We start from the raw sequence: 144,179 nt of genomic DNA on the forward strand, positions 1-144,179 counted from the left end.
ATAAACAAGTAAAACAATAAAACACAGTAAAAAAACACAGTAAAAATCAAGAGATAACACTCAAAGTATAAAAGTCAGGAGGTAGAGCATTCCATAGCCTGAGGGCAGAGGTACTAAAGGCCCTACCTCCCATGGTGCTAAGGCGTATAGTGGGTACAGACAGGTGGATAGAGGCAGATGATCTCAGTGATCGTGAATGTGAGGTGAGATTAATAAGGTCAGAAATATACGGACGGGCAAGGTTATGAATTGCTTTGAAAGTAAGGAGTAATATTTTGTATTGTATGCGTTGAGTAACCGGGAGCCAGTGCAGCTGATGCAAAACAGGAGTGATGTGATGGAAAGAAGGGGTTCTTGTAATGATACGTGCAGCAGAGTTCTGAACCATTTGAAGTTTGTGTAGTGATTTTAGGGGGAGGCCAAAAAGGAGAGAATTACAGTAATCAAGGCGTGACGTAACAAGACTATGAACCAAAATAGCAGTAGTGTCAGAGGAAAGAGAGGGTCGCAAGCGATTAATATTTCTGAGGTGAAAGTAAGCAGATCGAGTGATGTTATTAATGTGGGATTGAAATGACAGGGTACTGTCGAGGATGACACCCAAACTCTTTACCTGAACTGAGGGAGAGACAGGACAATTATCAATAGTAAGAGAAAAGTTATTTGTTTTGGAGAGGTTTAATTTGGTGCCCACAAGTAGCAGCTCTGTTTTATCACCATTTAATTTGAGGAAGTTGTGAGAAAGCCAGGTTTCAATTTCAGATAGACAGTCAATAAGGGAGGGCAGGGGGAAAGTGGAAGTGGGCATGCTGGAAAGGTAGAGCTGGGTGTCATCCGCATAACAGTGGAAGTTGATATTATATTTGCAAAAGATTTTACCTACGGGGAGAAGATAGACTATGAAAAGAAGGGGTCCCAAGACAGAGCCCTGAGGAACACCAGTAATAACAGGAGAAGGTTGAGAAGTGAAAGTTTTGAGCTGGATAAACTGAGTACGGTTTGAAAGATATGATTTAAACCAATTTAGTGGTGTATGAGTTATCCCAATGGAAGACAATCTATGAAGAAGAATGGAATGGCAGACAGTGTCAAAGGCAGCGCTTAGATCCAGAAGGATTAGAATAGAGAGAAGTCCAGAATCGGCTGCAGAGAGGAGATTGTTAGTGACTCTAACAAGTGCTGTTTCTGTACTATGAGAAGAACGGAAACCAGATCGAAATTTTTCATAGAAATTATTGTTTGATAGATGAGAATGACGCTGAGCTGCTACTACTTTCTCTAGGATTTTGTAAATAAATGGCAGATTGGAGATAGGGCGCAAGTTATTAAAATCAGTAGGGTCAGCACCAGGTTTTTTTAAGATCGGGTTAATAGCTGCAGTTTTAAAGGCTACTGGTACAATACCAGTCGTAAGAGAAGAGTGAATGATGGCAGTAATTAGAGGAAGCAGAGAAGGAAGACAAGATTTGACCAGTGATGTGGGGAGAGGGTCCAGTGTGCAGGTAGATAGCTTAGTATTAGAGATGAGATCAGAAAGTTCAGAGATAATAAGAAAGGGGATAAATAGAGGTTGAACTAGGAAGTGTGGGAGTCAGTAGGGGAAAGTTAAGAGATTCAGAGACAGTTGTAGATAAAGGCTGGGTTTTAAAGCTCTTATAAATAGTTTCGATCTTCTTATTGAAAAAAGACATAAGTGAGTTACAGAAGGTAGTAGTACACAGGTACGGTGGAATAGAGTCCGGAGGTTGAACAGTTTTTTTATAAAATGCATAGAGTGATCTAGTGTCACCGTTCATAGAAATAATTTTCCCACTATAGTAGTTTGATTTAGCTTGAGATAATGAGTCCTTGTAATGTAACATGTGGTCCTTGTACATGTCCTTGTGAACAGACAAACCAGTTTTGCGATACAATCGCTCATATTGTCCGCCCTTAGTTTTCAAGAGCCAAAGCTCAGGCGTGAACCAGGGAGCTGAGCGTGAAAAGTGAACCGTACGTGATTTCAGTGGGGCAAAAGAGTCAAGACTGGCCTGAAGACCAGTATTGTATAATGACACAAGTTCATCAGGGTCCATTTGTTGATGAAAGTCCAAATTGGAGGTTATACTGGAAGAAAGGGAGACTAGATCAATGTTCTTGATATTGCGGTAGGTGATGAGACGGGAAGGCTTTATAGTGGAGAGAGGAAGATTAACATTAAAAGAGAGAAGAGAGTGGTCAGATATGGTAGATACGATAGTTCTTCTACTGAACTGTTAAAGGGAGCAACACCTGAGCAACAGACGAGGTCCAGAATATGACCTTTAGAGTGTGTAGAGGGAGTATCAGTATACTGTTGCAGTCCGAAGCTCTCCATACATGATATAAAATCTTTAGTGAGAGGATTGTTAGCGCTGTCTATATGAATATTAAAATCACCCATAACTATTATAACAGGTGAGAGAGTGATCAGATGTGTGAGAAACGCAGCAAAGTCCTGAAGAAAGGCTTTATTGCCTTTAGGAGGTCGGTAGATGTTGGCAATGATGGTTGGAGTGGAACCAGCAAGACGACAGACCAATGACTCAAAAGAATCGAAAACAGGAGCAGATACCGGTGAGACTTTTAATTCCTCCTGGTGGATTACCGCGAGACCTCCTCCTCTGCCAGTCTCACGAGATTTACTGAAACATAACCCGCAGGAGTAGATTCATTAAGTTGTGTAAAGTCATTTTGCTGTTGCCACGTCTCAGTTAAACAGAAAAAGTCATACTTGCGGTCCATAATTAGATCCTGAATATTAAGTCCCTTGCTTGTTAGCGAGCGGATGTTAAGTAGACCAAAGTTGACGTTGGTAGTGTCGGTTCCAGCTGAGGTGTTAGCCGACCGGGCTGGGTAAAGTAGCACGCTGTGGTCAACTGCACGACTCAATCTGCGACGAGCACGGCAGGAATGGCGAGCAGTAGTTCCAATGGAACGCAGTGAACCCGATATGTCCTCATATAAAGACCGGCGGGACCCTCGGTGGATGTATTTCCGACGGGGGATTTGAATTAAATCCGCGTTGGAGGACAAAACCACCGGCGATGGAGCGAACTGATGAGATCGTAGCCGGAGCAGTTCAGCTGCAGAGTAGTGGATGACACTCACAACAGGTTGGTGAATTCTTGAAAAAAGTATCCATAAAAGGACAATCCAAAGGCGAGCCATAGTGTCTAGTCGAGAATTAAGAAGCTAAAAACTTTATAGAAAAAGAAACTTAAAATAAGACCGGTGGGCAGCGGCAGACACACACGCCAGCGTTCACCCTTCACCCCAATTATAACATGAAGCTGGAGAAAATGTTACCAACATTACGAGAATAATTGGGATAAAGAAATCAGAGCTGCAAAAAAGAGCTACTCAAACAAGCTAAGTAGTATGGTGTCCATAAACGAGCCATCAACCATCTGGAAGTGCCTGCAGAACATCACCATCTACAACAGGAACACCTACACTCACCCCACCCCACCTCACCTGACAATGGGTGACTGTCAGCTGGCTGATGAGCTTAACACCTTTTACTGCAGGTTTGAGAAGCCCAGCTACACACACCCATTCAGCACATATTCACACCTTCCTGTCACTCAGCCATCCATTCAGCCTGCTCTGAAGATCTGCGAAAAGGATGTGCATTGACTCTTCAGGAGACAAAAAGTGAGGAAAGCACCAGGACCAGATGGTGTTTCACCCTCCTGTCTGAGGGTCTGCGTTGACCAGCTTGCACCAGTCTTTACAGCGCTCTTTAATAAATCACTGGAGCTGTGTCATACCTCCAGCTTCAAACGTTCCACCATAGTACCAGTTCCCAAGAAAGCAACCATCACAGGATTGAATAACTATAGACCCATTGCATTGACCTCTGTAGTCATGAAATCCTTTGAGAGACTGGTGCTCTGCCTTCTGAAGAACATCACAGATCCTCTGCTAGACCCCCTGCAATTTGCATACTGGGTAAACAGGTCGGTGGGCGACACAGTAAACATGCGACTCCAATTTATTCTTCAACAGCTTGAACACTCAGGAACATATGCAAGAATTTTATTAGCTCATTTAACTCAGCTTTTAATACGATCACCTTAGGACAGCTACACAACAAACTACTCCAACTCAGTGTGCCAAGGCCCACCTGCCAGAGGATCACCAACTTCCTCACTGGCAGAGAGCAGCAGGTGAGGTTGGGAAAGTTCACGTCAAACACCCAGATCATCAGTACAGGCACTCCACAGGGTTGTGTCCTCTCTCCATTGCTCTTCTCTCTGTACACGAACGACTGTACATCCACAGACCCCTCAGTCAAAATCCTGAAGTATGCAGATGACGCTACAGTCATTGGTCTCATCTGAGATGGTGATGAGTCTGCTTACAGACGGGTGGTTGATCAGGTAGTCCTTTGGAGCAGCCACAATAACCTGGTGCCGAACACAGCAAAAACAGTGGAGATGACAGTGGAAGAGCCCTCCAGCCCTGCCAGCGCTCACCATCCTGGACAGAACTGTGGTGGCAGTGGAGTCCTGCAAGTTCCTGGGCACAACAATCACCAGGGACCTGAAGTGGGACAGCAACATCAGCTCCATCATCAACAGAGCCCAGCAGAGGATGTACTTCCTGCGTCAGCTGAGGAAGTTCAACCTGGCCCAGGAGCTGATGGTGCGGCTCTGCACAGCCATCATAGAGTCTGTCATCACCACGTCCATCACAGTGTGGGGCAGCTCAGCCACCAAGCATGACCTCCACAGACTGCAGTGCATAATCAGGTCTGCAGAGAGGACAATTGGGGTTAGGTTGCCTACACTGCTGGAACTGCATGCCTCTAGAACCAGGAAGCATGCAGAGAAGATCTCCACAAACCCCTCTCACCCTGGACACCACCTGTTCCAGCTCCTTCCTTCAGGCTGGCGCTTCAGCCAGATGAGGATCAGGACATCCAGGCTACAAAGGAGCTTCTTCCCACAAGCCATCACTCTCTTGAACAGTTAAGATATCATACAAAACAATATTCCAGCTTCAAACTGCACTTCTGCCTGTACTCATATACAGTATCAAGTTCAACTCCATCCTCTGGAACTGCCATTCAAAGTGTTTATTCTAACATCTTATTGACCTGCCATATTACCCCACCTGTCTGAGTGTCACCTCATTGATCTCTTTCTCTGCCACTATAGACCCTTTAACTGCTGCTGCACTCAGCCCTTTAGACTCATACTTTACACAATGTAAGGTTTACAGGTATGACTATGTGTGTGTGTGTGTGCGTGTGTGTCTGAGTGATGGTAGGAATGCAGGTTTTATTTTATTTTGTTATATTTTGTATTTATTTTATCTTATTTCCATATATGTTAATGTCTGTCTGATACTATGCACTGTGAGCTCCTGTAACCAAAACCAAATTCCTTGTATGTGTAAGCATACCTGGCCAATAAGGCTTGATTCTGATTCTGTTTCAATTTGAAGGTGATGAGCATTAATATTAAGCTGAATCTGTACTGAATTAGCCTGGGTGCAAGTAACGCTAAGCTTAATATGAACAGAAGGGAAAGAGCTATTGTGGTCCAGATGAAGAACAGATAACTGCTTTTCCTGTTCAGCAGTTTCTTTTTTCCTAAATTCTTTTCATCTGCCCTCAGTCTGTGCTTGGAAATACACCCCCACACTGGCAAAGCGTGCTGGTTTGCATGGTTTAAGGAGGCTGCCAGTTTAATGATGTCAATTCTGTGCGCAGTAGCATTAGCTTACACATGGCAACCTTCATATTTCGACTCTTTAACGACCTCGTAATTCACAGGATCCACTGAGAGGAAAAATGTTCATGGGGCAGACCGTCTCAGCTTTGGAACATGTTTGACTACCACAGGACGCGACAGACAGTGTTGCTAACTTAGTGACTTTTCAGACCCCTCTAGCGACTTAAAAAAAGCGACAAGCGACTTTTTCTGGTGTTACTGGAGACTTTTGGAAATTCTGAGATGAACACACATGTTCTTCAGTTACTGTCCTCAACCAGCAGCGGGTGCTGCCGTGAGCCCCGTCCCACAGAACTCTCAGCGCTCAGTCTCACAGTCAGAGGAGACCCACGCCGCTCCACGGCCACACTGCAAACAAACGGCGCATGCCCAAAACCGCCGCTGACCCCGCCCCATATTTACAGAGCTGACTGTAAATATAAATAAAAATATATTAAAAAAACTGAAAAAAAAAGCTAGTAAGTCTGTGAAAGTGTCTCTTTTAAGGTCACGTTGCCGGTCCCAAGTCCGGATAAAGGAGGGTTGAATGTAGAGTAGCAGTTCCAGCCCACATAAGTCTTTTGATTAAATTTGATATGCTAACATTTAACAACACAGGACAAAATTTATTTATATAATTTACGTAAAAATGATTTATGTAATGTGGGTCTAGCATTACAGCATTAAAGTCATGAAGTTATTTTGATAAGTGACGGCCTATTTCAAAGGCAATTAAAAAAAAAAGAATCAACAGAAGAAGTTAATTTATTCTGAGTTTAATTGTAGTTCTAACATATTCAGGGTGTTTTTTACTCACTGTTATTCCTTTATTCTACAGCTTCAAATGGACTATTATGTAAATTAGGCGATGACGTCAATGAGGGACTTCTAGACTTTTAGGACAGCCAATAGCTACTTTCCTTACTGAGGAGTTGGCAACACTGGGGACAGGATCCGTTATCAGAAACTCCATTTGTTCTTCTCATAGAGAAATTCCTTAGCATGGCGCAACCTACAGAATAAGGACATGACTACAGCGGCCAACAACCAACAGCAAAGGATTGCCACTTAAAAATTTAACAGTTAAACAATCATGTATAGGGCTGAATGTACAGCTCCAATTATATCTCAGAAGTATTAAACATAACGATTAATATTGGAATGAAAAGACAATGCATACATCCGCTCATCAATAAAAAAGTACAATAATAAATTAGGTAAATAAAATAAAACACAATAAACAAAAAAATCTTCTTTCAGCTGCTCCCTTTAGGGGTCGCCACAGTGGATCATCTGCCTTCATTTTGCCCTATCTACTGCCTCCTCTACTTTTACACCAACCATCTCCATGTCCACCTTCACTACATCCATAAACTTTCTCTGAGGTCTACCTCTTCTCCTTCTACCTGGCAGCTCCATCTCCAATATTTTTTGACCAATATATCCACTATTCCTCCTCAACACGTGTCCAAACCATCTCAACCTGGCCTCTCTGGCTTTACCTCCAAACTGCTCTACCTTCACTTTCCCTCTGATTTGCTCATCTTCTAATCTTGTCCATCCTTGTCACTCCCACTGAAAATCTCAGCATCTTCATCTCCGCCACCTCCAGCTCAGCCTCCTGTCTTTTAGACAGAGCCACAGTCTCCAAACCATACATCATAGCAGGACGCACTACTGTCTTGTAAACCTTCCCTTTCACTCTTGCTGCTATCCTTCTGTCGCATCAGCCCTGACACCCATCTCCACCCACTCCATCCTGCCTGCACCCTCTTCTTCACCTCTTTTCTACACTGTCCATTGCTCTGGATGGTTGACCCAAGATATTTGAAGTCATCCACCTTTACGACCTCTACTCCTTGCATCTTCACCTTTCCACCTGCCTCCCTCTCATTCACACACATGTATTCTGTCTTGTTCATTCCTCTCCTCTCCTGTGCAAACCTCCACCTCTCCAGATTCTCTTCCACCTGCTCTCTACTCTCACCACAAATTACAATGTCATCTGCAAACATCATGGTCCATGGAGCCTCCTGCCTGACCTCATCTGTCAACCTGTCCATCACCGCTGCAAACAAGAAGGGGCTCAAAGCTGATCCCTGATGTAACCCTACCTTCACCTTGAAACCATTTGTCACTCCAACTGCACACCTCACCACTGTCTCACTATCCTCATAGTCCTGCACCACCCTAACATACTTTTCAGCTACACCTGACTTCCTCATACAGTACCACAGTTCCTCTCTTGGCACCCTATCATATGCCTTCTCTAGATCCACAAAGACACAATGTAGCTAACAATGAATGACTGTATAAGATTACCGCTAATATTACAGCAGTGGTCACAGAGCCTTCAGCGCCAACCCTGATAGACCCCACCTGATCCATCTAATTACTGCCTTCAGGTGCCTCTTTCTCTCTTTGAAGGTGGAGTGATGGGTGTGGGTTGTAGGTGTAGCGTCCAGGAAGGAAGACCTCCAGGACGAGGGCTGGTGAGAGCCGTACTAGAGGGTCTCCAGCTGCTGTCGTTGACCTTCCTGTACATAAGGCGGCAGTAGAGCAGATCCAGCGCCGCGTTTAAGGAAAGGACCGCCTCGCGTTAAAATACAGGAAGCAAAACACTCGACCCACCCAGACAGCCACGTTTGTGAAACAGTCGGCTCTGCTTTCGGCAGGTCGGTTAAAACGCTTACTTCACCTTAATCACGCAACTGCGAGGCATGATATGGATGTTGCAACTGTTTTGCTGTGAGTAATTTCAGATATGTAGCTAAGTAATTAGCTCACGTTAGCCGGACAGCTAAGTTTGACCGAAAACGGAGCACGTGGTGTTTTGGCGGGCTAAACCGTGTTATTGACGAGTTAACGAGCAAGCAGCCCTTCGCCTCTCCCAGTTTCTGTTTTCTTGGCGTCCTTTCTTATTACTCTAGATTATGGTGGGCTGTTGGTGTTTTTCAAAAGAGATGGTTCTTCATGGGGTCTTTAGTAAAGGGCTGGTGAGAGCCGTACTAGAGGGTCTCCAGCTGCTGTCGTTGACCTTCCTGTACAGGGACTGGATCTATATAGAACCATTTTATGTTTAAATGGCTCTGTGCATGGAGGGCTGGTTCTTCGGATTATATGTGAATATTAATACGCTCTATATAGCACCAGAAAGGGTTGTTCAAGCTCGACGTTGTAAGAATAGATATAGTAATACCTACGTTGGTGCTATATAGAGCACATTATCAAAATGAAGAGCCATCTCACCAGGCACAGAACCATTTAAGCGTAAAATGGTTCTGTATAGAACCATTCTCTTTACTAAAGAGCCCTTGAAAATGTTTATATACTATGTGATATACTGCTGCATACAGAGCATACTAGATATAAATCATTTAAAATAAATATTTTATTATGAATATGCTGTGGAGGCCTAATGAGATTTGGATTGCTAAACTAATATGAAGATATGAGTGCGTTTTTTTTGTAAGTGTAGGAGAGAGCTGCATGTTTGGTTTTGAAAGGGTGGAGATCTTTTTTTTTTTCTTTTGAAGTGAAAATATATGAATCTGTGAGACGTCAATAATGAACTAATGCAGTATTCGTCAGAGGGCTTCTTATTCTAGGTGGGTTTTTTGTGTCATAAAGCCAAAACTATTCCAAAAAAATATTCCAGTTTATTTTTCCAAATTGTGTGTAGATTTCTGGGTCATCATTCTGTCCACGCAAAACTCTGGCATCTCAGGCATAGATATGATTTAGCTCAACAGTATATGGACATTGTAAAAACTGCAAAATTTAAATCAGGCCCAAAGATTCTGACGTTTAACAATGTTTTCTTGTTTAGTATTTGTTAAGAACATAAGTAAGAACATCACCTATACACACGCGCAAGAGCACAAAGGTGCAAACATTTCTGCAGTTTAAGAACACGTAATGAATCTGATGAAGACCTTTTCTGAGGATCAAAAACAAATGGAAGAGAAGCCTTTTTTAGTGAATGAGGCCCATTCTTTTTGCTCACTTTCCCTTAAAATATCTATACACTGCTCAAAAAAATAAAGGGAACACTTAAATAACACATCCTAGATCTGAATGAATGAAATACTCATTGAATACTTTGTTCTGTACAAAGTTGAATGTGCTGACAACAGAATCTCACAAATCAATGGAAATCAAATTTATTAACCAATGGAGGCCTGGATTTGGAGCCACACACAAAATTAAAGTGGAAAAACACACTACAGGCTGATCCAACGTTGATGTGATGTCCTTAAAACAAGTCAAAATGAGGCTCAGTATTGTGTGTGGCCTCCACGTGCCTGTATGACCTCCCTACATCGCCTGGGCATGCTCCTGATGAGGTGGCGGATGGTCTCCTGAGGAATCTCCTCCCAGACCTGGACTAAAGCATCCGCCAACTCCTGGACAGTCTGTGGTGCAACGTGACGTTAGTGGATGGAGCGAGACATGATGTCCCAGATGTGCTCAATCGGATTCAGGTCTGGGGAACGGGCGGGCCAGTCCATAGCTTCAATGCCTTCATCTTGCAGGAACTGCTGACACACTCCAGCCACATGAGGTCTAGCATTGTCCTGCATTAGGAGGAACCCAAGGCCAATTGCACCAGCATATGGTCTCACAAGGGGTCTGAGGATCTCATCTCGGTACCTAATGGCAGTCAGGCTACCTCTGGTGAGCACATGGAGGGCTGTGCGGCCCTCCGAAGAAATGCCACCCCACACCGTTACTGGCCCACTGCCAAACCAGTCGTGCTGAAGGATGTTGCAGGCAGCAGATCGCTCTCCACGGCGTCTTCAGACTCAGTGACAGACTGTCACATGTGCTCAGTGTGAACCTGCTTTCATCTGTGAAGAGCACAGGGCGCCAGTGGCGAATTTGCCAATCCTGGTGTTCTCTGGCAAATGCCAAGCGTCCTGCACGGTGTTGGGCTGTGAGCACAACCCCCATCTGTGGATGTCGGGCCCTCATACCATCCTCATGGAGTCGGTTTCTAACCGTTTGTGCAGACACATGCACATTTGTGTCATGCTGGAGGTCATTTTGCAGGGCTCTGGCAGTGCTCCTCCTGTTCCTCCTTGCACAGAGGCGGAGGTAGCGGTCCTGCTGCTGGGTTGTTGCCCTTCTACGGCCTCCTCCATGTCTCCTGGTGTACTAGCCTGTCTCCTGGTAGCGCCTCCAGCCTCTGGACACTACACTGACAGACACACAAAACCTTCTTGCCACAGCTCGCATTGATGTGCCATCCTGGATGAGCTGCACTACCTGAGCCACTTGTGTGGGTTGTAGAGTCTGTCTCAAGCTACCACGAGTGTGAAAACACCACCAACGTTCAAAAGTGACCAAAACATCAGCCAGAAAGCAGAAAGGTACTGAGAGGTGGTCTGTGGTCCCCACCTGCAGAACCACTCCTTTATTGAGTGTGTCTTGCTAATTGCTTTTAGTGGACAGTTTGATTTCACAGAAGTTTGATTTACTTGGAGTTATATTGTGTTGTTTAAGTGTTCCCTTTATTTTTTTGAGATTATTTTTATATATAAAGGATTATAGCATTGCATAAATTGTTCACTATATTTTTGCTGTAGGTTTTTTTTTTTTTTTTTTTTTTTGTAGGGGATATAATGCCTCTCTTTCCTTAACAGATTAACAGAAGAGGAAATCCAATATAAAAGGTGAACAGATGGAAAAAACTAAGAAGAACACTTATGGGGGATTCAGTGATTCTTTCCTGAATATGAGTCCCACCTGCTCCCGTACATGTCACCTAAAAGATGCATGGCAGACAGTCACTGACAATCGCAACTTATCAAAGTCAGCAAGACTTATGACACTAACTGGCAGTTCAGAAAACACTAAAGAGATGCAAAAGAAAGGTGAGAGAGAATATTCTAAATTGCAGGCCAGGGGACACCAGGAAATTGGAAATTTGAAAAAGAGGAAACAAATCAAAGATGAACAGGACTGGAAGGGTGCAGATGACTCATTATGTGAAACATCAGCTCCTGAAGCGTCTCCAAGAAAGAAAAAGAAAAAGAAGAAGAAGAAGAAGAAGAAGCAGAAACTAGATCTGACAGAATGTACATGGAAAATATCCACAAAAGATGCCTCAGAGACTTCAAGGAAAAAGAAGAAAAGGAGGAGTTCCATAGCCGCACATGACACACAAGTGGGTATAATGATGGAGTGGGAAGAAAGTGAGCCAAAAAACAATGGGAAACACGAAGAGCATGTTAAGAGAAATAAAAATGAAGTGAGACACAAGGACTACAGTATTTCAGCTGAACAGCCCAAGGTTGTGGAGTCAATATGCAGACACACAGCTCCGATTGAGATTGATGATGATTATGAAGACTCAGATAAGAGCTGCATCAGATTTACAAAAAGGAAATATAAAAAAGGAGACCAAAGATTTATTGATCCATATCTTTTGGAGGAGCTCAAAGAATTTGTTCCAAATGCAGAGTCACGAAGTTTTAATGATATAAATAAAATGATTCTTTATGACCTGCCGAGATATAAGGAATTCAAGAAAGAGGGTAAGCAGAACATTTTTTATTTCTGGATGTGTATGCTAATGCAAAATGTTTTGGTTGCTTATTTGGTGGATCTCCTTAGACACTTTGTTTGGGCACCCCTAGGCCAGGCAAATAAAGTATATTAATTTACATGTTTGGTTAGCTGGAAAATGGAAAAAACAAAATATAAATTTTTGCATGTGCAAACATTTGGGCTCTCCACTCTTGGTTTCCAGAGTTTGCTGATATTTGGTAGAATATATTCTTCCCTCTACGCAACATTTTTTGTGCCACTGGCTGCAAAGCTTAATGCCCTAAAGTATAATTGATCCACCCCTCATGCTTAATAGTTGGACAGTTCTTCTTTTCATCAAATGCTACACTTTTTATCCAAACATACCTTTTGGTGATTGTGACCAAAAAATTAAATTTTTACTTCATTTAGTTCATAGCCAAGTCAACTCAAACTTTTCTTACATAGCGCTTTTTACAACAAGCATTGTCACAAAGCAGCTTTACAGAACAATCCAGGTCCAAGCAATCATGAGCATCGCCAATGGCGACAATGTCATGGAAAAACTCCCTAAGAACGAGAGCAACCCATCTGCTTCTGGCCGACACCGGATCACATTATGAAAAAGCATTTGATTCCAAAATGCCTCTGGTTTAATTCAATGTTGTTTTACATATTTAATATGTTGACTTTTGTGTTTAATTCATTTTGCTTCCAAAACCAACAATGTCATTTGAATGGGGTACCCAAACTTTTGCATACAACTGTATTTCTGACTGCAAATAAAAGAACTATGCCAGAGGACTCACTTGGTCTTTGTTTCCAGGTGTCCCACTGAATCGTGGAAGGTTCACAGTAGAAGAAAATGAGACATTACGGAAGAACGTTGAAAACTTCATGGCCCTTACTGAAATAGACAGTGCTACCAAACTCTTTTTTACTCATTACTTCAAGGAAGAGCAAGACAAAATAAAGAAGCTTAAAAGGATGCATAGATTCTTTCAAAGGATAGGTAAGTGTGTGCATTTTCTTTCTCACCTGATATATCTTAGAAAGTGGTGCTCAACCTAACTCAGACAGCATGAATTTACTTGCATTGAAGTGACTCGAGAAAGTGATAAAGAACATGATGGATAGTTTTGAATAATCCTGGACTTGCACAAAAATTTATTGGAGCTTTGAGGGATCACTTAGATGCCAGTAGATTTTGTTCAGTAAGGTCACCTTTTTGCACTGTACATGTTGTGTGTGTGTTTTTTTTTTTTTTTTTTTTTGAAAAGTGCATTTGTCACTTGTATGCAGAGTATTAGTGGCTACAACAAAAATATAAACCTTTACTTGATGTCTACTGCTTAATTGTCTTTTTACAACTATTTTGTCTAATTTGTGTAATGTTTGTCATAACAGCGGAGGGAATTCCCAGGTCCTGTCATGATGTTTATGCTCGTGGGAGAAGAGTTTTTGATAGCACCAATCACAAGGGAATGTAAGAGAAAAATCGGAGGTGCAGCAGACATAGGAAAGTGTTTCCAAATATTTTTTTTCACAAAATATTTTTTTTTCTTCATTTTATTTAAGATTTTCAGAGGATGAACTTCACATGTTGCGCAAATTGCACACAATACATGGTAATAATTGGAAGAGGATTTCAGAGCTGACTGGACGAAGTGCCTTCTCCCTCGAGAAACGATACTCTCAGATTTGTAAGTGAAAGTTCTTGTCCATTTTCTTGGCCATGATTGTTTACACTGTGCTGCTAATATGCTTTTTGTCTCTTAGCTGTTAAGGAAGGCAGATGGCACCCCAAGGAATTAAAGAGGCTTTTGCAAGCTGTGCGAGAACATATAGTGGGTCAACTTCAACTTGGAGCTACAAATAACTCAATCATAGTCAGCAGGGAGATGTTGTACAAGAGACTTCCCTGGCAGAAAATTGCTGCAAAGGTGGAAACTCGCACTTGGAGCAAGTGCAGAGAGAAATGGTGAAGGAACATTTATATATTTTGTCAAAGAAATCTTTTTCTAAAAATTTTTAAAGTACATGTTTAATACAAAAGTGTCATTCTTTGCCATTTAATCGTGTTCATGGTCTTTTGTCATTTTAAGGATGTCAATTTTGGCTGTGAAAATGTCCTCTGGAGCATTTAACGCAGGGGAGAACTCTGCCGAAGTCAAAGTAAAGCTTATAAAAGCGTAAGTGCCTGTGTGCAAATTCTATTGCTTGCATAGCTTAAGTTTTTTTTTTTTTTTTTTTTTTTTTTTTTTTTTTTTTTTTTTTTTTTTTTTTTTTTTTTTTTTTTTTGCCCCTTTTATTGAGAAGAATTGACCGTTTCTACCCCTTTGCAAAACAGTTTACATATTTGCTGTGTACATGAAAAATGTAATGCATATCTGTATGTAATACATGTTCAAGTTAGTTTCAAGTACTGTTCATGGTTTCAAAATCAATTCAGATCATATCTCTGGGTATACTATCAGATGTCATGGTTTTTGTTTTTTAAATCATTTGGAGTGCAGACATTCTTGATGTTAGAACCTCGCAATATTTTATTTCTGTAAGCCCTTCTAGTGTAAAATTTTTGGTTTAATGAAAAGTTGATATTAAGCCTCACTCAGTTACCATGACAAGATATGCTTTTGGTCAAACCTGCTCTGTACCAGGCTACAGTGTCTGTTGGACAAGATGTGTGATGTCAAAGATTCGCCAGGTTAACACAATACTCTAGAACATCCTACAATATAATATACTGCTGCATACAGAGCATATTAATTGTAATATTTTATTATGAATATACTTTGGAGCCTAGTGAGATTTGACAGATGTAAATTACTTTTTTAAAAGCAACATACAATGTAAAAAGTCAAACAGGTATGCGTTGCTAAACTAATGTGAAGATATAACGAGTCCGCATGATTTAAATCAGCCTTTTTCAACCTGTTCAGATTACTCTGTATATGCAGGGTAAAGATCCCCAAAATATTAATTACTATTGCCTTTGCAATTGTAACTCATGCTTGCTTATGAGTTTGCGTTTTCTAGCCTATTCTGAGGAGTTAGCATAACTTACTCAATGCATGCACCTCGTATTCACCCCATAGAGAGCCTGTGCATTTTACATGGTGTAAACGGTAACACTGTAGGCTGATTGGTGTAGAGATCTTTTAGTAAAGCAAAAACCTTTTATTAGTGATTAGTGAGCCTGCGGCAGGAATAAAGCCTCAATTCAATTTGATATAATGAGCATATGAAATTCCATTTTTTTCTTAATTTCCAGCCTTTCCACTCCCAGCATTCTCATTTTCAGGTGTTTTTTTTTTTTTTTTTTTTTTTTTTTTTTTTTTTTTTTTTTTTTGCAGATTTTTTGAAAACGTGAGCATGTTGTTCCACCTGCTGATCCTGGATGGTCCTGCATTATCAGAGGATAATTAGTACCTCTGAATGTTGAAGGTTCTCCAGGGAGCCATCACCACAATTATACAGTTTTTTTGATAATTACATCATTTCCAAACTCTGAATGTGCATCCCCAAGAGGATCAGGAGAGTTTTTTTGTTTTTCACTGGGGGAATTATCTCTGAAGACTTCTGTATAATTCTGAAATGATGAGGCACCTCCATTTATGATCTGGAGCTGGGTCCATTGCTGGAGCCCCCCCCTCCCCCACACAACCAGAGACATTAGCAGGAGCCTTCATTTTGGTTAGATGTAATATACAGTTGGTTTCTATACATAAAAACTATTGCGTTTGGAGTTCTCTTTATATTTCACCTTCACCTGCTGCCGTGTGTTTTGTATATGCCGCTTCTAACATTTCAGTGGATAAAAGTTAGTCTAATATTAAATATTGTTGCTTTAAATTATTTAATTTTAATTCTCTAATTCTGTGAGTTGAGTAGCATGCCCAAGATAGTGGATAGTAGTGTATTTTTTTTTTTTTCACATTTAAATCTGTACAAAGCTTAAGCATCATTTTCAAGTGCTAAGTACATATTATTTGTATGATGAGTATTATTCACTTGCATAAAACACTAAACGTAAAATAGCAGGAACATGTGTTAGTGGAACCTGATTAGTCTGGAGTAAACTGGCTAAATTAAATGAGGCTGATTTTAAATATATGCACCTTTTTATAAGATCACTTGTGGAATACCTGCCAGGTGTACGTTTGCCTGTGTTTACTGTGTGTTGCTACTGTGACAATGTGGCTGTACAAGCAACCAATGTGGTCGTTGTGTCTTGCAATCTGGAGGATGGAGCGGTGCGGAACAAGATCCACACTCTGCGTTTGTTTGGGATGTCTACTTAACTTTGGATCTGTGTTGTTGGCTAAAGTATGTCTTTTGTACTGTAGGATGTATGAAATGCAAGTAGATGACATTGCCCATGTCAACTGGGATGACGTGACAGCATTGATTGGGTAAGCATGACAACATAGGCCATTGAGCTACTATTTTCATATGATGCTCATCACCCACTTTGAATAACAAACCTATGTATGGCTATATGACGTGTGACATTGAAGAATTTTATTTACAGTTCTCTTCTCAAAGTCAGTGAGCTCTTTGCTATCGAAGTGACTTCTGCATACATTTTACAACTCATAGTAATGAAGATATGCAATGTGAACAAGTTAAAATGGTCAAGGTGGCAACAATGCTGAATTTTTCCTAACATGCCCTGACTGATGGAGGCCCAAATCTTTTAACATTTTGTGAGCTTCAGCAACTTTGCTTTGGAATGTGTTCTGAAGGGTTTATTTTTTATTTTATTTAATTAAAGAGTAGGTAGGCAAATGTTGTATACATTGTATATCCACCGTTTCAGGACATTTTTGACGGGTAACTAAATCAGTGTCTGTCAAGTGTAAAATTCCAATGGCTGCTTCTGTCCACATTTTTTTATTTTCCTTCTCGTCTATAGAGATGTTCCTCCATCGTTTGTGCAAAGAAAATGGCACAAACTGAAAATCTGTCATGTGCCAAACTGGCACAACAAGTCTTTTGCAGGTAAGACCATTATTGCCTAAATGCATTGTAGTTAAAGTTGCAAGCACTGTTTACATTGCTGAGTAGACCTTCTTTTATTAAAATTGTTACATTCAAATTAAAACCTTGTTTTCTGCTAAAGTGATACTAAGAAAAGCCATGAAAAGTTGTTTAGAAGGTCAGAATTTTTCAGTACTGGAAACATTTCATGTTGGGCTTCATATATTATGTTTTGTTTTTATAAGACACCATCGATTTTCTGTATGAGAATGTTCTGCCACAAATTGAAAAGGAATTGAAGGACCCCGGTGATAAGACACAGCGCGGTGATAAACAAAAAGAGACCTTCCTTCTCTCTGACATCTTTTCGGACATTAATAAGGAAAATGATGCTGATGATGATGATGATGATGATGAGGACAGCACCTAGTACATAGTTGATATAAATACAGAGGAACAAAAGGAGCAGGAAGAGAACGGCAATAAGTGGACTAATTTGAATGTAACCCCCTGTCATCTTTCAAAAAAAAAACAAAAAAAAAAACAAAACTTGATGGATCATTTATTTATTTTTTTTATTTTAAAGAGCCTTGTTAAGGTTATTTGTTTTATGCAACAAGGGTTGTTACCAAATGGTCACTTTTGTTTTACATTCCAATCGAAAGAGACCAGTTTTTTTTTTTTTTTTAACTGAACATTTTTGTAAACATCTCTGGTGTAACGATCTGTTCTACATATAATTTTCACAAATATTTTTAAATAAAACAGACAGGGATTACACCTAATTCCTGTGGAAATGCTTTCCTTTAAAAAAAAAAAAAAAAAAAAAAAATCCATTAGATTGTTGTCGATCATGGTTTTCTTACAGGCTGGTGATCTGTTCAGGGTGTTTTGCCTCAAGTGGTGATCAGAAGCCAATTACTTGCTTAAAAGTTCTAGTAAATAGAAGATGGGTGTCAAAACAATTCCTGAAATACTGGATAATGCAGGTCTTTCTTATAGTATTTAAATCTATATTTTATTGTACAAACACCTTTTAATTCTTGACTTGATTATAAGGAATTGTTTTATGTGTGGTTCAGTCTAATAATGCATTTTTTTTAAAAACACCCACATAGTTATCAAATGTTTGACATCTTTTCCAGTGCAGTTTTGCAGTTTTATTCTGAATAATGCCTGCGGTTGTGGCATTCTGATCACTAACAATATACAGCAATTTGTTTCTATTAACATTAACCGTGTTGCATAATTATATGAAAACAACCTACAAAACTGGCTGAGCACTCAGCCTGTATATCTGAGGAGTTCTACTGAGTCAGACTAACTGGTGCTCCCTCTGTGAAGGTGTATTCAGTGCTGCAGTGCAGCCATAGCTCGTTCCAGTGGACCACAGCTCCAGTAGTCATAGTCCCATCCCAGGAACCATCCAGTGAATGTGGGTGGCTCAAAGCCATGCGTTATCTTCACAATAGGAGTCCTCTTGTCTCTGGTGGCTGGGTGCGTTTCAATGTATTGAACAGCTGAGGAGACAATGACCAGCTTGAGGAATGGGAACTACAGTACAGAGCACTAAGCTGTAAATAAACATGGTTACAAGGTACCAAAGTATTTTCTTCACTGTTCATGACAACTGCATGCAAGCTTAATAATTCAAAAAAAGACTTATGCAAAGAAAAATTAGTGTTTTCATACCTGACATAATTGCTTCAGTCTTCTCTTCTTCATTGGCTTGTTTTCCAATCCAGACAAAAACCTTGGAAGCAAACATGCATGTCCCCACACACACACACACACCCACACCGTATATATGGACTGTATAGTGTAAACAAACAAACTGGTTTTAATCATGAAGCTCCTCAGACTTTACCTGATCCCATGTGTCCAGAATCATGACATCATCAGGAGCCAGATCCTCTTGAGCCATCTCCCCTGGTACCTCATCTATCTGATGAGATATTGGGAGGCATTTCTTTCAAATTATCCATCATTTGTGATGGAAGTATTTGCTTTAGATTTAATGGTTTAATAGGCACATGCTGGTTGATGACAAGAGATCAGCTTAGCAGACCTAGTCATGACAAATAACTTACATGGAACTGTCCCGTTTTATTAGAGCAAGCAAACAAACGAGGAGGATGCAAGTCCATTTTGCTTTTCAGTCTTTCTGAGGTGCAATACTCCATTTTCCCACCAAGCACTTCCCAGAAGTTTTCTAAAAAAAAAAAACAAAACACACAACCCAGAGTTGAGTCATTTTACATCACCTGCACAATAACTATATTCTATAGTTTAAAAAAGGTGATTAAGAATAGACAGAAATGGCTATGAAAATCACCTAATGAGGAATTCAGGCCTAAAATTAGTTTAATATGATTTGTTGTCACAATATAAGGTATGCTGTAATGCAGACTTCTTTTGCTCAGCCTCATTGGTTAATTTTGTGTTTTCTTTCTACAGTACACAGCATGCATTATGCAAGCACATCTTACAACCATTGTAAACCTAGGTGATGTTAAACAGTTCTGTCAGCTGGCAGGGGTATTGTTCGATGGGCTAATAAATGCAAACAAGCTATCTTTAGTAGTGGCTGAACAAGATAAATGGTGATAGTCTTTATTCAGCACAAAATTGATTCCGGAGACAAGTCCCCACCCCCATTACAGCAAGAGGAAGAAAAACAACTAAGGTAACATCTGGATAGCTATGTATCTAGCTTGCCAATTTTAGCATGCATCTTCTTGTTCTCCCTGTAAAAGAATTGAGACATCACTTCAGTAATGTATTCTCTCCATTATAATGATGATTTAAAGGCTATTATAGGCTGAAATGGGATACATTGCTTCCTAGCAGTGACATCTGCCTTCTTTCTACATTCACTTGACAAGCCAAGAAAAGACCTGTATATTTGTATAGCACCTTTTATACATGGTGGCAATTAAACAAATAGAAAATAATACAGCTTATAGCAATGAGATCAAGCACTTCAGAAAGGCTTTTGCCAGGATTACACAGGCATAAGTTTATTCAAAGTAAGAAATACTACTGCAATTATACTCCAGTCATTTCCAGGAGCACCAAGAGCACAAAAAGTTACCACTCATCTATTGAATAGCAGCCATAACTGAAAATCATTACACAGCAAACAGGAACATTTTTAATGGCTGCATTTGGAGATCATTTGACCTCATCTGGAAGTTTGTTCCAGCAGGTGGTAGCATAGTGACTGAATGCTGCCTCATCTTGTTTGGTTCTGATCATGGGTTCTACTTACTGACTGGCCCCGAGTGTTTAGAGAGACCTACTGGGTTCTACTTCCAGCAGATCAATGATGCATTTTGGTCCAAGGCCATTCAGTGATTTATATACAATTAGAAGCAGCGTAAAGTCACTTCTGTACTTAATCGGTAGCCAGCGCAGTGACTTCAGGATTTCACTGATGTGCCAAGATCTCAAAGTTCAAATAAGCATTCTAGCAGCTGCATTGGGAAGGCCAGTAAAGAGGCCATTGTAGTAGTCCAGCTTGCTGGGGGGGGAAAAAAAAAAAAAAAATAATAAAATAAATAATTCATGCATTTAAGTGTTGTGACATGACATTTTTAAACTGAAATGTTTGATAGTTTATTATTGCTTTTACGTGGCTGCTGAAATGCAGAGCTGCTTTCTGTAAGATTTCTGACTTGATATTTACAACCCCAATTCCAATGAAGTTGGGACGTTGTGTAAAACAAAAACAGAATACGATGATTTGCGAATCCTTTTCAACTTATATTCAATTGAATACACTACAAGGACAAGATATTTAATGTTCAAATGCATAAACTAGATAAACTCTACCCCAAAGCAGTTGTTTTCTCCCACCTTCAAGGCACATCAGAAGGATGTGTAATCAGAAAATCTCACTCAAGTACAACAGATGCAGCCAGGATACAATTTTTAATTTTGGAAAGAGTGCCTTTTTAGGTTTAGGTCGTCACCATACCTCCCTCTTCACCCTCTGCCACTTCAGACACCTCCAGTCCTAAGATTTCACTCAGCTGTTTAGCTCCATGCTTCTCAACATCACTGGTGCCTTGACCCACCCACAGCATTGAGCCTGATGGGTTCACCAGGATGAAGGCATCATTGGAATTTAGGTTGGAGGCCACTGCATCAACCTTTATTGGGAATGGACAAGAATGAAAAAGCTTTCCAGAAAAAATGCAATATGTATAAAGATATAGATGGTCACTCAAATGCTTCAAATCTATATGACCGGTTACCTCAATGGCTCGTGCGTGTCCAGCAGTGTTGGACCGCACTTGGAAGAGGCGGATCTCTGCAGCCTCTGTCTGGCCAGCTTGTCTGGAAGTCCCACCCTTGTACACCACCACTGGCTTTTCTCCAAAAATACTCATGAAGTGGGGAGGTTCTTTGCCTTGAATGACTCGCACCTATACTTGTCAAGATGTCTCAATGTTATATGCTATATTCGTATTTTCTGTAAGTCCCTCCTTACCATTGCATAAATCTCCAACACTAACAGTTTCTGAATTTTTGAGGCCCCCAAGCGACATACTACTTGGGGGCGACCTTTATATTTTATTCATGAATAGGAAAAAAAAGTTTAATAAATACTATTTATTATTTTATAAGAAATAATGCATAAGATAAATACTTTATACTAAGCAAACTGCTTTTTGAACAAGGCATAATACAGGGCTGCTAATTAGAGCTTATTTACATATATCTGTCTTAAAGTCACAAAAAAAAAAAAAAGCCTGTTTAATTGTAAGGGATAAAGTGAAGTTGTAAATGGTCATGTAGAAATGTTTTTGGAACAAAAATTCCACACCAACTTCATAAAAAGACATTGAGAGAACATAAAATTATCCATGTTATAAAAGCACATAATGAAATTAACTAAAATAGAAGACAATTTTAATATAGGTCCTTTAAGTAATGACTAAAGGGTTAATTGTGCCTAAATAGGTTGATTTAATCAATCTGTATGCTACCTGCACTGCTCCTCCTCCCAGCTCCTCATCCAACTGAGCAGCCAAGATCGAGGAAGCTCCTTTCTCATCTTGGCTCGAAACCTCTCCTTGCCTGTGTGTTATAATACTGTATGTTTTATGTACTTTCACAATAGCCATTTTGTGGTCATGACTCACTCTTGCAACAAGTGAAGACATGCCAAGTGATACATATAATGATGGTAAATGATACTGTTAGGTGACCCTGTCAGATACTATTTCTCAAGCGCATGTAACATGAACAGACAAAGCCACTGGCCCACAGCCAAATCTTCCTTTGAAAACATACACCATCCTAACTGTTCACTATGGGTGCTGTGTCTTTAGGTCTTACCATATGTAGATAATCTGGCCTCGACACCCCTTATGCTGGTAGCTGTACTGAATGATGTAACTATCTCCTCCATAGAACTGTCCATAAGTAGAGGGGTTAACTTCCACCTTGTCCGATCCCTCTATGCGCCAAATCTGCACAGAAAGATGCAGTTAAATGATGCTTTAACAACATACTTAGACATTCATACACTCATCATTAAAGCCCTCTCTTGGAAAGCCCCATTTCTGAATACAGTTAGGTAAACAGGTCAGAAATGCAATGGGCTTTCCAAGCATATTACATTTCTTTAAAGGACCCATAGAATGAACAATTACATTTTCCTCACTTTCTTTGCAAGTAATATGTAAAAAGTTTACACCTTTAGATGTATACACCTCTTCAACCTATAGCAGTTTAGCTCCACTAATTCATCCTGAAGTTCTAAGGAGTGTTTCAGCTCTGGGTACTATCTGAATGAAGCATAACAGAGTGCAGAGCTATATTTTATATATATATATATATATATATATATATATATATATATATATATATATATATATATATATATATATATATATATATATATATATATATATATATAAATAAACACAGTAATAAAAACAGCCTGTTTCATTCTAATGAATGCATTCTAAATATAAAGAGGTTGGAAATTGTAATGTAAAAATGAGCTATGGTATATAAAATCAGATGACCTAAGTGGACCTCAAGGAAAACTTCAAAGAAAAGTGTTTACCTTTTTCTCTCCATCCCCTTTGTCAAACATCCCATGCTGAGCAGCCATGGCACTTGAGTCATGCAGTGTAGAGGCATCAAAGGGCACTTTCTCAATCTTGGCGACCTTGTTGGGCACATAGGCTTTCCCCATCCCCTCTGTCTGGGCGACATCATGCCAAACCTTGAAGAACTGTTTGAACAGAGGAGTCTCTCCATTTTCAGGCAGGATCTGGACCTGCGTGTGTTTTGGGAAGCCCATCTTCTGGATGAACTCCTCTGCAGCCTTCATCCCAGCACTCCTCTCCTCTGGACTGGCCTCTTTACCTGTGATTGTTTTAAGATTTGATCTGTGAAAAATGTTCTCATTTACAGGTAGGGGTTATTAACAAATACACACCACATTTCACAACAGACCTTTCCAGAAGAAGATCTTTCCACTGAAGCCATGGTCCAAGATAAAGCAGTCAGTGGACTCCAGTGCATTTTGAGAGAAGGGGTTCTCTTCTGCTACCAGAGTGATAGACATGTCTCCACTGGCATCAGACACCTTGATGTGGGATTTTATGCAGCATTATACCCTCTCACCAATTCCAGTTGAATTTAATAAACATAAATATAATAATAATAATAATAATAATAATAATAATAATAATAATAAATAAATATATATATATATATATATATATATATATATATATATATATATATATATATATATATATATATATATATATATATATATATATATATATATATATATATATATATATATATAATAAATACATAAATAAATAAATAAATAAATAAATACCTAAGAAAAGGTTAAATAAAGAAATGGAAGTGGTTGAGCCTTACCTTGTATAACTTGGCCATCTTCCTATTTGATAGATCGGTTTCAGTGTCATCACAGTCTGTATCAGGAAGTTCAGGCTTTGGTCCAAGAACCTAAGAGGTCATAAAAGGATTGCTGTTTACATAAATGGCTTTATGATAATGTGCGATCACAAAAAATAAAACATCCACTTTTTCCTTCCTGTAGTTTGATCATAAACATTACCATGTATTAGGAATCTGTTGTGTTTGGTCACAAGCTGCTACATACATACATGCATGCATGCATACCTGTCCAAAACTGAAAGACCTCCTTTTAATTATCTAATGGAGCAAATTATTTCCACACATCTGTTCAGTTTCAGAAGTTGGTTGCAATCACAAACACAGATGAAGAGGTCAGAGTTCTGGGGTGGTCAGTCCATTGTTCTAAGAACACCAGCAGCTTCTTTGTTTCATTTGTAATTTTTTTTTCCTGTTCTTTTGTCTATTTCTTGGTAATGGCTTCTTAATGGCTACACATTCATTCAGACTTGTAGTGCTGAGCTGTCTTCTCACAGTGGAAGGATGGACAGAAACAGGAATTATTATTATTATTTTTTTTTTAAGATCTCAAGACTGCAGTGTGCATGCCTCTGTCTCTCTACCTCAAAAAAGAAGGTTCTTCAAGGAATCTTTAGTGGAAAAAACAATGGTTGTATACAGAACCATGAACACTCAGAACCATTTGCGTCTTAAAGGGCTCTTGTTATCACGATATGCTCCTTCAGATTAATGGAGATGTGTTGTATATGGTATCTGGTTCTATATAGCATTCAACAGGGTTCTTCTATTACAAGTTTGACATCATAACCTATAGAAGAACACTTTTTGGTGCAATATAGAACCTTTTTCACAAAGGTTCTATGTATAGCCATATACTCAACACATCCTCATGAACCCTCGATGAACCATGTTTTTAATTTTTATTTATTTTTTTATTTTTTAAACTCCAGTTTTGGAAACTGCATATTTCCCCACTTATTTCTCTTCTTTATGCAAGTGGATTACATTGAATCTAATCTCAGAAATATCTCCAGAGAAGCTAATAATTTGCACATTATGGCCACTTTGACTGGAAATAAAATATTTTAGATGACAGTGGCCTATTTCTGGAAAACTAGCCCATAAACAGGAAAATGGTGACATCCAAACTTACCTCCAGCATCTTGCCAGGCTCTGAGCCTTCTTCACACAGGTACAATTTTGCTCTTCCATGCCGCTCATTATCACAGATACCTTTTGAAATACTGGTGGCTTTCAATCTCTCAAAATGATTGCTCTTGATGCCACACCACTGGTATAGTTCCTGGGGCATTTCATAGTAACAGTATAACAGATTATATGATGACTGTAATATGTCAAAGAGATGCTTACATATAAACAATGTCAGCTTGCAATGAAAGACACAACAGACATTAAAACAGCAAAAACATGCCTCTCCCAGATCTAGAATGAAACAGTCTCCCTGGTTGAAGCTGTTCCAGCTCACTGGAACCTCAGTGGCCCTCACTGTTCGTCTGCCAGTAACATGGAGGACTCTCTGTATCCCCACTTCATTGGAGGCCACATGTCTGAACCCTGAGGCCACTCCACCTTGCTGAGGTAAAAAAGAGCTGTTTATAACACACAAAGACTCATACAGTCCAAAGGATGTACCATATATGTGTATTGTTACAACCCTAATTTCAGTTTTTGATATTTTGTCGTATACAAAAGTTTGAACGCTCTTGATCAAATAACATGTTAACACATCCTCTACAGAAAACACACTTCTGCACATTTTAATGCTAAATATCCACTTGCTGAGTTTAGCATGTTGGAAAATTTAACAAAATATTAAAATGTGCCATACATTTTGCACAAGTCACATTAATATATAAATATTATTTTATATTTAAAAAATCTGCAGTAGTGTGCTCTCAGTAGAAGATTTGTTAAATTATTTTCATCTAGAAAATCAGCAAAACAGGTCATTTGACCAGGAGGGCCTAAACCTTTGCATATGACTGTATTCGTCTGGCAGCTCCAGACATCTAACAAAATGGTCCATAAAAACTGCAACCACTACAACTTCAAAGTGATTTCAGAAAAAAAAGCCTAGGTGTGCATAGCATAAGCCCCTCCCCCTTCCCTGCCCATTTCACTCTGATAGGATACCCCTCCCCCCCATGTAAATCGTTACACCTGTACATGTTATTACGCTTAAACATATAGTCCTGCTCACCATGTACGTCAGCCCTGATTTAAAGTAGCCCACAAATGTTTTTGATTCATAGCCCTGGACCTCACGATACTGAACAGGTGTCCCCCCGAGGTAATCATCCATTTGGACAGTAAAAATAGCTGCTGCAGCACTCTCATCTGTTGTGCAGTTACTGCCTGAACAAAAAGAGGAGATGGTTAAAACATACAGTACAGTCATGCAAAGGTTTAGACACGCCTGGTCAAATCACATGCTGTTGATTTTGTAAATGAAAACAGGTTAACTCATCCTCTACAGACAACAAACTTCTGCATATTTATACACAAAAGTTAAGGCACCTTTTAGGCTTTATGCTTTTATTTTTCCTGTACATTAAACTCAGCAAAAACAGAAACTATGTGCAGTCACCTAACACACAGCCTGTTCACCATCCTGCCATCAGGTAGGAGATTTAGCAGAATACAGGCTAAAACAACCTGGTTAATTACAGTTTCTACCCACAGGCTGTCAGGCTTCTGAACAAGCTGTGGGTCGTTCCCCAAGGACGTATATGTATATTGTCTCTATATTTGGTGTATATTTCATATATTTCAGTTTGTTTTTCTTGTATTTTTATTTTTTCTTATTTACTTTCTGTAGAGTTATGTAGACTATCTGAGCCTCACCACAAGCATTTCAATGCATGAACGTCCTGACATGTTGCGCAAATGACAAACTTGAAACATGAAAATGTGTGGAAAATGCCATGACTAAGTCTGCTCCCGGTAGACATTGTGTTAATTTATTTTAATTTAGATAAGCAACAACACATAATCTGTCTTGTCCAGGGGCGTTCAGACTTTTGCATCCAGTTTTGTCTAGGTCCTAGCGCACACCAAAACAGGGAGACAAGAAGAACTTCATAAGTACATCAAATAACAGGTCACAGTCTCACCCTGCCAGAAGTGGAGGTCATACTGTAGACTTCCTAAACGTTGCTTGATAGTATTGAGGACGATGTATGTATCTCCTGTATAGAACCTTCCATACAGTTTCTCGGGGACTGCCACCAAGTCCATTTTCTCAATCCTCCATACTTGAAGTCCAGGCTTCTGCCCAGCACTCTTAAACTCAGGATGATAAACCATGCTGCAAAAGAAAAAAGCTATTATCTTTGTTTGCTATATATATATATATATATATATATATATATAAATAAAGGACTGTACGAGGTACACTTTAGCACAAATGTGATCTGACTAGGCTTCCTGTATCCCCATCCGTGTCCTATCTCTACGTTAAACAGCCCAGATGCTGCTAAAAAAAATTGGAAAGTGATTGTTTAAGAAAAGCCAGCAGACCTCAGGCGGCATCAGAGCTACAAGCAGTCACTTCAACTGATCAACTGATCAACTGATCAACTGATCTGTCGTTTCACACAAGACACTGATTACCTGTTACCAGCAGTGTAGACCACACGCTTAGCTCAGGATAAGCTGAAGATGGAAGGTTCTTTCTGCAGAGGGCAGGTGGGCTTTATTGCTTTATCGACGTTCACGTCAGGCCCCTCCCACTGTGACAAAACTCGCCCTAAAGGTCTGAGGAGAAATAATTCATGATATAAACGGCGCACGCTGCATTTATTCAGTCAGAAAAACCGATACAAAGAAAACAGAGCGTCACTAGGGAAATTAAGTTGACTTGCTCTGAGCAGACCGTGATCGTTATGTTAAATGATTTGCAAGCAATACAAATGCACATCAATTAAATGTTATGCCTTAATGTACAGTATATCCTTTATGTTGTTATATTATCACTATATATTGAGCGTTAGTGAGCTTAAAAATGATACGTCACGTCAGAATTTTCATATATTACATTTCGTGTTTCGTTATTTATTTTTAGTTTACATATTTTTAATACGTGTTAGAAAAATATATATTAATATTTTGGTTGTAATAAAGTCCATTAAATGTAGCATTTTTTTATTATGTTTATGTTTATTTATGTTTAACTTTATGTTAATTTACATCCTCGCTACATCGTGACGTACGTTCCGGAACATGGGTTTAAAAGGGAGTTTTACATATTCCGTGGTTTATGTTTGCTTTTTCCAAGTAAACATGAACATTAATTAGCTAAAGGATACCAATCTTCAGTCAGACGTCTCTTATATTCGGAATCAGAACAATGACGAAGCGCCTGAGAGCCGATTTGGGCGGTTCAAGGATCCGCTAAGCTCAGTCAGTCCGCTGGGAGGCGCTGCGTGTCCAGTAGAGGGCGCCCGAACCACTGTTTTGATAGAAACCGTGTAGGAAGAAAGTGGCCGCCATACGTGTGATCCTGCTCAGATCTCGAAGAGCCGGCTCGATATTAACATTTTAGGTAAATGTCTTCATTGTACCGTTGCTACGAACGGTTGATTATAAAGATTGACGCTTTTGAACTGCGTGTAAGCTCAGCGTTACACGCGGCTTTAGCGTCTTTCTGGTTGGCTGGTTTGGTTAAGCTAGCCCGGCTCTGTAAGACTGGCTTCTGCGCTTGCTGTGGCCACGGCTAAGCTGTCCTTCCTAGCAGAGGGATCACGGAAATGCCTGAGTTGTTGTTTATTAACTGTATTTTTTTAGGATTTTCGCTTCACCAGACAGCTGCAGAGTGTTATTTAGCCTTACGCTGATACTGAAATGCAGTTCCCCCGGCCCTTGGCACCACAGCCGGCGATGTTTAACAGATTCTGCTTCTGCTAAGCTAGGCTCGCTAGCTAACCAGCTAACCTAGATGGCAAATCAGGTTCACTTACATCGGGCTCTTTGGAGTTAGCTAGCTAACATTAGCTGTTTACATGCCTGGCTAATAAGATGTCATTCGGAAGCAAAGCTAACTGGACAGCCTGGTGTTTCGTTGTTCTGTGTAAGTGCAATGTCCTGGTGTCAGCATGTCAACCCGATCAGATAAATGTCTCGAGATGACGAGCCTCGTCACACTTTATTGCTCTGCCTGTGTTTAACGTTAGCTGACTAGTTTTCTAACCAATTGGAAATAACGCCAGGTTAGCTAACGTTAGCATGGCTGATGCCCTGAACAATAGCTGTCCAGCTGGCTGACGGTAACGTTAGCTTGCGGTATTATTAGTAGTTAGTAGCCTCTGAGCCCAATGTTTGTTCGACCTGAAGCTGAACAAAGAGTAAATGTACGCTGCCCTTTGAGTTCTGACGGCTAAAATTGTAACAGATTTATGTTCTTTTCTTTTTCAGAAACCAAAATGACGACTGCACCGTATAACTATTCCTATATCTTCAAATATATCATTATTGGTAAGTGAAAACCTGACATCCCACACACTTAAAGATAATTAGAACCATGCACTGTTAAAAAGATGGTTATTTAGTCATGAAAATCATTCTATATAGAACCATGAACACTCCAAGGACCATTTGCATGATTCTGTGCATGGTGAAATGGTTCTTCAGATTGATGGAGAATGTGCTGTAGATGGTTCCCTATAGAAAGGTTCTATAAAGCACCAAAAAAAAAAAATTAACTGTTTGTTACAGGCCAAAGAACGCTTTTTGGTGCTACAAATAACCCTTTTGCTAAGAGTGTATAGAACCATTTCATGCTTAATGGTTATACCATATACCATACTTTCTTCAGTCTGAAGAACCATTTCACCATACTAAGAACCATTTAAGCATGAAATAGTTCTATATAGAATTTGTGGTTCTAAATAGTACTACTGTAGTAGTACTGTTCTTTAGTAAAGAACCATTGAAGATCTCTTTTAAGACTATATGGCAAGTGTTAAGTCATATGCCACTGAATGTTTTTAGATTTTCCAGATTTACTGCTTTTTGATTGAGATTTTTTTTTTGTTTCTTACTCTTCAAGGTGATATGGGGGTTGGAAAGTCATGTTTGCTTCACCAATTCACAGAAAAGAAATGTAAGTACTCTCATCAGTGTTCAGAAACAATTTACTTACAGTCAGCGAGTCACAAGTGCACCACATGCCAAAGAACCAAGGATCATTGCAGCTTAGCTAGATCATGGGTTTTAACTGCTGGATAACTTCACTAATTGTTAAGCTTAAGCATACATTGTCTTTATTATCCATGCTTTCCTGTTTTCAACTGGACATGCCAGTGTCTGTTCTGTAGGGAAATAGTATACAGATGTTTATCACTGTCAAAGCGGGTCTATAAATATCTGCCATCATGAATTAGGCGTGTAACAATTTGGATGCACATAGGAATCATGCAGTGCCATCATGTCATATAAAGGACTGTATTGAGTATCACCTGTTCTTGCCTGAATCAGTTATGGCAGACTGCCCACACACGATTGGGGTGGAGTTTGGCACGCGAATAATCGAGGTGAGCGGGCAGAAAGTGAAGCTGCAGATCTGGGACACAGCTGGTCAAGAGCGATTCCGCGCAGTCACTCGCAGCTACTACAGAGGAGCTGCCGGAGCACTTATGGTGTATGACATCACCAGGTAGCATGACTTATTTTACATTCATTCAGTTCTTTTCAACTCTGACATCAGCACAAAAGCTTCAAATATGTATTCATGAAAATGCAACTGATCTTGTACCAAAGGATGCTCTCATCATATGAAAGAACTTGAGAGCCCTAAAATAACATTATTATTTTTATTGGATTGGATGTTTAATACCACTTCTTATAAGGCTTGCTTTGATACCTGATGGTCATCTTCTGCAGGCGAAGCACATACAACCACCTCAGCAGCTGGCTGACTGATGCGAGGAATCTCACCAATCCTAATACAGTAAGTTTGTATTCTTGAGTCCATGCAAAATAATAACTTTGCTGTTATGCAGTCAAGTATTGGCACAATCATATTCATTAAAGTAATAGATTCTAAGTCATATCATTGTTTCTGCAGGTGATAATTCTTATTGGTAATAAAGCGGACCTCGAAGCCCAGCGAGATGTTACATATGAGGAGGCCAAGCAGTTTGCTGAAGAGAATGGTAGGGAAAATGTTTATGGAATATAATGTCTCTGCAATACAGTAATACAATTTCAGGATCTAAGATCATTTTTAAAGAGCAGTTTTTGCCAGCTGGTTCTAAAATTGTTTTAACTTAATCAAAATACTAACTAGCAGTTTCATTTACCAAAACTACTAACTAGGCAGTTCATAGATTTTATTTTCTCTATGTTTTTGGACAAAAATGCAGAATGATGGTAGATACTTCGCAACAGCTTCTCATACAACATAGCAGTCCGTTCTATCTACACATGTGCACTTAGTGTCATTGTAGAGCACATTAGTTCACATAATTACATTTAGAAGTAAGTTCATATTGATTTATTTTGCATCATGTTATTTTGGAGATGATGTTGCTTCTGTGCTTGAGTTGAATATTTAATGTGGGGCATTTTTGCCTTGTGCACCTGGTAATTTCTGGCACTGCATCATTTACTTTCTTACAGTGAATACATTGTCTTAATTGACTCTTTTTGTCCTGCAATGTTCTGTAACAGGCTTGTTGTTCCTCGAGGCAAGTGCAAAAACGTAAGTTTAATTTTCCAGATGTTTGTTTATGGGTAGTGCACGCACACAGTAACATTGGATTCATCATAGTTTACAAGGTTGCAACATTACACTGCTGTCGCTTTGCATACATAAGTAATGCTGAAATGTTCTCATTTGCACAGAGGTGAGAATGTGGAAGATGCGTTCCTTGAGGCGGCCAAGAAGATCTACCAGAACATTCAGGATGGCAGCCTGGACCTGAATGCAGCCGAGTCGGGGGTCCAGCACAAGCCCACTGCCCCGCAGGGTGGCCGGCTCTCCAGCGATGCACAGCCCCAGAAGGAGGGCTGCAGCTGTTAATGACCATGAAGACCTTTTCCTTTCTTTCTCTCTCTTTCCGTATCTACCCTCCAGCCCTACACCTTGGCCTCTCTTTGTCGCTTTCTTTCTTTTTTTTTCCTCCCTACTTCCATTCTGATTGGCCCTGAGGTCGGAGATTAGTTTTTGGGCTGGATGGCTCTAAACAACGGAGGAGTAGTGCAGTCAGCTTCCGCCACGTTCATCTCCCTTCTCCTTTCCTCTCTTTCTTCTCCCTCACTCATTTTGCCTGTTCATAACGCACAGATCCCAGTGCACCCTGTGAGCACTCACTGGAGGAAGTCTCCTCCTCGGAACACTAATCTAGATGGCTGATAAACTGAAAAAAAAGAAAAATACTGAGTTTATCAATAAGCAGAGTGATGTGCATAACTGTAAATGAAACATCTAGTGTACAGCAGCTGTTGGAATATTGGGATGATTTAAACAGACGAAAATTTTGATATACGTTATTCTCGTTCAAGTGAAAACACGTTTAGGCAAAATCTGATTTTAGAATGTGCTTGAGGGGAGAGATGCATGATGACCTGTTATTGTACATTTTGTTAAAAAGAAGAAAAAAAACAATTGATATTGTATTGTTTTAATTAGGATTTATGCAGTGTCACAAGTAAGAAATCATCACATATTTATCCCTGTTTGTACCTATTCAAGACATAACATACAAGTACTATACAAGATGAGTATTGTTAATAATCAAATGGAAGTTCCATTTAAAAAAATTCTGCTGTTCTTTTGGTTGCTTCAGATGCAAAGGATAGTAATATATTGAAAGGACACATTTGGAGTCCATAAGAATGTTTTTGCACTTTGTAGTTGGTTTTCAAAGGCCTGGAGCTCTTTTTATCATATTAGTCTTAAGTCTATCCTTTCTGTAACATTCAGAATGAAATGTTCAGCTCCCCCCCCCTTTGGGTTTAGAGATGTACGGAACAGACCGGAACTATTTGACCTTGATGAGGGAATAAACCTCTCAGTTTTTACAGTCAAAATTCAGTGCCCTTCACATTCATTGTAAATTCATAGCATATCGGAGTATTATTCTTTGAATTTTAACTTCTGTTGCCTTATTGTGTTTGCTCTCATGTCCTTTTTTTCTGTAAATCCTGTTCATTTTGTAATATACAGTACATAATCAAAAAAAATCAAGTCACTAAACTTAAACGTTATAAAGAACTAATTTTTGGCTTTCAAACCCCTTCACAAGCATTCCTTTAGTTTTTTCACAGTGAATTCAGATAAACTGGATTTGTGAATTATGCATTGGGAGTTATCGCAAATGCATGTCAATATGAGTCAATCTCAAATTGACCTTAGGTACCAGTAATATATGCATCCCCTTCTTAAAGAACACAACTTATTTGACATACAGCAGAATGTTTTACTGGTAGACATCTGGAGAGGATGAAAAGGCTAAGGAAGCACTCCAGAAAATTCTATTAAATTAGTCTTATGATGAGATTGTAAAGGAGTGTGTGTGGAGTTGTTTTGTAAACTAAAATTCTTTTTTTGAGCCCTCTCTCTTGCATTTTTCCATGTCTCAGTGACTATAAAAAGGCATATATAACCTACTCTGAAACTCTGAGGTATGTCTTCTGTAAGTGACATTTGTTTGTAATTATGTTAATAAAGACAATGCTGTAGACAGTCTCTGATCATACATCATTGTTCTGTATTACATTAGCAGTGTTCCTGAGGACCACAAGTATTTATAGTGAAAAGAAAAAGATGTAAAAAAAAAAAAAAAAAAGAAATGGTACATATTTTATTGCACATAGAATTATAACAGTACACAAGTTACAAAATGCATGTTTTAAGTGCGATAATAAATATTTTGATGCATTACCAGTATATTTTGTGAAAGGCATGTACAAAACAGTAAAAAAAAGACCTCCACAGGGCCTGTATCAATTGGCATGATAACATACTGAATGCATAATGTACAGTACATTTTAGATGTTAATATGCTTATTTTACATGTAGCTTTAAGGCACACAACTATGTTCATTTTAAAAGGAAATCATGTCACAAACAATATCTCAAAAAAGGAGTACTGCCTCTCCTTGTAGCCTGAGGTAGGAGAAAGTACATTTTAATTAAAAAAAAAAAAAGAACAAAAGTAATTTTCACCCCAATTTTCCTTCCTCATTTACAGGTGAAAGTGCGTAGGGGCTCAGCTCCTTTTCTGTGGGTAAACATCTAAAGAGAATCTCTGAAAGTTGAGAAGCACTTGGCTTCAGAACTTCACAGAAAGAAATTTTCTTTTTTGAACAGGAATGGCTTTAGCGCACTTGGCTCAGGAGGCGTGCTTAGTCTTTCTCAAGGACAGAGGGGTCCAGTCTAATAGGACCTACTACAGGAACAATCTCCTCTGGTGTTGCCAGCTCTCTGTGCAAGTCTAAAAAAACAAATCAAACTACTGAAGCTGGTATGTTTCTTAACTTCATATTATTAACCAGTGCAAATGTGCTAAACACACATAATGGGCTCTGTGTTAGAAAGCAAAACAGACTATTTCCTTTTTCTGTTGCCTTTTTTGCTCCGATTTGCAGAACTGAAAGGGTATTACTGAGGCTATAACCCACTGGTGGGGAACTCCACTCCTGGACGGTCTGCACAGTATTATGATTTTCCTGCTCAGACACACCCGACTCAACATGGCTAGCTTTAACTGAGGTGTTATAGCAGGGGAATCAGAAAACTGTGCTAGTCTCTGATCCTTAGTTCTCCACCATAAGTCATACTTGGAGTCCAGGACAGTTTGGATGTCTCCCCACTCAAACACACCCAGTAAATCTAGCAATTAACAGATAAGTGTAATCACATGTGTTAGAGCAGGTAAATCACAAAACTGTGGGAGTCCAGCCCTCCAGGACTGGAGTTGTGCATCCCTGTTTGGAAGTAACTAAGAGGAGCTCTCTAGTCCTCACTTACTCTACTTGGCAGGATTTCAGAGTCACTTGGATAAGGGGACTTGTGACTGGATTTGCCCAGCAGTTGGTCCAGCCTGTCTACCCGTCTGCGTAGTCCCTGGATGCTGCCCTCTGTCTGCTGCCTGCGAAGACTCAGCACCTCCTGCTGAGAGAACACTGACCTGCGCAGCTGAGCCTGAGAAAAAAAAAAAAAAGAGTACAGAAACCACTTTAGGTGATTGTGTTTACTATGTAAGAATTTGTTTTAAAAACAGTGCTAATATATCCTGAAGCGAGTGACTAAATGGTGTCACTCAGATGTTTTAGAAGATGAACTTGTAACCTTCAGATGATCTTCATGCTGCCTCAGTCTTTCTCTCAGTGCTTCTCCTCGCCACTGCTCATCCTGCACAGAAGAATCACAGCAGACAAGAATGAAGATTTGCATTTGTATGAAAAAGTATGGATGCCCCTGGTCATGTTTTGTTGAAAAACAGCCCATACTTTAGTATTGTAAGTGGACTTCCTCACAGCTAATGGCGACAAGTCATGGTTCTCCTTGTGGTCGTTTGCATCTGTGGATGCTGCAGATTGCAATGCCAACTCCTTCATACTGGTGTCCAACTCTGCTCTCACCTCTGACCTCAGAGAACGGACTGTACCCTTGATCTCTTGCAGACGAGTCTTCCCCTCTCCTTGGTGCCGTAACTGAGAATGCATATAGAAAAAAATACAGAACTATGCGCAATATGGCCAAAGTAGCACATTGTGATTATCCATCCATCCATTTTCTAAGCCGCTTCTCCCTCAGGGTCGCAGGGGGGGGCAGTGTGTAATTGTGTGTGTATATATATATATATATATACACACACACACACACACACACACTGCTCAAAAAAATAAAGGGGACACTTAAACAACACAATATAACTCCAAGTAAATCAAACTTCTGTGAAATCAAACTGTCTAGTTAGGAAGCAACACTGACTGACAATCAATTTCACAGCTGTTGTGCAAATGGAATACACAACAGGTGGAAATTATTGGCAATTAGCAAGATACACTCAATAAAGGAGTGGTTCTGCAGGTGGGGACCACAGACCACTTCTCAGTACCTTTCTGCTTTCTGGCTGATGTTTTGGTCACTTTTAAATGTTGGTCGTGGTAGCAGGAGAAGGACTCTACAACCCACACAAGTGGCTCAGGTAGTGCGGCTTATCCAGGATGGCACATCAATGCGAGCTGTGGCAAGAAGGTTGGCTGTGTCTGTCAGCGTAGTGTCCAGAGGCTGGAGGCGCTACCAGGAGACAGGCCAGTACACCAGGAGAGCAGGACCACTACCTCCATCTTTGTGCTAGGAGGAACAGGAGGAGCACTGCCAGAGCCCTGCAAAATGACCTCCAGAAGGCCACAAATGTGCATGTGTCTGCACCAATGGTTAGAAACCGACTCCATGAGGATGGTATGAGTGCCCGACGTCCACAGATGGGGTTGTGCTCACAGCCCAACACCGTGCAGGACGCTTGGCATTTGCCAGAGAACACCAGGATTGGCAAATTCGCCACTGGCGCCCTGTGCTCTTCACAGATGAAAGCAAGTTCACACTGAGCACATGACAAGACGTGACAGAGTCTGGAGATGCCGTGGAGAGCGATCTGCTGCCTGCAACGTCCTTCAGCATGACCGGTTTGGCAGTGGGTCAGTAATGGTGTGGGGTGGCATTTCTTTGGAGGCCCCACAGCCCTCCATGTGATTGCCAGAGGTAGTCTGACTGCCATTAGGTACCGAGATGAGATCCTCAGACCCCTTGTGAGACCATATGCTGGTGCAATTGGCCCTGGGTTCCTCCTAATACAGGACAATGCTAGACCTCATGTGGCTGGAGTGTGTCAGCAGTTCCTGCAAGATGAAGGCATTGAAGCTATGGACTGGCCCGCCCGTTCCCCAGACCTTTAGTCTTTAGTCCATTTAGTCAATGCTTTAGTCCATTTAGTCCTATTTCATTCATTCAGATCTAGGATGTGTTATTTGAGTGTTCCCTTTATTTTTTTGAGCAGTGTATATACACACAATCCCAGTTCCAATGAAGTTGGGACGTTGTGTAAAACATAAATAAAAACAAAATACAATGAATTGCAAATCCTTTCCAAACTATATTCAGTTGAATACACTACAAAGACACCATATTTAATGTTCAAACGGATAAACTTTGTTTTTTGCAAATATCCACTCATTTCGAATTTGATGCCTGCGACACGTTCCAAAGGAGTTGGGACAGTGGCATGTTTACCACTGTTACATCACCTTTCCCTTTAACAACACTCATTTGGGAAGCATTTGGGAACTTGTTGTATTTTGCGCTTCATAATGCGCCACACATTTTCAATGGGAGACAGGTCTGGACTTTAGGCAGGCCAGTGTAGTTCCTGCACTCTTTTACTACGAAGCCACACTGTTGTAACACGTGCAGAATGTGGCTTGGCATTGTCTTACTGAAATAAGCAGGACATCCCTGAAAAAGACGTTGCTTGGATGGCAGCATATGTTACTCCAACACCTGTATGTACCTTTTAGCATTAATGGTCCCTTCATAGATGTGTCAGTTACACATGCCATGGGCACTAACACACCCCCATAGCATCAGAGAGGCTGGCTTTTGAACTTTGCGCTGATAAAAATCCGGACAGTCCTTTTGCTCTTTGGCCCGGAGGACATGACGTCCATGATTTCCAAAACCAATTTGAAACGTGGACTCGTCAGACCACAGGACACTTTTCCACTCTGCGTCAGTCCATCTCAGATGAGCTCGGACCCAGTTTCTGGGTGTTGTTGATATATGGCTTTCGCTTTGCATGGCAGAGTTTTAACTTGCACTTGTAGATGGAGCGACGAACTGTGTTCACTGACGATGGTTTTCTGGAGTGTTACTGAAGAGCCCATGTGGTAATATCCGTTACAGAATGATGTCGGTTTTTAATGCAGTGCCGCTTGAGGGATTGAAGGCATTCACTGTTGGTTTTCTGCCTTGCTGCTTACTTGCAGAGATTTCTCCCAATTCTCTGAATCTTTTGATGATGTTATGGACTGTAGATGATTAAATGCACATTGAGAAACGCTGTTCTTAAACTGTTGGACTATTTGCTCACGCAGTTGTTCACAAAGTGGTGAACCTCGCCCCATCCTTGCTTGTGAACGACTGAGCCTTTCAGGGATGCTCCCTTTATACTCAATCATGACACTGACCTGTTTCCAATTAACCTGTTCACCTGTGGAATGTTCCAAACAGGTGTTTTTTGAGCATTCCTCAACTTTCCCAGTCTTTTGTTGCCCCTGTCCCAACTTTTTTGGAATGTGTTGCAGGCATCAAACTTAAAATGAGTGAATATTTGCAAAAAACAAAGTTTATCCATTTGAACATTAAATATCTTGTCTTGGTAGTGTATTCAATTGAATATAGGTTGAAAAGGATTTGCAAATCATCATATTCTGTTTTTATTTATGTTTTACACAACGTCCCAACTTCATTGGAATTGGGGTGTGTATATATATATATATATATATATATATATATATATATATATATATATATATATGTATATATATATAAAAAATCTGAAGATGTTTTGTGAACTCATTCAGAATCTTGATGAATCTAAAAGTCCATTATTTTTCCATCCCTAGTATGGACTAGTCTGTTATTTTGATCAAAATGAGGCAGATCTCACCATAACTATTAGTAAATGATTTATTGTGCACTGCTCTGAAGAAAGTGGTTAGGGTACCTTGTCTTTGAGGCAGAGAAGCTCATGAGATGTTGAGCTGAGCTCCAGCTGCAGGCCTCTGGCTCTCTCATGGTTCTCCTGAGCTGCCTGATCCACCACCACCAGCTCCCTGTGCAATCTCTCCCGCTCCTGTCACATACATGGTATTCAGTCCATATGCTAGAAGGCATTTCAAGCTTTTTTTTGCAAAACTATACAAATCAACAACTAACAGTATATAGGAAGGCTATAGGAAGAAATAGAGATCAGTGTTTCTCACCTTCTCAGCCTGCTGCAGTTTCTCTTTTTCAGCTAGACTGGAGTTTTTCGCAGTTACAAGCTGTGCCTCCATGCTCCTCCTCTCTGCGGCCAGGGTGTCTTGAAGACGCTGAAGCTCAGAGTGGCAGGTCTCCAGATCCTGCTTGACCTCCCTTGCCTCCTTTGTTTTGGCCCTTAGTCTGACCTCTCGCTCAGCCAACTCCTCTTCTGCACACATACAGTTGTGTCCAAAAGTTTTGAGAATGGCACAAATTTTGTTTTTTTCACAAAGTTTGCTGCCTCAGTTCTTATGGTGGCGATTTGTATTAACTCTAGATTGTGAACAGTGATCAGATGAATTGCAATTAATTGCAAAGTCATTCCCTGCCATGAAAAATGACCTTATCATGAAAATTACTGCCTTCTAGACACTGCATTTCAGCCCTACAAAATGGCCTGCAAACATCATTTCAGTGATGATCTCATTAGCTCAGGAGAAAAGGTTAATGAGGACAAGACAGCTGATATGACTCTGTCATGCTGATTAGAAGAGCAGACTGGTTGCTTTAAAAGGGTAGTGGTGCTTTAAAGTTTTCTTCTGTTAACCATGGTTACCTCCAAGCCAACATGTGCAGTCATCATTACATTGCATCAAAAGGGTTTCACAGGCAAGGACATTGCTGCTTATAATATAGCACCCCAATCAATCATTTATTGAATCATCAAGAACTTCAAGGAGAGTGGTTCAATTGCAGTGAAGAAGGCTTCAGGGTTCCCAAAACAGTCAAGCAAGCGTCAGCACCGTCTCCTAAAGAGGATGCAGCTACGAGATTGGGTCACCACCAGTGCAGAGCTTGCTCAGGAATGGCAGAGGGCAGGTGTGAGTGCATCTGAATGCACAGTGAGATGAAGGCTTTTGGAGGATTGCTTGGTAGGGCAGCAAAGAAGCCACGTCTCTCCAAGAAAAACATCAAGGACAGACTAACATTCCGCAGGAAGTATAGGGATTAGACTGCAGAGGACTGGGCTAAAGTTATTTTCTCTGATGAAGCCCCCTTCAGACTGTTTGGGACATCTGGAAAAATGAAGTGAAGCATCCTGAGACCATTCATGTGTGGGATTGCTTCTCATCCAGGGGAGTGGCTACGCTCAAAATTTAGCCTAAGAACACTGCCATGAATAGGGAATGGTATCAAAACATGCTCCAAGAGCAACTTCTCCCAATGATACCGGAGCAGTTTGGGGATGAACAAATGCAAAAGTGATAACCAAGTGGCTTGGTGAACAAAATATTGTTCCATGGCCAGGAAACTGTAATAAATTTGTCAATACAGCAAGACATTGGCTGGAAATTGACCTTACATTAATATTATTTTTTCCATTTTCGTTTATTACAGCATTCACTATATAAATGTCCAGTATTTCAAACAAAAGTTTAGCTTAATACTATCCCAATCTAATGCTCTACCAAAATATATTAGACCCAATATCTACTATGAAAGTTTCATAACAGCATCTAAATATTTTTTAATAGTTTAATAACAAAAATAATTTAACTAATAGCTATGTAATTTACACAGTTGTCAGTGAGGAACTAGGGTGTGGGGCTTGAGGGGTTATAACTGGCATATATCCTTCTTTACAAAAGCAAAATAAAGATGAATGGTTAACTTCTAAACTTACCAAGCTGTGCTACCCTGTCCTGTAGCAAAGCACTGTGCTGCTGATCTGCTTGCAGAAAGCCTCTCTTTTCCTCTAGTTCTTCCACAGCAGCTGTGACTTGCTCCATCTTCTCCACACGCTGAGTAAGTGCTCCCTCTAGTGCCTGCAGCTGAGACTGCAGCTTCTGCTGCTGCTGTCTCTGCAGTTCCTCCAGCTCTAAACTCTGCTGCTGTTGCGACTTCATGTGCTAGACAGAAAAAAGTCAGAGGGATATGGTGAATGCACCTTGACAGTACTGGTACATTATCATACAGTGTTGTTCCTCCTCAAAAGCTACAGTGGGTAGAGTAGTCTCAAGTAAAATTGTTGTTACTTTGGTGAAATAAGTTACCAAGTACAGAGAAGTTATGAACTGCAGTAAAATTTTTAGTGCACCCAATTTTTATCAGAAAAGGGACATCACAAAACAGTTCAGACACTGTAACGAATGTAACATAAAACAGGTAATTAGTATTTATGAGATAAATTTTGGTGATGTATTTTACAGAAATTATTCAGACTACTGAATTTGAGCGTTTTTAGCAATATTTGTCCTGCTGTTTCAGTTATAAACTAAAGAATCAAGGGCTCCAAACATGTCTTGGCCAATCAACTATATCTGGGATAAGTGGAAATTTGTGTACAGTAGATGTTTCATCAAAACATTCCTATAAATTACAATGGACAGCTGTTCGATGGCAGCACAAAAAGCCCCCTCACCTCTTCCTGTTGTTCAAGTTGGGTTTCCTTCTTGGCCACTGCCACCTCTAGATCCTTCAGCTGCTGCTGCAGTTTATCCACTCTCTGCTGTCTCCTCTGGATCTTTTCTGTTTTGTTTTGCAGCTCAGCTTTCTGTTCTCGCTGTTGCTTTACCAGATCATCCCGCTCTCTCTGAACGTCTTCTACTTCCTGTATGCCAGAAATCAAAGCAAGATGAATTCAGTCAGGACTTGTTTAACCTAACAATGTAAGTTCTAATCAAACATACAGACTTATAGTTCACCTTTCTTATCTCCTCTAGCTGAAGTTGTGAGTCTGCAACCTGCTCCTTTAGCTTATTCAACTCTTCAGTCTTCTCTGCAAGAGACAACAGGCACAAATTACCCACACATCATAATTTAACATTCTAGATCCAACTAAAGTTGATATGATGCTGGTTTGTACCTTCTAGTTGCTGCTGGGTCATGTTAGTATCTCGGCTGACCTCTTCTTTGAGGCTGTAGGCATGTCTGTGCTCCTGCTTCAGCTTGGCCAGCTCTGCCTGCAGCTTCAATAGCTCTGCCTCTGCTGCCTGCGCTCCCTCCTTCGCTGCCTCCAAACATCTGCCCAATCAAATAGCAATGCTTAAGTTCATAAAGCGAATAACATTGTTTAATTTAAACCTTAAAAGTTTTTAACAGTGGTTATTATCAGGGAAGGTAACAGCATTAGCAGTATCACTGAAAGTAAACCAGCAATCAGTCAGGACATTTGGATAACAGAGTTTGTACCTCTGAGCGTGTGTGCGGCGGGCCTCCAAATTAGTGCACTGCTCTTGTAGCTTCCTCTGCCTCTCCCGCTGCACCTGCAGCTCCTCCTGCACTTCCTGCTGCTCCATACGCACCTGTGAGATACATACACCTAACTTAAAGAGCTCATATTCTACATCTTTCTTGTTTTTTTGTTCAGTTAATAGTTTTTGGTAACAAAAAACAATCTCCAATATCTCTTCATCCCTTAGAATTAAAAGCAATGTTATGTAACTTTTGGAGATTTGGAGAATGCAAATTGTAATACCTGGAAGAACATTTTGTAACATCAGCTGTGCTTAGGTCTCGTTCCACAAGTGTATGAACCTGATGACTGCGTAAGTGCTAAAAGAGTTTTTTTTTAAGAAAGCTTAGTCACTTGTTAATTGACATGTCTTCCAAGGATGTAAGTGAACTATCTATATTATGTTAAGTGAATACTATACTAATATATCTATTCTGTTGTCATCATATTATATATCATGTCACATCATCAGTATAATGGTGATTTTGCATTTGAGACCTAAACATCAAATCTTTTTGAGCCTTTGCATGTGACATTAATATCTATAGATGAGTGATGCCTTTTACTTTATGTATGAAGAAGAACATCATATTTTAGCATGTTTTTTCTTCTCCTGGCTCGTCTTTTAATTTCATTATCTTTACAATCTTGTATCACGTAGTTTTAATCTGGGCTTTCAACTTTAAAGGTTCACAAAAAAATCTAATCTTGAGCTAGAAGCTGATTAATCGAACTACAGAAGCAAACAATTAAGCAATTAACCATCAGCCAATGAGTAAACAATTGTTTGACCAAGGATATTGGTCATTTAATCATGTGTCATTTCGATGAAACAACCGTTCATATTTAAATGGGTGGATTTATCACATGTGAGCTGAGGAACGTTTTTGAATTGTATGCATGAGGCCTACTAAAAAAATTAAGCATGTAACTAAATAATAGTGGTGTTAGGGAGAATTTTCGGGCAACAGCAAACCTACAATTTACCATCCTCAAAAAGTAAGACATGAAACTATTTCTACAAACCGGATTCCAAAAAAGTTGGGACACTAAACAAATTGTGAATAAAAACGGAATGCAATGATGTGGAGATGGCAAATGTCAATTTTTTATTCAGAATAAAACACAAATCACAGATCAAAAGTTTAAACTGAATGTATCAATTTAAGGGAAAAATATGTTGTTTCAAAATTTCATGGCGTCAACAAATCCCAAAAAAGTTGGGACAAGGCCATTTTCACCACTGTATGGCATCCCCCTTCTTCTTACAACACTCAACAGACGTCTGGGGACAGAGGAGACCAGTTTCTGAAGTTTAGAAATAGGAATGCTCTCCCATTCAAGTCTAATAGAGGCCTCTAACTGTTCAATCGTCTTGGGCCTTCTTTGTCACACCTTCCTCTTTATGATGCGCCAAATGTTCTCTATAGGTGAAAGATCTGGACTGCAGTCTGGCCATTTCAGTACCCGGATCCTTCTCCTATGTAGCCATGATGTTGTGATTGCTGCCGAATGTGGTCTGGCATTATCTTGTTGAAAAATGCAGGGTCTTCCCTGAAAGAGATGACGTCTAGATGGGAGCATATGTTGTTCTAGAACCTGAACATAGTTCTCTGCATTAATGGTGCCTTTCCAGACATGCAAGCTGCCTATGCCACAAGCACTCATGCAACCCCATACCATCAGTGATGCAGGATTCTGAACGGAGCGTTGATAACAACTTGGGTTATCCTTGTCCTCTCTGGTCCGGATGACATGGCGTCCCAGTGTTCCATAAAGAACTTCAAATCGTGACTCATCTGACCACAGAACAGTCTTCCGTTTTGCCACACTCCATTTTAAATGACCCCTGGCCCAGTGCAAACGTCTGAGCTTGTGGAGCTTGCTTAGAAATGGCTTCCTCTTTGCACTGTAGAGTTTCAGCTGGCAATGGCGGATGGCACGGTGGATTGTGTTCACTGACAATGCTTTCTGGAAGTATTCCTGAGCCCATTCTGTTATTTCCTTGACAGTGGCATTCCTGTTTGAGGTGCAGTGACGTTTAAGGGCCCGGAGATCACGAGGATCCAGTAGAGTTTTACGGCCTTGACCCTTACGCACAGCGATTGTTCCAGATTCTCTGAATCTTTTGATGATGTTATGCACGGTTGATGATGACAACTTAAAAGTCTTTGCTATTTTACACTGGGTAACACCATTCTGGTATTGCTGCACTATCTTTCTGCGCAACAATGGTGGAATTGGTGATCCTCTTACCATCTTGGCTTCTGAGAGACTGACACTCTGAGAAGCTCTTTTTATACCCAATAATTTTGTCAATTGAGCCAATTAGTGTTAATTGGTCTTCCAGCTGTTCGGTATATGCTCAATTTCCTTTTTCCAGCCACTTATTGCTACTTGTCCCAACTTTTTTGGGATTTGTTGACACTGTGAAATTTTGATTCAACATATTTTTTCTTTAAAATGTTACATTTACTCAGATTAAACTTTTGATCTTTCATCTATGTTCTATTACGAATAAAATATTGACATTTGCCATCTCCACATCATTGCATTCAGTTTTTATTCACAATTTGTTTAGTGTCCCAACTTTTTTGGAATCCGGTTTGTACTCTATTGTCTGAGAGAGACTGATGTGTTTTGAGAGCTACTGAGGTATGCTGAAAGAAGCTGCCCCAGTCATGGTATTTATGATCATTGTACCTTAGGTTAGTAATGAACAATAAATATATCTTTCAGTCATGCATCATTACATATTCAAAATTTTCCATCAACTTTTCATTTGGTCACACAATCATTCACACAGGTTGTCATATGCTTTTGGGTCTCTCAACCAAATACATTCTTATGCCTGGCCATCAACCCATCAGTGCTACATTCTATGAATCATGCAAGAAACACTTTGCTTGGTGCATCAATACTGAATTCAGTTGATGTGTACATTCAAAAGTATGTGAATACCAAGTATTTTTCATAGGTTCAAAATATGGCTCAGAATTTGTATCCTTAAAATGAACAAAAAAAATCTAATAAATTGATTTTAATGTATTACATGCGAACAAACTGTAAATTCGCAGTGAACTAATAAACACTAAACTAATTAACAGATTTTTGAGTGCGCTTACTGACAAGTGAAGCAAACCAGGGGTCAAAAACTTGTATTTATAAATGCTGACACAAATAGACTGGCCACCTCAAAGCACAGCCCTAAGTCATTTGCAGTTCTCACCTGGAGCAGAGTTTCCTGGCTCTTCTCCAGCTGGTCCACTTTCTGGTTGTGCTGAACCTTCACTCCCTCTAGCTCAGCACTCTCCAGCTGGATCATCTCCAACACATGCTTCAGCTCTGCTCATAGAACAGGGGTACAAACTCATTATGCGTGGAAAGGGGACAGTTCTTTATGCTCATCTGTTTTAGCAGTGCTTGACTTTACCTGCTTTATGTTTGTTGATGAATGAACGCAGTTTCTGCACAGCCTCTTCCTCTTGCTGCTCCTCCTTTTTAAATTGAGCCAATCTGCTCTTACTCTCTGAGAGCTGAGAGTCCAGCTCTCCCTTCTGCACAGCCAGAGCCTGCACATGAGCATGCAGATCCTACACACACACACACACACACACACACACACACACACACACACACACACACACACACACACACACACACACAAGCTTATTACACATCAAAGCATTCCATTAAAAATACAAACAGCATCCTTGACTTCTACTCCTCACTACTTACTTAAGAATAACTTCATTTTGCATTGTTTGCCACACAGTTAGTGAACATGGACATCAAGGGGTTGAGGTTGATCATTCAATTTTTGATTCGATGACCGGAGATAGATAGAAGCATTATCTGCAACAGTGCTACCTGGCATTACAACCCCAATTCCAATGAAGTTGGGACGTTGTGTAAAACATAAATAAAAACAGAATACGATGATTTGAAAATCCTTTTCAACCTATATTCAACACTACAAAGACAAGATATTTAATGTTCAAACGGATAAACTTTATTGCTTTTTTGCAAATATTCACTGAATTTGATGCCTGCGACACGTTCCAAAGAAGTTGGGACAGGGGCATGTTTACCACTGTGTTACATCACCTTTCCTTTTAACAACACTCAATAAGCATTTGGGAACTGAGGACACTAATTGTTGAAGCTTTGAAGGTGGAATTCTTTCCCATTTTTGCTTGATGTACAACCTCAGTTGCTCAACAGTCTCCATTGTTGTATTTTGCGCTTCATAATGCGCCACACATTTTCAATGGGAGACAGGTCTGGACTGCAGGCAGGCCAGTCTAGTACCCGCACTCTTTTACTACGAAGCCACGCTGTTGTAACATGTGCAGAACGTGGCTTGGCATTGTCTTGCTGAAATAAGCAGGGATGTTCCTGAAAAAGACATTGCTTGGATGGCAGCATATGTTGCTCCAAAAGCTATGTTGTATGTACCTTTCAGCATTAATGGTCCCTTCACAGATGTGCAAGTTTCCCATACCATGGGCACTAACACACCCCCATGCCATCAGAGATGCTGGCTTTTGAACTTGCGCTGATAACAGTCGGGACAGTCCTTTTCCTCTTTGGCCTGGAGGACATGACGTCCATGATTTCCAAAAACAATTTGAAATGTGGACTCGTCAGACCACAGGACACTTTTCCACTCTGCGTCAGTCCATCTCAGATGAGCTCGGACCCAGAGAAGCTGACAACGTTTCTGGGTGTTGTTGAAATATGGCTTTCGCTTTGCATGGCAGAGTTTTAACTTGCACTTATAGATGGAGCAACAAACTATGTTCACTGACAATGGTTTTCTAAAGTGTTCCTGAGCCCATGTGGTAATATCCATTACAGAATGGTGTCGGTTTTTAATGCAGTGCCGCCTGAGGGATCGATGGTCACAATGTTGGTTAATGTTGGTCACAATGTGAAGGTATTCAATGTTGGTTTTCTGCCTTGCTGCTTACTTGCAGAGATTTCTCCAGATTCTCTGAATCTTTTGATGATATTATGGACTGTAGATGATGAAATCCCTAAATTCCTTGCAATTGCATATTGAGAACCGTTCTTAACCTGCTGGACTATTTGACGCAGTTGCTCAAAAAATGGTGAACCTCCCCCCATCCTTGCTTATGAACGACTGAGCCTTTCAGGGATGCTCCTTTATACCCAATCATGACACTCACCTGTTTCCAATTAACCTGTTCACCTGTGGAATGTTCCAAGCAGGTGTTTTTGAGCATTCCTTAACTTTCCCCGTCTTTTTTTGCCCCTGTCCCAACTTCTTTGGAACGTGTTGCAGGCATCAAATACAAAATGAGTGAATATTCGCAAAAAACAATAATGTTTATCCATTTGAACATTAAATATTCTGTCTTTGTAGTGTATTCAATTGAATATAGGTTGAAAAGGATTTGCAAATCATTGTATTCTGTTTTTATTTATGTTTTACACAACGTCTCAACTTCATTGGAATTGGGGTCGTATTACCATTGTTCATATTTGTTGTTTGAAAACTCAATAATCAGCGAGTCTGTGAAGGCAGACCTTAATACGTTGCTGTAGGCTGTGTACATCTTGCTCCCCCTCTCTTAGCACCTCTACCAGGCCCTTCCTGTGTTTCTCCACACTTTCCCTCATTACAGCCTCCTCCTCCTGCCACTGCTCCAGCTTCTTGCCTAGCAGAGATAGCTCCTCCTGCTGCAACAGCATCTACAAACAGACAGAAGTCAGAAAATGAACAAATAAGAGAAATGCAAGTAAAAATAGAAAGCAGTGATTTATAAATGCACTTTGATCTGTATTCAACCCCTTAAAAGCCTGGGCTTATTACACTAGGGCTTATTATTCAGTAACTACAGGGACTTAAATGCTAACTGGCTGAGCTATTCTTAGGTTATAGAACTGTGTAATATAACTTGCCATTTAAGGGGTTAAACAAAATGAGTCCAAAGAAAAGACGTTTAATGTTTTATTTATTTAACCTTACATTTTGTCAACATAAGCCCATTCTGAAATTGATGCCTGCATCACCACATGGACTCAAGAATACTTTGAAAAAAACATTACATTGTTACCAGTGTAAAGTTCTAAAGCTAAGGTCTGTCATAGTATGGGGTTGTATTAGCGGCCACAGTATGGGTAACTTGTACATCTGCAAAAACACAATTAACACTAAAAGGCATAGACACATTTTGGAGCAACAAATTCTGCCTTTTAGACAACATTTTCAAGACAATGCTAATCCCCATTCTGCACTTGTTATGACACAATGACTACACAGGCCTGCCTGCATCCAGACCTGTCTCCCACTGAAGTGCAAAATACGACTGCAAAGGATCTGTATGGCAATGCAGCTCAAGACTTGTATAACAGAAGAAAGGCAAAAAAAATCTTTCAAAACTAATCAGCGGTCTTGAGTTCCCAAACAATTGTTAATTGTTGATAATTTAACACAGATGTAAACATGCTCCTGTACCAACATTTTTGGAATGTGTTGCAGGCATTAAATGCATAATAAGCAAAAAAAGATACTAAAAAAACCAAAAAGAAACCACTACAGTATCAAATATTGTGTTTTTGTGCTGTTTTGAGCTGAACACATGTCAAACAGAAGTATTTAAAAAGTACATTAAACAAACTGTATATGTACTGCAACATGTAGGTTTTTTGGAATTGAGGTTTGTGATTAACTTGTGTAGTTTTTACTGCATTTTCTACTGTTCAGAAAATAATAGCAAACATAATAATTCAAATAATTCAGGTTAATTGATGGAGTGCAGTGTGATATCTACAAGTCACTGGTTACTTACACCCTTGTGTGGCAATGAATTGTCTGTGGGGCAAGTGGATTTGAATTAAGCAAAATATATTTTGGATCAGACTGGATCAAGGGGATTCATATTAAAATGCAACCAATTGAAAACAATGTCTAGAACAGTTAAATTTTAATAATATTTTTGATTATTTTTAAAATGAAGTCAATAGGTATACATTAATAAAATGTTGCTGTTCGATTTGTTGCATATTACACATTCTTTTCAATGTATCAGATAAAAATGGTTTAATACTGATGTTACCTGGGTGTTGAGATGTTCCAGTTCATTTTTCCGCTGGTTTAAAAGGATCTCTGCATCTCTGCAGCTCTTCAGGAGTTTTGATTCTAGGCTCTGTGTTTCTTTCAGCTCCTCCTGCATTGTGTCTAATCTGCATACCAGAGAGACAATAGTTATGATTAAAAAATATATATATAAAAAAAATAAAAACAACCTTCACAGGAGTCATCATTTTGTACCAAAAAGTGAACCATACTTAATCCTTGTCCTCTCCAGATTTCTGTTAACTTCTTGGAACTCTGCATCTCGAGCTGCAATTACTTTTTCTATCTGTTGTAGTGTGTTTTCCTGCTCCTGCTTTTGTTTCTGCAGGTCCTTAAGCTCTTCCTGGAGTTCCCTGTGGCAAAGGGGTGAACATGAAATTCTAAAACCAAGATGTACTCTGTAAAGGTAGGACAGCCTATTGTTGAATCCTGATTAAATAAATAAATAAATAAATAAATAATACTGATTGAGTGGTCATAGTGGTACCGGAGTTGCTGTTTGGTGTGTACTAGCTGTTTGGCACTGTCTTGAGTCTGTAGTTCAATCTCTTCCAACTCATGTTCTGTTGCCTGTAACCTGTGTTTGGCTTCACCACAGCTTTGCAGAGTGTCTTTGGTCTACAAGTACACATAGGCATACAAATTGATACATATAACAGTAATTAGCAATATATGACTATATGAATATATGACAATATATGACCAACTTTCGCTCATTTGATTTCCAGTCAAAAGGGACATTAAGTTATTCATTTTTCAGTGTCAGAAAAAAGCAGGAAACTATATTTAACAGAAAAATACACAAAAGCCTCCAACTCAAAGTATAATATCAAATCAGTTTTCAGGAAAGGAAAAGTGAAAAAATGGTGTCTGAAAATTGCAGTTGAAAAAATTATTAAAAGATGAAATGTAGAAAATGGGACTCCTAATAACCATGCAAGACCTGGTAGACCACCAAAACGGAAATCGTCAGATAAACAGTATTCAAAGCTTTCATCTTTTAGAAAAGAGAATTTATGCTCCTCTCTTGCTTCAGATCTGAAAAAATCCACAGGTGTTTCTGTCCATCCTTCTGCTGTGAGAAGACATCTTGATGCTGTGGGTCTGAAAGGATGACAGGAAATAGACAAGAAAGGAGAGAGCTTGACTAGAACTAGAATGCCACAACTTGACCTCTGAGATGTGGAGTAAGGTGTTTTGACTGACGATTTGTAATTGGGCTTTCTTAGAATGTGGGAAACAGAAAATGCAACCAAATTCTAAATTCTAAGACTGGAGTTTGGAGGTGTTCAGCAGAAGCATGGAAAATACCCCTGCAGATTTCTTTGAAAAACAGAAAGCAAGAGATTGAATGAATGAATGATTGAATGAAACTAAAAGAATAAAAGCGACAATAAAGGAAAAGAGTGGACACACTAAAAACTGAAAAGGTGATGTTATATTTAGTTGTTTAGGGTTCTATGTACTTTTTTCTGTTTTTTTCTGCTGTGGAAAAACTTTTACTTAAGGTTTGGAAATTAAACAAAAGGATGGTCTCTTACTTTTGCACAGTGCTGTACATTAGCATTTTAATCTCGACATATTAAATGTAGTCATAAAGACTCAATATGCCACCTTATACATGGAAAATTAGTACAGTGAGATTATGTTGGACCTTAGCTCTGGCATCTTTCAGGTCAGCCTCAGCCTCCAGCAGTAGGTGCTCTGCCTCTCGAAGCTCAGTTCTGCGTTTCACCAGGGTCTTCTCTAGGCACTCCACCTCCCCCATTACACACTGCTCCTCCTCTGCACGACTTACTGAATTCTCCAGCAACCTTCTATAGTCAGACACAGTTCAACTCCAATAAAGCTAACACACACACATATGATGAATTAATTTTTAATAAAGAGACAAGGTGTCATGGAGTGAGAGTTAGTCTTAAAGTTATATAAAATTCACTCAAATTGGTGTCAGGAACACAGAATATCCTGGTTAAAGAGGTCACTAGGTCCTGGAAATCATTCACCCACTGAAATCAACCACAAGTAGGCAGCTGCATGCTGAGCAGGTGTTCAACTGTTGTACGCTAGAAAGAGTTGTCAGCATTGCGTAGGCTAAGAGCAGGTGGTTTCACTAACCTGTGGCGCTGCAGTCGGCTTACAGTGCGCTGCAGCTCTTTAAGTTCCAGCTGTAAATCTGATCTCTGCTCCTCTAACCTGAGCAGCTCTCGCTCACTGACAGCTGTGCTTGACCGCTGCTCTCTTAAAGAAAGCTCTGCCTCTCTCAGAGAGCGCTCCTAGACCAAAAAAAAATCAACACATTATTATACAAACATGCAACATTTGATAACACAACTTTATACAGTACAAAGTGGAAAAAGTGTAGCACAATATGGCAAAACCTGACATAACATGACAGATCTATATACATATAGATGATCCACATATGGCTCACCATATCCTGATGGCCAGGCACATTACAGTGTAGAGTCCCATTAGGAATCAGAGGGATTTGCAGTTCACTAGGAGGAGGGCCATACACCAGCCTGGCCCCGTCAGGAGGAGGGCCATAGAATACTGCACCAGGGAAGACAGACATGCCCGGTAGAGGGGGAGCATAGATGACAGTGCCTGGAGGGAGATGGGTGCCATCAGGGGGCACAGTGTAGATGACTGAGCCTGGTGGAGGAGTGAAATGAGTTCCTCTAACATTATCCTTTTCATTCTCACCATCACTGACTCCATAGGGAGGATCTACCAGAAAGGGGGATAGAGGTTTAGAACACAAGTTTATAATGTATATCTGAGCATGTATGAACAATGGTGAGCATATACAGAAGTTGTAAATGTGCTGTTAGACTTGCAGTAAAAAACATGACAAATTAAGAACATGACTGAAGCTCAAAACGCCAACTTTGTGCTCTATTTAAACCCACTGGGATAGTAATAAGCTACATATTTACAAAATCATAATTTTAATTTTTAAATAAAGACTATCTACAAAAACGCTGTTCTGTGTTTTCTTGTCACTGCTGAAACAGTTTTAGCCTTTTTTAGCCTCTCCCCTACATTTTAAAGCAGGAAGAGAGACTGCATAACTGTGTCTCATGGCCACATGGTGAGCAGTGAAATCCCATTGCTTTAAAGTAAATGTGTCCCAAAGTCTGAAAATCAGTATGTAACGTAAAGGATTGTCTGTACCAAACCACATATTTTCTGCAATTAAGCAAACTTGTGTTTTAATAAAATTATTTTGATTTAATGTGTATACAACTGTTCAAAGCTGTGTTTGTTAATCATGTACTAGCTAGTGTTTTTGAATTATGCTCAAAATGAGCTTAAATTATCACTACTGCAACAGTCACTACTGAAATATTTGACAAGGTTTCAAAACGTAATGTGCAATTATTTATTTTTCATCTTAAACATAAATAAGGTACAGAATCAATAACATTGAACTAATTAGGTAGAATGATCCAATTAGTGCAAAATGCATGTTGCTGCAATGTTGGACTTAAAGTGCAGTTTGGGTGTAGAAACCATAGTTTCATGACTTACAGTGTATTTTATAGAGAGCAATTAGCCATTTAAGATTCAGTCCATGACTAAGTTTCAATGTTACATGCGTCACCTCTTCCTCCATGAGTGAGTGGGTCATGTAGACAGGGGGAGTAGACCCAGTATCCTGTGTTGGAAGAAGGTCTTGTCTCTTTGCGCTGCCTGTCTCTGGAATGCCTGCCTCTGTCCGGGAATGGTAGATGCTGAGAGCCCAATCCAGAATCGTTAGTGCCCTGAGAACCCAGACTGGGTGGCTAGAACAGCAAACATAGAAAGGTGTATCAGCTTAAAGCATCAGCTTTCAAAACAAGACAATGTTGGAATAGATTTTCAGAAAAAATGCATTAAGCATTCACATAAAATAAACAATAAGAGTCTTGTATGAACATTCATACCACTTATGAACAAGGCTGCCCAGTACTGCTGAGCTTAAAACTGTATCTAATAGCTTACGTTTTGGTTTGGTGGTACATAGTACCAGCAGCCTCTGTTGTGTGGAGAATCCACAAAACTAGACAAGTAGTTGTTCTGCTGCAGCAAAGTATCTCTTAGTGCTTCTATCTCTTCAAGCAGCTCCTCCAAGTTTCCACTATTATCTAGAAAAACAATAAATAGAAATAATAAAACAAACTATTCTTTCATGAGCAATAGGATATGTGATATGTGATATTTGTTACTTGAGATAGTTACCATCGTTGGCTTGGGCCAACTGATCTCTGAGCCTTCTGGTCTGAGCCTGTTGTCTTTTCAAAGCTCGGTTCAGTCTGGCTAATTCTTTCTGGGGAATGCTGGAGTGTGCTACACCAGGGCTATCAATTTCCATTACAAGAGCCTATAACACAAAATATAAATTAGGACATAAATTAAAACGCAAACGTTACTGAGAACTGTAGGAATTTAGAATCATGTAATTCAAGTAAGCTGTAAATGTTCTGGCTGTGCATTGGCATGTACATTATGAGTGATTATGTTACCCTGTCTTGAAGCATTTTCTGCAGAGCCTGGATTTCAGCCTCTGCCTTAGTTAGATCTTGCATGGCTTGAGCAGCCTGTATCTTTGATTCTTTAAGTTCCTCTGCATCCTATACACACAAATAACATAACTGAAGTTCTCAGCGTGTCGAATGTAAAATGACTGAGATCCTCAAGATAAAAGCATTTGGTATCAAACTATTTGACTGTACCTCTGCTCTCTCCTGGCTGATTTTCTGCACAGTGCTGTGGAGTGAGCGGAGCTGATCCTTAGCAGCATTCAGTTGCTGGGCAGCTATTTGATCTGCAGTGGTGAAGGATCTTCTGAGCTCCCGTAACTCCAGATCCAGAGACTGCAGATTCTCCTGGGTGTGAGCCTCCTCATCCTTCATCTATCCACACAAATACACTTCATGTCTTCAATAAATACACATTAATTTCTGAGTATTTTAGAAGGTTAAATCAATTACATATTAATGTTTTTCCCTTCCTCAACAAATTAACCCTTCAATTTGTTCATACACACACCTGCTTGTCTTGCTCCTCCAGTTCAGTGAGGAGGCGGTCTCTCTCACTCTCAGCCTCCTGCAGACGCTGCATCATCAGGTACTGCTGCTCCCGTGCCTCCTGCAGCTCCTCCTTCAGCCTGATTAGCTCAGCCTCCTCACCACGCCTCTCTGCTGCCTGCTGGGGGAACAGAAAGTGGCTGTGGCATCATACTGGAATAGTTAGCCAATGGCAACTACATATAAAACATACGCCATATTTGGAATGCTTGATGGATGGACCAGTGATCAGTATATCCCTGCAACCAACAGCTGGATTCACTTCTGATTCAGTTTACAATGACTTGCTAAGAAGCTGAAGAACTGAATCAGGTATATTAGATGGGGAGAAAAATAAACTGTAGAACAGTGGCTTCCCAGCACTGATGGAGATATTAGGAAAACATCCATCCATCCATCCATCCATCCATCCATTTTCTAAGCCGCTTCTCCGTCAGGGTCGCGGGGGGGTGCTGGAGCCTATCCCAGCAGTCTTCGGGCGGAAGGCAGGATACACCCTGGATGGGTCGCCAGTCCATCGCAGGGCAGACAGACAGACACAGACAGTCACTCACACACTCACACCTAGGGGCAATTTAGCACATCCAATTGGCCTGACTGCATGTCTTTGGACTGTGGGAGGAAACCGGAGAACCCGGAGGAAACCATTAGGAAAACATATGAGTTTAAATTTATTACAATATACTGAGAGAAACTGTAATTTTAGCAATCCCTATAAAACTATAGCGCTCCCTCTATGACCTAAAATAAGAATTTGAAAATAAAAATATTATCAATTTGCCAATTGTGCTTAGAGAAAGGCTAGATAAAAGAAAAAAAATCTACTTACCTTGGCCTGTTCAGCCTCTTCACGTGCATTCTGGTATTTCTGCTGGTAGTTCCTGAGCCTGTCTCTAAGGGAATTCACTTCATGTGCTAGTCTGTCCTGACCTCGTTGGGCCTCATCTCGGTCTCTGAAAGCAGCAGAGATGGTGCGATGCAGCTCCTCTTGCAGTTCAGACAAGCTCTCACCCAACAGATCTCCATCCTCACTCATCCTGCTGTGAGCAGAACCATCAATCATAAGCTAACAATCAGCTATTCAGCTGACCATCCCATCCGTTTTTATATCTTAATGTAATAAGGGCATAAAATACAATCTCTAGGTGATGATTCATCTATAATAATTTTAGTACCTATTATAATAGTTTGTAATGATGTTTAATAATAAGTATGTGCTTATTTATGTGGTTACTTATAGAAAGCTGTGTACTGTAATTTAACCACTGTTTAAATAGATCTTCAAGTGTATTTTTAAAAGTAATTCTGAATCATACCAAAATATTCAAATTATTATGAATTCTACTCTGTTCAGCCTTGTAATTCTGTCTACTACAAGGTTGTTATACCTTAGATCTACTGGTCCTTTGGTTATGCTTCTCCTTAGCTCATCCAAACGTTTGGCTGCCTGTTTAGGGCACACCAGCTCCCTCCTGACCTTCTGCAAGTCATTCTGCAGGACACTGACCTTCTCCATTAGATCTCTTTTCTCCTTCTGCAGTAGCACATTGGCACATTAGGTGGAAACGCAAACAGCCTACAATCTAAACCAAGGATACATTATTATGAGTTACATAATTTCTACTGAAGTGATCATGGCAACAGCAAACAGATAAGACTGCATTTGCATCTGTTACATCTGTCTATGGGTACACACCTGCACTTTGTTGAGCTGCTGTAGGAGCTCATTGTTCTCCAACTCTTTCTCTGCAGCCAGCTGTAGCTGGGCCAGAGCATTCTCTTTAGCCTGCCTTTCCTTCTGCAGTTCCGCCTGCAGAGCCGAATGCTCCAGCTACAAGTAATAACACAGCTTAGAAAGCGGCATGCAAAGAACTGAGGCTACAACCAGTGATAATAGTCACTGGAACATATAGTACACCACGCACTGTAAGTTAACTTTCAGAAGTGTAGATTTATAGCTATTATAACTATCAAATTATAGTATATAAAATGTAATACTTTCGAGTTAGATCAGGCTTTTGTATATTGCTTGCAAGAATGTGCCTTCTTAGAGTTAAAAGACAACATTAACTAATGCTGTTACTTATTCATATAGAACCGCCCATTCAATTTTACAGCAGCGATGTACATTTGATGTTGTTGTTAAGCTAATCAGGCAATGGATAAATGGATATAAAAAACAGATACATCTCATAATATGGTTATGGTAAGTATTGAACCTGACTGAGCCGACGCAGACGTCCCAACTCTTCTTTCAGCTGGCCAGCCTCTGTGTCTCTCTCCCTCAGCTGAGCCTCCAGTTCGGCTTCGTAGGCACTGACCTGGGTTTGAGCCTGCCTCAGCACCACATTTTCCCTCTTCAGAGCCTCCAACTCCTCCTGGTGTTGCAACAATTCCTGCCCGAATCAATACCTACTACATTAAGTTGATCTTTATCATGTAATTTTAATGAAAACAATTCTGTTTAAAACAATCAAAATCACTCTTGTGCAAAAGTAAGAAAAAGCACAAGCACACGTTTTTGCTGCTACTTGTAATACGTACTGATTTGTCCAACTATCAGAAAGCATGGATCTCATGAAAAGCTGGTGCTGGTTAGTCTCTTTAGATGGTTTACTGGGTCAGAAGAGTGTGTTTCAATGCAAAGAAAATACATATATGACAATGTTCCTGTATCACCTCTTTTGTGCTTTCACTAATCTGCACTGCTTCGCGCTGCAGTTGGCTGAGCTGTTGCTCTTTGTCTTGTAGGAGACGCTGCAGAGTATCTCTCTCCCTTTGTAGGTGCAGGCAGTCAGACTGGGCCCGTCGAGCTTCGTTCTTCACCCCATACAGATACTCCTGCAGTCCTGAGATTATGCCCTCTAGATCCTGCTTCAATGCCTCGTTAGCTGCTATCTGACCTGGAAGTGTGAAGAAAATAATCAAAAACTATTTAAATCTGAAAAAATCTGATGTGTTCTTTCCAGAATGTGATACCCTTAGAGCACTTAAAACTCAATTAATTTCCAAGTGTATTATTTGGCTAATTCCATGAATTACATGGAAAACAATGGTAATTAGCTGAGATATTCCTGAGTTACAGTAGTAAAAGCCTGGAACCACTGACAGATTCTGGGGTTGACCCATCTTTCTGTCACTCTGCACTTCCCAAAGAGGTTTTTTTCCCAAAGAGGTTTCTCCAGCCTCACCCTCTGTGAGCTGTTGCTCCAAATCTTTGATTTCCTGTGTTTCCTTGGTGATGCGTGTGAGCATGTCATCCAGCCGGCCCTCCAGCTCGCGATGCTTCCTGCTCATGATGGCCAGCAGCTGACTCTTACTGGCCACCTGAGCCTTCGCATGAGTCTGTGAGAAAGCAGGGGGCACAGAAGTTTAACACACTGGGAATGGGTTTTATAATCTACTCTCATTATTTTATTCTTAGAAACTGATTCTCTAAGATAACAGATAGTTACAAAAGAAAAAAAAAATCAGTGGGCATCGGGTACATTACAAGATTTTTTTCAGAACAACAACAGGACAAAGGACTAGGTAAAAGAAAGCACAATGTGCAGAACATGGTCAAATGGGTCATATTTTACTTTAACCCATTACATTAACCATTTACATATACATCCAAAAAAGAAAGATCTCCAGTCACACAGAGCCAAACATGTTTTGCACTTGTTTGCTGTACACTGCACTGTTTATTCTGAGATTACACCACCTCACCAACTTCCCCATCCGTTACTTCCCTCAGCATGAACAACATATCATTACTTTGATTCTATGCTGCATATCGTGCAAATGAAGGAACACTTTGTGTTATCTTTTCATTCTTCTCTCATGACGCTGTACTCGTGGTGCAGCGTATTTTTAAAAGATAGATAACAAGAACACATTTAATTTCATTCAGCCTACTAATAGTTAAAAACACACTCTTCATTCTTTTATAAGCAAAACTCAAGTCAAAACTAAAATCTCAAATCTTTTCAAATCTTACATTCCCAGAAGATAACCAGAGCACCAAACTTACCAAACAGAATGAAACAGAAAAAAAGTTACATGAGGTGTGCAACTTCTGCCAGTGTTTGCCATGTTATAAAATAAAGCAACTTGATGTGAACAACTAGCACAAGAACAAAGACATTTAAATGCAGATGTGCAAATCACGTGAAAAAAAAAAAATGTCAGAAGCAAACCATGAGCCCCTCCCTTGCTCCAGTGGGGTACTTACTAAAACAGAGCCGTTGTTTGGTTCACATCACCACAAATCCCATTCTCCACTGTAACTGCCCCAGAAGAGGCTACAGGGTGCCTTTGTGCTGAGCTCTAGCATTTCCTGCCTCTGTTAGCTCCTCTTTTTCTCCCTGTAAACTTTCAGCTAGGAAGCATTCGTCTGACATGCCCCCTCCTTTGGACTTTCCCCCCCTCCTTCAATGCACTCACACTGATCCACTGTGCTTTCCTCCCTCTCCCTCTAGCGCCTGCTTTGAATCAACACAGGAAACTCTCTGTCCCACCAATCGCTGCCTGAGACTGTGCTATGGCAATACCCTGCTAAGAGGGAGTGAGGAACTTTTTAGACTCCTCCCAAATTCCCCACAGAACAGCCTTTCCTTTTTCTTAAAGAGACATACACCTACATCATGTTGCTTACAACACTCATATTAGATGCCTCTAACTAACCATGTATTCCATAGGGATGCCTTTCATGTTGTTTTCCATGCATAAGCTTTGTTTTCAGTATGAAACCAAGGCAACGTTATAGGCGACTGCTTTGTCAAGCTTGCAAGTACATCTGGTTTAAGACTCAAATGACCCTTTTTTCAAGCTCACTATGTTGTGGAAACAAGAAATATGCAGGAAATTACTTATTGCATCACAACTGTTCAGCAATACACAAATAAACTTTTAACTGAAACCAGGATTGAATACTTGTTTTAGGTTGTTTGATCTGGGACAGACACAATTTTGTAGGACACTTAAGAAAGAGCATAACATTTAGATGCAAGCAGTCAAAGAAAAGATGAGGAAAAGTGAACAAAATGACATAATATATAGCAGTTTGAAAAGGCTTATTTGTCCCTTTACCTTTAATCTTATAATGTTCATATTGCTGCTTTTTTAGCAAAATCTTGTATCTTAAAAGAGAGAAAAAAATGTCCCTACAGCTGCCCTAAATAAGCTGTTTTGTTGAAACTGAAAAAAGTATCGAGTCAAGCATCAGAGGTGTCGGTTCTGATTTTGTGGTAGTCTGCCGGACCATGTTATACATCATTAAGTCAAACGAACAGGCTTAAAATGAATGACTTACGTTATATTAGTATATATTTTATGAAGACAATAGCGGATAAGTCACTTACATTCTTCACCAAGTTTTGACTGAATTATCTATGTGTAATTAAGCGGAAATGTGTAATTGCATGCAACATGCTGAACAATATTTGCAGTACAGTACTGAAACAGTACTCAAATCCACTCTGTGTGTGCTGTTAATACATAAAGATGTACAATGTGGTCTGAAAAGCTCATGCAAAATCCAGCCCAACACCTCTGATTTTTAAATTACTATTTTAGGCTCTATAGAGCAATGTAACAGGCAGCTGGTGTCTTCAAATGGGACCAAAAATATAAAAAAACAAAAATATGAAATGGAGTGATGAGATTATGATATGTCAGCAATTATATATTGCTTAATAAGACATAAAAGTTAACAGGTAGCAACAGATATAACTTGCTGGCATAGTGGCAGCAGTGTTACTAACATGTCTGGGGTCTTCTGGGTCCAGAGTTTGCAGTAAGCTCTGAAGCTGCTCCAGCTCCCCCTGAGTCTGGCCATACTCAGCTCTGTGCCTTTCCAGCTGTTTCTCTAGGGCGTCCACCTCTTTCCGCAGCTCCCCCAGCCCCTGTATTTTCCCACGCAGCTGCTGTCTCAGATGTTCCTTCTCTGCCTCAGAAACCTATAAGATTCCACAAGTAGTCTGCCACTATTACCACAAAACACAAGCTGCATTCAAAATCATTATATTTTCATTTAAATGTATCTGTGGGAAAGTTTCTACAAACTTACCTTAAGCCTTGGACTAACACAAATTGGCCTGGGAATTTTCCAGTTAACCTCTTAAAGTCTATGGACTCATCATTGATTCCAAGTTTTATTACTCATTCTTTTGTCTACATACATTAGTATTTACTAAGTTAATCATAGTAGGTGCTGAATAGTAACTCTTCAGATTAATGAATTAATAATATGAATAAATAAGTGAATAATAAGCATAGAGTTTAAAGGATAATGCAAGAGTATGTAATATAGGATTACTATATATTTTTCTAAACATAGATATATAAAAGGAAAAAATATTTTAACAACTAAGAGGAATTAGACAACAGCAATCTTACTCTTTTCTGGGATGCTGCCTCTTCTAGCTGGCTTAGCTCTTCGCTGGCTCTCAGGATCTGTTGCTCTTTTTGCTCTATCTCCTTATGCAGCTGCTGCAACCTCTCTTCTGCTACAAACGCAGTGTGTATTACTGATTAAAAACCATACTGGGTCCATTTTATTAGTCCATTGTACAAACTATGTACTAACATGAATATAAAAGTAATAAAATTCAGTTCAATACTGATAACAAAAAATTTAAAAATAAGTGTTTTCAGTGTAGGTACACCGAGATTGTTAAGTGTGATGTACAAATGGAAAAGCATGTACTTTATACTATCAGTTACTCTTAGTGCTTGACGTTATTGATGAAACTCAATATCATGACATTTTTAAAGTATATGATGGTATAAAAGAATTGATAATATTTCCGTTCACACTAATAATTTACAAATTCATGCTTCCTGAGTGCTGGTACCTTATGCTAAAAGAATGTTCAAATCTGACCTAGTGTGTTTTGATTAGACTGTTTTGTTCCATTTTCTTCTCTTAAAATGAGACCAACTGGGCCTGTATATAGTATACTACTAGTCTAGGGCATCAGGCACAGTAACTATAATGGATTTATTGCCAGCTATCTATTAATATTGCAATAATATTGATATGTCAGTTACTTTCTTGAGCACTTTTGTAAAAGCACTGCAAAAGAAATCCACACTATGTAAGATGTTTTATCACTAAAACAGGAAAAACTAGTTTTACTGAATCAAGAGAAAAAAGTAGACATATCAAATATGATGTGCTTTCGCTCTTTCGAGTCACCCTGTAATACCAAAAATAATGATAATAATAACTGAAAAATGTGTCAGGGTGGATTTTGTGGGAGTTTTCGTTAATCACATTAATGCATTAATGTCATACGCAGATTCAAAAAGCAGGTTTGGCTCAATGTTCAGGTCTCGATTGCAAAATCAACATCATACTGATAAAGACAGATAGTAGTTGTAGATAACTCACATCCCCGGAAGACACGTCCTAAGGTTAAGTTCTGACTGAATTCTCTTTCAATACTTTATCAACATGCTCGCAATGATCAGACTCATCCGTTTGGGAAAAGTGTCCGAAGCGCAACTGACGCTAAAAAAAGTTCTTCTGCACACCAAATCTTACATAGTGTACCTTAAATGTCAAGTAACATTAAGTGGACACAACACATACTTGAACTGTGTTTCAGTACCTCTCTTTATGGCATGCCTGGTCACATCCTCCCCTGGGCTTTCTGTCTGTGCCAAACCCCCTTCGATTAAATGTCTGTCCCCCGTATCTATGCTGTCTGGTGTGAGCATGCTCCTTTTATGACGAGCCTTTCCAATGTAAGGACTCTCACTTGGCAGAGTATCCTTCTCCAGTTCCTAAACAACATAAAAAAGAGTAAATCTGACACTTTTTCAATGCCCAGCTCTTACAGCATGCAGACAGAAAAATAAACATATGGTATTATGGAACTCTTTACCAATCTATAATGTACCAAATTAATTTCTAAACAAATATATGTACCAATAGGACTAGCTTCAATGTATTGAAGAAGATTTTGATGAAGCTTACTTGACTTGGATAAAATGGAATTGGCTCAAATTTTGCATCAATCTTATGAAAGGCCAACTCTTGCTCAAGCTCATACTGCTTCTGGCAGGCCCGGGTCAGCTCCGAGGTCTTTTGCTTCAGCTGAAAAATGAACCAATCAATATTGAAGTCAATATTTCAAATTACAACCTTCCACACATGCACTGCACTGCAAACAAATTCCATGAAAGCTTTTTCAGTATTAGATGTAAGCAAAAGTACACATTAATAGTAAGAGGTACATTGATGTATGTGATCTATGCATAAACATTTTCCATATGCTGTCTTAAGCATGCAGGAACTATTGGAGCATGCTTATGAATATGGCAGTGCCATACCATCAATATCACCTTTTAAGTAAGCACCTGGAAGCACAGGAGAAAGTCATGTATTTTTCATTTCACAAGGACATTGAGCATTGGTCAATATGATGCAATCGTAACTGGCTTGGCACAACTGAGTACCTTGCAGAAAGAATCCAGCAGTAGAGCAGGTAATGGAGGCTGAGAATAATGCAGCATGAAAGAGCAGACTCAGAAAAGAGGTCATGCACACAGAAGAAGCATGTAAACTGTTTATACAACAGCATGCATAGACTTTATGTAACATATACAGACAGGGAAATTCAGAAATGTAGACAGGTCCAGATTCTGGTGAACACCACTAATGCTCCACAGCACCGCTTGCATGGGCAGCTAATGGAGTTAATATATGAATGAAGAATCACAGCAAGACTGCTTGATGAATGTCAATACAACAAAAAATTTATTTTCTATCCACTACTTAACACTACCTTTAAAATAGCTGACAGAACTGAGGGGGAAGCAGAAAGAACAGAAGAAGAAAGTGTCTAAGGTCCAAAGAAGAGAAAGGAAAAACAGAAGAAAGCAAGCAAGCAGAGGTTAGAGGTAGGTTCAAAGAAAACTCCAGCATTTTTAAACCTAAGCTCTATCTGCTGCATCTATATTGCTCTGTACATATACAAAAAAATAATAATTTAAACAGAAGTAACTGGGCAGCTGTTTCAGCTACTTTTAGCATGTTTTGAATTCTATTTGCTTTCTAAGTCTAGTACAGGGAAACATGTTAAAATTAGTCTCAATTACCACAGACACTATCAAACACACATGGCAGATAGAGGTAAAGTTGAAAACACTCTAGTAATCTTTTAAGCACTGAGACATTGAACAGCTCTCCTAAACTTCTGACTTTTTTAAACAGTCTAGAAATTCTGAAGCCTATCCACTGTCACAGCAACCTAGAAATGAGAAAAAGCATAAGCATTTTAATATCACAGTTTATTAGCCACTAATATTACTATCAGCACACTGGGGCGAGCAAGCAAACACTGTTTCCCACCAGTTCAGACTTGGTGTTTAGCTCCCTCTCAAGTTCTTCCTGACGTTGCTGTTGCTCCTCACTCTGCACCCACAGCCTTTGCTGAAGCTTTTCCTGCTGCTCCAGCTCCTCCAGAGCTGCAGCCTTGTCCTTCTGCAGCTGCTCTATCTCTGCCCTTCTCTCCTCCAACTCTTGCTCAAGATGCTCTACCTCCTCTGCAAACCAGAAAGCAGAGGCTCAGGTCAGTGAAACAACAATTCACTTTGGTAGCTAATGTGCAAAGCAATAGGAGCTGTACCACTGTGAAAGCGCAGATGGGCTTGCTCTCTCTCATGCTTGCTGATTCTCTCTCCATCCAGCATCGCTAGTGACCTCAGATGGAAAATTAAGAAGAGGCGGTAGTGGGCTAGATCAGACACAGGGTTGTCTGCTAACATGAGTTCAGTAAGGTTTTTTAGAAGCTTCAGTCGGGACAGCTCATGCAGCTAGATAAAAAAGTGATACAAGATAGTGATAAGTGATATATAATCACATAACTACCATTAAAGTCCAGTTTTAACAACACAATCCAGCCTTTGTACAACACAAGACAATGCATGTTTTAAGTTATGTCATGGCATTCACAAAAAAAAAAAAAAACACAAACTAAGATGTGTCAAAATCAAACCAACCGAAAATATCTTGTTGTTCTGTAGGTTCAGCGTCTGAAGGGATCTGAGCTTTTTTGCTAACCAGAAAGGCACTTGTTCAATACTGTTACTGGCCAGATTGAGAATCTGAAGACTTGCCATGTGCTCAAGGCCTTCAATTTTCCTGTAGGATAGAAAATAATCACATTTATTCTGAGAAAAACGGTTTTCCTTCATCAAAAAAAGGATAATGTTGTAATCACGTACTTTATCCTATTATTGGAAAGATGAAGCTCTCGCAATTTATGAAGTCTCTCCAGTTTCTCAATTTTTTCAATGCCGTTGTAACTGAGGTTGAGAACCTGAAGACGGTCACATTTTTCCAAGTTTTCAATGTACTAGAAAATGTAAAAAGCACAACCAAACAACACAAAATTAATTACTGATCAAATTGCCAGATAAACATGTGTATATATGTATGTAATCAAAAAAAAAATCTTACCCTGAAGTATTTATCTCCATGAGTACTGGACAGGTTCAGGGACCGCACAAGGGTTAAATTATCTTGTTTAGTTGACTTCTTAATCAGATCTTCTGTCATGTATCTTATTCCCATGCATTTCCTTTCATCTACAAACCAAAAGTGTGTATATATGACACCAGTGTTTTGCCATCATTCTATAGTCCTATGCTACTGTAGCGGTACTACACTCTCGGGGGCAGCCATGGGCTTGAGGTTAGGGAACTGGCCCTATGACAAGAAGGGTGCCCGGTTCGATCCCCAGAACAGACAGTACATGACTGAGGTGTCCTTGGGCAAGATACCTAACCCCTAACTGCTCCCCGGGCACTGTGGATAGGGCTGCCCACCACTCCAGGCAAGTCTGCTCACTAGTGTGTATGTAGTGTTTCACTACACAAATGGTTTAACGCAGAGGTGAAATTTCCCGTTGTGGGACTAATAAGGGTCACTTAATCTTTAAAAAAAAAAAAAAAAGATGGTTCTTCAAGGTTTTAGTAAAGAAAATGGTTCTATGCCTGGGGTTCAATCCCCCACCTGGGTAAGCACCCTACACTATACCAATAAGGGTCCTTGGCCTCCTTGTGTAAAAATGATCAAATTGTAAGTCGTTCTGGATAAGAGCATCAGCCAAATGCCGTAAATGTATGTAGAGCCATGAACACTCAAGTAACCCTTTGCAAGGTGTCAAGTGTAATAATAGAAGAACCCTTTTTGGTGCTTTATAGAGCCCTTTACAAAACGGCTTTGAGTTCATGGTCCTATATAGAACCATTTTCTTGAGGAAATGAACCCTTGAGGAACCATCTTTTGTAAATACCTTAGGGCGTTGATAAGGTGTTCACTTGATGCTAAAATGACAGGTTACGGGAAACGTCACAGAAATTTTCTTAATCTGTAACCTCCTGAAAATTTCCAGAAAGGTTCAAAAAAACAGACTGACGGCCTAACCAAGAAAGAAAAAACAACTGTAATCTCCTGATTACCATCATCGCTGAGTGCATCCTTAGCTGCATCTTCAGTGTCTCCAGTCAAATCCAAGTGGCTAGCCGACTTCAGGTAGGATGAGGTCAAACGCCTGCTGCGGTCATCCAACGGTGGGGAACCTGTCCTTAAAACTCTCTTGGATGCTCTCTGTCTCTGCGTTAACGGGTTCCTATGGGACTCGCTTATTCGTTTCATATTAACCGACTGAAAGAGAGAATAACAGCTGTGGTAGGTTTAACTTACAGCTTGTCAAAAATAGATTTTATAGCATTCACAGTACAAACCTAAACACAAAACCAACAAAGCTAGGGTGCTGCGGCTAACTAACTAGTTTAGTTACGGGGATGTTTCAAGCAGTTACGAGACTTTTGGTTTAAATTTACGTATTGTTGTTTTAGTTCAATAGGCTCCAGCACCCCGCGACCCAGGATGAAAAGCGGCCCAGATACTGTGTGAGAGAGATAGTTAGTTATAGCTAATTAATAACCGCGCTTTAGTCCCAGTTTACCTAACTAGCTAGCTAGCTACAGTTAGCTGACTGAATGGCCCATTTGTCTGCTAGGTTAGCTGGCTAGCTAGCTAAACAATCTGGCTGCTTACACTCGTATCTATCTTGCTCAGTGACTGTAAAGTCAATAACATGAATTAACCGGTATTTCAGCTAGTTAGCTAACACTTACCATTCTTCAGCGTTGTGTTCTGCTTGCGAATTAGCAAGCTAACGTTAGCCTGTGGGCAAAGCTGGATTGCTAGCTTAATTGTGCCGTCTCCATGGTGACTGACATGCAAACAGTGATGCACGTTAGCTGCCATTAGCTAAAAGCTAGCTACCCAGCTAACAATAGAGATATATTTTCGCGTTGCATCTTTGGAAAATTAAAGAAATACAATAAACAGACACGGTGATATTAATAAAGGCTTAATTAAACTTATGGATTTTTGTCAGCATGTTATACGACCACACGTTCACTAAAAGCAACTTTAAATCAAATAGTTCGCGGTCGTGTTTTTGTCACGTGACCGTGTGTATGGCGACCCAAGCGGTTCATACTTACCCAATGTACACTGTAAGTTTAACGTTGTGCTGAACATTATCCTGACCAAATAAATGCGGTAAACAGTGTAAAATGAATTGAAATTAAATGCATAATTATGCTATTCATTTACTTTTCAACAAGCCAGTGAATGTTTTTGCAACTTTGAGTGTTCAGTTTATGTTCATATATCACATAATGAACACGCCATGCCAAAGCATGTCCATTGCATTGCGGTTAGAGGCTGCTTGGTATTTATTTTTACTCCAACCAAGTAAAGCAGTGAGTGAAAAATGTTTTCTTCCTTTCCTTGTTAAGACATGGTAGAGCAATGCCTTGAATATGCAGTGACATGTTTTCCTTTCTAAGGACAGTCTACAAATTGGCAAGAAAGACGCAGACAAATGAATTAAGACTTTTATTATGCAACATTTTATGTAAACTACAATTTCAGGTGTAGTAGCATTTTTATCATATGCTGTTCAAAAACATCAGGCGTACCTAACCACTCCCCTAGAAAGAGGAAAATATATATTTCAAACCTATCTCCTCCCAAAAAAACAAACAAAAAAAAAACAGCATCAATATAGTAAAAATGGAATGAAGCCGGTCTATAGAGTGAAGCTATCTAGGTGCCATTACAACCTTCAAAAGTGAAATCAAATTCAAAGTCATTTAAATCATTGGCATAATCTCTGCAACGGCTATCTAGGCAGTCGGAGTCAGTTGGCCACCACTCCACTGAAGCTTGGGAGTCCAAGGGAAATTTATACCTGATAAGACATAGTTACAAGAACAAAATATAATGCAACACACCTTAAATGTTTATTATTTCTGTATTTATATCTAATGTATGAATAGTGCATACACCCATTATCTTTGGATTAGTTAGTTTAAATTGTTTTGTGCAAGAAGAAATTATGTAAAATTGATAAACTCACTTGTAACTGCGGTTCACTCGAAGCTGCATGATCTCCGCACCCATAATCAGGTACTGCTTTTCAATCTCCAGATTTGTCGAACTGCAAGTTGCCTTCTTCACAAAGCTGATCTCTGAGTCTTTTTTAATGTCCTCTGATCCTGTGGTAGAGCATATGAGTAGGAAATTAGATAAGGGAAATTTTCAGCAAGGGACTGTATTTTCCAGAAGATGGAGTAAAACAGTGTAGCTACCTTTTTTAAGAGTTTGTTCCACTTTTGCATTGTATGTCAGAAAATCTCCTTCTGCTGTAGTTGATGTAATTTTCACTTTAAAAGCTGAGGGAAGTTTCAAAACATGAATGTTTTTAATGACAAAAAATGATGTTGATTTTTTTGTACTATGTATATTGTTATTTACCATATTTTATGCTGTCTCTGCACATGTCCTGTTTTCTCTGTTTAGTAGTAATCTTATCATCAGTGCTGGCTTTGAACTTGCAACATTCCGCTACAGAAGAGAACAGTTAAATGATAAATCACAATAAACAGTTATATAAATATTTATAAAAGTGACCTGACTGCTTAGATTAGCTCTAGATCAGCAGCGCCTACTTGATTTGTTTCTTTGCTTCTTCAGTGTTAAAATGACCCTCACAGTTTTAGTTGTCACCAATTTCCAACTGCTACCTGAATTTCTCCAATGTATAGTGCTGACCTATACAGATATAAATGCATTAGCACTTATATGACTACTTGGTTTAAAAAATAATCAATTCAGTTTACTTTTTTGAGGAATTGGCATTGATTAGTTCACAATTTGATGATAACAAATATTTTAAATTCTCCTACTTTTCTTTATTACAGCAAAGGCCTTTACACACCGAACATGATTTATTCGTGCAGTTTATTCAGATGACAGTAAGGTAAATGGAGCATGTATATAACTGATGGTATCTTGCACACATAACAAAACTTTTCAGAAGACGAAAATGCAACGTTTTTTTATTTGCCCTCTGTTAAATTTTTCCAAACTTTTGCCAGAGACAAAAAATCTCTGATCAGTCACTGTTGTCTCTGGAGTTGGCATGGAGGTCTCTAAAATGATGAATGATTGAATAGATCATTGTAATGATTAGAATGGTTATCAGCTCAAACTGGGCTAGATATGAGACCTCATTTACATTTGGTCATTTGTAAGACGTCTTGAGTTTCAGGATTATATCTGGAGGCCAAACTTCAGTGAAAACTTAACCATTTCATATTTAAATCAGATACAAATCCCATCTCTCAAACCAGTTTAGGTGGTGGTCTGAGACACATGTGAGTCACATTATAGCATTGTAAACACATCTGTCTCTCCAAGACACATTTGACAACCAAAACCCCTCCTAGTACAACCGAAACTCTTCCCCATGAATTTTGTCCCTGGGCACATGATCTGTGTCTTTGAGGAAGATAATCACAAATAATTTTCATATATCATACCACACAGCAAACAGATTTCAGTCTGACCAACCTGAGACGCATTTGACTACCAAGTGTAAATGCATGTGGCTAAAATCTAGGATACAATCCAAATACTAGTCACAGTAAGTGACCAGGTGTAAAAGGGGACTGAGTTCTAACAAGTGGAAGCACTCAGTTCCATTAGATCCTCAATGCAACAGTGTAGCTCTTTATGCTACTTTCACTTTTCCAAAATGGACAGTGCCCCAGAGTCACCATTTGTTTGTTCTGTTAGGAGCAAACAAAATCAATTTGCAGTACATTCTGCTCGTTTTGTGCTTCACCTCTTGAGGAGCTGCATCTCCAACATCTGAGCCATGAGTAAGAGAGTTCCTGAAGGTGCTAGCTTCTGAATGAGGCAGAGAAACTCTCCATTCACCTTTTGCTTTTCCAAAGTGAAAAGCATCCTGCACCATGTCATAGGTTCCCTGTTACGCTTTTGTTAGATATTCTAATAGTCGGAATATTTTGCATTTCTGTGTCGTTTACTCGCATTGTGTTGGGTTTGTAACAGCCTTAAGAAGCAGAACCTGACTGCAACACATATGTATTTTTAAGCCACATGATGTTACTTATACAGGTAATTTTATATGCATTAAATGGCCAAAAGTATGTGGACACCAGACCACCACACCTGAGCTTGTTAGACATTTCATTTAGTGGGACAAAAATGTAATGAACTGACTTGTGGTGAAGGTGGCATCCTATTACAGTCCCAGGGTTAAAGTCATCTGATCTCAATAATTCACATACCCATACTTTTGGCCATTTAGTGTATTATTCATATACAAATCTTTAAAAATATATTTTAATTTATCTATTTTCCAGTAAAATATTTTATAATCTAACCTTTGCTGTTGCTCCTGTAATCCCATTTTTAAATTGGCCTAATTAAAAAACAAATGTATCAATTAATCTTGGAAATAATTGATATATTTCTCAGTTATCAATATTATTGACAGTTCTAAATGAGCAACTCTCTTGGCCAGTTCACCACATATGCAATAAAATAATTTTGTATTATGGCATGTGTTGGTTATCATGTTGTGTTAGTGTATGATGCTACACATGATTACTTTAGATTTACTTTTGTTTGTTTTAATGAAGTTGAAACTGATGAAGGACCCATTCACTGGTTTAAAGTCAGTATCAAAGGAAAAGTTTGAAACAGTGAGGGTTACCTGCCATGCAATGGCATTGTGTACCACTGCAGAGACGGAGAAGTCTGCGACTCTGTGTGTAGTAGAACTTTGAACACTGATTGTCTGTAGAAAAGCAGGTAAAGAGCATTATTATAAAGCAGCATACAAAATATGTTATTTATGAGTGAAATAATTTTGGTAACACTTTCATTTACAGTCTCGTAAATTCTGGGTATTTAGTACTGGCTAATTATTTGGATGGAATGTTTGGACATTCCAAGATAATGGCACGGAAATGCCCAACTTGTTCTAGAAGTTAACTTTGTAAGCATGATGTCATGCAAACAATCACATTGACTTATATACACCTATTCAGCATAGAGCAGTTTAGCCCATTCACGCTGAACTTATGAAGATTGTTTGAACTATTTTTGAATGAGGCACAAAATAGGGCAGCCTATAAGAGCAGAGCTCATCCACATACACATGTCTTATGCGCACATCCTCCAACAGAGGGACTTACTGTGTTGGTTTGTGTTGGTTGTTGCTAGTTTATGTTTTGTGTGTGTTAATGTGTCAGTCTGTGTCAGGAAGTGAGTTTTGTGTAGGGGGGTCACCAACAGGGAGAAGGGTGTAGATGGGGGTGATGTCCGTTATGAGTTTGATGTTCTGTATGTGACTTTTTGCTGGTGTGTTTAATAAAGAGCACTTCTGGCAGTGGATAATGGCCAACCCTTGTCTTACTGTCTACCGACATCATAATACTGTTTCATTCTAAAGGATGAAGAGTATGTAGAGGAATCAGAACGGAAAAGCAGTCACTACAGTGGACAAAATGTGAAATGCAATGTATACATAATATTTCTTTTCCATAGTTACATGCAGAATATGTGCCAAAATGAAAAACACAACCTCGTTCTTTTCATGTCGTTTGACTTCTTTACTGAAAAACAGTGCATGAGCATTTGTATTTTAAAAACAAAATGTTGAATTCGTCAGAATTTATTACCGTGCGTCTTCAAATGTTATCAAGGCACAACTATGTTGCTTTATTTTGCACCTTGCAGTACTTAAAACAACATTAAATCAGTGTAATTGATCTTTTACTTTTCATTTGGCACACATGCACATGTTACCTTTTTAAATGTGAACTTGTGTATGCATTGCATTTTACTGTTTTGGTTGCATTTCAGTTAGGCAAATGCATTTGAAGTAAAAAGGTCGGGCAACGTGAAAACATTGTAATCAAGGTTTTACTTTTCATTTTGGCACATATTCCACATGCCACCTATGAAAAAGTAATGTCATGTGGGCATTGTATTTCACTGTTATCACTGGTATGACTGCACTGCGTGAAAGTACAGTATAAAGTACAGTGGAAAGCAATATAGCCATGCCCTCAATACATTTCAAAGAGATTGTATTGAGTTCTGACATGAATTCAGCATTTTGTTTTTAAAATGCAAATACTCATGCATTGTTCTTCAGTAACGAGGGCAATCAATGTGAAAACAATGTAGTAGAGGTTTTGCTTTTCACATATTTTGTATGTCATTATGGAAAAGTACTGGCATTTAATGATTTTCCACTGTAGTGCTTTTCATTTTGGCATAAATTCCTTTCCATAAAAGAGAGGTTGGAAAATATTAATGATTAATTAATTACGACTGTTTTTGGCACATGACACCTCACAAATATTATAATTGGAGTTCAGGAGAAGAGAAATAAAGTACAACAAAATTGCAGAATATAGGTCAGTTATTGCTTGGTGTTAGATTCAGCATAGGTTTTGCATATATTCAACTTATGGTTTGTGGTGTATTTATATTTAGTTTTCAGTGAGGCAGCTACGATTTTTGGATTATTATAGCTTAAGTGGCACTGTTTTATAAAATCACCTTTTGCACAAAAATATGCTGCTTTTAAGTGTTTTATTTTAAACTGGGGGGCAGTTTATTTTATTTTAATGGAGGCAATCATGGGCTGGCCCTGTGACCGGAAGGTTGCCGGTTCGATCCCCAGCACCGACAGTCCATGACTGAGGTGTCCTTGAGCAAGACATCTAACCCCAAGCTGCTCCCCGCTCGCCGTGGATAGGGCTGCTCACTGCCCCCTAGTGTGTGTACACTAGTGTGTATGTGGTGTTTCACTTCACGGATGGGTTAAATGCCCAGTTGTGGGATTAAAAAAGTATCACTTAACTTAAAATAAAAGCTGTAATACTCTGAGCCAAACCAGTCAATGTAGTGTACAGATAAAAAGTTCTGTAGAATCAATACATTAAATAAAAATAAATAAAAATAAATAAAAAATCACATAGAACCTAGAAATATGTTACCTGTTATAATTATAGTATCAACAAAACTCTCATTGTCAGAAAGAACCAGTAGAAGCTTTTTGGAGATACTTTACCTGGATCATGATACTCATACACTTTGAACAGAGAGGCACTGTTTGTGCCAGTTTGAAACACCTCTTGAATTCGGAAGCCCACACAGTACAAGTCGTCTGAGGGTATCTACAAGACAAACAAGAAGCGCTTGAGAATTTTACATATCAGTTCTGATGGGTAATGTTAACTTTATTATTAATGAAAAAAAATGCAGGTACACACTGAATCCATCTGGAGAGTAAGTACATTCCCATTTATTTCATAGTCAGAGATACGACTCTCAAGTCCATCCCTAAACTGGAACATGTAAAGAGGTAAAGAGAATAGACTTTTTTATTATATCAAATGCTGGATATTTCGAGACCTCATCAATATCACACACAAACACTGAGCGGAGTTTCTTACCTTTTTTAGATCTTCTAGGACTGGACTCACACCAGTGGGCAGATTTATTTCCATTACTGTGTGTCCTGCCTCTAGCTCCACCTCGTTTTCATGTGGCTTAAATCTGTGAGATAAAAAACGTACAATCTGTGAATATGTAACTATCCACCATGATTATTTCTACCCTCTTTTTGTCCATTAGAATTAAACAGGATGTTTTTATTACTGTGTCTTTAACACTGTTTTATGTCAATGAGCTCAGTTCTGATTGGCTGTTCTTTATTGTGCCTCATTCAAAAAGCAGTCCAATCTGAAACACTCTTTATAACTTCAGCGTGAATGGGTGGAATCAAGTTGCTCTAGGCTGAACTGGTGGATACATGTAAATGGGTCATTCTACATTTCGAGTGGGAAACCAAGTCACAAAGGTTGCAGAGGCTTAAAATATTAGGCACAGCTCCAAAAGTCAATATGTACATTTACACAGTTGACCGAAGATTAAATAGTACTTTTCCCTTATGATTCTCTGATTCTTCTTTTTTTTCCTGTTTCATATTCGCTCTGCATATGTAACACTCATCAATACCAATTTTTGAAATATTTTGAAAAGGTTTAACTTAGTAATTTGTATAAAACAGATTCATGTTTACTTTTTATATAATCAATGTTGTGCTGCTTAAAAAATATGTATTTTATTTAAAAAAAAACTTATGGTCACAGATATTTCGGTCACTGGTGTTATGAGGACTCTTATTTTACATTTTAACATAGTATGTTCAGGTCCATTAAACTACTTCTTTGGGTCAAGGCTCAGAGAGGAAGCATGTCAAGGCATTAGAAGGCAAGTTGACACTTGCTTATTATATTTCATGAATTTATTATTAATTTTGTTTATCAGGCAGCACAGAACTTCTGTTTGGCATAGGTGTTATGTGCTTTAATGGCTGGACAGTTAAAATGTTGTAAAAAAAAAAAACATATCATTTTGTTACTGATTTTAAATGGTGCACAAGGTCACCTGACCACCACTGACTCAGCCAATTACAAAATCCTCAGTTTTAACCAGAATGTCACTGGTATGTTAAACCATATTCATATAACACCAGTGACTGTAAAATATGTTTGGAATTAAGCTCTTCTTTTGCATATACTGTATGATAATAGGAGATGTTAATGGACATATTAAGACTATTTAGTTTTAGGATGAAAGAATTTTTTTTTTTTTAATGTATCCACCTGAATTCAGAATTCCTGCTCCAAATGGAGAATGACCCATATGTGTGTGTGTTTTTTTTTTTTTTGTGGCATCACAGAAACAATGAATGACAGTTAACTTGTGTTAAATGGACAGTTTGGACTGTGGAGTGAAATGTGTGTTTTGAATCTTGTAAATCTTGCAATGTAAACTTACTACATCAAACTCTTATTTAAAAAACAGCAAGGAAAAACAATTTCCATAATGTATGCCCTTTATTTTTTGCATTTTTACTCAGATTCATAAAACAACACTAACTATAAACTGCTAAAGAAGTGATTGAATTGAGAACTCACTTTGCACAGGCAACAATCCTTGGTGACCGCTCCATAGGTTCTGGTCAAACAGATGTCCATCTTTACATTAAAATATATTCATTTCTGAAGAGAAAACCTGTCTGATTGTATCACATATATAAACCTACCATGGGAGGATGGGTTACGGGGGTGAACATCTATGGATAGGTCAAAGCGACAGTTTTCATCGTTCTGTATGGTTTCATAGTACACTGTTCTTAACTGTGAAAGGAAAAGCATAGACTAGGGTTCATACAGTCATATATATAAGTATTTTACTCACTGAACTGTGTTTGTTAAAAGCAACATATTACCTAAAAGAGACCTTTTAAGTAACACTCTTACACATGAAGGTGCCCATGGGTTTTTTTGGGGCAGTGCCATTCAACATCTACTAAAAATGAATGATTCTTTAACGGGACGTTCCAGTGTTTCCAACCAAATCTTTATTTGCCACATCTGCAATGTATGGCCACTCAGACAGTAGACAGTGACAGTAATTTGGACACTTTTCCCTGTATTTTGTAAAAGAATAGAAAACACATTCACTCAAAACTTCTGTTCATTATTTTCTATAATATTTTGAGCCGATGATTGTTCTGTTCTTTTACTAAGTACAGGGATCTAATTTAGTGTCCGAGGTTATTGATTGCACTACAGATCAAGCTAATATGGATTAGGTTGAAAAACTTTGGAGTATATCTTGAAAGTGTCTTTAGGGAACCAAAGGTGGTTTTTCTATGGCATGGCTGGCAAAAATGTAACCTCCAGAACAATGTTGGCCCATGAGGACATTTGATTTGGTCTGCCAGTAAAGTTACCCTAATGCCACCCTCACCCAATAAGAGAAAAAACGTATTTATAGATAGATAGATAGATAGATAGATAGATAGATAGATAGATAGATAGATAGATAGATAGATAGATAGATAGATAGATACTGGTGATGTATAAGTGATATGAATAAAGTGACATGTGTTAAGGGTGATATAGTGGAGGCACTGATTCTATACTATATTTTTAAAAATACTTAAATGTCTTTTTCATTTTTCATTTAAATGTCTTAAATGTCTTTTTTCTTTTAGAGATCCCTGTGCCTCATGGCCACATGGGGAGCTGTTAGATCTCCTTTGTTTAAGTAATTGGGTCCCAAAGTCACTACCAAACACACATATTTTTGCACTTAAGTAAACTTATTGTGTTTTAATGAAAACTCTCATGATCTTACACGTGTATGAGTATTCAAAGCAGTGTTTGCTGGTCATGTACTGACTGGCATTTTGAGTTATGTTCAAGATTAGCTAAAATTGTCACTACTGAAAGTTGGAAGTATTATGATTATTTTGCTAGTGACAATATGGAATATTCAATCTTTTATTTGAATAAAATCAAAATAATTAAGGTATACGGTCATTCAAAGCAAAAGGATTTTAGTCTAAAATCCAAGTCCAAATTTGATAAATTATACAGATTGTCCTTTTGGCCCTCTTTCAACCAGAAATATTCACTAGGCAAAAAGTTTGGCATTGCTCAAATGCTCCTTTGCCGTGTGTTTTTAAGAGTGTACATATCAAAAGGCATTTAGGTTATATTTGCATGACATGCACTTACATTAGCAAATGACACCCCAGAACTGTATGCTGTTTTCAGTATGACATCATCAGTATAGGCCACCTTTTCAAAGGAACAACAAACAGCTGGTTTAATAGCAAATACACAAGCTGAAAACATCCAGCTATTACTGAATTGGAAAAAGGAGCAATTGTACCTCTATAGGTTTCCCCACAGGCTTACTCTGGGACAAACTAATATGGCCAATTGGTCCTTTACTTCTGTAGGACACATCGACCTCCATTTGCAGAAAGGCTTTTTTAGCTAAGATTCTGTACTTGGTTATAGCCTCTAGTGTTAGAATAGCATCCTAGAAAATAGAGCAACAGATGAGTGTAACAGAGTTTAGAATTGTTAAAGATAATGAAGTCTTAGTATACGTACAATGGCTTCATTTATAATGCCTGTTAATGCATGTTTGTTTTCTGTTGTTTAGACAGAAACAAATAATACCTAGAAATATACCAGATTTAAATGAGTATAGTACAGAGCAGCTTGTCACAACACAAATAATTTACATATATCAGTCCACTGTAAATGGGAATTTCACAAATTTTGCAAAATATTATAATTCATATAAAAACAAATATAATCATTTGGAGTGGTTTGGGGCGAAATGGTTAATTGTAGAGGAAATAACTAAAAAACTATATTTCCAAAAGTATTCAATCACCCATCCAAATCATTGAATTCAGGTGTTCCAATCACTTCCATGGCCACAGGTATATAAAACCAAGCACCTAGGCCTGCAGACTGCTTCTACAAACATTTGTGAAACAATAGTTCGCTCTCAGGAGCTCAGTGAATTCCAGCATGGTACTGTGATAGGACGCCACCTGTGCAAGAAGTCCAGTTGTGAAATTTATTCACTACTAAATATTCCACAGTCACCTGTCAGTGGTATTATAAGAAAGAGGAAGCGATTGGGAATGACAGCAACTCAGCCATGAAGTGGAAGGCCATGTAAAATGACAGAGCAGGGTCAGCAGATGCTGAGGCTCATAGTGCACAGAGGTCGCCAACTCTCTGCAGAGTCAATTGCTACAGACCTCCAGACATCCTGTGGCCTTCAGATTAGCTCAAGAACATTGTGTAGAGAGCTTCATGGAATGGGTTTCCATGGCCGAGCAGCTGCATCCAAGTCTTACATCACCAAGTGAAATGCAAAGCGTCGAATGCAGTGGCGTAAAGTGCCACCACTGGACTCTAGAGCAGTGGAGACGTGTTCTCTGGAGTGACGAATCACGCTTCTCCGTCTGGCAATCCAGTGGACAAGTCTGAGTTGCCAGGAGAACAGTACTTGTCTGACTGCAAGTGTAAAGTTTGGTGGAGGGGGGATTATGGTGTGGGGTTGTTTTTCAGGAGTTGGGCTCAGCCCCTTAGTTCCAGTAAAAGCAACTCTTAATGCTTCAGCAGACCAAGAGATTTTGGACAATTTCATGCTCCCAAATTTGTGGAAACAGTTTGGGGACGGCCCCTTCCTGTTCCAATGTGACTGTGCACCAGAGCACAAAGCAAGGTCCATAAAGACATGGATGAGCGAGTTTGACTTGCCTGCACAGAGTCCTGACCTCAACCCGATAGAACACCTTTGGGATGAATTAGAGCGTGGAGACTGCGAGCCAGGCCTTCTTGTCCAAGATCAGTGTCTGACCTCACAAATACGCTTCTGGAAGAATGGTCAAAAATTCCCATAAACACACTCCTAAATCTTCTGGAAAGCCTTCCCAGAAGAGTTGAAGCTGTTATAGCTGCAAAGGGTGGACCGACATAATATTAAACCCTATGGATTAAGCATTGGATGTCACATAAGTTCATATGCATGTAAAGGCAGATGACTGAATACTTTTGGAAATATAGTGTATATTTTTTGTGGGATTAGTGTGCCTTACCAATGCCCTGCATGTACCTCTCCACCATGAATGGATTTTAGCCCAAAAGCTTATTTCAGAATTATTGTAAAGCAATATTTTAGCCATCTGACCGCAAATTCATAACCATTCCATGTAATAGCTTTCTGTTACGTAACTTTTAGAGGCATTTTGTATACTTGTTTTCTATCACCACCACATCACAAACAATTCTCTTTGCGTAAACATCACAAGTGGACCTCAAGCAAAAAATAAAATGTCTAAAAAATGTGAGATATGGACCCTTTAAATAAGTTCACTGTGGCTGAATACCTGGGTCGAGAAGAAGCCTCCTCCATATCGCTGATCCTGGGTCAGCCAATTAACAATAGGCTTAGCGTATGTTATGTCTCCTCGAAGTAAGGTGCTGAGCAGGACGTAGACAGTGGTTTCTACTGTCAATGCTGTGGCCTTGTTTGGCTTTAGTGGATCCTGAGAAACATCTTTTTCTTGCCAGAAGCGAACAATAGCTGGGCTTCCTAAACTCACAAAGCAAACGACTAGCAATTAAATCTCTGGGAATTACAAAAGTTGTTACCATGAAGTACAATCTGTTATTGTAATAGTGCTTCCTGATTTTTATATAAAAGTATATTCAAGTGTTGTGAGCTTCGGATGACTGTAAAAATCATAACCTTTCACCTTTAATTTCAGACTCTTTCTTTAGTTTCTCGTACAGGTTTACTGCGTGCCAGCTGTTGAGGTCAATAAGTGTCATGGCATATGCTGCTATAGCTCTCACATACAAACTTTTCAGTTTTAGCACGTGTAAAGACAAGTACTGCACAGCCCTGTCCAGTGCATCTTGATATATCTGCAGAGAGAGACCTCTGGTTACCTCATTGTAAAAAAATTTACTAAACTACAATATTATATATTAAGATTGCATTATAATGTTATATTCTTACCTGTAAATTGGACTTGGGGACTCCCAAGGCATTTTTGATCCCAATTACCACAAATGATGTGAGGTAGACTGTTTGCTCAGTGACATCTGCCCCTGCACCCTTTGAAATATGAAAAAAAAACCCAGAATATATCACATGAATGACTTCAATATGTCTCATCCATAGTCATGATATTCTAAAGAGGTATTCTGTTGTCTTATAGAGGTTGTAGGTGTTGTAAATCCAGGGTTTTGATTTTTACTAAATGGTAGATAACTACCTCTTTAGAGTATCAACTCAAGGTGTAACTGATTGATTTTCAAACATTGTTTAATTGAAGGGCATAAACTGATTTTTCCCACACTTTATCAAATAACAGACTTTGTCATAGATATACAATGGAAAAGTGTCATAACCTCTGTATATACATTAACATGTGGGTGCCGCTGTTGACATTACATGTTATATTATTTTTCTAAACGAATATTACTTTGCACATTCTCTACACAAAATTTGCAGACAATTTAAGTTTGTTTACTGTGGGAGATATCTTTATATATTTTACTTACCTAATTTGAACTAATTTAACATCACTTTAAACCTAACAGTCTCTACACTTCTGTGAAGGCTTCACACTAGATGGTGGAACATTGCTGTGAGGATTTTATTGTATTCAGCCACAAGAGAGTTAGTGAGGCCAGGTATTGATGTTGGATGTTTAGTTTTTAATCACAAATGCCACTACAACTCATCCTAAAGGCATTGACTCCACAGAACACAGTTCCACTGCACCATAGCTCAGTGCTGGGGGGTTTTATATCCCTCTAGCAGATGCTTGGCATTGAGCATTGGGCAAGACTTCATGTGTGGCTCCTCCAGAGTGTCCCATTCTATTAGAAACACTCTACTGTGGAGACTGTATAAGCTGTGTGCAACTGGAATGCCTGTGTCAGCAATGGGTAGCTACGAATTCAGTAACTTGAAAGATGTCTGAATGCTTTTGGACATATAATGTTAAAGTGTATGTATGTATATATATGTATGTGTGTGTGTGTGTATGTATATGTATGTATATATTTATATACTTTATATATATACTAATATACTTCATGCCTGCCAATTTCCCCTGCATCTAACACATCGACATCATGAACTGACTGTTTACTTACCATCTAATATATCCCAGGCCTTAACTCCACTGTTACAAAATAATCAATATTATTCACTTCATGTATGAGTGGTCATAATGTTTTGACATATTGGTGTATAACCACACACACATTAGTCTTAGAGACAATAACAAAAACAGCCTGTTTAATTCTGTAGAATAAAGAGAGTTTAGAAAATGATTATGCCTGATTTAGCATGCCTGTTTTAGGCATGTAAAGCTATACAACCTTCATAATTGGATCTTAGGGAAAAATAAAAAGTACAAAAATGTAGGAGACAGCCCTTAATGAATACAGCAGGACCTTGATTAGGTCTGATTAGATTCTGTTAATGTCTTTGCAGGTTGTTTTTGCAAAGGGAACATTAGTCTTCTGTTCAACGATTTCTAACAAGGCAGACAAAGAAAAGGAAATCCAGTTTACCATGAGTCTTTTTGGCTTATAGCTAGATTTCTCACTGAAGGAGCCATCTGGATTCTGACACTGTGTAATCAGCCAGCGAATTGTGTTGGACAGTACATCGTGATCCACTGTCACATATTTGTCCACTTGAGCCAGAGTCCTCACCACAAGAGCAGTCAGCCTAGACAAAAGTGTAGGTGCAATACATTTAATTACATTTAAATGTGTTTTTTTAAGGTGTTTAGGGCCTTTACATTTTCAGAAGTAGCCCTGCAGATAACTATAGGTTAAAAAAAGCTTGAACTTACCATGTGCTGGGTTCTTTGTTCTTCCATAAACTGAAACTGTGCTCCCGCTGCAACTTAAATGACATGATGCTGGTGATACCTAGGAGAAGCGCCCATACTTAAATACATTCAAATGCATTTTCGATTGTATAAGTATTTTCCTTACAAAGTTTATAATAGTAGATACATTGTAATCATAGAAACATTGGTTGGGGGGGGGGGGGGGGGGGGGGGGGGGGTTTGGGGGGGGGGGTCGGATCTGGACTGACTAAGCAGCCATGCCAGCGTTTCTGGATGTTACTGATATGTGGCTTCCACTGTGCAGTCTTAGCTTGCTGCCATAAACATTGCTTATTGGTCGAAGTATTTCTGAGACCCATGTGGTGATATCCGTCATAAAAGCATGTAAGTGTTTAATACAGTGCTGTCTGAGGGATTGAAAATACACACATTCAGCTGTGTTTTTTGGCCTTGCTCTTTGATGTGCACAAATTGTCCTCAAATCTTTTAATAATATTATATACCATTTTTTTGAAATACCTGAAAAATCATTGCAATCGGTACATTGTTCTTAAACTACTGCATTACATAGAGATGCATTTTTTGGTGAAGTTAAAAATGTGTTTTTTTTATTTCACAATGTTTCTAGTCTTAAATTGGCCATGTCAACAAATTGAAATGTGAAATTTGCTTCATCTATGCTATTAGCAAGCTACTACTCCTGTGCACAGAAAGGATGTGGCATGAAAGTAAGTCTACTACAGTCATCTATTTCATAGCTTGATTTAGGACTAGTACATGATGTTACACAGTTTGTAGTACTATAAAATGCTGACTTACACAATAGAAGGTGAATCTGTGCCAACTTCACTGAATGAAGTCATTCTATACTATTCAAATCTAGCCTAGGCTTATGTAATCCAGTCTAGTATAAAACATGTCACACCTTCGTTTATCTTTCTCTTCAAACCAGTGCTACTGACAGCTGTCCCTAGCTGCCCCCACAGCTCAGTCTGCTCCACGTAATCATACACATAGAAGACTGGAAGAAGACCCAGAAGTTCCACTTCTGCTGAGCCTCTGGGCAAGTTAATCAGCTGCATTATCCCCTTTGGATCAGTAATGATGGACAGCAACTCCCCCAGAACCTCACCTGAACAGAAGGACACAATGAAAAAAGTAAAGCTCATACTTATGCAACTCTAACTACTAAATGCACACAGAAAATGAGCACTGTATAAATCATAAACTCCTAAACTATTAGCAGAACTTGCCTCCACATAATACTTTAATGCAGACATTATGTATATAGCAAACATACCATTTACTGTTAGCACACGATCCACAGTTGACTTGGGCACAAGGTTTAAAGGAAGGGAATTTCTGAGCTCAACACGATTTGCAGATTTTCCTGAATGTTTTAGAAAGATATTGTTAATATTTCATATATAAAGTTAAGTATTGTCAGAAGAAATTACAAAGTAAAATAGACCTTTTAAAAAGTCCTTACCATAGACCCCTTGTGGGTCAAGTCTGCCTCCAATCCACATTTCCTTTCTAACACCCTCTGGCTGTAAAAGGCCAAGAAAATTAAAACTGCTATTGAGTTTATATATACAACCTTTTTTCTAAACAAATTGGGATGCTGTGCAAAATGTAAATAAAACCAGAATGCAGTAATGTGCAAATCTTTTAAGGCCTATTTTATTGTTCTTTGAAAATTATATGCCCATTTTGAATTTGAATGCTAGCAACAAGTTTTGGAAAAGTGGGGACAGAGGTAATAAATGACTGGTAAAGTTGTGTAACGCTAAAAATCACCTGGTGCAACATCTCACAACTAATTTAGTTCATTGACAACAGGTTGGTAACATGATGGAGTCTTTCAGAAGTGAAGATTAAGTGACTCTTATTAATCCCACACTGCCTCCCTCACCTCTGCATTCTAACTCATCTGTGAATATGAACTTGAACATACAGTAGGGGGCAGTGAGTGAGGTTGGGCAGCCCTATCCATGGCGCCCAGAGAGCTGTTGGGGGTTAAGTGCGTTGCTCAAGGACACCTCACATACTGTCAGTTCTGATGGCTCTGGGGATAACATTTCTCAATGTAAAATAGCATAGAACTTGGTGATTTACTCATCTGCGATACATAAAATCACTACAAGATTCAAAGAATCTGGAGAAATCTCTGTATGCAAGAGACAAGGACAAAAAACAGTATTGGCTGACCTTCAGGCCGTGCATTAACAACAGTAAATTCTCTAGTAGAAATCACTACATGGGCTCAGGAACACTTCTGAAAAACAATGTCTGTGAACACAGATCTTCACTGAAGTTCTTCAGTTCTTCACTGCATCCACACATGCAAAACAATATTATGCAAAGAAGAAACCATATGTAAACAGGATCCAGAAATGCTGTCACCTTGTCTGGGCCCAAGCTCCTTTAAAATGAACTGAGACAATTTGGAAGTGTCTTCTGGTGCAAGGTGACATGCACATCTGTGAAAGCACCATTAATGCTGGAAGATACACTCATGACCACTTTATTAGGTACACCTTGCTAGTAAATGGTTGGACCCCCTTTTGCCTTCAGACCTACCTTAATTCTTTGTGGCATACTTTCAACAAGGTTTTGGAAACATTCCTCAGAGATTTTGTTTATTTATTTGAGTTACTGTTGCCTTTCTATCATCTCGAACCAGTCTGCCCATTCTCCTCTGACCTCTCTCATCAACAAGGCATTTTCGTCCACACAACTGCCGCTCACTGGATATTATATCTTTTTCGGACCGTTCCCTGTAAACCCCAGAGATGGTTGTGCGTGAAAATCCCAGTAGATCAGCAGTTTCTGAAATACTCAGACCAACCCGTCTGGCACCACCAACAATGCCACGTTCAAAGTTAAATCACCTTTCTGCCCCGTTCTGATGCTCAGTTTGCACTTCAGCCAGTTGTCTTGACCACCTCTACATGCCTAAATGCATTGAGTTGCGCCCATGTGATTGGCTGATTAGCTATTTGTGTTAACAAGCAATTGAAACCTACCTAATAAAGTGGCCAACAAGTGTATATACAGGTTTTGGAGCAACATATGCTGCCATCCAGACAACATCTTTTTCAAGGAAGACCTTACCTATTTCAACAAGACAAAGCAAAAAAACGTTCTGCGTATATTGCAACAGCATGGTTCTTTCTATTTTCAAAACTACAGCAGTTGGTCTCCTCAGTTCCTGAACACTTACAAAGTGTTGTTAAAAGAGCGGATGATACAACACAGTGGTAAATATACCAAATTTTTTGAAACATGTAGCTGGCATCAGTTTCAAAATGGGCATATATAAAACAAAAAACAAACAAAAAAAAACAATAAACAGTTTCAACATTTGAAATGTTGTCTTTGTACTATTTTCAAGTACATACAGGGTTTGAATGATTTGCATATCATTACATTCTGTTTTTATTCACAATTTGCAAATTTCTCAACTTTTTTGGAAAGGGGTTATACATGTATACATGTAACAGCGAAATGCACAGCTGAAGCATAATTAATAATGTTGGCCTTACTGATAAAAGTGATGCATTAAATTTAAAATAAAGTATTCCAATAACATAACTCTGTTGCAGGCATCAAATTCAAAATGAGTGAATATTTGCAAAAAACAATAAAGTTTATCTGTTTGAACATTAAATATCTTTTCTTTGTAGTGTATTCAATTGAATATAGGTTGAAAAGCATTTGCAAATCATTGTATTCTGTTTTTATTTATGTTTTACACAACGTCCCAACTTCTTTGGAATTGGGGTTTTATATATATATATTATATATATATATATATATATATATATATATATACTGTTGGTAATAACAGAAAAATGGTGAATCCAAATAAAAAGTAATTAAGTAATTAATAAAAGTAAGCAAGTAAGAAAAACAAAGTCTCTGGAATTAAGCAGTATATTCAAGTAATAACTATTTGTGATATAGCTTTGGGAGGCATTAAACTCTTCAGATATCTGGTTCTTATCACCACCACTATGAATAATTCTGATTTTGTAAGAACTTAGTTCTCTATAACTGAGCATTTCACATCAAACCAATTTAAATTACTTTGTTTAAATCTTAACCCTACAATTATGTAGAAAGTTTGAAAAATCTGTCAAATTTCCCTTTAAAATAATAGACATTTCAATCTGTCTTACCACTACTCTCAGTTTCTTGACCACTGTGTCCATTGTTGACATGGTTGAGAGGGTGAATGTGAGTTCATGAGTGCCAGCTTCTAACGCCATGATATAGAATCGGACCATGGCCACAGATTGGGGTCCAATCCTACCCTTGTTTACATGAGGGTCTCCATCCTGTGTCCACAGAGTTCCATGAAACACACACACTCCATCTGATGCAGAGAGAGTTACACTGTACTGATCATTGAAAGAGAGAAACAGAGGAAGAGAGACAGTTACAGGTTGTATTGTCAGATGATTCAATAGAACTGTACAGCTGAATTTCCTTTATTAGAAGACCACAATATTACGTTCTAAACATTTCTAAAGGCTGTGAGAAAAAAAGCAAAGATAGAAGGAGTTTTTTACAAATGGCCCTTATCCTATGTTTTGTTTGGGTTTTATATTTTTTCCCCGTGATGTCCACTTATGATATTGTGTAGTTTTGCGCATTAGAAACATGAAACCAACAGAATTAACCCTTGCGTAGTGTTGGGGTCTGTGGGACCCATTTTTAATGTTTACCAAAAGAAAAAAAATGTGTGATTTTAGTATTATTACAACCGCTGATTACATGGCCATTGTTTATTTTCTGTGAAGAACATATAAAATAACACATTTTCAGTGGGTTCACACTGTAAACACCATCTATATATTTATATTACATGTGTTGTTGGGGTGGACACACAGGAATAAATGTGTGGAGGTGCTGTGTCCCTCCACTCTGTTCTCCTCCTACATGGCCTACACTGGCCACTTTTGATACTTTAAACATCTGGTATTTTTACAAAAATTGTTATAGGTGTATTAATTGTAAAAACAATAAAAACTAAACAGGCTTTAGTCTGTATATGTAGATATAAGTAAATGTGGTGTTTAATTTTTATATAAATTTTATATAAATCTGGAAGTTGTATGCAAAAGTTTAAATACCCCTGGTCAAATTATATTTTATTGTAAATAAATACAAATATGGCATTTTTCCTCAACTTTTTTTGCAATTTTCTATTTACTTATTTCAGTTTAACATATTGTAAAAGAATGGATATTAAATTGGATATGTGAATATGAAAACATAAAATTGTGCCATAACTTTTGCACAGGCCAGATTTTATGTTTTATTTATTTTCCCAATATGCCAAATTCAACAAATGAACAGTAATTGTGCATTAAAATGGGCAGAAGTATGTTCTGTGTAGAGGATGTGCTAACTTCTTTTCAAACAAACAGAACATGTAATTTGACCAGGGTTGCCCAAATATTTGTACATTTGCAGACAACCATATGTACCTCATTCTCAAACTGTGCAATGCTGTGCCCTTTTTTAAACAGGATATGAATACACTGCAACAGTTTGGGATACTTTTTGAGGTTAGCAGATGTTAATTAATAAGCTGGAAAATCATACCCTTATGTCACGATTTCTCTTATTGTACACTGAGCCTTTGAGTTCGATCTGCTCCCCACGCACCATGGAGTAAGGCAGAGGTACATCAATACTCAGGTCCTGAGAAACACGCACCTCCACAGGATCTGACAAACATATTCCTGCAGAGTCACACAGAGCAAACAAAATGAGAACAACACAGCACAATAAAACCAATCAACATCTCTATTTATGGGCACCCTTGTCTCAATTAATATTGAATAGTTTATTTTCCATATCTGTCAGCAGTTGCAGTTTGACTGGGGTTAGTGTTTAAATGGTCAAGAATTTCTACCAAATGTACCTCCTTCATTCACCACCTGGTGGTGCTAACACAGAGCAGTTGCCTTATCTTACCATTGTTGAACACCCCAACAGCTTTCATCTCCCACGTAGTCAGAGAATCTGGAAGACTTTTAGTCAGAACAAGTGATCCAGACCTAGAAGAAAGAGTTCAAGTCAGTATACAGTGGTGTGTAAGAGTCTAGGAATTTACAAAAAAAATGTAAAGGTATTTATCTGGACAGTGAGCATTTATTTGTTAAAAAGGCACTAACATTAGAATATTGATTGTGAATTTTAGCTTAACCATTTCTAGACCTCTCTGTGAGGAAGCCCACTATTTACAGTGCAGTCATTCTATGCCAACTCACCTAGTTGCTGTCTGGACATATTATGGATTTCTATGAAAAAAATGTAAGCTTCAGTTTAATGCATGAAGCCATGCAAACTTTTAAGACTGTTCCTTTTTTTTTAGTTTTTTTTTAGGCTTGTCCCATCATGACTTCAACTGAGTTCAACTGCTTATTTGATGAAAATAGCAGTATTCATTATTTTTCCTTGATTGCTCTAGGTCCGTTCCCAATTATGTTAGTGGTTAATCTGACAGGTTAGGCCTTCAATCCCTTTCCTGAAATAATAACCAATGGAAAAGCGTGCTTGGCTTTAACTACCTAGATACTACAGAGAAAAAAAAAATCTGATTGGATACACTTCTGCCAGGATCTGGATTTCAGATTTCTTCATAATGCTATGCTGTTTTTTTTCTTCATCAAATGGGTCCCATCACATTCTACAACCCCAATTCCAACGAATTTGGGATGTTGTGTAAAACATAAATAAAAACAGGATATGATGATTTGCAAATCATTTTCAACCTATATTCAATTGAATACACTACAAAGACAAGATATTTAATGTTCAAATTGATAAACTTTATTATTTTTTGCAAATATTCACTCATTTTGAATTTGATGCCTGCAACACATTCCAAAAAAGTTAGGACAGGGGTAACAAAAGACTGGGAAAGTTGAGGAATGCTCAAAAAACACCTGTTTGGAACATTCCACAGGTGAACAGGTTAATTGGAAACAGGTGGGTGTCATGATTGGGTATAAAGGGAGCATCCCTGAAAGGCTCAGTCGTTCACAAGCCAGGATGAGGCGAGGTTCAACACTTTGTGAACAACTCCGTGAGGATACAGTCCAACATTTTAAGAACAACGTTTCTCAACGTGCAATTGCAAGGAATTTAGGGATTTCATCATCTACAGTACATAATATCATCAAAAGATTCAGAGAATCTGGAGAAATCTCTGCAAGTAAGCGGCAAGGCAGAAAACTGACATTGAATGCCCGTGACCTTCGATCCCTCAGGCAGCACTGCATTAAAAACCGACATCATTCTGTAATGGATATTACCACATGGACTCAGGAACAATTCAGAAAACCACTGTCAGTGAACACAGTTCATTGCTGCATCTACAAGTGCAAGTTAAAACTCTGCCATGCAAAGCGAAAGCCATATATCAACCACACCCAGAAATGCAGCCGACATCTTTGGGCCCGAGCTTGTCTGAGATGGACTGACGCAGAGTGGAAAAGTGTCCTGTGGTCTGACGAGTCCACATTTCAAATTGTTATTGGAAATCATGGACATCATGTCCTCCAAACCAAAGAGGAAAAGGACTGTCCGGATTGTTATAAGCGCAAAGTTCAAAAGCCAGCCTCTCTGATGCTATGGGGGTGTGTTAGTGCTTGTGGCATGGGTAACTTGCACATCTGTGAAGGCCCCATTAATGCTGAAAGGTACATACAGGTTTTGGAGCAACATATGCTGCCATCCAAGCAATGTCTTTTTCAGGGACATCCCTGCTTATGTGAGCAAGATACTGCCGAGCCACATTCTGCACGTGTTACAACAGCCATTGTGGCATATTATGAAGCTCAAAATACGACAACAGAGACCCCGGACTGTTGAGCAACTGAAGTTGTACATCAAGCAAGAATGGGAAAGAATTCCACCTACAAAGCTTCAACAATTAGTGTCCTCAGTTCCCAAACGCTTTTAGTATTGTTAAAAGGAAAGGTGATGTAACACAGTGGTAAACATGCAACTTCTTTGGAACGTGTTGCAGTCATCAAATTCAAAATGAGTGAATATTTGCAAAAAAACAATAAAGTTTATGCGTTTGAACATTAAATATTTTGTTTTTGTAGTGTATTCAATTGAATATAGGTTGTAAAGGATTTGCAAATCATAATCGTAATCTGTTTTTCTTTATGTTTTACACAACGTCCCAACTTCATTGGAATTGGGGTTGTATATTGCATGAGTTTAACTGCTTACAGAATGACTGAACTGAGCTGAAATATTTACTGGGTGTAATTGCAAAACTAAGAATAATATTTCACTTCAAACTGGTTCACTAAATCATTAAATAATAATAGTAAAATCCTATAACAGGTTTATTTATTGAAAAACCTGATGACTGATTGATGACTGTGCAATATCTCATCTTTGATATGCAATCTTATAGTGAGTTTTCAAAATTATATTTGCAAAAGTTTTATGTAAGATTCCTCTATCAATTTCTATCAAAAAGTTACACCATAACCACCATAACATAATTTTGTAGGCATTTTCTTGCAAATGTATTTTCTTAAAAGGGTCTAATTTTATTTCTTACAAACTTTTTCCTAATTTGTGTCCAGCATTGAAATATTGCATGAATAAAAATGAAGATTTTGCTTGAACTTTTGAATGGAAATCCACAACAGGACCAGACAGGCCCACAGACTCTAGAGATATAGGTTAATGAGTCCTTCATGAAGTTAATTCAGGTTTTCTTGGCTGGAGTACACCAAAGAGTCAGCAACCAAAGCTGTATTCTTCTAAGATATTAATAACTTTACATATATAATTGTATGCAAGCATATTGGAGTCCCTGGTCAAATTACATGTTTTGTTGATTTTCTAAGTGAATATGAGTTAACACATCCTCTATAGAGACCACACTTCTGCACATGTTAAAGCAGAATTGCTGTACATTTTCTGAATTTAACATATTGAGGAAAAATAAAATCTAAAATCTGGCCTGTGCAAACGTTAGGCACAATTTACTTTTTGCATTTTATTATTTGTTTTTTTTTTCCCCAAAATGTTAAACTCTGCAAATACATAGAAATTGTGCATTAAAAGTTTGCAGAAAGTCAGATTTAAGCTTGATCCCTATGGAAGATTTGTTTTTTTTCTACCTAGAAAATCCACAAAACCTAATATGATCAGAAGTGTTCAAACTATTGCATATAATGGCGTTTATTCACTATTAATAACATTTACTTTTCAATTATGAGCACCTGCCTTATCTAAATTACCTAAAGGATTTATTAACATTCCGCAGTTATGTACTAACACTTCAAAAAAGTGTCTTCCTTGGTATGACGTCCTGAAATAACTTCAAATAATGATTTAATAGTTTTGTTTTACAAACTATTATTGAAGCCACATATAAAAAAAAATGAATGTGATTTAAATATATCAAAACAATAATGTTTAAAATGCATGTGGTATATTTTTATAGTCAAGAGGCTTTTATTGTCTTTCCATCTATGTACAAGTACACAGTGGAGTGAAATTATGTTCCTCCAGGAACAACATGGTGCAACAAGGAACAAAATAACTTAAAAACTTTTAACTAGAAACAATACAATAAACTAAAAAGACACTAGACATAGTAAAGAGACAGGACAGTGCAGTTCCCACACAGCACTCATTTCTGAGCATGAGGTAGCGAGAATAAGGTGCAGAGATTATTTAACATGCTGTGATCTGTGAGTATATGCGGTCAGATTATAACATACGTGAGCACAGCAGTTCCTGAGGTTGTATATACACAGTACGCAACTTTCATGTTTTCTTTATCATTACACCTAAGCTTGTATTGTCATTATTTTATACCTGTAGTAACATTTTTCCACAAGTCTTTAATAGCATGTTCAGCTGTAATAAAAACAACTCATTTTTGAGTTTTGATAGGCAGTATATAAGACTATAAATAATTTGAGAAGTAGTAAGGGGTTAAAGAAGATGTTATAAAGGTTATAGAAATATTTTTACCTGTCAATTTCATATTCCTCCCACAACCAGCTCTCTGGAAAGTAGCTGCGAACCTCCACTATCTTCTCATTTAGCAGGAACTCCACTTCTGCACTCAAGAGACATCAGTTACAGTTTGCCTTTTGACTAAATCTTTTAGTTTTTTTTTCTTGGCAGGAGATTGAGTTGTTGAAAAAGTATACTTTTGTCATGACTGCAATCAAATATTAAAACATACCTGAACGACTAAGGACGATCTTCTCAGCAGCTTTTGTCCAAACATCTCTGGCAAAGTTACAGCAGTCATAGAACACCTTCTTACACCTTTTGTCCTGGGTTGATAATCGCTTGGTGCGATCCGCACAGGACTCTAGAATTGGGATTCTTTCAGTTCCAGCCAGGCACCATAACTTATACATCCCGTATTGGTTGGCTGCAGGACACAGAAACTGTTAATGTACACATCACAGCATTTCCAAATGTATCACAATCTCAGATAACACTAAATTATGTATTAATAAAGCTAATGAACTCATTCTTCCTGAGAACTGCTATTCCAAAAATAATTCTAAAATATTGTCTCAAAACCTGAAATAGATTGTACTGATTACAAAACTTTTATGTTTTGTTTACACCAAAGGAAGTATTATACAGTATACTGTCAGTATTAACCAAACAGAGACAAGACATCTAAAAAGGAAACTCACTGTTTATTCAATTTTTGTGGATTTTAAACAGTTCTTCAAAAAAAGAAAAGTACCCAGCAAATGACAAACACTGTAATGAATGAAGTTCATTTTTGTTATCTATCCATATCTGTAAAAGTAAAAATCAGTAATGTAATGTGACAGAAATTATGGTACTCCACTATTAATGTATTGATACACACGTGGACAAAATTGTTGGTACCCCTCGATTAATGAAAGAAAAACCCACAATAGTAACAAAAATAACTTTAATTTGACAAAAGTAATAATAAATAAAAATTCTATGAAAATGAACAAATGAAAGTCAGACATTGCTTTTCAAACATACTTCAACAGAATTATTTTAAAAAATAAACTCATGAAACAGGCCTGGACAGAAATGATGGTACCCCTGAAAAATGTGACCAAACGGACATGTTAAATCAAGGTGTGTTCACTAATTAGCATCACAGGTGTCTACAATCTTGTAATCAGTCAGTGGGCCTATATATAGGGCTACAGGTAGTCACTGTACTGTTTGGTGACAAGGTGTGTACCACACTCAATATGGACCAGAGGAAGCAAAGGAAAGAGTTGTCTCAGGACATTAGAAAGAAAATTATAGACAAGCATGTTAAAGGTAAAGGTTATAAGACCATCTCCAAGCAGCTTGATGTTCCTGTGACTACAGTTGCATATATTATTCAGAAATTTAAGATCCATGGGACTGTAGCCAACCTCCCTGGACGTGGACGCAGGAGGAAAATTGATGACAAATCAAAAAGACGGATAATACGAATGGTAACAAAAGAGCCAAGAACAACTTCTAAAGAGATTAAAGGTGAACTTCAAGCTCAAGGAACATCAGTGTCAGATCGTACCATCCGTCGATGTTTGAGCCAAAGTGGACTTAATAGGAGATGACCAAGGAGGACACCATTGTTGAAAACAAAACATAAAAAGGCCAGACTGGAATTTGCCAAACTACATGTTGACAAGCCACAAAGCTTCTGGGAGAATGTCCTATGGACAGATGAGACAAAAATGGAACTTTTTGGCAAGGCACATCAGCTCTATGTTCATAGACGGGAAAATGAAGCATATCAAGAAAAGAACACTGTCCCTACTGTGAAACATGGAGGAGGCTCTGTTATGTTCTGGGGCTGCTTTGCTGCATCTGGCACAGGGTGTCTTGAATCTGTGCAGGGTACAATGAAATCTCAAGACTATCAAGGAATTCTAGAGAAAAATGTGCTGCCTAGTGTCAGAAAGCTTGGTCTCAGTCGCAGGTCATGGGTCTTGCAACAGGACAATGACCCAAAACACACATCTAAAAACACCCAAGAATGGCTAAGAGGAAAACACTGGACTATTCTGAAGTGGCCTTCTATGAGCCCTGACCTAAATCCTATTGAGCATCTTTGGAAGGAGCTGAAACATGCCGTCTGGAAAAGGCACCCTTCAAACCTGAGACAACTGGAGCAGTTTGCTCATGAGGAGTGGGCCAAAATACCTGCTGAGAGGTGCAGAAGTCTCACTGACAGATACAGGAATCGTTTGATTGCAGTGATTGCCTCAAAAGGTTGTGCAACAAAATATTAAATTAAGGGTACCATCATTTCTGTCCAGCCCTATTTCATGAGTTTATTTTTTTAAATAATTCTGTTGAAGCATGGTTGAAAAGCAATATCTGACTTTCATTTGTTCATTTTCACAGAATTTTTATTTATTATCACTTATGTCAAATTAAAGTTATTCTTGTTACTATTGTGGGTTTTTCTTTCATTAATCGAGGGGTACCAACAATTTTGTCCACGTGTGTACATGATTCAACAGTAACATATCAGTAACTACTCACCTTTTACCTCAAACTCGTCATTCACAGGTGTAGTAGAGCGCTTCTTCCTGACTGCAGTTTCATGAGGTTTTTCTGTATGTCCTGCTTAATGCAATAAAACAGTTTTGCTAAGTTGAATGAGCTACTGACGTAATGTACCTACCCACATCCATCCACAACATGGATGTGGGTAGATGACACCGTCATCAACTGACAGCTACCACCAATTTCCAGATATATCTTAGCTGAGACACACAGTCGTATCCAAATGTTTGGACACGTCTGATTTTGTTGATCTTCTAAGTAAAAATAAGTTAACACCTCACATACAGAGAACAGATTTAAATCAATTTTCTGCATATTTTTATATTTATTCACTTATATTTGTTTTCTGAGTTTAACCCACTTCAATGTCCAGGCACCACCAAGTTTTATTACACACTTCTATAACCTCAGCCAGTTTGCACTAAAGTCCCTGTAGTTACTGTATAATAAGACTTTCTATAATAAGGTTAAACTATTGAAAAAAATGTAAAACATAAAAGGTGCCATACCCTTTGCACAAAATACATTTTTAGTCAATTTAGTGAATAAATTCAGTGAAATAATTCAGTCAAGGAACAGTAACTGTGCAATTGAAAATGTGCAGATGTGTGTTCTATGTAGAGGATATGTTAATGTATTTTCATTTAGACTATATTGGAATCTATATTTCAACAGAGAAATTATATTTCTGTGAAAAACGGCTGCTTACTCCGTTAAAAGTGTGATTTTTGGGACCAAAAATATATTTGAGCGTAAAGTCAAAAAGTATTATCATGTAAACATCCTCAAGTACATTAAAGCAACTAGCTGATACAATTAAGAGTGAAAATGAAGATGAATTAGCACAGCTGTGGGCAGCTTTATTCTCCACTACACTAAAAATTAAAACATGCTAAAAGTCAGCAGGGACATTATGATGCTCTTATTGTATGACTGTACTCAAGAACATACTTGAAAGGATGATCTCTTCAGTTTTTGCCTGAAGCTCTTTGGCGAAGCCACAGCAGTCATAGAACACCTTCTTACACTTTCTGTCCTGGATTGTTAATCGCTTGGTGCGATCCAAACAGGACTCCAGATGTGAGCTACTTTCAGTTCCAGCCAGGCAGCATGACTTATAAATCCCGTATTGCTTGGCTGCAGGACACAGAAACTGTTAATTCTGTTGTGAAACAGCAACAAAATCTCACTGAAATAAGTAGTGCTAAGCATTAGTGAGAAAATTCAATATTAGAACATTTTTCTGTGATGGTATCACTGTATCAAATATGTATCTTTTAATAAAGTTAATGAACCCATTCTTACAGAGAAATGCTACTCTACACTTAAATATTAGTTTGCATTGATCACAAACCTCATTGGTTTTGTTAAAACCAAAGTGAAACTTAAACAGTACTAATAATGTTAATCAGATAGAAACCAGATTTCCATAAAGAAACCAGTAGCTATAACACTTCAGTAACCTCTTACCTTTCTCCTCAAACTGATCATTCAGAGGTGTAGTAGAGCGCTTACTTCGGAGTGCAGTTTCATCAGTATCATCTTCAACTTCTGCTTAATGCAATAACAGAAAGTTACATGTGAGCTACAGACAAAATATGACTTTCCAACCTATATCCAACAATGACTTTATCACCACTTGACTGCTGCCACCAATATCCAGCTGTGTCTTAGCTGAGATACACAGTTGTATGCAAAAGTTACATCAACGTACTTGTTTTGTTGATTTTTCTAAGGGAATGTTACACATCCTCTGCAAGAAAAACACTTACATATGCATTTTTAAAAGGATTTTATATTCCTCTCATAAAAATAAAACATATGAAATGTGTCAAATCTTTTGCACAGGCCACAATATTTTAAAATCAGTATATTAACAGAAATTGTGCATTAAATTGTCCAGAAGTGTGTTCACTGTAGAGGATGTGTTAATATAACTTCACTTAGAAAATCAACAGAACATGTCATTGGACCAGGAGTGCCAAAAACATACGATTGTAAGTAATGTCCAACAGAGAAACTATATTTGTTTGAAAATGGCTACTTACTCAGTTAAAAGTGTAAATATAGAACCAAAGTACATTTGAGGGGAAAGTCAAAAAGTGTTTACATTTAAACATCCTCAAGTACATAAAAGCAAAACAAACTATTTAACAGATAAACTTAACAACAAAGATGCATTAGCACAGCTTTATTTTAGGGTAATGCAAACTTGTTTGGATGTTGCAGTAAAAATTATTTACAATGTGCTATAACTCAACCAATCAGCAACAGGGTCCTTATAATGCCCTTACAGTGCTCTTTGTAAAGCCTAGTCAAGCCAGTAGCTGGTAATTAACTGGCTGCTCCATACTACTTTATTAAGCAAGAACTAGCATCATAATCTTTTGCATAACATTTTAGTTGTCCATTATTATGCACTCATGAAGCCTTATCAAGCTAATAACTTAAGTTTAACCAGCCGATAACTGCCAATAAACTGTCTGGTAATTGCCATGTTATTAAGCAGTAAATTATGCATCTTTTTCAGAGCACTTTCATTTTTTCAAAGCACTTTGCTAAAACAATCTGAGAGTCAGTCTAACAGGTTAGGTATTGTCTAGAAACCATATTAATAAATGCAGGTTATATAGGCCCCATGTTTTATATATATATATATATATATATATATATATATATTAACATCTTTTAACATGGCTTAGTGATAATGGCACAGCAACTCTGTTTGAAACTGCTCCTGAAAAGTACAGATTTATGCATACAGTAAGACAGGGCAGACGAGGAGAATGAGTGGCCTGCATTTATAATAATGACTTTATCTGCAAAAGTACATCTATTGGTGAATTCATGTCTTTTGAGTATGTTGCAATCAACCTTTTTAATGATATGCCTGTGTTAATAATTGTAATATACAGACCTCCAAGGCAAAATAGTAAATTTATGTCAGAAATTGTGGAATTATTATCAGTAGCATCCATAAACTACAATAAGGTTCTTCTGTCTGGAGACTTTAAATTACATATAGATAGTCCTTCAGATAGTAATTAGAATTCCTTAGACTTTTAGAGACATTTGATTTGAAGCAGCACGTGGGCAGCTCTACCCATAAGCTAGGCCACATCCTGGATCTGGTCATTACTAAAGGTTTAAACACAAAGGTGTTTTAAATCTCAGATGTATTCATCATCAGATCACGTCTGTACTTTCTTTCAAATCAATTTACAAGTAATGAGGAAAGTACTTGAAAGTTACTTTAACAAACATTACATTGACTCAGAAACAGTGGAGAAGTTAAAAACTGTTTATAATAGTTCAACGAATACAGATACTCCTGTAATGATCTAGCCTCCAATCTAAGTGCTAGATTACGGGAAAGCCTTGAACTTCTCGCTCCAATAAAAAGGAAGAAAATCTCGCACAGTCCTAAATATCCATGGATGAATGCGGAAATACGCCAACTTAAGAGAGATTGTTGTAAATCAGTGCGCTTATGGAGGAAAACTAAACTGCAGGTACATTATGCTATTCTCAAAGAGCAGATCTCAATCTATAATAATGCTATGAAAATATGCAGACAGTCATATCTCTCCAGTGTAATCAATAGACACAAAGATAATACCAAAATCCTTTTTTCCACCCTAGACCAACGAATTAACCCTAACTTGTCTTCTAGTGTTTTTAATAATGATTTATCTTCTAAAGTCTGTGAAGAGTTCGCAATTCATTTCAAAAGTAAAATAGACCTGATACCAAAGGATGTAGCTCAGCAGACTCAAACAAGCTCCTATAATGTTCCTGATGAGCCGCCTACATCAGTAATGACTTCTTTTTCTGTTATCAACTAGCACACAGGAGCACACAAATATTTTACTATTTTAACTATTTTAAACAAACTAAGTTCATCCACATGTGCTGTTGACCCTGTTCCTCTTTTGTTCCTTAAGTTGGTTTTTGATTGTGTGCAAAATGATGTTTTAACTATTGTAAATTATTCTCTGTCAACAGGTGTTTTTCCAGATGCTTTTAAAACTGCCCTGGTGAAGCCTCTACTAAAAAAAGAGTAGCATGGATCCTTCCATATTAAATAATTTTAGACCATTTTCAAAACTTTTTAAAAAAGTCTTAGAAAAAGTTATTTTCTAACAAATACATATCTAATATCAAACATTCATTCCAACCATAGTACAGAGACAGCATTGACTCGCATGATGAATGACCTCAGGCTCAGCGCTGATGCAGAAAATCCTTCTGATTTGGTTTTATTAGATCTTAGTGCAGCCTTTGATACCGTTGACCACAAGATTTTACTACAGCATCTTGAATGTCTCTCGGGCGCAGCTTTAGAATGGTTTAATCAGATTTAAGTAACAGGCAGTTCATGGTTTCACTTGGCAATCATTCATCAAAAAAGACTTGCTGTTTCTTTTGGAGTCCCCCAGGGTTCAATCTTAGGGCCTTTGCTTTTCTCTTTGTACATGCTACCTATTTTCATAGCTATGCTGATGACACTAGGTATACATTAGGAATACACCTTCTGAAGATCCAGACTCTGTAGACAGACTAACCAGCTGTGTGTCAGATATTTCTCAGTGGATATCACAAAATTTTCTACAATTAAATCATGAAAAAACTGAATTACTGATCATTGGTACAGAAACTCAAAGAAAAATTATTTTTGAGAAACTGCATTCTTTAGCTTCATATACCAAACCTGAAGTACAAAACCTGGCTGTGATCTTAGACTCTGAGCTCTGTTTTAACTCGCATGTTAACATGGTCACTAAAGTAGATTTTTATTGTTTAAGAAATATCACTAAAGTTCAGCCTTTTCTATCTCAGAGCAACGCAGAGAAACTTGTTCATGCATTTGTTACAAGCAAACTTGACTACTGTAATGCTCTTTTTACTGGACTTCCTAAGAAAACTATACATCCCTTACAACTCGTACAAAATGCAAATCCTAACAAAAACAAAAAGAGAGATCACATCACTCCCGTTTTGAAAGAACTGCACTGGCTGCCTGTATCATTCAGGATAGATTGTAAGGTTCTGCTACTAGTCTTTAGAGCTCAAAACAACCTAGCACCTGTTTACATCACAGAGTGTCTTTCTGTTTGTGTTCCTAAAAATGCATCTCTTTAAATTAGAATTGAATTAAAACTGAATGTCTCATGGTGTTTATCTTGTTTTTTAATCTTCTTCATTTTCTTCTGATACTAGTTAAACACTAATGATCTCTTCTATAACTGTCTTATCACCTGACTGTAAAGCACTTTGAGCTGCCACCGGCATGAAAATGATTATTATATGGTGATTAGAAATTACTTTACAGTTGAGGCTCAGCTTGTCTTTATTTGGTGCGAATTGATGATAAAAGGTGAGGTAATAAAAGATGAGGTTAAAGAACATCAGCATATTATAGACTCAATGCTTAGGTAAAGGATGCACAAAACATCTTTCCACCATGCTGTGGATTTAATGTTTGTGCCTTTGGTTGGTGGAACAACTGCCAACCCCTCTCTCCCCCATTCCCATCTCTCCCCTCCATCCCTGTTCATCCATTCACATTATGAGTATCTGTCCTGCTTTGAGTTTAAGGGGAGAGTGGTTTCACTATCGGTGATTTGGTGACTCCCACCCCAGCAAAATTTTCTAGATCTTCCACTAAGTACAACCCCATTGTTCTTCTGCGTGATGCATGCAATTACACATTTTCACCAGAGAGGTCATCTGTCACTCAAGTATTTACACCACTGATGGTCATTTTATCATTTACCGTCCATCCATTTAATTTCAGCCATTCTATAACATCATTCTAAACTCACCTAATTCTTCCAGCAGCTCCTTGGGGTGAATAGTGGAGCGCTTTGGTCTGACCACAGCTGTGCAGGCCTCATCTGGAAGATAAGGCCAAATCTGTTCAACATCAATCTTAGAAAGTATTACATTTCTCTTTGCTCAAATGGAGGACAAGACAAGGTTATGACAGAATGTGACATATGTGACATTTATTTCTTGGGGACAATGCAACTGGCCTCCATCAGACATGATGACCCAATAAACTGTTGACTGTTGACATGCCATAAGACATTATTTACCCGCAGTGGAGGACTTGACGTTTGCATTGGTGAGGAAAGTCAGACCAGTGCGGTAGAAGACATCTATGTTGTTTCGGCCTCCTCCTCCTCCACAGCCCAGGTCACTATGTTCGATGAGTCGCAACACCTGTAAGATTGAGATAAGCACAATGAATACAAAATTTATCATCACAATTTAAGATCACAGACATTATTAGCATTATATTGTTATGATCATTGTTAGGATAACAAAAGCTGACTTGGAGACTGAAAAAGAATAGAAGGATAGAACCTATTGACCTTGGTCATTGGGTTTTTATGGTTGGCTCGCAGGTCATACAGGGCCATGTCTACAGCTGACAGTGCCACAAGGGACCTTTGACTATCACTCTTAGTCATTACTGACAGCTGGAACGTGTCTTTAGGTTTGTAGTACATATTTGTGGATACCAGACTCACCTAAGAGGAAAGGAAAAATGGTCAAGAAGTGGCAATACAATAAACTAAATGCTGTCAAGTGGAAGATGGTTCAGACATTTATTATAAATATAATATCCCTTACGAATTTAACATTAGATCCAAGTACATCAAGAAACAATAGATAACTAGTAAGCTGAGACATACAGTCTTAAAAATAAAAGTCTAAGGTTTGCCACTAATAAAAACTTTAAAGCTGGTTTAGAACCTTTACATTATGCAGATTCTTTAAAGGGCCCATATAACGGAAAAACAAATTCCCTTTGTTTTTTTAAGTAAAGATGATTGAAGTAATGTGTAAAGATTGCTAAACCTTAAAATGTACCATTTACTTCCCAATTGATATTAAGGTTCTAAGCAGTGTTTCAGCTCTGGGTGCTTTTTTAAATGGGATACAGAAAAGCACCTGTTTGGCTTATATCAGTTTTAAAAGCACTATCAAAAACATCCATAGTGGTCATGTACAAAAAATTATTAGACCCTTATGAGACATATCTCATAGAAAGGTTCTTCAAAGAACCATCAAGTGAAAGGTTCTTTAGTGAATCAAAAGTAGTTCTTCTATAGCATTGCTCCAAAGAACCTTTTAGGCGACTTCATTTTTAAGAGAGAATCAACATTCACAATGAGTGAGAATGAAATATATAGTGCAAATGCTAATAAAAGTATGATATATAAGCCAGTGAGTGTTTTATATTACATCTAAACCGTTGACACATTTCGCCTTGATGTCGAGCCAGACGGAGTCCGCCACCAGTTCAGATCTCTGCTCTCCAGACAGGATGTAATAGACCAGCAGGCGGGCAGATGGCACCATGTTAGCAGTAACCTTGAAATTGATGTTCTGGGACTTCTCACTTACACGCTGCACTGTCTCAAACTTTACCACTTTCCCCTTTGAGATGATCTATGGCAAGAATGAATAAGCACTTGAATGTATAAACAAAATGAACAAGCTAGTACACAGCTATTATGAAGAGTGTTCACCCTAGTGTTCATTACCTGATAACTGAAGGTCTTCAGCGGGAGATAATCACGATAAGAAAAATGAATCTTGATATTTGCGTAGTCACCCACTTCAAATGATGACAAGTCGGAGGGTAAATCAATATACAGATAGCGTTGATTTTCAGAGTGGTAAACAACAGTTTTAAGTTGAAAGTGAGCCTGGCTGTCAGGAGGGTACCGCTGATCATCAGTCTCAAACTGAAACACAAAATAATTCAGCACTCCCAATGGGCACGACAACAGCACTTCAATCTATTTCTTTATTAAAGCAACAGATTTTTAAAAATGGTTCTTCATAAAAGGGTTCTTACAAATCTATAGAATTCCAGATGCAAGTCTTATAACAAGAATATTCGTGTTAAGAGTCCTTGATCATTTTTCCCTTGCCCATTGGTACATAGCCAAAAGTCAGAAGATGTTTAGAGGTGTGCAAAACTCCTTATATTTTGATGGAACACTATAAAAAACATTAATCTTGTCTTATGACCAAGTACATGAACTAACAAGGTAAATAGGTCCTTTTTGATTTGATTTTCAGGTCTGATCTTAGTGAACAAATGTAGCTGTAAGTGGTAATCAAAGGGGTACAAGCACCATATCATGACTATGTCCTACATTTTGTGCTTAGACCTTTTATTAAAAAGATCTGTCATGAAATGCCAGAAGACCAGTGGTCACCAATCCTTCTCTTGACTTCCTGCAGAATTTAGTTCCAGCCTTTTCTGGAGCAGCTGTAGCTGAATTTGTCTGAAACTACGGTTCATAGAAGGGTACATCTGCAGGACTGCCATTAGGTTTTGTTATTAATTTTCCTTGAGAGTGCTTTATAAAACAGTGAAAAAGTGTGTGCCATTTTTACTTACAGTGAATTCAGCTTTTGCTGCATTACTTGGAATGTTGCAAATGAAGTATGTGACACCATCTTGCTGAGATGTATGCTTGATTTCGTCCAGGTGTCCAAGGAATCTGAGTGGCTCCTGTTCTTGATTAGTGTTAGTTAAAGTTCCCCTTGCCTTCACTGGTACTCCTCTCATTGGTTCACCTAGTGGGTCCTTCACCAAAACCTACTCAAAAAAGATGTCACATTTTCATTAGTGTACAGACTTTGTAAAATCAGCATAAAACACAGTTAAAATTAATTCAATTTATTTCAGAATGTAAGTTAAGAAATCCCCTTGGTTCATGTCTCATGTAAAGAACAAATTTATTGAAAGAGTTGTCATATGTAAAAAGACAAATATTGAACTGATACTTAAATACACATTGCTTCTTAAAAGTGGTCTACAGACATGACTTACTCTGATGGTGTATGGTAAGGATGGCTTGATGAAAGCAGGAGTCGCAATTAGACTCAAGGTAAATGGAGCATCAACAATCTTTATATTGGACAGTACTGCTTCCTGGGAAATACCACCTGACAACAATGAAGGGAGAGATTGCACTTGCAGGACTCTAACTAATACATAACAATCAGCAAAGATATCTTTTTGTGATGGAGTGAGTAGAATGGTAAGATGTCTTTCAACAATCACTATGGCAATTCATTATACCAAATATCAGTACTTTTTACACTCAAATGAACAGGTTTTGAGACTGACCACTTGTCTCTTGCAGTAAAACAAGCACATGGAGGAAATGGCCATTCATTCCCCTCAGATCCTGGGGCCCAGAACTCATCTTGGTAAGAGCTCTCTTAATATTCAATACTACATCCAGTTCTCCATTGTACATCTGAGAGAGGAGATAACCTAGTTAACCTAGAGGATTTAGAAGGAATTTTCATGTTCATTTATCAACAAAAGCACTTCATTTAAGGTAATACTGACTTTACCGTGTAACGTCTTATGGTTGAGGGTATCATGACCACAGCATTGTTACGGATGTATCCAAACTTAAGGAAAACCTCTGCTGAATCAACTACTGCTCCACTGATATATCTGCAGAGAAAAACACCAAAATATCACACATATAAACATAGATTAACACAAATTGCTGCTAATCTGAGCAACACCTATAAAAGCGTACAACCAACTGATTCAGTGTTTTAATTATTTGTATATCTTTAATCTTTTCATATGGATTATGTACAATGTCATGGCTTTCATAGGTGATGAAGATGCTTAAAGGGCCCATATCATGGAAATCTGTTTTTTAATAAAATATATATTATATTTTATTACTATTACACTATTAACTATTATCCTATTACACTTTCAAGACATGCTGTTCACTCCCCATTTCGCTAAGTACACATAAGGGAATAAGCTATGAAATTAGCCCAATTTTGTTTCATTGTTTGTGATTTCATGAAAACCCACATGTTTATAAATATATTTAGCTTATAGCAATTTTGTTCTGCCCATCACATTGAAATTATAAGGAATGTTTCATTCTAGATGACTTTTTAAACAAGGCATTGTCCATGGCATCCAATTAGTACAGAGCTCATTAACATATGTCATACAAGTTCAGTAACAAAAACAGCTTATTTCATTCTAAGGGAAAAGAGGGGTTGGAAAATGGTAATGTAGTAATTCATTATGACTGTTTCTGGCACATAAAACCATACAAATGTTTTAAATGTAATACAAAAAAAAGGATATGTCCCCCTGAAATTGTCTAATGTCATAAAAGGTGATGCAGTAGAAACAGTAAAACCCACTTGGCCAATATCTTCAATTTGAATTCCTCATAGTTCACAGAGCTGACAAAGTTAGCCTCTGGCTGGATGCGCACTGAGATGCTGGGCAACACTGAAAAGCAGAGTTTCAGCCATCATCATTTATAAATACTGCATGCATAATTTTACATGGTAGTTGGAATAAGCCATTGACAAATTTATGTTTGACACGTCTCTCAGCCAGTCAAAATGATGTCTAAACATTCCTTCCTGTTCAGATCAATTAGCTAACTAGCTGGCTTTACTTAGCTGCTAACAGTTACCTTGAAACATTAATCAAATTAAAGAGGTCTGTACAGTACTCACATTTTTATTCACCACTCATTCACCACTACCTTCTTAGTATTTTCTTAAATTAGTTCTTGAGAAAGGTTACAAGAAAAAGTCTACGCCAGATTCGTGATGCATTCTTAAACCGCAGAATTCTTCACACCTTTGTGCTCTTGAGTGTGTGTAGATTCTGTTCTTAAGCAAGAACAAATCCCAAATAAGAAAACACTGGTGAATATCAGAATCTTTGTGAAAACTGCATAAGTGGGTTGTAAGAAGAAATTTCTTATTCTGAATTGTTGATGAACGAGACCCATTGTTTGTAAAGATACATTTTTAATGCATTGATACACATGCCTGTCATTGTTCACAAGTTTGCTGCAAGACCTCATTTAAAAGATGATGACTCCTCCTTAGCATCTAGTAGTGCTCTGACTAGCTCCAGTGTTACCTTTAGCATTAGCTCATCTGAAAATGTCTAAACCCTCCCTCTTGCTCAACATGAAAAAACCCACTGCTGTAACATTGTGGGGCTAAAAATTTGTCCTGGTGTGATTATGTAAATATGATGGTTTGAATCTGTTTTGTGTGATTTAACTTGTCCTACATTCATATTCTGCCAGTTCTCAAACATGTTCGTCTGCACTGAACATCATCTAAAGCAGTTTATTTTTTGAATATAAAATGTTTAAAATGTTCTCCTCTGTGTACATCTAAATTTTCTTTTGTACTTCTGAAGATTTTAGATGCTACCTGGTAGCCTGTACTGAAAGCCTGACAGATGTTGCAAGAATAATTAAGGCAGCTGAGACCTCAGAATTTTGCAAAAAGTCAGCTTCATGGTTTGGGAGTATGTTTAGAAAAACTTTCAATGGTATAGAGTAGAGGTTACCAATTCCTCCTACTTTCCTGCAAATTTGGTTACAACCAATTAAAATCTAGATCCAGCCGCTAAATTAAGAAGTTAGCTGGAGCAGGTAGAGGAGACTGTGGCTGAAACTACACTTCACAGGAACGTAGACGTCCAGGACTAGGGCTGGTGACCACAGGTGTAGAATCTTTAGATTATTTAAAGGTTCTTTATTATGTAGAGGTTCTTTATTATGTAGAGGTTTTTTAAACTTCAAAATGTTCTTCGGGCTTAAATTTCTCATTGTCAAAAATGGTTCTTTAAAGAACAATTCAGCAATCAGCTTTTTGGCTCTGGTTCTTACCATATTCTTTGATCTCAAATTCTGCTGTAGCAGTTGTACTGAAGTCCTTAGTGAAAGTAGCTTCTATTTTCCAGACCCCAAATCTAAGGATGGAGTTTCAGCATTAGTAACAGGTGTAACAGTATTTCTGTATAATTAAATCATTAAGACATTCATGGATGTGAAAGTAATGGGAAAAAAAAAAACAGGACATGTAAAATATTGATGCCGTTCAACTCTGGTGCTGGTGAAGATTTTTCATAGTACCTGGGAAACAAACCATAGTACCAAAGAAAACAAACATGTGGATTCTTAATCAAATCAAGCCTCACCTCTCACTTGAATTGTTTAATCTGAAACTCTTATTTTGGGTGTATTATAAGAACAACCAATTCAATCAATTCAACAACCATTTTTTTTTATTTCTTAAGAATAATTCAGCCCTTGATATGTCAAATAATTCAGAGTGGTTCATTGTAGAGAAACGTACAGGCTCTGATTCACTTTATAGTGATGGTAATAGGAACTAGGGGTGACCATGTCTACAATATAAACATAGGCATTTTATTTACTGTGCAAAAACCTCCAGTGAATGTGTCTTCTGATATTTTTATTTGTAATGATGATGATGGTAATGTAGACATAAATAACAATTTTTTCAACACCTGCATGTGCCCCATGAATGGATTAAAATAAATGGATTAAAATATATTGTAAGCCAAAACGTTATCACAAAACTATCATGAAGAAATGTGTCAGACATTGAGCAGCATAACTTTCTGTAAGGAAGCCTTCAGATAAATTAAACTCTTCAGACATCTGATTCCAATCATCACCACTCTGAACAATTTTGACACAGTACGTTTCTCTAGAATTAAGCATTTCACATCAAACCACTCTAACTCTGTACATTTATTTGTACAACTTTGAAAAAAGGCTATATTTCCTTTGTAGACATTCTGACCAATGTGAATTGGGACGTTTTTGTACAAGAAAATGCAGCATTGAACTACTCTAAATGACTTTGTTTACATGTTAGTGACTGAAAAGCAGAAATTTTGAACTGAAAAATCTGAGCCTTGTTATAATAAAAATAGTAGTACTAAAAAAAATGATCTTACTTGGGTTTCAGGGGTATTTTAAATGGTGGAAGCAGTGGTTTCACACCGTTGATGTCTGTCAACTCAATCATTTCAACCTTGATACCATCAGGGTCCTGTAATGCACAAACAATCATAGGTGTATTATATTTCACTCTTTAAAAATAAAGGTGCTAAGAAAGAGAAATGCCATTAAAATAATACTTTTGGTCTTTTTTTTTGTTAAAACAGTTTGCAGAACTGTTTTTGTTACAGAAATTTCACACAATATGTAAATATGTAAATGCTATATGCCAATGACAGTTCTTTTTTATTTAAACCCTTCCTTTATAACAACCTAATAGGAACTTTGAAGATCCTAGACATCTAGTACACTATTTTTAATTGTATAACAAATATTGATAATATCAGACCTGAATGTGAAGATAAACTCACCATGAATGTGAGGGTGACAGATCTATTGGACTTCCTCAACTCTTCGTTCAAAGAGTACACACGTACCTCAACTGCAGAACCACATTGACAGGAGAAGACATAAAATGATCTCTGCTCTCATCTCTCTCTTTATTGTGTGTGGTTTTCAAATGTACATATGAAGTTACAAACATTACATAATTCACATCACACTGACCATTCTGTTCGGGTGTGTACAGAGGCTTGTCAGTCTGGATAAAGAGGAAGCCGTTCACTCGAGAGAGTGGTATTTCTGTGTGTGCGTGGAAGGTGCTAGATACTGCTTCAAGTGTGACTTCAGGGACTTCTGCTGGGATGTGGAAAATCTGAGAACAAAGAATCAGCTTTGATTAACTGAGAAGAATAAATAATGACTAAACTTACAAGAGTAACTCTTCTTCTTTGAAACATTTTATGCTGCACAGTCTGAGTGCAGTCTTAGAAATAAATGTTCCAAAAGTTCTCGTACCTTAATATGAAAGAAGTAACTGCTTTCTGAAGAACCTGTCAGTGGATGATTCTTTAAAGTGACACTACAATGTTCTGCTGCATTTGTACTAGCATATCATTGCTGTATAGATATAAATATATATCTGCTGTCAGAACAAAACCTTGTATCTCCATTTTTCAGTTTTTGAGATTATTTGAAAATGCCTGTTGTCCTCTACATTGTATGCAAATTTCATGATAAATGGACCAAAGTAAATGGCCCAAAATGACCAAGTAAAAGGTCTGATTCCTTTGACCTACATAACAAGTAAAGTATGTTTTTTCCTTCTCCTGTAAAATGATCATTTTGGAGATACAAGGTTTTGTTTCAACAACAGCAAAACTGTAGGAGCAAAAACATTCTCTTCAGTGTAAGTTACTGTCAAGAGATTTTATTCCAAGTAATTCTGAAGAATTTCTATAGATCCATTTATCACTGAATTTTGACACAATGTAATGGACAGTCGCCATTCAAATGAAAAATAAAAATCAGCCAAGTGGAGATTTTTTGATAGATTATCATGACCAATAATTTAGATACTTTTTATGTACTTAAAAACACACAAATAAATACATTAACAAATAAATACAGTTTTAAAAATTGTGTTCATTTTAATTGTGTTTTGAGTGTATGGGTTTTCTATCCTATTACTAGATGTAGGGAAATATTGTCTGTGGTAACTGACAGATACTAAGCTACAGATATGGCAACTTTATTTTTAAAGGGGAGTTCCTGCATAATTCAGCTGTAATGCTGTAAACAAAGCCAGAATGATTTCTTTATTGCTCCATTCTAGAGAAACTTACTTCAGAATTGTTCACAACCGTGGTGTTGGGAATCAGACATCAGAAGAATTTAAATGAGAATTCCATGGATTTAGCAATATTTCAGCAAAATTCAGTCATTAAAATGTAAACAAAAGCATTTAGAGTGGCTTGATGTGAAATACTTCTTTGTAGAGAAACTTGCTGACTGAAGCAGGGGTCATAATATCCACAACACAAATTTAGACACTTTTGTTTACTAGCCAAAATGAACTTCTCTCAGAACATGTCTCTTCTGAGATTTCATCTCTGAAAAATGGTAAATATTGGTAAAATAATGTTAATGGTAAAACTTCTTTCACAACTTGTTCATAACACCCTATGTGTTGCTCTTTTGTGTTTGGGGAGGAAAACAAACAAAACAATGTTTTAGGCATCACACAGTAACATATTTGTAAAGACTTGAGGTAGATTATAGACTGACCTCTTCAGACATCTGGTTCTTATCACCACTGCTGTGAACAATTCTGACACTTTGTGTTTCTTGTAGAGTGGAACATTCCACATCAAACCCCTCTGAATGAATTTGTTGACATATCAAGGATTTAAATATGCAGAAATTTAGTGGAGTTTCTTTTTAATGCCTCTAAGCTTATTAAGATTACATGATGTATGATGATGAGGTGTATTTCAATACATCACCTAATGCTTGAGATAGCATTTTAATATATCTTTTTGGCTTTTAGGAATTCCCCTTTTAGAGTATACTTGGACAGTGACACAGCTTTTGTTTCGACTCTTTGTTCCAGAGCATTTCATGAGAAATGAAACGCTGACTGTGAGATCAAAGTGCAAAATGTCTGTTCTAGTAATTCTATTATTTTGAGGGTAACTGCGACTATATTCAGTAATCTATATACCAATCACAGTATTTTATGTACTTTCAATTTCAAGGGAGCATAAATAATTGGAAACAATCTACGTTATTACACTTTGTGCTCACTACACCGAGTTATGCAGTTGATGGAAATCAATAGCCTTTGTAATATTTAAATATCATTTTTCTGAAGCTAATGATGTACAGGTTTGGACAAAACTGTATAAGGTTCAGTGATATTTAGATATTTTCACACAGATAAATGTTGTCTGGAGTGATTTGATACCCGTAGAGTAGCTGCAGCTTGGTAATAATTCTGGGCATTGAGATTCACAGTCTGCGATGCATATATTATGGCATCTTTGGCCAGAGAGTTCTTGACGTAAAGATTCACTCTGGTTTCTTGGTCGTAGCCAAACAACTGCACCAACACGGTCTCGGTAGCATCAACTCGCCACAATTTGGGTGCCGTGATGAGAAACCTTTAAAACAGATAATATTATCAATATTTCAATTAATCATAAGTTGCTAATCATAAGCAATAATGCTGTCTCAGTGCAACAAATACACCAGCTGCACAAAGTAAAGTCCTGACATTAGCCCAGTGATTCAGTTAATTGCTAACAAAAATATGATTTAAAAAAAAAAATGCAATGAATTAACATTAACACCCAATTAAATGAAGTTTGACTTTTCAGGCATCTGGTTCCTATCACCACCACTCTGAACACACCCTATTAGCATTAGTAAATTCCACAGTCAAGTGCAATTAGACACACTTTACACACACTTTAGCAAACACTTACGTTCTTTCCTGAGCCTCCGTCACCCACAGCACATGCATAACACAGAGCAGAAGTAAAAGGCCCATCATTTACTGTTTGATCCACACAAAATGAAGCCCGAACTCATAGCTGTGTGTTGTGGACAGCTTTGTTTGCTTTCAGTTAATCATCAGCTTGAGTGTGTCATGGTGAAAGGGCTTCCCAGAAACACAGCTGTAGGGACAGAAGATGGACCTTGGTCTGCACTATTAACCCCAAATCAGTTAAATGTTGTCAGAATGGTTATTTCTGTAACACAAATGCAGGTAAGCTGGAGATATAGGCCCAACTTCCAAAATTCTCCCTAATGGAAAATATGTACATTTTTCATTTAATTTGTAAAGTTCATAAAATAAAGTATTAAATGTAGTTGTTTACTTTCAGTAGATAGGTTAAAGACATTATTGTTCATATAATTTAAATACATAGTACATAAGGCAGAGAGCATTTATTTAATTTCCAGTCAAGAGCGTTATTATGTACAATTATTCATTTTCAGCATTAGCACAAAAAAAAAAAAAAATACAAACATTACACAGAAGCTTTCATTGTTCAGTATTTTGTGTGCCTTCCTTAATTATAGCTTCCACTCTCTTCTGCAGACAATTTTTCAAAGAAATCTAAAGGGGTGTTTTTCACACCTTCTAAGTTCAGTCTTAGAAGTTGGTTACATTTTCTGTTTCTGGGTGAATCCATTGTTCTCAGAACACCAACAGCTTCTTTGTTTGACTTGCACTTTTTTTTCTCTGTTTACTTTTCTCAGTAATGACTTCTTGACAGCTACACGTTCTTTCAGACCCATAGTGTTCAGTTGTCTTCTCACTGTGGAAGGATGGACAGAAACAACTATGAATTTTTCAGATCTGAGGCAAATGTAGAGCTTGAATGTTTCCTCTCTCTCAAAAAGGAAAGCTTTAAATGCTGTTTATCTGATAGTGAGCGTTTTAGTGGTATACTTTTAGTGGTCTTGCAAGGTTCATCTTAACATCTCTGTATCTTTTAATCGTTTTTTGAACTCCAACAAACCCGGAAACTCCCACTTACATCCCTTTAGCTTTTGTCATTCTTATGCAAGTAGATTATCTTATGTCTAATTATGTCTAATCTCCTCAGAAAAAGCTGTTGAAAATGGACAAATTGTGTTAATGGCTAGAAAATTAAATAAAGGTTCTTTCTGACTTTTGAACAGTACTGTATTATTCATTTTATGATGATGATTCTGATTATAATTTTCTTTTATTATAAGCTGTAGTAATAGTAGTAGAAGTATTAGTAATAGTACAAGTAGCAGTAGACGTAATGGTAGAAATAATAGTTAAAGTACTAGTACCAGTGGAAGTAGTAGTGGAAGTAGTAGAAGAATTAGTAATAGTATTAGTGGTAGTAGTAGTAGTGGATGTAGTAGTAGTGGTGGTGGTAGTAATAATAATTTAAGTAGTATTGGTAACAGTAGCAGTTGAAGTAGAGGTAGCAGTAGTAGAAGTAATAGTTGAAGTAGTAGTAGTAGCAGTAGTAGTAGATGTAGTACTGGTAATAGTAGTGGTGGAAGTTGTGGTAATAGTACTAGTAATGGATGTAGTAGTAGTAGTAGTAACTGGTAATAGTAGTAAAAGTAATAATACTAGTAGTAGAAATAGCAAGACACTCTCAACCATTATGTAAGACATTTATTTTCTTTTAGATTATACTTGGGATATCCACAGATCAATATTTGTTGTTTTACATAACTGCAAAGATTTAAGTAAGTGCAATACTGGGCATGTTCAGTGTTCAAAAAGGGCAGTGGTCAGCTTAGCCTTTTATCGGTGTAAACTGAATGAGGTCATTTAAATTTGCACATGTTTGTACCTAGAGTAGGTGTTGAATGCACAGAGTGAATTTGGGTTTGAAGGTGGTTTTGTGGAGACAAACATAAAAGTGAATTTGCCCACTCTGGGGCATTACAGCATTACACAACACACTGACCTATGCTGACATGCTGTGCTGCAACATTAGGGAAACAAAGTCAAACATAGTATTGATTGACTGCATTTGAGACAAATATGCAGAACACAAAGGCACCTTTTATAGCAGACTCTCTAATAATAACCTATAATTATAACACTTATTAAAAACTACTTTTTTTTGTTTAAGCCTTTTCCCCTCTTCTGTTTGGTGAAATTATCTTATAAGTCTAGGTAAACCTGTATATTTGGTCATATCAAAGACGCTATCAAAGAACATAGACAGAAAGCATCAAAACCATTTCGGGAAGTGTTTAAGTAATCTTTTATTAGCATACAAGATGAATATTAAAAGAGTTTATCTCTGCAAACATAGTATACATAATATAATAGAGCCAAATATTCTCATTTAACTTTAGGTTTACATACATACACAAATAAAGTGACTGTTCAGTAAATCGTGGAAATTTTTCAAATTATATTCACATAACTTTACATACCTTACACTGATCATTTACAATACTGTGCTCTGAAGCTTTGGGGAGAGGGCTCTCTAGGGACATGACGGAGTGACATGCAGGTCACTAGATAGCGCTAATGAGGCCACTTAAACTTATCAGTATTTGGCCAGAGGTGTGCTGCGCCTTCAAGTGTGCATGTTGGGGGGGGGGGGGGGGGGGGGGTTAGAGGGTGTTGACTCCGTGTGTATTTAATGAGTATTAAGTTAAGTTCTTTATACTTCAGATTTTGTTATGATCATATAAAACAACGTTCTTGGGCTTTAATCGTGGGTAATGTTTACAGGCTGCAGTGTAAGTTACAACTGTGCATGCAAAGGTAAATCAGTTACACAATTTGAGCGCCGCACGTGACATTGCTCTCTCTCTCTTTCATGAGTCAGACATAACACATAGCCTACCAGTGAAAAAACACCAAAGCATTGAAAATGCATCAAATTTGCTTCATTTGCCCGGGAATAAAATGTATCAACGCATTGTTGCCTCTGGGATTAGTCACTTTGGATAACTGGTTGTGCAATAAATGAATTATTTTTTTATTCAATTGGGAAATTATGTGCGCGTTTGAATGAACTTCAGTGCTTCATTGCACCACTTTTAGACTCAGACTAAAAAAGTGATGTGTTGAATTTACTGGATTAAAATGTGCGCACCATTTTTGCATGTATTAAAATATACTATGCCAACACAACTTTTTCTCCTTTTTTTGACGTAGCAACTGCGTTCATGAGCAACATTTTTCTCCACGTTTGAATGAAGTAACTTCAATGCATCGTCACGTCTCAGTGCGTTAGTTAGCTCAGGGCTTCCACTCGGCTCTTGCTGCTATTTCTGCCTCTGGAGAGCATTCAGCATGACCATACAGAGCAGAGGCTGCCCTCTGGCGCTCGCTTCGCTAATGAGACCCTGGTCAGTCACGACGTTTTGGCCAGTGCACCACACATGTTGGGGCTTTGGATAATATTGGCACAATCTGCATTCTCTGGGCATTAAGTTATTCTACCTTGATAGCCATAGAGCAACACGCTGCCAAGCCCGCGAGCCACCAAGCAGCATCCATAGACACAATGCCAACGTGCCGAGGCGCGCTAGCAATTAGCCGCGCCCCGCTGAGCGCTCTACTGGGGCTTGTAAAGGTTCTAAACCTGGTGGTCAGCACCGTGGCCAGAGTTCACAGCACCATGGTGGGGATGTGGTGCACCAGCGAGGCCGGATGGGGTACCGCAGCCAACTGAGGAGGAGGAGGCGGCGAGGGCGCCTGGAGCCCCACCACAGGCCCCGCGCTGGGCGGCCGGTGGCGCGCGCTCTTCTGGTGCGCTCGCAGGCCGGCCAGCTGCGAGTAGGCGCTCTGGCACACGTGGCACTTGTACGGGCGCTCGCCCGTGTGCAGGCGCACGTGGTTGCGCAGCGTGGACGACTGGCTGAAGCGGCGGTTGCAGAAGCGGCACACGAAGGGCTTATCCAGCGTGTGGATGCGCATGTGCGAGCGCAGGTTGCTGCGCGAGTTGAAGCCGCGGTGGCAGATGACGCAGCGCATGCGCCCCGCCGTGGCCAGCGCCGTGCTCGTGGACGATGTGTCACACACGTGGAAGTCTTCTGGAAGGAGAGGGGAGAGAGAGGAAAGAGGTCAGCTGCGGGTCATTTAAAAAGAATTAGCATGGATGCTCTCATCCAGTGTTACAAATTGTTGTTTAGATGCTAAACATTTGGCTTTACAGTGTTGAAAACGACACCACATGACAGAGCAGACACCATGACCAGCCACTAAAGTACTTCAGAAGATCTGAAGGTGGCCAGAGGGTCTTGTTTACTGTCACCTGGAGGCTCTATAAGAAACATCTGTGTGCTTTTCTTGGCCCAGTGAACAGTCATCAGGCCTGAGGCAACCCTGAAGCTTCTTACCATTCTTATGCTTCTTCTGATGTTCTTCTTCAGTTCCAGGAACCCCAGGAATGCCCAGAAACGTATTGTGGGAATTTCCATACCACACCAGCAACTCCTGATCAGGGGGTATGGTCTAAAGAAGAGAAGTATCAAAATTATTTTTCAGAGTTCTTTAAAAGGTGACATATGTTGCAAAACTATCTTCATTGTTATCCTATTATTAGCATATTACACTGTTGGAAAAAAGTGCAAAAAGGTGATTATATATATTCCTAAAAAAAACTTTCTAAAAACTCGAACTTTTCGAACAGAACAAGTCTGGAGTCAGGATAATTTAGCCCCTTTAGGAGTGTATATCAACACTTTGTTATCATTATTATTGCGGCTGCTGTTGTTATCAAACGTACCTCTACAGCTTTGTAAAATATGCTGCTTCCAATCTGCACGACCTCCAAGTTCTGCTCCTGCTCATTGCGAGCGCATTTGATGTAGGTCATCCAGCTGCGGTGATCTTCCTGACTGGCGTCGATGAAGTAGCGCACCGTCCCGTCCTCGTTAAAGACCTAGAAGAACCAACAGCCCGAGTTAGCCTGATATGGAGACACCACACAGAGCCGTGAGCACACTGTTCCGCTGCGCTCTCCGGACACCTGCTACGCTCACCTCCCACATGAGGTTGTTGTTCTTGAAGAGGTCCACGTGCTCGGGGCTGATGACCCTGCCTGTGAAGGGGCCCATCTCCGTGCCCGCTTTGATCCACGTCTTGGAGAAGATGCCCAGACCTTCTCCGGGGATGGAGCTCTGCGCGATGATAACCTCGCTGGGCAGCACCAGGCTCGAGAGCTTCTGAACCTCTGCAAAAGAAGAAGAGGAAGATCGTGATTTGGTGAGCTCATAAACAAGTCTCCTAAGGTTCTTAAAAGGTTCTAGGCTTGGGCGTACGGTTCTCCTATTGAACCATTACGTGATGTGGAAGCTTTTCAAACTTTTAAAAGGTTCTCACACCATTTACGTGATTTACCAGTGAATGGTTCTTTGCGGAACCAAGCATCGCTCCAAGGAACCCTTCTTTTAGCGCTTTGACTGTTTGCAGATGCGCGAAGCGCATTGTTTTAGAAAACTGCTAATAAACACAAAATGCTGAAATAAAAACGAGCAAACCAAACAAGAAATGTGCCAATAAAACAGCGATATGCGCGAGAACATGCGATCACTCAACTCACTGAATGTGTACAAACGCAAATCCTCTCATGCATTCCTTTGAATGAGTGAGTTTTAGCGCACATTGGTGTCTAAACACGTTTTACATGCTTGTGCAGCAGCAAGGGGAGCCCGAAAGCCTCGCGCCCAGCCAAATGAATGTTAAATACCCCTTTAAGGCAGTGAAAGGAGCGATTAGTTATGGTCTGAATGGGACGGGTCAGACATGCTCTCAAAGCAATGGCTCATTCCACACTCATTTAGCCTTTAAAGAAGTTTGGAGCAATGAATTTGCACTGGAAGCAATGAGGACTTTTTTTTAAAGAGAAAGATGGCTGAGGAATTTCAGACCGATTGAAAAATGGAAAAGAGATTAGATGCGGTGTGACATGGTGTGAATAGCAACAGAATTAGTCTTCACGGTACAGTAACGGCGGGACAGCAAACTTTAAAGGCTGCTGAAAGAAAGAAAAGGCTGTCCATGGCTTTATGAATGAGGGGTATCGTGAAGAATAGAGCTTTTCTCTGTCTGTAGTGCTGCTCTCATTGCAAACGTATGAATTTAATAGCCTTATTTAAGTCAGCTCCTGTTAGACTCCAACGCCAGGCGAAGCCCTGAAATCCAGTTTGACAGAACGGCGTGGCTGTTATGGAGGCGCATAGTGATACACATAAAACGCGCTGGAGTTCAGTGAAGCTTTTTAAATAATCGTTCTAGATCTGTCCGTTTCTTTCTGCCTCAGTTGAATGAAACTCTAGACTGTTCAGATACGTCCAAGTGGACACTGTCATTTAACACTGAGTCAAAACTGATCAAACCTAAAAACAAAAGCTCTGAGTGCAGCTTTATTTAGTTTAGTCCAGTTTGATTTAGTTTGTAAGAATTCAATCAGATTAAAAAGTTCAGTTCCACAGAAAACACAGGAGCTTCACGTGAACTTGATGAAACAGATTTACGTGCTGTGGCTGTGCTGTAGTGAAGCAACATTTGCGATAACAAATTAAACCAAAACACAGTTAAAACAGCCCTTTTTAAAACTCAAATAAAAGCAGCGTTTGAAAAGCTTACAAACTTACAGACCAAACAAAATTACACTTTAATGTTTATTTTAAGGAAAACTGTGCTTTTGAGTTCTTACTTTGAAAAGTTTTTTTAACGTTAAACAATGATTTTGAACAACTTACAAGTAAATGAAACTAGAGAAAAACAATGTTTTAAGAGACTAAACAAAACTATGAAACATAACTTTAAAAAAAAAACAGAAACCAACTAAACTATATATTGTAACAGTGAACAAACCAAATGAAAGACAGTTAAACCACACAACTGAAACTGAGTGAAAGAATGTGAAAGACTAAATGAAATCAAAGTAAACTAGTCTCTTAAAAAGGATGGTTCTTTAAGGGTTTTAAGTGGAGAAATTGGTTCTATATAGAACCATGAACACTCAAAGAACCCTTTGCATGATTAAAGGGTTCTTTGCACGATGAAAGGGTTCTATATAGCACCAAAAATGGTTCTTCTTCTATAATTACGAAGTCAAGCTTTTTACATTGCTAACATATAGAGTAAATGCAAAAAGATGCAAAAAAACTCTTTAATCATGCAAAGGCTTCTATGAGTGTTCATGGTTCTACATAGAACCATGTTCTTTGCTAAAGAACCTTTGAAGAACCAACTTTTTCAAGGGTGTATGTTAAGACTAACAAACTAAATTAGATTAGACCAAATAAAAGCAAAGTGAGAGGAAGTGCAGGAGAGTTTCTGGAAGCTCACCTCCGGAGAAGGACTGGGCCAGCACCTCCGCGGTGAAGGCTGTTTTGGGGCTGACCGTGCTGCTCTTCTCCTCATACAGCTGCTCCCCCAGCACGCTCCTCCACCTGCCGTACAGGAAGCTGTGCAGGATGTCCGAGGTGATGATGTCGGACAGGGCCAGGCTCTGCTGCTTGAGTCCAGCCTTGAGGGCCAGCGCTTCAGCGGGCAGCACAGAGCCCATTGCGTCCTCTCTCTGATGGAACGGCGTCCTTATGTTGGCAGAGCGAGGGCTCGGCTGCGGTCTGCGGGCGAGGAGGCAGAGTCTGGAGTTACGAGGCTGCGAAAGCAGTTTGGAGGCGATTGGTGGGCGCTCTCGTGGTGGTGGGTGCGCGAGGGAGTTTGGAAATGTGTCGCCCTCGCAGGGTCCCGGTGGGCTTTATATGCGTGAGGTCCAACGTGCGATCATTAGTTATTAATGAGGCTCCCCTTGTGTGCGAGACACTTGTTCTAACAGAGAGAGAGAGCGAGAGAGAGAGAGAGAGAGAGAGAGAGATAGGGAGAGACAGACGCTTTTTATTGAGTGGCCACTCGTGGAGGGGTGGGGGGTTGTATGTATAGGTAGGATAGTGTGTGTGTGTGTGTGTGTGTGTGTGTATGTGTTGGGGTTGGGGTGGAGGGGTGTTCGTGTTCAAGATCCATCCAACACGTTTTGGCTTAAATAATTATAAGAAGACGCAGGAGCGCGCGCTCCCGCGTGCACGCTCTCGGCAGGGATAAGTCCCAGCATGAAAAACAAGCTGGAGTGATGGATTAACAGAAAATAAGGATGCCAGGTAAATGTTATTTGGACAGAAAACATGTATAAAAAATTTGGACCGATAAAAAAATGGATAAATAAATAAACAAATGGAGGAAAATGTATTTGTAATGGCAAAGTAATGAATTTATAAGCCTAAATCTAAAAGAAATCATTCCTGCAGGAAAGAAAAAAAATAAATAGCATAAATAAATGAATTCATTAAAGTACAGAAAAACAAAGCAGAAGAAAATTTACAGTGTACACAGTTTTGTTATAGAACACATTACGCAACACATACATATATTACAAAATAAAGTGTATTATTTAAGGAAAGAATTATATTTAAAGATAAAAAAATACATTCATGAATGACAGCAAAGTTTCACAAAACAGAAGCTTTAAAAAACAATAATACAGCCCCATTACAGTACATCTGACCTGCGTTCATGCTGCGCTTAATATTGCACATATAAAAGAGCGTCATCTTTACCAGCGCGCGCTAATCATATCGCAGTTGAAAGCATCTATCCAGAACTGAGCAGACTTTAATGATGTTTAGATGTTACTGATTCCTCGAGACCAGGTTTTAATGATGTGCTCGAGCTCAGTAATATGCAAAGCCGTCTGGGTCAAGTGTATCTTTCTTTCAGTCCTTTTCAGGCCAAAGTGATTTAATATTCATGGATATTAATTTAAAGTCCTTTAGCATTGTGAGAGGAGGCAATATGGGCTTTTCTTTGAATGGTCCCACGTCTTTCCCTCTTCTTTCTTTCTTTCATTCTTTTTTTTTCCAGGGTTGATGGACTGAGCCTAAATGGGCACCCCCTCCTTCTTTTCCAACAGGGAGGACATCTTTATTCCTACTCAACTCTCTCCCAACTAATGTTGTTTGAATGAAAAGTGCTGCAAATCAATCTTTCACGGCGTTTTTGAGGCCAATTTGACATCCATGCACTCGTCTTTTCTTTGGACTGCCTACAAGGGGAGGGGGGTGCAGAACAAAAATGTAGAGAGAGAGAGAGAGAGAGAGAGAGAGAAAGGGAGAGAGAGGGGAGCAGGACAGGAGTGAGAGTGTAGGTGAGTGGCAGGGTACGAAAAAAGATTATACGACTCAACAGCTGCTTTTTTCGGGGTCTACACCCCCCCCCACCTCTTTCAGGTTCCTCTCTCTCTTTTTTTGTCCCATTAGTATTCGCCCCTCCCCAGTGAAGAGGATTTGCACACATTGAGATTGATTTATATTTATTGGAGTTAAACATTTATTGCAGTGTCGTTTATTTCATAGTGAAAAAGGTGAGAAACTAGAAGGAAATAGATACATAAGATGGGGTTAAAATTCAGCATAGAAATTACATGTAATTAAGGCTACCAAGTTTATTATTGTTTTTATTTATTTATGTTTGTGTTATTTAGTAAATAGCACAGTTTAGATTACGCAGCCCTAAAAAGCTGAGAACAGCGTTTTTTAATGTGAGTGAGTTATTTGATTTGTAAATGACTACATGTGTTTTTTTAAAGATTTCTAAGCTGATGTTAATTAAACATAAACGAATTTTCCACCGTCACCACTTATGCGTAAAAACGCGCAGTTCAGCTCTCAAGTTTAGAGACAAAACTGAAACACAAAGCTTTAAAATGTCCTTAATCTGTTTTAGTACAAACCCCATGGCCATGACCACACGATTCATACCCCTGTTTTATTCTATTGATTTACAAATCTCAAACATGTGCGCTGAAAAAAAAAATCGATTATTGCTTGTTATGAACATCTGATCTAATCGACATCTTTAAATCCTTTTAAATGACGCACCTGCTCGCAAAAAGTGAAAAAGACATAAACAATTAAAAAGAATACAAGCACTAGTAACAGAATCTAATCACATAAATAAAGTTTTACATCGTTTATATTTACGTTAAAGTCTTAAACGCTGCGACAAAAAAGTTGCACGAGAAGTTACACCGCACACAAAGACAGAAAGAGGCTCTCACTTGGGCACTAATGAGGCTTCAATTAACATTTAATGTAAAATTCAGGTGCGAATGAAGTCGTGGAAATAAAAGTAAGGTCGATGAGAGCGTGCTGAAGAGAGGAGGAGAAGGATAGAGGGAAAAGAGGAGGACAGCAAGAGGAGCTCCCCGTGCGTAACGCTCTCAGCATTCATGGCGCTGCAGGGGCACAAAGCAGTAAAGCTGTTGGGGCTTTTAGCGCAGCGCAGAGAAAAAAAGGGGGACAGAAATCCAACCATAATGGAGATTTGCAAATGTTTTTCAACTCATTTGACTCAACGAACACTGGATGGCTTTTTTTTGCCAGTCTAAGCTAAAGAGAGAGGAGAGCTGGTCTGGAAAAAAGCTGAATCGGGAGCGTGGAGGAGACGTGATGCTTTTTTTTTTAATGGGTGGATAAAATTTAATTAGCGTAGTACAGCCCTTGAAAGACAATGGGGGGCTCAATATGTACCCAGTCTGAATCTCACTGGGGATCCAAAGCGCGGAAAGTCAAAAGGAGTGGAGAGAGAAAGGCGAGCTTCTGCTTTTTTGTGTTTTTTTCTTTTTCTTTTTTTTTTTTAAGAGAAAAGGGGGAAGGAGCGAGGCAGACGGCAGGTGACTGGCACGCGTAAAAACAAGGGGGACACTTTTGGCACACAGCTGATAATTTGAAAGAGAGAGAGAGAGAGAGAGAGAGAGAGAGAGAGAGGGAGAGAGAGAGAGAGCGAGAAGGAGAGAAAGAGGGAGACAAAACCAAACCACAAAAACAACAACCAAAAAAAAAAAAAAAAAGAAAAAAGGGGAAAAATAAATAGAGGATTCTTCAGGTTTGGCCCACTCAGACCGGCCCGGGCGAGAGAATGAATGGAGAAGAAAGAGGAGTGGAGGAGTGGAGGAGCAAACAGAAAGCCGTGCGCTCTTGGGAGCGCGCGCACATGGCGGTGCGGAACCCGTCGCCAAAAGGACATCAAGCAGCATCGCGCGATTATTATGCATATTCATCATGTGAGTTTTTTTTTAAACTATAATAAAGGCGAGCATCGGTCCTTCGAGCGGCTTTATGCGGGAAACGGGCCCGAGCTGCAGCACGTGCGCGATTTCAATGCGCGCATCTGGTCTCCGGCTAGCGCGCGCCTTAATTGGCCCTTAATCGTCGCCGTTAAGCGCGGACTGATGAAAGTGTGAACGGGGTGTGTGTTGGTTTATCCTATCAGCGATATTCTGAAGGGAGTGTGCGTGTGTGTGTGTGTGTGTGTGTGTGTGTGTGTGTGCGTGCGTGTGTGTGTGTGTGTGGTGAGAAGTAAAGTGATGAAAAATAAGCACCTGTGTGTGGAGAGGCCGGTGGTCAAGTACGGTTTCATTCAGTTAATTACTACTGTCAATACATGCAAGAAAGTAAACACACAAACAAACAAAAACAAATAAAAATAAATATTTGCGTGACAGCAATCCATTCATCTGGAGAGATGCCTTTATTATGTAATTCTTTATCGCTGTAAACAAATAAAAAACATGGCACAGATGGCGCATAGCGCACACATTAACAAGTCATTTAAACAAATATTGCAATTATCAAACGCAGTGAACTGACAAATGGAATCTAAAATAAAGCCCACATTATGATCACATCTTTATTATTGATCAGAGTGTCTGATTTACACTCTTTAAAGTGCTAAACCAGGAGTGATGCCTCCATTCTTTGGAGTGATGCCATAAAAGAACCAAGTTTGTTTTTCCTAAATATCCTACCCATGAACGGTTCTTTAAAAGGATCACTTTATAAATGGAATGTGTGGCTGTGAAATGTCTATTTCAAAGCTTAAAGAACCTTTCACGATGTAAATGCTCTAGAACTATTAAACAATTAAAAGGGTCACACTTTATTTGGAGAGCCCACTGTAGATACCTTCAACTAAACAGAATACTAACTAGATACATCCATGGATTGCAACTAAACATCAATGACATTCAACTTTTTTAATGCATAAACCTGGTCTTAGGCCTAAGCCTAAACTTAACCTCAACCAAATATCTAATCCTAAACTTAACCCTTGTCGTAATCCTACAACCCTTAAAATAAAGAGTTCTTCAAGATTCAAAAGGATTAAATAAAGAATCACAACAACTCAAAGTATTATTTGAATATTTAAATGGTGAAAAATCTATATGGTTCTTCAAAGAACTTTTAAAAATGGTTCTCTGTAGCACCGAAAAGCGTTCTGCTGTTGTCACATAACTTTTTGTTGATACTATGCAGAACCATTTTTATTAAAAGTATGATATATAAACAATATGACCAACTGAGTTTCGTTAGGTAGTTTATTAATAATTTGATTATCTGTAAATAATCTATAGGGGCCCATTCTAGTTATATGGGATCATATTGTTTTCCTTAAAACCTTCCATCCAAGCCAAGAACCACTGAAGAATATTTATTTTAAAAGGCATATATTACATTTGTGTACAGAACAGGGAAATCAGACGTTTCACTGGGGCTAGATACCCTAAATGAGTCAAACTCAGTGAGATCACATCAACAGTCACGTGAAAGGGAAGAGAGACTTTGACTCATTACACTGATCTCACCAAAGCTTGTGGAAGTTGTGCTTACACTGTATACAGCTATCTGCAATGATGAAGACCTGGCAAAGCTGGAGGAGACACAACATATTAAAAATGTTTTGGTGTGAAAAAGGTGGAGGAACTACTAGATAGATAGATAGATAGATAGATAGATAGATAGATAGATAGATAGATAGATAGATAGATAGATAGATAGATAGATAGATAGATAGATAGATAGATAGATGCTTATATAGTGACAAAGAGATGTAAGTTCCTCTTCTCCTTACAAGTATTTGCAAAAGGAAATGTCTTAAAAAATGAAATAACAAAAATCCACATTAAACTCACAGCGTAGCTTTAAAACACAATCAAAATCAATGTTCATGCATAGTTGTTACAGGCTACACTTTCCTTTTTTGATATTCTGGTTAATCTAAACTAGTCCTTCCCTTAAAATATTATATACATTATTCCGTAAACAAAATAAAAGTCCCAAATGGGAAGATAAAGAGTTGGAGATTGAAGTTCTTCATAAAAATCAAATGCTTTCTGTAGAGAACATTTCAGGTTTTCTGATTTGTAAGCTACATGTAGACTAAAAATAACAGTTCCTAAATGAGTGTCTTCTAGGGAAACCTTTTTTGTATCATCAGGAGGTTCTTTAAACTTTCTTTTTACTTTCTTTTAAACCTGAAATGTTTCATCAAAGTCATGTTTAAAAAGACCTACCTGATGGAGACAGAGGTTGAAAGAATGCGCCTCGTCACCCTCCCCCCATGCCTCCTGGCCCACCAGCCAGCAGCCTTAATCAAGACCCACCAGGGCGGTTTAATCGCCTTTGACTAATTGATATGGTTAGTAAAGTGGGAGCTAATTAGACGCATTCGGTGCCAGTGCTCCATGTTATTTCTGACTCGCAGTATTATTGAGCAATAATGCATGGCCCTGTAGGCTAAGCAATCAGCATGCATCATAAGTCTCCAGAGCCCAGCAAGGGAGCTAAGCCCACTGTGACTGGGTACCATTGCTCATCTTAAATAATTTTCTTCTTTCTGATCTGAACTTGGTGACCAGTGATTACAGTTTCAGATTCTTTGACGCAAGAGTGTGAAAAGTGTTCATATGTGACATGGATGGAGGACCTACTTTAACACTGCCACATCCACTTACAGATACATGAACATGTTAATTTTGCATTTCATGCTGTAAATATAAATGTTTAGCTTCTAAACAATTTCTGTAACACTTTCTAAATGCATGATGGTGTTTAGTTGGGCTGCTCCACTGTTTGAGAACAAACTGTAACAGCAAATAAATTATTTTTTTTTAAGCGCTGCAGCCCAAAAAGTCATTAACTGTAGGGCAGTGTTCATAAGGCTGCATGATACCTACATAAAACTGTCATAACAACTGATATAAACCTATAATAAGCATTTCTAAAGGCTTAGTCTTGTACACATCATTTATCATTAAGGTGGCTTATGTCAACTTTAATGCCAAGTTCATATAACACCTATGTCATTTTTTTCTCATTTTTTGAATGTCATGTCACTTTTTTGCATGAACTGATGGCATATTATTACAGCAGACTTTGTAGATAAGTATGTGTTTAGCTGCTAATGCTGTTTAAAAAGTGGAATAGAAAAGCAGTAAACCTAAAACCTTTGGATTTACAACTCACTGAAAGGTTTAAAAGGTCAAAATGTATCACATGACATACAATGGTTTATGCAATATAACTAGATTTAGCTTGGTAGGGGTGTATTTGTCGAGGAGCTGGATTTGGAAACAGCTGCTGACAGAGTCAGTGGGAGATGGAGACAGGCTTGCTCAGTAGGAGGACATGACAAAGCTCACTGTGGATGGATTTGGCAAATCAGAATGACACAATATTAAAAGGAAAAGTTGACGGATACACTCTTAAAAACAAAGGTGCCAAAAAGTATTCTTCTGTTCATTCCTTAGTTCTCTAAAAAACTTTCTGTGGATTTATCAATGAGATGCTTGAGTTTGAAGAATCTTTTTTTAAATTCCAAAAGCTTGCACACAAAATAAAAGTCCTATATTAATTAATATGGTAACAATTCATTTGGATAATCCGCTGTAAATGGATTGTAGATGCTTAACATACTTTTAATTTACAGAACTATGCAAAGGTCTGAGACCGTCCTTTATTCATTTCCTGTCAAACTGACTGTTAAGTACAAGTTATTAATTTTTCAGTGTCAGGACTTATGAGAAAACGTATATTTTACCGAAAATTACACAAAATCCTCAATAACTAAATTTAATAAAAACATTTTTCAGCATTTACTGTGTCCATTCTTTATTACAGCTTATATTCTTTTCAGGAGACTTGGTTTCAGTTTCTGAGAAATCTGCAGGGATATTTTTTTACACCTCTACAGTTCAGTCTTAGAAGTTGGTTGCATTTTCTGCCTCTCGCAATCCACATAATCCCAAATATATTCCCTTACATTTGCAAATGAGTGGAGCCTGATTTTCTCCTCTCTCTCAAAGTTGAAAGCTTTAAGTCCTGTTTATCTGATGGGGAGAGTTTTGGTGGTCTACCAGGTCTTTTTCACAATTATTAGGACATTTTCTCTGTATCTTTTAATACTTTTTTGAACTCCAGTTTTGGAAACTATATATTTTTTCACTTGACTGTCCCCTTCCCCATGCAATACTATAGAACTACAAGTACTATGATATTATGGAATAACTACTTTAGGTTCCAAGAAGAACCTTTCACTAAACACTCTCAGAAATAAAGATATGAATTCAATGGGGCAGTACACCTCTTGTCACTGGGGTAGTACATCTCAGTACCTTTAGTCAGGGAGCATATTTGTACCATAATCCATTGAAATTATATTTTCTCAGTTATATTGTCTCCACACACCCCATCCTGTCTCCAGGCATTTATTTTATTGTTCAATTTTAAAACATTAGGTTATGAAAACATACAAATATATACTTCTCACCTGGGGAAAAAAAAACATAGTTAAGGTGCACAGTTGGACCTTAAAACCACTGCTGTACCTTTGAGGGTACATATACATTGTTTGTACCTTGATGAATGAGAAATGTACCTGCACAGTATCTTTATTTCTAACAGCGAAAGTAAAAATCTCAATTGAAACCATTCAACTGCATTTTTGTTAGGAAATAACCTTGAACCTATATCTTTAAATCTTATTTTCTCATACATATCTTCTGTATTGTAAAAATGCACAGTACTGTACATTCAGCTAATACTTATTCATCTTAACTGTAATCCTGATTCTAATCCTTATCCTAAAAGTGTTGACTTTTGCAACATAGTTTGTCAACTATTTGATCGGATATTATATTCTGCTGAGTGTAGCACACGGCAACAAAAAAAGGCAAGCTTCAGTGCTACTGGATGAACCAAACAGACTCCAACTCAGTGAGACACAACATCAACACTGACATGAAGACTTTTACACAAATCAGTATGACACATTCCTAAAAATATAAGACAAAGGATATACTCTTAAAAACAAAAAGGACAAAACAGGTTCTTTAGGATGAACTAGTAATACTATGGAATAACCATTTTGGGTTCCACTTTTGGGTCCTTTCACTGAATGGGTTCTTAAAAAAATTTCAAATTTATCTTTGTCAATAAGAGTAAGAATGGTATCAATTAGCACATTGCTAATGAGCATCAGGATGATCAGATGAACATTCTGCACCTTTTGTTTTCCCCACTTTTCCATAATACTGCAGTACTGAACACAATCTTCACTGTAGATCTTCTATCAGACCATACTGTGATCCTGAACTGTACCTTGACCAGTCAGGTTAGATGCTATTGTGGAATAAAACTGTACCTCTAAAGCAACTTCTGAGGAGACGAGAAAAAACATTCCAGCACAGCAACAAAAGCCAAATCACTACAAAACGCCTAGCTGTTTAGATCTGATACTTCAGAGCTGTTCATAGAACTGTAACATGCCCAGTGGGTATACAATTCTAGTCAGTTTCAATGAGTTTGTGCAAAAAGAAAAGAAAAACCTTCCTCTGAATGCGAGGCCAGCAAAAGAACTGCCTAATAGTTTCATGGTGTACTCTACAGCAAATTCAGGTGTAAGCATATGCCAGAAATGTCAATAAACAGAATGAAAAGTAAATGCAAAAAAAATATCCTTTTGAAGGGGAATTTCACCTATTTCTTAAAAAAAATCCCCGTAATTCAGATATAGAGACATGAGCAAAGTCATTCAGAGTGGTTTGATGTGAAAGGGTGCATTGTAGGAAAATTTAGACTTTTTTTTTTCGCAGTATTGGTGACAGGAACCACCTTGGGACCTTCAGCGCAAGTACAATAAAATAAAAGTTATTTAAGTAAACACAAGATGTATGCTGTCTTTTAAGACTATTATTTTGTCTTACAGTGTTCTGCATGTACCTCTCTGCCATGTACCTCTCTGCCATGATTTAAAAACTACACACTTAAGGCCAAAATCTTACCTCAAATCTTTCCTAAAGCAATGTCTCAGGAACCCCACATTATATTCATAACTATTTTATGTAATAGTGTCCTATGTGGCTGTGTTTAGAGGCATAGAATGTCTGGTTTCTATCAACACCTCTGTGAACAACTCTGACTTTTCTAGAATGCGGCTTTTCTCATGAAACAACTCTGAATGATTTTAGATTTAATCTAACCAAAGCCTGCACATACCTGAATGACCAACAAAACAACTGGCTCGGACAGAAAAACACAGCTAATAGTAATTCTTTGAAGAAGTACTTAGCAAGCAGTCTACAACTCCAGTGGTCTTTGAAAACAGGTTTGAGTAATTGTCTTGCATTTGTGTGGGACTCATAATACTAACTTTGTAAAGAAAAATGCTTTTAGGTTAGTCTGAGGAGCAGAAAGTGCGAAACTAATTTCAAACAATTTTTTCATATGTTGATGCCTTTGACTGTGAAATGTTAGCGTAACGGAATTGAAGTAGATAATAGAGCAAAAGAAATACAATATTGTAACACATACATCATGTTAAATGACACACAGGAAATTGCACGTTAAAGCTATTCAGAACTACTAGAGAAACATTTAATAATAAGAGCACTACATAGAGAAGGTAGAAGTGTGGCTTTGGTTGACCCCACCACCACCACCCCACCATTTACACAATTTATGTATCATTTATCTGAGACAGGTAGCCTCTGGTAATTTTTATCGTCCGTGTGATTGTGACATTTAGAAGACAAAAAGTGCAGCAAATGCGATCTCCAAACAAAAGAGCTCTCATTCCACAAAAACAACACTTGAAGGGCTTTATTCAAAGTTTTTTTCTGCACAAGCCAATTTAATACCTAATGCACTTAAGAGGCACAATTCAATATTCAAGGCAGCCAATGGAGGTCTGCTGTGTACAGGACTTTCAAGAACTAAAAGCAAAATCCCTATTTAGCCCATCAGTGGCTAAATTTTTAATCTGTGGTTATCTTGCTCAAGGTCAGAGAAATAAATGCATGTTCATATGTATTTACAGATCCACTTAAGAAGATATTTCCTGCCCTAATCTATCTGCTTTTATTACTGCTTGGCACTACTCTCACTATTCAATTAAGGGACACCTTTTGGGTCATTACCGAATAAATACTCATTTGCTATTGATGCCAAATGCGCTTTTAGCAATGGCTTCTTCATGTCTATTAGTGTGGTGTGCATACGGTGCAGCTGCCCTAGCAATTCCCATGCTGCCTTTCTCATAACGTGGCCCCCTCTCTCTCCTATCTCTGGCTTCCTGTCTCTAACTTTTAAAATGCCCACTTAGCTCTCCTGCACTGAACATCAATTTTAAGTTGTTGTCATCTGATGTGTAATTACTGGTAAGGGCTTGCTGGCTGACATCATCTCTGCTCTGACCGCAGGGTAAAGTGGGGTGGCGTGTGGCGCATGAACTGGCGGATTTGCGGCTTACGAGGATGCCTTTGTTGGGAAATGCACCTGCTTTATATTCTGAAAAACAAAGAAGAAAAACCGATGACTCTTATGTTCCTGAACCCTTATTCAGAGAATAACCTTTCGTGCAATAATTTCCTTAGTCCTCCTCAAAGATATTTCCAGAACATTTCTAGGGGTTGTTGTGGATGGCCCCTTATCATCATTAAGGAAAATCCGAAAGGCTAAACAAACATTTATGAAATCTGAGGTCAGTTTTGCAACAATTAAAGGAAGGTGCTTTTCTGTGAAAATTGCTGGAGACATTCAGCTTTTAAAAGTAAATAAACTGATGGAGTACAAAGTTTTGTTCTTCATATCAGTTAGCAGAGCCCTCTTTAAAAAGGTTCCTAAATAGTTCTTGACTTAGAAGGATGATTGGCCTACAAAGATTACGTTATGTGAAGGTTCCTTCAAGTTTAAAAGGTTTCTTCACAGTCATGCCTCTTATTTATACAATTAGCCCTTTAATGAACCATTAATTCAAGAATTCATTAGGGAACCAAAAGTTCTCCAAAAAACTCTTTTAAGTTCCATTGTCATCTTAAGTGCAACCAAAAAGAGTTATTTGGAGCAATGCCAGAGAAACACTCCTGGCTCCCTATAGAACCATTAACTGGCCTAGAAATGTTGCATTATGTGAAGCTTCTTTACACTTTTCACATTCGGGAAATCTCATTTACAAAGTATGTTTTTAAAAAAGTTCTTCATGGAACCAAAAGTGCTTCTATGGCATCACTCTATAGAAGCACTACCTTTTTGGTTCCAGTTGTAATTTAGTTCACTCTTTGGTTTTTTAGGAGGGGATCATTCATACAAGATGTTTCCCCTTGTGTACAAATTGGTGTCCGTTGTTATGCAGAGGTGAATATAGAAAAGGCGCTGCGTAGACATGGCCTGATAAAAGGGCCGCAACTCCTCTCCACATTTCCCCCTAACATACCATGAAAATCAGAGACAAAACCAGACACTGGTCCCAGTACAGAGGAGAAAGGAACACCAGCAGTGCATGCCTCCCCTCTTCACGACCTGTGTGTGGGGGGTAGCAATTAACCACCAGGCAAAACACAACCATTTCTGCAAGAGACAGAGGAGAAAAATTCAAGCGTATCCCCTCCTTTTTTTCTGAGCTTGGCAGATTGCACTTCTTTTCATCCCACGCTTTCACAAATCAGTTTCCCCTCTTTTCCGCCAAGGACGCTCAAAGCCCAGACAGCAGCCCCCTTTTTGCAGCCTTGCCTCAAAAGAGGCAGCCAGAGATGTCCGAACATCAATTACATGTTTGTTCACTTTCGGGTGACACTTGGTTGACCCCTGGTGAACCTACGCTGAAAAGGCCACAAAAAAAGTCTCCTCCTACTGTTGGCCCTACCCCGGTGCCAATAGACTACCCTCGGGCCACTAGCCCATTGTCAAGCAAATGCAACTTCTGCATTAATGAACCTATTATGAGGTCTGCAGTCAGAGAATGAGAGAAATAAAGACACCGACTATTCAATTCATGGAGTGGGCCCTGGCAAGAGGACATAATAAGAGACTCTCAATGAAGCAGGTTTTTTAGGGAGCAAGAAAGAGGGGGATGACTGCTGCATGTGAAGGAATTCCAAAAGTTGCAAAGTCGTGATTAAAAAAGCCTGTGAAAACATAATTTTCCACAAAATTTGTTTTCAGCTGACACTGTATGCAAGATGTCATGTGTCATCAAGTAATGACTGAAACCCAACAATTGGATTGGCTCTGGACAAGCAGCTGTACTCAAAGCAAATCAATGTATGAGCAATCTGAGTAAGTAAGACTCTTAAATGTTTCTTAGTTCTAGGCAGTGGACCTTAACATTATGTGGAGGATCTTCAACCTGTAAAAAAAAGGGGCTTTCCTACTTGCATATCTCACTTAGAACAAGTGGTTCTTTAAAGAATTTATTATAAGAGCATACCTCCACTGGCTTAAACTGCGTTTTTTAAAGAACCATCCTTTGAAATAAAGGTCCCTCTTAGCTTGGACATACAGCTTTAGAGAAAACATTTAATTAGTGTAGGTCCATCGCATTAAATAAAAGGTTTTTTTTACATTTGCACATCACATTTACAAAAATGGTTCTCTAAAGAACGATCCATTGAAAGCTATCAGATTGTTACAATACAGCCTTTTTGCCACCTTTATTTTTGAGACAGATACTTCATCCTACATGCATTTGTAAACATTAACCTTTGCATGCTGTGTTCTGGAGGCTGCAGGTTGTTGGGCAGCTCCAGCTTTGGTAAGTGCACTCCAGAGAGAGAGCTCAGGCTGATGGAGGCGGGACAGCCGTGGCGCCGCCTGCGTGTGGTATCGTAAAGACATTAATCACTCGCAGCCAAAAGCCTCCACTGACAGCGCCCAGACCGACTGACTTCCATCCATATTGGCCCGTTTTCTTATGTTAATGCAGGGCTGGGGCCTGCTGAAAATCGCCTCTATTTGCCCCATTCTCCTCCACACAGAAGGGCCTTGACATTTCTACTGCTTTTTTTTTTTAAGTATTATCATAGGTGGAGCTGCCGCCCAGCCATCCATCCTCCACCCTGCAAAACACAAACACAAGCGCCGGCGGATCTTGCTCGCTCACTGCGACCAATGGCCCATCCCTAAATGGTCAATGACTTTTAAATAGCAGGCAATAGAGTGAGCATGAATGGCAAACCAGCTAATTTGACTCTGTCATTCCCTCATTCGAGTCCATTGCCTTGAAAACGGCTCTCATTAAAAGCCTGAGGCAATCTTACAGATGATTGAGGGCTGTTATTATGAACCTCAAACAATTAATGTCACATTACTTTAAATGCATTATCCCCTTCATTAGGCACTTTACGTAGGGACCCAATGGCACTTTTAAAAGCCATATATACATGAGTAGAGCCAGAGAAGGAGAAAGAAAGAGAGACTGAGAGAGAGAGAGAGAGAGAGAGAGAGTGTGAGAGAGAGAGAGAGAGAGAGAGAGAGAGAGAGAGAGAGAGAGAGAGAGAGAGAGAGAGATGGCCACCCAGGTGCTTCAGTCTCATTATACAACCTTAAAATGACTTCCTTTACAAGAGATGAAATGTGAAAAAATCTGCATATCTAGAAGGATTAACATAATAAAGGCCTTTCATGCTACTCAAGGCTGACTTGAGAAAAGTCAACGTGTAGTTAGAAAGTACAACCCTGCTCTTGTCACCTATAATAAGATGAAAGGAAATCTTTAGGACATTGGTTGGCAATGGAAGGCTTCCATTTCAACATGTCTTCATGACATGTCTTTATTTTCACTGTTCTGCTCTCTTCCAGTATTTGATAGAGAAAAAAAATAAAGTAACATATGACATTACAACTGTCAAAAAGTATTATTTGATAAAATACTGAAATTCAGTGCATTTCTAATGGAAATATCTACTGCTCAAAAAAGATCTTATACTTTGATTACAATTTTAGCAAAAATGGTTCTATATAGAAAAAAGGTGGTCAAACCGTTTTTGGTACGACATAAAACCATTTTCAAGGATTCTTTAGAGAACCATTTCCAACAGGATTTCAGTGTCACCATTTAACTGCGCAAGAAGCCTTTTATGCATTCGAATGGTTGTTGCAGTTTAATGCATAATCTTCAATCTATATTAAAGAATCACATTTTTTTAACCTTCATTCACACACATTATGACAGCAATGTCTAAAAATGTCTGACTCACTCATATTGCATAATGAAGACCTGATTATTATTAACAAAAACTTGTTTTTTAATATTGTGTCTAGGGGTGCTTTTTCGGCTACACTTCACTGTATGACAATAGAATAGAAATGAAGCACAGTGGAATTTAAAATCTAAATATTGAGGCAGCAACACAGAGCAAGCAAACAATTCTTTTGATCTACAAATACTAAAATATTTCACAAAAAAAATAAAATGTCAATTTTAATTCTAAATGAAAACTAAATGTTAACTGCAACTGTGGCTACTTAATAGACACTTCACTACAAGCTATATCTGTTTCACTAAGGCAGTGTTGCTTCTAGCAAACAAACATATTTAAGCAATTTCTCATAATGCAAAATCATTTAAGGGACACTGAATATTACAAAGGTGATTGTCACACTCCAACAGATATGAATCATATTTTTGGATGGATAAATAAATTCTGAAGGAATTTTTCTGGTGTTCCACCCACAAAACAAGAGGTTTAAAACTCCCACCAGGAGATACTGTGACCAAGTACAAAAATTGTACTGGTTTACTCAAATTCCATCCTTTATTTCTAATAATTTAATCTGTCATTAAATATGAATCATGTATGGGTTTGTTACCCTAAAGCATTGTGCAACAGATGATGAAGGCTGTAGCTGAATTTAAGGTGAATACAGCTTACTATAGTAATAATTATCCATTTCAGCTGCTGTTGAAATATTTAAATGGTGAAAGTACAAGCAAGTGCATAAGCACTATTGAATGGCTTGGCAACACAGCCAAGAACACATTATTCCACTGTCTAAATAGTCTGGCGAAATCCCACTGAGAGTTAGCCACACTTGTTTAGATGGTGAGACAATATGGTTTGTGTGCGTGTCTGCTGGAATAGGTATTCATGAGCTGTCTGAATCAATACCTATTTACAGTTTGTCAGTACATTGGGTAAATTGAGCAGGCTTCGCTTACCTTTGATATACCATCGCTCCAAGCTGGTTACCTACTGTGAAGGTAGAGGCTGAAGTTGAAATAGAGAAAGAGAGAGAGAGAGATTAGATCATATCATAAGTTAATCAAACTTTTCATCTCCCTTAAAAAAGTTAATACAAAAACAAATTTAGCGACCGCAGTGCCAAAGCGCTAAATTGAAAGTGTAATGACCCAGTGCTGATTTGATGAAATTGGAATGAGATGGCTTTGTCAATATCTTCTATAACAGACTCTCAGTCGGGGAGCCTAGTGTAGCCGTCGATTCACCAGAGCACATGATGGATCCAGGCAGGCTTTAACGGTGGGTGCTGCAGCCCCTTGTTGCCAATAGATGAGACAGCAAGCTGGGCTGATAGCACTAGCTGCGTCACGCTTAGACTAGTTACAACTGTGTGGGGTGGTGAAAGGTTCTGGAAACAGCATAGCAGCTTCATAAGTACAGCTCAGAGATGGAATCAAATTACAAAAACAAACCAGAGGAGAGTCCACTGGTCGTGTGAAGTATAAAGTGTCTTACAGCTTGACCACTGATAACATGGATAGGTTAAGATGGCATGAACAGTTTGGCTGCGGAGATCAATGGAGAAACACCTCAGGAAGCGCAAAACTGAGCAGTATGAGTAAAAATAAAGACTCTCTGGCACCTCAACAGCCAGGGCCATTGCAAAACTTCTGAAGATCCTATCTGACATCCTACTCGGGGGCCCACACTCACTTTAGTTATGTTATTTTGCAAGAAAAATGAAAAAGTTTCGGAAATGAAAATGGACCAGTTTCAGAAATGCTAAGGTAATGCTATGGTAGACGGAAGAAAATGCCCAAAACATATTTTTTGAGAAACAAGACTTTTTACTGACAAGTGCAAAACCATACTTACTGTTTAAACAAATGAAGAATCATTTAATGTAGTCTATGCCACTATTGACTATTAGGCTACTGTTTTCATAGATAGGCTAACTGCTAGCTATCTAGCTGACACCTAACATTTGTTATCTAAGATTCTACCTAATTAGCTGCTAACTTTTTCATGTGAACTACAAGAAACCTAATAGATTTAGATTTAAAAATATTGCCATATGTATTCAAAACATAGGACATTCAAGAATGTAATATAGTACATGGTAAACTACTGAATAATACAGTGTAATGCTGCAATATATACAATTTACCAATATTAAACACTTTGGAAAGTTTGGCTAAGAAGATGGGTGACTTAAGCCCAAACCCATTTTACCCCTTGCCCCTACCACTTAGCCCTTACCCATCCATTTTGCACATTCATGCCAAGGTGTAGGATGTCCTGAATATTGTTGAGATAGAGGGGTAAGGCGAAGTGTTAGGGCTACATGGCACTCCAAGCAGAGGTTTTTCAGAGGCACATTCCAAATGGAGTATGATAACCATTGTGTTATCTTAATTTAGTGCTGTTTCAATGTATTATGGTCCTTTTCCTCACGGCAAGCATAAAAAATTGCTAGTAGTATGCTTATATCTTGGTTCCCATTCCACCTTACCATTTAACGTGTAAATAATCATCTCACTCTTTGAAGGCATGCGATGACATAAACTGAACTAAAGCCCAGTAGAGAGGTTGTTGAACTTTACTGCTCCTCTGCTATCACTGCAGACTGGAAATTCCACCCACAGAGCCTGTTAATGAAGTGATGTTCTTTTTTCATTTGAAGGTCCCATTTCGTAGGGCGAGATTTCAACCCCTACCTCTTGTAACTCAGTTCAAAATGGTGAGGTGACACTTGAAAACAAGGGGTAGGGGTAAAAATAAGAAATAAAACTGGGCCTTACTGTTAAAAATCTGCTTTATTTCTATTAGCATCATTAGTACTATTACTTTTGATAATACATTATTATCTTGTACTGTATTGGTTTCTTTTGTATTACTTTATATGTATTTATTTCAGAATTTCTTTTCCTCTCTCTTCTCATCTTGATCACTGTTATACTAATTGGTGCCATAGGATTGGGTACCTGTTCTGAGGTGCTAGATCTCAGGAATGATTTAAGCATGTATTATCATCTAATGCTTTTATTTTATGTTTGTGTGAAGTACTTTCAATTGCCACTGTGTATCAAAGTTGTTATACAAATAAACTTGCCTTGCTTTGCATTGTATTTAATATGAATTTCTTCACATATTAATATTCTTAAAAAAAAACATTTTAGCACATACACACACTCACAAAAAGAATAAAAAAAACTTCTCTCAACCTTCACAAACCACAGTGTTCATTAAGGTTGTGCAGACTGGGAAATGTGGTTTAGGACACAATATGATTAACTATAAAAAACTGACTTCACCATTTCTGAACCTTTTCAAATATAACAAGGTCAACTATGCTTAAACATCAGCTCACTGCACTTTTTTTTTTTTTTTGCAAACACTACGCCCTTAGTAGTGACTTTAGGCCTTGAACAAGTGCTTATACCACTTACGGCATAAGAGATTGCCCTCTTTAAGAACATCTTTGTTCACATTTATAATGAGAGATAAGGTTAACATTTGTCCCTTCCCCAACTTTTAAAGCAGGTTAAAGGTGAATTCCAACATTTTTACTAAATGTCTGCTTAATTAACTTATAGAGATGTAAAGAAAGTCATTCACAGTAGTTTGATGTGAAATGGTGCACTGTAGAGAAAATCAATGGCTCAAATTTCTGTATAGTGATGGTGAGAGGATCACACTGTCTACATCATAAATTGAGGCATTTTTAGGTATTTTTTAATTACAATCCAAAATGACTGGTGAACCTATATGTGTCTTCTGAGTTATTACATTTACTGTTGATAATGGTGAAATGCAATTGTGATAAATATGAAAAAAACTACTTCTTTGCACGGCATATATTTAAAAATATGTTTTAGCCAAAACATTATCTAAAAATGATCCTAAAATAATGTCTGATGCATGGCAGGCAATGTATATAAAACTATTTCATGTTATAACTTTCTGTGATTTTAGAGAAATGAAACTTTTCAGTTGTTTGGTTTCTATCACCACCACTGTAACAAATGTCTCTAGAATGGAGCAATTCACAATAAACCACTCTGAATGACTCTTTTACATTTTAACCAGAAGGATGGTGGCAGGCTATACTGGAAGATGATTATTGTGCTAGTATTCACTCTTGCTAACCTGTGCACTGTCATGGAGGAGAGGCCTTGCTGGAACCAGCATGAACTTCATGAACTTCCAAGGAATTTCTGAGGATGTCAGGAATTAAAAAAATCTATTTCTAGGTAACATAAGCATGACATTCATTTAACACTCCCTACAACTCTTAAATCTTTCCTAACATGCGCTGGGTACATTTGCTAACTCTGAGTAAACACTTAATGCAGATACCAAGTTAATTAATCTTTGAGTTTTAACCCCTTCTTAAACACAATCTTAACATGCTGCTCATCAACAACCAAAATGAAATTTGATGGAGCTTATCCTATAATAGCTCTTAGTAGGGGACAGGACACTCACTGTTCAGGAATTTCTACAGTAGTCTAGTGGTGGAACGGTGTGAAAGGCGAGATTTGAGCGCTCTATAATCTCTCCTTTGAAGCAGCTCTCATCCTAAATTCTACACTATGTCTGCTCACACTGAGCCCAATCTGAAGTTAATCCACTGGATTCTTGGCTCTGCTTTCAGCCACATTAAAAGTGTCCCTTCTCCTTTCTCTCTGCTGCAGTATGATTTTTCCCACGATAAGCTATGCAGCAATCTTAATACGCGAAAAGACATGACTTAGCATAGCAGCAGGACTGTCATGCCTTCATAGCACACAATGGTATTTGTCACACAGTGGTGACACAGTCTTTCTCTCTCTCTCTCTCTCTCTCTCTCTCTCTCTCTCTATATATATATACATATATATATATATTTATATCTTCCTCTATCATTCACTTTCTTCCTTATTTATCTTTTTGTTTCTCTTCCTTTTTTCATTCCCTGTCCCTTCTCTTTTTTTCTTCTATCATCTCTCTTTCTTTTTTGTCCATCTTTCTCTCTCCTTCTCATTCTCTCTCACCTGACTGTCTCTTATTCTTTATCCTGGTCTCCATTTTCTCTCTCTTCTCTTTTCTCCTTCATCTTTGTTTCTCTCTCGTGTTGTTTCTCTCTCTCTCTTGCTTCTTCTCTCATTCTTTCTTCCTCTTACTCCCTGTTCTCTTCACTCTCTTTCCTTCTTTGTGTCTTTCACGTTCTCTCTCTCTGTCGTTTTTCTCTTTCTTTCTCTCTCATTTTTCTTTTTCTTGCCTCTCTAATTTTTCCTTTATCCTTGTCTCCACTCTTTATCCTTGTCTTCTTCTCTCCTTCTTCCTACTACTTATTATGTATTTCTCTCTCATCTCCTTTCTTTGTACTCTCTTCCCTTCTTTGTCTCTCTATCGCTTTCACCTTCTCTGTCCTGTCCTTTATTTCTTTCTTTCTCTTTCTCATTCTCTCCTTTTACCATATATTTCTCTCTTCTTTATACACCCTCTTTACTTTCATGGTTTTCTATCTCTATCTTTCCCCCTCCTCTCTCCCTCTCTCTGTGTCACTCTCTCTTTTTCTCTCAATCTCTGAGATAACAGTAAGGCTGGTTAAGAGAGGACACAGTGCTTCTTTCTCTCTCTGCTGGACATGTTCTTCAGGACTGCAAGGGAAGAAGCTGGCGAACTCAGAGCCTTACAGCTCTCAGCATCCATAAAGACCACCCCCCCCTCGCCTGGCTGGGCTCTGATTTTCCACTCTCCAAATGTTTGCCATCTCAAGGTCTCTTTTACGTTTGCTCTGGTAGGACTCCAGCATAGCAGAGCCATGATGGATGGTGCGATGAATAAAAGTGTCTGAACACCAACTGTTGCTTGTTTTCTTTTTTTTTAACTTTATCTCACAAGTGCCAAGGGCCTGTTTAGCAGGTCTGCTAGAAACAATTTACAAAATGTGGTTAGTTATGAAAAAACTGGCAGTGATGCCAATGGGATATTTCTAACACAATGAAGCGCGTGTTTGAAGTAAGGAAAAATGCACCAGCTCTCAAATTGCATTCGGATGCAGAAATGTGGGTAATTTTTTAAAATGACAGACAGTTTCAATTAATTCAGCAAGGTCTATCAAACCACATTCCTGCTGCATACACACACATGCTGTATCTGAGTTATTACTCCCAAGCAACCGCATAACATTACATTTAATGACTCATATTCCAGTCTTAGTGCAGTGCAGCACATTATAGCGCACCCTCCTCTCAGACCAACTGTAAATAATGTCTACATTCACATTTCTAAATGGTTATTGACTGCTGACATTCAAAACCTGCATGAGACACATTTACTGTCACTAACACGTCAGTCATTTGCTTTAAATAAGCACTAGTTCCATTGCAACAAGTACAGTGGAAAGCCCTATACGTATTACTTTTTTGAAAGTGTTTTATGTCAATTGTCATAGCAATCTACAGTACTGTGCACGTTTTAGGCATCTAAGCAAATTTTTAGACAATTGACCTCAGAAGTGAGTTTATCACAATATACATTAGAATAAAGTCATATTAATAATTCTAATAAACATAAAACAATAAAAAGTAACAAGAATTTCTTGGGTGTCTTGGATGTCTTGACACCTTCACAGTCACCACAGAGACTTGATAATATCATCAATTACATCATATAGAAATATTTTCAACAAGATTCTTTATTTAACCATAAAGTACCCTATTTCACCAAGCAAAGAACCAATTAAGTGTGAAAAGGTTCTGTACAGAACTCATGGTTCTATATAGAACCATTCCCTTTACTGAAGAACCCGTGAATAACTATCTTTATAACAAGTGAGTCACAAGAACATGTTTTGGCCATTCTAGATATAACATAGACATTTGAAGTTATTTTATGTATTTTAAGTTTGTAGTAGGCCTGTGTTATAAAACATAATTGGTTGATTCCACTGACAGTTGCTAACTATGTTGATATTTAATCGATTATGTAAGGCCTTCTGTTAAGCTTCTGAAGTCCTAACCAATAGGAGAGTTTGCATAGCTACTACTACTTAGGTACCACAGATCTACTTATGTACCACAGATGAAAACATTTACTGATGGGACAGTTTTTCTTTTGGGCTTCCTAAATACTGTATGCAACCCTTTTGTTTTCACTTAAACTAAATTAAATTACTATAATATATAATATACTATGAAATATAAGTTTAATATACCAATGTCATTTTTACGCAGTATAGAAAATGTTATGATTCAAAATGATGTATGATTGATTTATGATTTTTTGAACACTTCCTTGAACAAAAACAAATTTCAAAACAAACTCCTTAAAGAACGTTTCAGTAGGTCATTTTAAAGGAATAATCTGCTGTGGTCAATTAGACACAATAATTATTTTGCTTTTACTTAATAAAAGAACAGAAAACACACACTAATTCACAATACATTTATTATTAAAGCTAATGGGCATGTGTTTTTTTTTGGTTCTTTTCTAAGGGTCTAAACTATTGTCCTTAATAAATGAACATATACTACAGATGCTGCAGATCCAGAGGTGGTTCTTTTATGGCATTGCACCAAATAACACTTCTGGCACCTTGATTTTTAAGGGTATACCTGCACAATGTCCCTTTCAGTCTACTTGCTAGGTGATACTCGTAAGGGAGTCCTGACCACTACCCTGCTGGTCAGAAACCTAACCCCAGAGCCGGAGTGCATACACTCACTGTAGCTACTTGGCTGACCCCATGGTGAGATGTCTGAGAGGGCTGACCTTATACCTGCCCTGGTCAGACACCTGGCCTAGATAGGTCCAGATGGCACTAATGGGGGAGATAGAGCAGATAAGAGATGCATTCTTACAGTAGCGCTGTGTGTGTGAGTGGGTTTGGGAGTGAAAGTACTGGTTTAGCCAGGAGAAAGTGGAATATCATATTACTTCACTGTGACATGGCGATGATTTACCAATAGAGTGAAAGTGGCATATGATTGGAGGCATCCTTAAAGAAATAAAAGGCACTCAAATAGATTATTAGTTGCCATTCAACCACATGGTCAAAAAAGCCTCAGCAAAAAGAAGTATTATAAAACGAACACTACAAGATGAAGAAATTAAAAAGAGGAGTTCAACTGACATCAGTCAACTCATCTCAATTCTCAGATAATGCTGTTGACAATCTCGCAACCTTGATATTGTCACAAAGAGGACAATTTTTTCCAAGAATACATCTTTTTATGTATTTGTATAGCTTATCTGTTTCCAGTCAGAACAAAGCCTATTGGCAGACCGATCACAAAAGCACTCGGTTGCTGAAATGTGTCCCAAAAAAGGGGGTGGGGGGTGGGGGGAGGGGGAGGCCACAGGAGACAAATCACCTTCATTTTGACAAAAAGGAGAGCATTACAAAGACAGCTAAATGAAAACAAAATTACTTAGGATAGGTATCTGGCTGAAATGATAACACATAAAAGCTCTCCACCATGAAAAGAAAGAAAACAGTTGCTGTTCTTGTAAGAAATCCTCAATTTGATCTCTTGAGCACATTCTCTCCATCTTATTACCTTCCCTCTTCGCTTTTATTCGTCTACGTATCTGTATTTAAAATGACTCAATTACCCAGAACCCTGCGGTGAAAATTACACATGTTTCCCCCATATTTCCTTTTTTGGGCCTGGGACACGGGAGACCTCAGGTTGCCCCAGCCCCTCCCCCGTTCACTCACTCTCTCTCTCTCTCTCTCTCTCTCTCTCTCCCTTTCCTCCCTCCACTTTCTCTTTCTCTCCACCTCGCTTTTTCTTTCTCCATCTGCTGCAAAATGCATGCTGATTATGGAGTGGGAGTCCATGCAGGAAGAATATGAGTCAAAATGAAGTTATTCCTGATCTTTTAATAAAGAAGTGATTACTGCAGTATATATGATGCAATTTTACAGCTGTAACATGTCTTTGGAATAGGTGTGCCATTTTGACATGGTAACATGCAGGGACACAAAATAACACCTTTAAGAAACCTGTTATTCATTTGTAATGAATAGTCTGTTTCATTATACAGCTGACATTATTGAATGATGTAGAAGTATCAGTAGAATCCATTTCCATGGACCATTTAGTGGAATATCTCGCTCTTAGAAAGGGATTCCTTTGGAGTAGTGCTATAGAAGAGCCATTTATCAAAGAACCTTTAAGCACACTGCCAGAAAACAGGGTACTGTCAGGCAAAATATCAGTTCTTTACCTTACAATATACAATATAAATGTACCATAAATGATACAACATGGTCCTTAAGGTCCAGTTTTGTGACTTTACAGTGTTAGAAATGAAGGTGCTGTGTAGGTACATTTATCGTTCCTCAAGGCACAACCAAATAAATGTACCTCAAAGATACAACAGTGGTTTTAAGGTCCAATTGTGTACCTTAAATAAGTTTTCCCAATGGAAAAGTACATATTTGTACCTTTTCATAACCTAATGACCTTAATTCTAAGGTAGTAATGTCAGCCAAATGTGTGAGTGGGAAGAGTTTTTAAAGCTTAAAGAACCTGCACACAATGTAAAGGTTCTACAGCAAAGTTTGTTTTTTTAGCAGTCCATCTAAACCAAATCATTTAGGAACCTTTATTTCTAAAAGTGTTACTAATACCTCAGCAAAAATACTCCAATGCTTAAAATTAAAGATGCTTAACAGGGTTATTTGCAATGCCATAGAGGAAGTTCTGGTTCCCTAAATCATCTTTCAAAGGAAGTTTTTTTACTAACCCACCCATGTCATCAAGATGTGTGAAGAAGCTTACAGAACCTCTATGTTATGAAAACGTTTTATACCAATTACATTTTTTTTTCCAAATAACTATATGTCCCATCCAAGAACCCAAGAAAACTATTTTGAATAAAGAACAAAAATTAAAAAAAGAAAATATTTTTAAACCTTTTAAAAGCTTTAGCTACTTTCATTTTCAATTGCATAACAGGTGGCTGATGCACTTTATACCATCTCACACTTTATTTGCTACAAACTGCTTTATTAGCGTTGATAGCCATTACTTTCTAAATGGGTGGAAATTTGCTGGCCTTCCTCATAGACTTATAGACTGTATCTCTGTATATTACTCTGTATATGCAACAATTTCTTTTCAGACTATTAACATGCTTACTTTATCCATCCTTCTGCACTAATGGAAGGCTGTCTGTCCTTGAAGCAGTTTTCTAAAGAAGTCAATCCATTTCCTAGGGAAATAGCTTTTCAGTGGAGTCATTATTTCTTTCTATGTTACATCTCATTTGTTAGCAGTAATTGGCTTACAATTGTCTATTTGAAATCACAGGTATTCTCTCTGTCTCTCTCTCTCTCTCTATTTTGTTTCATTATTTAAAACCCATGACTTTAACAGACTGTCTCCCTGATATCCTCCGAGTCCCATCTGGAAATGCCTGAATACTCAAGAGCTTGTAGCCGTTAAAGACACACATGCATTTTCCACTTGTTATAATTGTTTTATTAAGAGGAGGGAGAGGAGCGGAGGGGCTGTGGAGGCATTGTGAATGCGCTGATGTCAGATGGGACCCACACAGCTTCCTAAGGCACTCTCATGCTTACGTTTGGCCTGCTTTTGTTTGAAGAGCACTTTATGGACCATCATTTTCCACTTGGCGAGGCTTCTTTATACGTGTCTCATCAAAGCCCTCAAGGCACCACAGACGAAGCAAGCACGTCACACATAAACTTTCATTCATTCATTCACAAAGCATATGTAACAGTGTGCATACAAACAAATGAACATATGTACACAAATAATCCAGCATGCAGAACACATATTACCATATAAAAAGCGTCAAAAAGGGCTCTTCAATTGCTACAAGCTACAATCATGTATATTGCTGCTGTTGGAACAAAACCCTGTATCTCCATTTTTGTTTTTTTCCAGTTTTGGAAAACTGGTTCCATTGACTTACATTAAAAGTAAAGTATGTTTTTTCCTTCTCCTATAAAGTGACAATTTTGGAGATACGAGATTTTCTTCTGACAACAGTGATATATGTATATATACAGATCAGGCATAACATTATAACCACCTCTATATTTCTACGCTCATTGTCCATTTTATCAGCTCCATTTGCTATATAGGTACACGTTGTAGTTCTACAGTTACAGACTGTAGTCCATCTGTTTCTCTGCGTACTTTGTTAGCTCCCTTTTACCCTGTTCTTCAGTGGTCAGGACTAGATGGACTATGAAGGACTAGAAGATGACACAACACAAACTGTGCAGCAGCAGATGAGCTATCGTCTCTGACTTTACATCTACAAGGTGCACTGACAAGGTAGGAGTGTCTAATAGAGTGGACAGTGAGTGAACATGGTGTTTAAGAACTCCAGCAGCGTTGCTGTGTCTGATCCACTCAGACCAGCACAACACACACTAACACACCACCACCACATTAGTGTTACTGCAGTGCTGAGAATGATCCACCACCCAAATAGTACCTGCTCTGTGAGGGTCCATGGTGGTCCTGACCACTGAAGAACAAGGTAAAAGGGGGCAACAAAGTATGCACAGAAACAGATGGACTACAGTCTGTAACTGTAGGACTACAAAGTTCACCTATATAGTAAGTGGAGTTGATAAAATGGACAATGAGCATAGAAAAATAGAGGTGGTCATAATGTCATGCCTGATCAGTGTGAGTTTGTGTGTGTGTAAGCTTTCATCTTAGATAGAAAATCAAACCCCACTCTTGCTTCAGATCTGAAACATCCACAAGTATTTCTGTCCATACTACCACTGTGACAAGATGAATCAACA

At 38.4% G+C, this 144,179-nt stretch overlaps 6 protein-coding genes across 15 annotated transcripts; 2 read left to right on the top strand and 4 right to left on the bottom strand.

Annotated features, from left to right (window-relative positions):
• Positions 1-8,205: 8,205 nt before the first annotated feature.
• Positions 8,206-18,040, top strand: LOC108423703 (transcription termination factor 1). Of its 2 annotated transcripts, none has more exons than XM_017691197.2 (10): positions 8,206-8,416; positions 11,387-12,280; positions 13,099-13,284; positions 13,680-13,758; positions 13,851-13,975; positions 14,052-14,253; positions 14,378-14,464; positions 16,622-16,687; positions 17,191-17,276; positions 17,501-18,040. In XM_017691197.2, exons 2-10 carry the CDS (start codon positions 11,425-11,427, stop codon positions 17,683-17,685), a joined length of 1,872 nt encoding a protein of 623 aa, XP_017546686.2. In that variant the 5' UTR covers positions 8,206-8,416; positions 11,387-11,424; the 3' UTR covers positions 17,686-18,040. The 2 variants fall into 2 exon arrangements, with proteins under 2 accessions (XP_017546686.2, XP_017546684.2); XM_017691195.2 differs by having other exon boundaries at positions 8,207-8,489.
• A 352-nt stretch (positions 18,041-18,392) lies between these two features.
• On the bottom strand, positions 18,393-27,971 carry gsnb (gelsolin b). 3 transcript variants are annotated; one of them, XM_017691193.2, is made up of 16 exons: positions 27,828-27,971; positions 27,329-27,522; positions 26,416-26,570; positions 25,627-25,788; positions 25,348-25,497; positions 24,174-24,263; positions 23,733-23,865; positions 23,338-23,642; positions 22,602-22,735; positions 22,250-22,340; positions 21,515-21,685; positions 21,235-21,409; positions 19,346-19,467; positions 19,123-19,200; positions 18,948-19,008; positions 18,393-18,775 (listed from the first exon to the last, which is right to left on the bottom strand). In XM_017691193.2, the coding sequence occupies exons 2-16, from the start codon at positions 27,519-27,521 to the stop codon at positions 18,606-18,608; spliced, it is 2,190 nt and encodes a 729-aa protein (XP_017546682.1). In that variant the 5' UTR covers position 27,522; positions 27,828-27,971; the 3' UTR covers positions 18,393-18,605. The 3 variants fall into 3 exon arrangements, with proteins under 3 accessions (XP_017546682.1, XP_037387772.1, XP_017546683.1); XM_037531875.1 differs by lacking the exons at positions 26,416-26,570; positions 27,828-27,971 and having other exon boundaries at positions 27,329-27,489; XM_017691194.2 differs by lacking the exons at positions 18,393-18,775; positions 18,948-19,008; positions 19,123-19,200; positions 19,346-19,467 and adding an exon at positions 20,245-20,778.
• A 645-nt stretch (positions 27,972-28,616) lies between these two features.
• rab14 (RAB14, member RAS oncogene family) lies at positions 28,617-33,896 on the top strand. The gene is made up of 8 exons (XM_017691192.2): positions 28,617-28,758; positions 29,628-29,687; positions 30,262-30,315; positions 30,690-30,867; positions 31,095-31,161; positions 31,279-31,366; positions 31,884-31,914; positions 32,058-33,896. Exons 2-8 carry the CDS (start codon positions 29,636-29,638, stop codon positions 32,233-32,235), a joined length of 648 nt encoding a protein of 215 aa, XP_017546681.1. The 5' UTR covers positions 28,617-28,758; positions 29,628-29,635; the 3' UTR covers positions 32,236-33,896.
• cntrl (centriolin) lies at positions 33,487-67,058 on the bottom strand. 7 transcript variants are annotated; one of them, XM_037531872.1, is made up of 43 exons: positions 66,737-67,058; positions 66,056-66,260; positions 65,052-65,179; positions 64,817-64,947; positions 64,592-64,733; positions 64,219-64,405; positions 63,942-64,135; positions 63,376-63,432; positions 62,565-62,684; positions 62,197-62,371; positions 60,980-61,086; positions 60,346-60,540; positions 57,790-57,943; positions 57,278-57,501; positions 56,818-56,994; positions 56,295-56,429; positions 55,987-56,132; positions 55,428-55,638; positions 54,561-54,719; positions 54,245-54,424; positions 54,035-54,142; positions 53,751-53,892; positions 53,514-53,656; positions 53,134-53,314; positions 51,958-52,256; positions 51,642-51,799; positions 51,178-51,340; positions 50,011-50,141; positions 49,736-49,876; positions 49,504-49,630; positions 47,972-48,136; positions 45,852-46,011; positions 45,648-45,763; positions 42,376-42,488; positions 42,050-42,207; positions 41,889-41,962; positions 41,606-41,794; positions 40,868-41,093; positions 39,207-39,412; positions 38,948-39,076; positions 35,670-35,873; positions 35,509-35,571; positions 33,487-35,361 (listed from the first exon to the last, which is right to left on the bottom strand). In XM_037531872.1, exons 1-43 carry the CDS (start codon positions 66,737-66,739, stop codon positions 35,173-35,175), a joined length of 6,615 nt encoding a protein of 2,204 aa, XP_037387769.1. In that variant the 5' UTR covers positions 66,740-67,058; the 3' UTR covers positions 33,487-35,172. The 7 variants fall into 7 exon arrangements, with proteins under 7 accessions (XP_037387769.1, XP_037387770.1, XP_017546672.1 ...); XM_037531873.1 differs by having other exon boundaries at positions 56,818-56,976; positions 60,980-61,089; XM_017691183.2 differs by lacking the exon at positions 63,376-63,432 and adding an exon at positions 63,047-63,085 and having other exon boundaries at positions 60,980-61,089; positions 66,737-67,057.
• A 435-nt stretch (positions 67,059-67,493) lies between these two features.
• Positions 67,494-110,174, bottom strand: c5 (complement component 5). The gene is made up of 44 exons (XM_037531934.1): positions 110,048-110,174; positions 109,528-109,723; positions 107,289-107,436; positions 107,093-107,163; positions 106,679-106,773; positions 105,579-105,661; positions 104,077-104,167; positions 103,246-103,351; positions 103,013-103,145; positions 102,713-102,828; positions 102,278-102,478; positions 101,409-101,612; positions 101,107-101,313; positions 100,230-100,388; positions 99,951-100,077; positions 99,678-99,749; positions 95,323-95,403; positions 94,804-94,989; positions 93,829-93,909; positions 91,523-91,717; positions 91,306-91,393; positions 87,265-87,347; positions 86,890-87,029; positions 85,458-85,679; positions 82,763-82,823; positions 82,574-82,663; positions 82,199-82,405; positions 81,274-81,352; positions 80,987-81,146; positions 79,416-79,514; positions 79,150-79,321; positions 78,781-78,986; positions 76,755-76,907; positions 76,598-76,660; positions 75,115-75,208; positions 74,987-75,026; positions 73,457-73,559; positions 73,274-73,348; positions 73,072-73,177; positions 70,699-70,782; positions 68,430-68,519; positions 68,264-68,347; positions 68,032-68,170; positions 67,494-67,863 (listed from the first exon to the last, which is right to left on the bottom strand). The coding sequence occupies exons 1-44, from the start codon at positions 110,113-110,115 to the stop codon at positions 67,719-67,721; spliced, it is 5,403 nt and encodes a 1,800-aa protein (XP_037387831.1). The 5' UTR covers positions 110,116-110,174; the 3' UTR covers positions 67,494-67,718.
• A 2,501-nt stretch (positions 110,175-112,675) lies between these two features.
• Positions 112,676-118,680, bottom strand: prdm12b (PR domain containing 12b). The gene is made up of 6 exons (XM_017690996.2): positions 118,656-118,680; positions 117,388-117,873; positions 115,074-115,264; positions 114,818-114,973; positions 114,429-114,543; positions 112,676-114,122 (listed from the first exon to the last, which is right to left on the bottom strand). The coding sequence occupies exons 2-6, from the start codon at positions 117,605-117,607 to the stop codon at positions 113,698-113,700; spliced, it is 1,107 nt and encodes a 368-aa protein (XP_017546485.1). The 5' UTR covers positions 117,608-117,873; positions 118,656-118,680; the 3' UTR covers positions 112,676-113,697.
• Positions 118,681-144,179: the final 25,499 nt, after the last annotated feature.

This window comes from Pygocentrus nattereri, chromosome 20, assembly GCF_015220715.1.
Source record: "Pygocentrus nattereri isolate fPygNat1 chromosome 20, fPygNat1.pri, whole genome shotgun sequence".
In the NCBI taxonomy this organism is placed as follows: domain Eukaryota; kingdom Metazoa; phylum Chordata; class Actinopteri; order Characiformes; family Serrasalmidae; genus Pygocentrus; species Pygocentrus nattereri.

Bases quoted from the DNA above. Each gene is read 5' to 3' on its own strand.
- LOC108423703 (XM_017691197.2), top strand. From the start codon at position 11,425: ATGGAAAAAACTAAGAAGAACACTTATGGGGGATTCAGTGATTCTTTC. The intron at 14,254-14,377 runs GTGAAGGAACAT...TGTCATTTTAAG, and splicing joins AGCAAGTGCAGAGAGAAATG to GATGTCAATTTTGGCTGTGA. The intron at 14,465-16,621 runs GTAAGTGCCTGT...TTTGTACTGTAG, and splicing joins AAAGTAAAGCTTATAAAAGC to GATGTATGAAATGCAAGTAG.
- gsnb (XM_017691193.2), bottom strand. From the start codon at position 27,521: ATGGTTTATCATCCTGAGTTTAAGAGTGCTGGGCAGAAGCCTGGACTT. The intron at 23,866-24,173 runs GTAAGGCTCAAC...TCCCACATCAAG, and splicing joins AGATGGCCAAGTTATACAAG to GTGTCTGATGCCAGTGGAGA. The intron at 21,686-22,249 runs GTAGCATACAGA...TGACAAGTATAG, and splicing joins TGGGAGGAGGAGCAGTGCAG to GTGCGAGTCATTCAAGGCAA.
- rab14 (XM_017691192.2), top strand. From the start codon at position 29,636: ATGACGACTGCACCGTATAACTATTCCTATATCTTCAAATATATCATT. The intron at 29,688-30,261 runs GTAAGTGAAAAC...TTACTCTTCAAG, and splicing joins CTTCAAATATATCATTATTG to GTGATATGGGGGTTGGAAAG. The intron at 31,915-32,057 runs GTAAGTTTAATT...TCATTTGCACAG, and splicing joins CTCGAGGCAAGTGCAAAAAC to AGGTGAGAATGTGGAAGATG.
- cntrl (XM_037531871.1), bottom strand. The intron at 64,734-64,816 runs GTACGTGATTAC...TCTATCCTACAG, and splicing joins CTTTCCAATAATAGGATAAA to GAAAATTGAAGGCCTTGAGC. The intron at 55,639-55,986 runs GTATAACAACCT...TTCTGCTCACAG, and splicing joins AAAGGACCAGTAGATCTAAG to CAGGATGAGTGAGGATGGAG.
- c5 (XM_037531934.1), bottom strand. From the start codon at position 110,115: ATGATGGGCCTTTTACTTCTGCTCTGTGTTATGCATGTGCTGTGGGTG. The intron at 101,314-101,408 runs GTAATGAACACT...TTCTTGCCATAG, and splicing joins TGAAGACCTTCAGTTATCAG to ATCATCTCAAAGGGGAAAGT. The intron at 73,349-73,456 runs GTAAGAAACTCC...TACATGTTCCAG, and splicing joins TCCTAGAAGATCTAAAAAAG to TTTAGGGATGGACTTGAGAG.
- prdm12b (XM_017690996.2), bottom strand. From the start codon at position 117,607: ATGGGCTCTGTGCTGCCCGCTGAAGCGCTGGCCCTCAAGGCTGGACTC. The intron at 115,265-117,387 runs GTGAGCTTCCAG...CTTCTTTTGCAG, and splicing joins GGCCCAGTCCTTCTCCGGAG to AGGTTCAGAAGCTCTCGAGC. The intron at 114,544-114,817 runs GTACGTTTGATA...TCTCTTCTTTAG, and splicing joins TATTTTACAAAGCTGTAGAG to ACCATACCCCCTGATCAGGA.